At 41.8% G+C, this 127,835-nt stretch overlaps 1 protein-coding gene across 5 annotated transcripts; it reads left to right on the forward strand.

Annotated features, from left to right (window-relative positions):
• The first annotated feature begins 10,659 nt into the window (after window positions 1-10,659).
• Pcyt1b (phosphate cytidylyltransferase 1, choline, beta) lies at window positions 10,660-110,869 on the forward strand. Of its 5 annotated transcripts, none has more exons than XM_037199449.1 (9): window positions 31,908-32,313; window positions 59,258-59,368; window positions 59,919-60,018; window positions 65,547-65,663; window positions 83,776-83,927; window positions 86,280-86,358; window positions 91,982-92,124; window positions 95,072-95,260; window positions 95,473-97,223. In XM_037199449.1, exons 1-9 carry the CDS (start codon window positions 32,197-32,199, stop codon window positions 95,512-95,514), a joined length of 1,050 nt encoding a protein of 349 aa, XP_037055344.1. In that variant the 5' UTR covers window positions 31,908-32,196; the 3' UTR covers window positions 95,515-97,223. The 5 variants fall into 5 exon arrangements, with proteins under 5 accessions (XP_028737514.1, XP_037055344.1, XP_037055343.1 ...); XM_037199448.1 differs by lacking the exon at window positions 95,473-97,223 and adding an exon at window positions 107,111-110,869 and having other exon boundaries at window positions 31,910-32,313; XM_028881681.2 differs by lacking the exons at window positions 31,908-32,313; window positions 59,258-59,368; window positions 95,473-97,223 and adding exons at window positions 10,660-11,086; window positions 107,111-110,869.
• Window positions 110,870-127,835: the final 16,966 nt, after the last annotated feature.

The raw sequence follows: 127,835 nt of genomic DNA on the forward strand, positions 1-127,835 counted from the left end.
TAACTCAGTGAACATGGAGAAGTTGAACTGGTGCCTACATGGAGCCTTTACCCACAGGTGTTAGCATCTTTGGTACAGGAAGGTACTCTGGACACTACCAAAAGAGAAAAGTAAACACCACCCCAGCCACAAAACCCTTGATTTACAATGGTGTCCTGCCTGCAAGATAAGCTAGTGCAATGAATGCACAAAGCTGGTGGGAGTAACCAACCAATATCTGAGTTTACTTAGGACCACTCCACAAGATGGAACCTATACCTGACACTGCTTGGATAAACAAGAACCTGACATTAGATAGCCCAGGGATCTAAGGTAAAACCAAATACTACTGCTCTTAAAAAACAAACAAACAAACCAAAAAATAAAACGTAGCAATAAAGTGACTCCTGACGACATCCTGTTAGATGACTTGCTCAGCCATCATAAGAGAAGATTCTTTCTGACAACATCTATCTGTACGTATAGAGCAGTGCCTTCCTCAGCCATCATCAGAGAAGCTTCCTCCTGTAGCAGATAGGAACAGACACAAAGACCTACAGCCAGACAATATGCAGAGAGTGAGAGACCTTGGGACACTCAGCCCTATATGGGATGCTGCCATTAAATTCCTCCCCTCAGGTCTCAGGGAACCCTGGGCAATAGGAGGTGGAGAGAATGTAAGAGCCAGAGGGGATGGAAGACACCAAGAAAACAAGTCCCAGCTGGGAGAATGTAGCTCACTGCTTTAATCCCAGCACACGGGAGACAGAGCCAGGCAGATCTCTGTGAGTTCGAGGCCAGCCTGGGCTACAGAACGAGCTCCAGGACAGGCACCAAAACTGCACAGAGAAACCCTGTTTCAGGGGAAAAAAGAAAAGAAAAGAAAAGAAAAGAAGAGAAAACAAGTCCCTCTAAATCAACGTAACCAACACACACGTGAACTCACAGAGGTTGTGGCAGCATGCACAGGGCCTGCACAGGGCTGCACAAGATAGTGTACAAGAGCTGAAAGAAGTGGACACAAACCCCATCCTTAACCCAGAAGCTATCTCCAATTGATAAACACTCCTGAGTGAAATTTTACTCCAAGGGAGTCTCACTGGGGAAACAAACTACTCTTTTTTTTTTTTTTTTTTGGTTTTTCGAGACAGGGTTTCTCTGTGTAGCTTTGCGCCTTTCCTGGAACTCACTTGGTAGACCAGGCTGGCCTCGAACTCACAGAGATCCGCCTGGCTCTGCCTCCCGAGTGCTGGGATTAAAGGCGTGCACCACCACCGCCCGGCCCACAAACTACTCTTTAAGGATAGGCTACGTGCCCAGCAGTAGATAGCCAACAGAGAACGAACTCAGTGGCATTTGGGAGGTTCCTTGTCTCATAATTAGGCTCATGTTAGGGCTTTTTTTTTTAATTATCTTATTTTTTATTTTAATTTTAATTTACCTAACTTATATTTTTTTTCCCTCTTTTTACCCTAACAATCCTTTGCATATACTATTATGGCTTCCAGTGTAGTGTTTTTATGGTATTCCCAAGCATGCAAATGAGTGGGTCTCTGAGTTTCTGTCTTGTGTGGTTTTTTTCAGCTCTTTTCTTCCTTCTTTTTGCTTTGTCCTATTCTGATTTGTTAGCTTTTTTGAAATACCATGTTATATTGTATTGCATTATAATCCTTTAGAAATCTGTTTGTTTTCTAATGAGAGACAGAAAGGGAGTGGATCCAGATCAAGGAGAGAAGGAGAGGACCTGGGAGGAGTAGAGGGAGGGGAAACCATTGTCAGAATATATTATGTGAGAAAAAAAAATCTATTTTCAGTAAATGGAAAAAAATAAAGACTTCAAGAAAGTCCACAAAGGTGAGTTTACATCTATTTTTTTTTTCCACTTGCTAAGCTTTGCTTTAGGATTTCCAGTTCTGTTTATGCTTTTGTTCTAAGCAATTGGAAAAAGTCTTTGTTTTTTCAATTCTTGGTCACATATTCTTCCTTCACCAGCTTTAGAACTCTGGTTGGTAGACTTTTTCTCTCACCGGTTTAAAGACTTTGCTTTGCTTTTGTCTCATATGCCTTCCAATAAGTGCGTTATAATCCCAGCTGTTCTTCTGTAACAGTGTTTTTCAACCGGGTCAGTCTTCCTTCCGGATTTTTACCCTGGCCAGGCATAGTGGAGCTGGCAAAGCCAACAGGAGGCTGAGGCTAGAGGGCTGTCTGTAAGTAAGTTCAAGGACAGCCTGGGCTCCCTAGTGAGATGCCATCTCAAAACAAAACCAACCAAGCGCCAGGCAGTGGTGGCCACACCTTTAATCCCAGCACTCAGGAGGCAGAGCCAGGCAAATCTCTGTGAGTTCGAGGCCAGCCTGGGCTACCAAGTGAGTTCCAGGAAAGGCTCAAATCTACACAGAGAAACTCTGTCTCAAAAAACCAAAAAACAAAAAACAAACAAACAAACAACAACAACAAAAAAAACAAAGAGAAAAAAAACAACCAACCAACCAAACAAAAACAGACTTTTAACATTGGAACATGACTTTCCCGGGGCTGTTTTCTCGTCTGGTTTGGGTATTGATGCTATATCCTCTGAGCTTCCTGGATTATGCTTTGTAGCTGTTACATTATTGTTACTTGGAGAGTTCTTAGCCATTATTACTTCAAAGATATTTTCTTTCCCATTTTCTCTTTCTGAGGCTACTGATATTCTAATTAGATGTGTATTATATTATAGCCTTCCATCCCAACCTTCTACTTCTCCCCCTAACTGTGGTGTTTCCAGTTGATTTTCTCTAGAGCTTGCCCTTTGTTGATTATGGTTAACCTCATTTTCCCCCTTAGGTGAGATTAAAAAGGATGGAACGGGCCAAAGTCCCTTTCCCTCAAACAGAAGGCTTGATGTAATTTTGCTCTGGAAAGAGTTTTTCCCTATGGAAAACAGGCCGCTGTGACAGAGACATTTTGGAAAAGGTTTCCAAAATAAGCTTGTTATACCTAGGCACCAACAGCACAACTCTCTTATATATCATCTTCTACTTTCACTTCATTTGAAAGGGAGGGAGAAGGAGAAGATCATTTTCATGGTTTTGTTTATTGCTTTTTTGTTTGATTTCCAAGGACCTGGAAGAAGCAGGTGACTGCCAGCATTGCATGCAACCGCAATCGTAAGCTGCAAGCATGCTCATTCCTTTGCAGCTAGGCCTGTGATGGCAGATTTCACTTTTATTATTGACTGCAATTCCGACATATCTTCAATAAATAAATCTTTTCTCTGATTTGAACTTCATTGTTGAATTATTATGGTTGTTTTGACCATCTTTTCAACCTCTGGTTTGCCCTTCTTGACTGCAGCCACCATCATGTCACCTACAGAAACAGAGCAAAGTCTGTTTGGCCATCCCCCAATTGCCTTCATTGAGCTAAACACAGCTTTTCTTTTTGTTGGTTTGGGTTCTTTGGTGTTTGTTTGTTTGTTTGTTTTGAGACAGTGTTTCATTATGTAGCTTTAGCTGTCCTGGAACTTGCTCTGTAGACCAGGCTGGCTGCAAACTCATACAGATCCATCTGGCTCTGCCTCCTGAGTGCTGGCATTAAAAGTGTGTGCCACCATGCCTGGCTTTTTTTTTCTTTTGTATTGTCAGCACAGTTGATCATTACTTTTACAGTAAGGAAGACTTATATAGCTTATATGTATAGATCTTAAAATTAGGGACCCAGGGCTAGTGAGATGGCCCAGTGGGTAAGGGTGCCACCTACTAAGCCTGAGGACCTGAGTTCAATCCCTGAGACCCACATGGTCGAAGGAGAAACACAACTACCAAAAGTTGTCCTCTCATCCTCCACAAGTGTGCTGTGGTGTGTACATATACACATATGCAATAAATAAAGTGTAATTAAAAAATTAAAATCCAAGTTCTCCATCATTCTTCTTCTTTTCAAAATTATTCCAGATGATTAGGTCTTTACATGTTCATATAATTTTTGGAATCAGTTTGTAGCAAAACACAGCAATTTTGACTGGGATCACATTGAACCTATAGATTAATTTGGGGGATGTTTCAGTCAGTTGGGGTACTTTGTAAGAAGATACTATAAACAGTAATTTATAAACCAATGGAAATGTATTTTTCATAGTCCCAGATCCAGGTGCTTGCAGATTCCACGTCAATTCTATGTTTGTAGTCCATCCCATAAAACAGCTTCTTTGGGATTCAGATTTGAAGGTAAAGACTCATTTGCCAAAGCAAATGACAGCACGAAGAAGAGGGAAAGAGAGAAAGAGGCAATGCTCCAGGTGTTTGTTTTTTGCTCAACCATTAAAATCTTTCATCATGCAAAGGCTACTAGCAAAGTGTGTGTGTGTGTGTGTGTGTGTGTGTGTGTGAGAGAGAGAGAGAGAGAGAGAGAGAGAGAGAGAGAGAGAGACAGAGACAGAGACAGAGACAGAGAGACAGAGAGAGGAGACAGAGAGATACAGAGAGAAACAGAGACAGACAGAGACAGAGGAAGAGACAGAGACAGAGGAAGAGACAGAGACAGACAGGAGACAGAATTAATTATGAAATATATTGTGCTCAGTTTTCCTCCTAGTCAGTTTTACACCAAACAAACAGTTTTTCTGCTATTGGAAAGAAGTCTACAAAACCCCAGTGACCCACTAAAATAATAACTATGAGGTAAGGAAAAGGAAAGAATTTCAGAATTATTTGGCTGACCACTTTAACAGCGTAGAGAAGTTTTGTTAGTGGGCTAATGGTCTACCAAACTTGGAAGACAGTTCTTTTCTTGGAGCTAGAATGTTTCTCTGTGTTATTACAATGAAAGCTATTGTGGACTGAAAAGAAAGACTAATACATTCCTATGACCTTTGATAGCTACCATTTCTCAGTGTAGTATTTTTTTCTTTGACATCAATACTTATCCAGACGCTAACTCCACCATGTAATACTAATCTTATTAATCTTCCTCAATAAAGGTCTTTCAAAACTAAAACCAAAAACCAAAAAAGCCTATCACTGTCAAACCATGCCTCTTTTTCTAGCAATACTCTCTATATACAAAACCACATCAAAAATAGGAAAATAGTGTAATTTCAATCGCATTCATTAACAAAACATTTCTAGATTACTTAATACAGCCAGGCACTGGATATATTAGCATTGAAGCAAAACCCTGTCCTTACTACACTCTTCTAAAAAAACAATAATCCCACATATATAATATATCCCTTTAGGGACTGCTATTATGAAACAAAACAAAGCAAAGTAAGGCAGGATAGAGAAATGAGTTGGAAGTGGTAGAACTTATTACCTAAGTCAGGAGCATATTCTTTTCTCAGTTCTGAGTGATAAACCCAGTATCTGAACACATTAGGCAAATGTTTAACACTGAGACATATCTCCAAAAATATTCAACTTAATAGGATTCATAAACTGATTCAGAGTTCCATAAAAGGGAGTTTGTTGTGAGACTGTGTCTCCTGAGAATGTCAGAAGCTACACTCAAAAAGTCTCACCAACATGGCTGCCTAAACATGAGATGAAAAAGGACACCAACAATGGCATGCTAACCTGGATGGAAGCAGGGGCATGAGGTCTCAACCCTACACAAAGAACTAGAAACAACTAAGGAATGCTGAGAGAAGGAGAAATCATCTTCCCCAGGGAAGAGCACACAAAATGGTTATCCAATGCTAAATGGTCAGACCTGAAAACATACATACAAGTAACATTTATATAGACTGAGAAAATTGTACTTAAGTATTTGGGAATACATACATACATACATACATACATACGTATATATGAGAATATATATTGGAATATATATGTAATATGCATGTGTATGCAACAAAAATTAATGAAAAAGAGGCCATGAATTTGGAAGAGAGCAAGGAAGGGTAAATGGGAGGATTTGGAGGGAAGAAAAGGAAGGGGAAATGATGTAATTATATTATAATCTCAAAAATAAAAGAAACTATTAAAAACAAAATAAATAAAAGTAGACAGCAGTAAAAAAAAAAAGCCAATTTCTATCTGGCTTCAGGCTTGGCACAACACAGATGCTCAGAAAATCCACTATGGTGATATTTTATTTGTACTGAAATGTAATTTTAATTTTATGTTAATAAAGTTGCCCTGGGGTCAGAGCTATTAGAGCCATAGCAAGAGCGTGGTGGGTAGAAGAGCTAGGTAGATTTCTGTGTGTTCAGGGATACAGCCAGTATTGGAGACATACGCCTTTAAGACCTGGAGGGCGGTACTTATAGGCAGTGATGAGGCAGTCATGTGGTTGGGTTTAGAACCAATGAGAAGGCAGAACAGAAAGACTATTTAAACACAGACAAACAGGAAGTAGCTCTCTCTCGCACGGGGAAGTTAGGAGCACTGCAGGAGGTAAGATTTTATCTCTGAGCTCTGACCTCTCGGCTTTCTCTTTTACATTGGCTCTGTGTTTTTTATTTTAAAAAGATGATTGGTTACATCTACAATCCACTTGGGGCTGGAGAGCTAGCCCAGTGGTTAGAGCACTTGTCACTCTTGGAGAAGACCTAGATTAAGTTCCAGTAGCTCACAAGCATCTGTAACTCCAGTTCCAGGGTATCTGACATCTCCTTCTGACCTTCATGGGCACCAAGCTCACTTGTGGTGCACATAATAGGTGCAGGCAAAACACTCACACACATAAAATAAATAAATCTTAGTTTTTAAAAACTGTCATTTAAAAAATCCAATAGAAACAAATATATTTATATCCTACTCTTGAACTTGGATACATCTTGACATCATGTGGATGGAATCTGATTGTAGTTCAGACTTCGGAAACATGTTCCATGTTTTGTGTTCCATTTAATAAGTGGTGGTGTTTTTTTCTCTTTGGGGAACCTGCCACCCAGCTCCCAAATGAATCACACTGAGGCTTATTCTTATTTATGAATGCCTGGCCTCAGCTTGGCTTGTTTCTTGCCAGCTTTCCTTAACTTTAAATTATCCCATTTACTTTTTGCCTCTGGAATTTTCCCATTCTCTTACTTCTGTAAATATACTTTTACTCTGTGGCTTGCTGTGTAATTGGGTGGCTGGGCCCTGATGTTCTCCTCCTTCCCTGGCTACTACTTTTTTCTCTTCCCAGATTTCTCCTTCTATATATTTTCTCTGCCCGCCAGCCCTGCCTATCCTTTCTCCTGTCTTGCTATTGGCTATTCAGTTCTTTCTTAGACCATCAGGTGTTTTAGACAGGCAAAGTAACACAGCTTCAGAGTTAAACAAATGCAACATAAACAAAAGTAACACACCTTAAAATAATATTCCCTAACAAGTAAGTGTTGATATCTAATTCTAGAATATCAGGAGATGAAAAAGGTAGGGAGTCATAGGTAACCATTTGCTCCCAAGAGCCTCCAAGCAGGCTCCCATTTCTTCATTTGTTCCTTAGTTTCATCTAGGAGCTAAGATGCCCAAAGCAGCCTCAGATGAACACTTTGCTACTGCCTTATTAGCTGCCAAACACATGGCAAATGATGAGGGTCAGTTTACAAAATGCTGCAGGGACTCTTTTATTCATCTTTATAATTATTTTTAAAGCAATTACTATGGAGCTGAAGGTATGGCTTACTGATAGTTTGCCCAATATGCACAAGGCCCAGGGTCAGATCTCCCCTCGCTTCAATAAATAAATAAACTAACTACTATATTGCAAAAACTATCCTAGTTATAGAGCAAGTTTTTCACTTTAGTATAGAATCTAGCTCTTGTTTACTTAGATTTGGAAAATAGTATTGTTCACATATTTATAGGTAATGAAATTAACACACTACCTATAATTAACTATCATTAAAATTATAAGAAAATGTCAACTTGTTAATTTCCACAATGATTTAGATGATTTAGAATACTTTTAGTCAGGCCTACCTCTAACATTTGTGGTGAAGGAGCAAGAGCATAAAATGGAGGCCCATGTATCATAAGTCTATGTGTTTAAAAGTTAGAAGTTATACATGTGTATATATACACACATTACAATATATAACCATTATCATAACTTGACAAATTCACCTTATAAATAACCTAGGATGCCAAATGGCTTGTTGGAAAGATGAGAAGCCAAATCTCCCTCTCTGTCTACACACAGGATGGAACTACAACAAACCTTCAAGTTTTATTCAGTCCTCCTGGTAAAAGTCTGTTCATTCATCCCCTTGTTGTGGAACATTAGTTTAAGATGTGTTACAGTTGTTTGTGCTGTGGAATATTTGTTTAATGATGCAAAGATGTGTTGCATTCTTTTATGTTGCATTTGTTTAACTCTGTGAAGCTGTGTTACTGTGCCTGTCTAAAACACCTGATTGGTCTAATAAAGACCTGAATGGTCAACAGCTAGGCCGGAGAGAGAAATAGGTGGGGCTGGCAGGCAGAGAGGATAAATAGGAGAAATATATGGAAGAGAGTGAGGAGGGAGGAGGGAGAAAAGGAGAAGGAGAAGGAAAAGGAAAGGAGGACACCGGCCAGCCACCCAGCCAGCCACAGAATAAGAAGTAAATAAAGGTATATAGAATAAAGAAAGGTAAAAAGTCCAGAGGCAAAAGGTAGATGGGATAACTTAAGAAAAGCTGGCTAGAAACAAGCCAAGCTAAGGCCGGGCATTCATAAATAAGAATAAGTCCCATTATACCTCCTTTTGTGCCATTCTGAAGCAGTGGGGTTTACCCAAGGTGACCTTAAGGAAGAGGCTAAGAATGCCCTAGAAGTAGTTCAGGATTCGTGGGCAGATGACTCCAGAGTACTGTAGAAGGAGGATGGGGCCTCTAGATGTGTTTTCCATCCTCTTGACTCATGGACTTCTCAGAAAATGAGAGTCAAAGAAAGACCCTTCCGCATGAGATCCATAGCCATGATTCAGAATATTCTCTGCCTACCAGTGAGTTACTAAGAAGGCAAACTGATGACTTAGTACAAAAAGAAGACAGTTCACCAGGCATGGTGGTGCATGACTTTAACCCCAGTACTTGGGAGGCAGAGGCAGGCAGATCTCTGTGAGTTTGAGGCCAGCCTGATGTACAGAGGGAGTTCCAGTACAGCCAGGGCTACACAGAGACACCTTGTCTCAAAAAACCCAAACCCAAAACAAAACAAAAAGACAAGTCAGCTTTGGAGTTGAGACCTAGTTCACCATCCCTCCTTAATGGCCTCCCAGCCTAACAGATGATACGTGTCCCTTAGGTTCAGATATGTGTCTCTTGTGATGGTACTGGCATACTGTGTAACCAATCCCATTTTCTCTGTGGCTGCAAAGTCTCCCTGAAGACTGAGAGAATACACGAAACTCACCATATTGGGCTGCTTAATCCCAAGAGATGGCCTTACGTGTTTTCTTCAACTCCTCTGATGATTTTAAAGCCAAGTTCTATGGGGCGTTCCCCTTTCGTTCCCTAAACTCTGTCATGATGAGAATTCTCTCTTAATAGTCCTCAAATTACTTAGCAAAAACTAAATCAGGCTGAACTCAGTCAGGGAAGCAAAAATTATGAATGATGGGGAAAATTATTTAGCACAGAAACTAGTCCTAAGTATGACTGAGAGAGGGGCAGTGAGTAGACGCCTAGGAGGGCATAGAAGGATGCAAGAAGCTAACCATCACTAGTCTGAGAAAGCCCAGCACATCCAGCTGTGGCAGTGAAGGAGGAAGTAGGTCAGGATACCTGTAGGAAGCTGCTCCCACCTTTGTGCTTCTGGGGTTGCTCTTAAGAGTCAACAGTCGGAAGGAAGACCTGGCCACAGACAGAAGAACAAGGAGCTCTCAACTGGGAGCTGCCACCACTTCCACCTGTGCATGATGATGTCTCTTGTGTCAGTCTTGCCTTCCAAATCTTCTATAAATTCCTCTTTGTGTCAACTCTAATCCAGGGCTGTAAGGGGAGAGGATCCCAGGAATATGATTCCAGTGACCATTCTGGCACTCTACCACATTAGGAAACCCATGGAAAATCTCCCAACAAAACTCAGTCAGCAACTAGCATAGTGCCCAGAAAAGGTACAGGGTCAATTCATGGACAGAAGGGCAAAAATGGATCCTTTAACAGATCCAGCAGGGCTACTGTTCTAGAAATTAGAATATAAGGACAGCTACTAAAAGCTTTCCTGCTGGGATTGAATTGAGGATGTCATTACTTTGGCTAAGGAAGACTCAGGATAACTGTTTTCATTCTGAATTGACAGGCATGAGTCAGCAGCTAAAATTTCCATAGTACTTTGGTACAACCCCATTACAACCACATCTTTAAAAAAACCAGCCCAAGCACACACATCTTTAGAGTTCTTTCCGTGCACCGTGTGTCTGGGGGATACGAGAGCTTTACCTTAACACAAACTAGGAAGCCTTCACATTGCTAAAAAGCACAAATTCATTATTAACAGTGCTTATTTAGATGCTGGTAAGGATAAAATCATATTAGAGCTAATTAAAGTATATTTAAATGTTTTATTTGACCACCTTTATTTTCCTATTTTAAAGAAAGTTATTGCTGAGTTGTACTTCAATACTTCAAGGTTTTTGGTACTTTTTAATCTTTGGAGTGGAAAAAAAAAAGAAAATGTTTGTCATTCCAGGAGCATAATCAGTTGAGCCAGCACACAATGACATAGTTAATTCACCAACGGAATTTGTTGCCATAGCTCCAGGGAGGGACAGGGTAGATCAAACAATGGCCTTCTTTACAACTGCAGCTTTCACCACAACCTGCCTATCCCCACACAACAGCCATCAGAGCGCCAGTCCCGAGTACAGCAACTGTCAATGAGCAACAGCCCAGAGGGGACAAGAGAACGCTTGCGACAAATCAAATAAAGCGAAGGCACTGGACCACTTGAATCTCTGCTTATTCAATAATCTGGACACTCCTAGTCCTTTGGAGCTTATCTGTCAGCACTGGGCATAGCAAGCTGCCTTGAGCTTTTTGCCAAGTGTCTCGTATACATCTAGATCCACAAAAATTTCATCCTGTGACTCAAAAGAAGTTGTAAAGGGAGAAGACCATAGACACAGAAGAAAGTTGGGAACGAACATAGTGGGACACCAGCAATGCACCATGGACAAGGACAGCTGCGCTCCCAAATTCTCACGCAAGGTAATGCCAGTGCTTTCCTCTTTTTGCTTCTTTAAATATTAAAATTGATTGAAAAATAAACTACGTATGTGAGTGTGACAGACCTGTGTCACATTCACACAGAAAATGAAAGTAATGTCCTCTCCATCTTGAGGCGATTTTTAAAAAGGAGAAACAGAAGGTGGCTAATGTTAGTTAATGTTAGTTTCTCTTGCCTCTTGTAAATTATTGTAAGATCCTTGGATAGATTTAGACAACACGAACAAACTCGCTTTCTAGAAAATAGTCAGGAAGATTGTTATAGTGGTGGCTCATGCTGTTAATCGCCGCACTCAGGAGACTGAGGCAGAAGGGTTACAAGTTCAAGGCCAGCCTGAGTTACATAGCAAAACTCTCATGAAGAAAAGAAAAGGCAGGGGCTGGGCTTGCAGCTGAGTGTAGAGTGTGTGTTTAACATACATGAGGCTCTGGGTCCAATCCCCAACTCCAAACCCCAAATACAGATTAAAAAGTCAAATCACTATGAGAAAATATAGGTAGTTCAAGGCAAAAAAGGATGCCTGGAGAGCCTGGGGATATTGGAAAAATAGTTTAATAAAATGTTCATCTTCTAAAGTGATAGCTTTCTCTAGTGCAAATGATATAAGATCTTGGTCTTTTTGGAGGCAAAGTCTTACTAATAGCTCAAGCTGGACTTAGTTTCACTATGTAATCAAGACTGGCTCCAAACTCATAATCCCTTGTCTCTACCTCCAAAGGGTTGGCACTACAGGTATGCCTCACAACAGAGGTTCTTACCCGATTTCGGAGGTATATATTATTTATATCCTCACTTTTAAGTGAGATAATTGAAGCTCCCAGAAGTAAATTGTCCAAGATGGTAAAGGGAGACCTGGATCCTAGGATCCAATTTCCATTAAAAACAAAACAACAAAGCCTATCCTGCAAAACAAGGGAGCCAGCTACTAGCTACACATGACTATTTCCATTTACTATTTTATTTATTTTAATTTCATGTGCATGTGTGTACCTGAGTGTATATATGTGCATCCCATGTGTGCAGGAGCACACAGATGTCAGAAGAGGCATCAGCTCCCCTGGAACTGGAGCTATAGATGGTTTTGAAGCCACCCTATAGGTGCTGGGAACTGAACCAAAGCCTTCTGAAAGAGCAAGAAGCGCTGGCTCTCAATCTCTAAGCCATCCCTCCAGCCCTAGCTGTTTAAATTTAAGTTAATTAAAATTAAATATAAATTAAAATTCAATTCCTCAGCTGCACTAGTCAAATCTCAAGTGCTCAGCAGCTACGTATAGCTCATGAGACTACCTTTATTTGAACAATGCAATTATAGAACATTCCATAATCACAGAAAGTTCTATTAAATAGTAAGGTTTTAAACCATATACTTCTTTTAACTATGTTGACCCATATTCTGAAAATACATTGCAGTTCTGTTACAAGTAATATGGATTTAAAAATTTACATTAAAATCTCATTCATTTGAAGCCTCCTCATTTGCATAGTGCCAAGTTAACTTTGATCTGCAAATTAATAATATAGATAAGAGTCAAGGAGACTGTTAAATGCACTTCAGAGACCAAAGATTTTTAAGCACCATCAAATAACTCCAGAAGCACTCACTTAGTTGCAAGCAATTGATATGATAATTACACATCATTTTTATTTATTCATTAAAATAGGGATCCCCTAAGGTGCCCTTGTAGAGAATAATGTGGTTAGCCTACTTATTTCTAGTAACCCTTTTGCTGTTTCTGAATTCTGTGTAAAATCATTTTATGCTACTGATTTTGCTCTCTTCATTTGGAACATACAGTAAGTTGGTAGTAAAAAAAAAACAAAAACAAAAACAAAACTTTACACTGACATTTTGACCAGTTCAAGAACCACTTCCAAACCCCTTACTCCTTCCATTGTAACCCATGAAACCCTGGAAGGGTGTTCCCATGGATCCAGTGTACTGCCTCTCACAACATGATTAGATAACTGTTAATTGAGGGACAGGTCCTTCCGGATCCCACTTCCTCAAGTGGGCTCTGATTTTCCAAATAAAATTCATGAATCCAATGGAAAACTACCTCATGTTTGCTTCTTTCTTTTGCACCAGTCTTTGCTCCAAGGTCTTTGTGGTGAGATAAGGGCCTGTTTATGAGAAAGAACTAAGTTTTGGGCATTGGGAAGGGAGAAGAGGAGTGTGATTTAGAACGTAAATTGGCTGACTCCCTTAGAAGGGAGAACTGGATAACAAAGAATAAAGAACTTCAAGATGTTTTGTTTAGAAAACAGCACTTAGCCCTTAGTTATTTGGGCTGTGTGTGTGTGTGTGTGTGTGTGTGTGTGTGTGTGTGTGTGTGTGTGTGTGTGTTTGCCATAATGGGGATAAAACCCAGGGCACTGTATAAGCACTTTGGCACTGTGCTCCACTCCCAGGCAAGCATCTGTAATTTTAAATTCATAGCTAAGGTGGTTTCTTACAGCTTCCTAAAACCAGTCACATCAAACATTAATGCCTTTCTTCTTGTCATATATTCATTGTACAGTGTACTGGATTTCATAGGGACATATTTATGTAGGTATATAATGCACTTTGAGCATATTCCCCCAATGCACCAAAGAACATTATCTGTTGTTTCCTCTTTTTCCTTAGTGAAAATGTCTAGTCCCACAGGCCATAAAGTGAGACAAGAAAAATTAATAGAAACAATTTAATGTGATGTGCACTAAATATTTATGCTTTATCTGGAAGCCATTAAACTTTTTAGAATCTGCCAGACTGAGAACTTTTAGATAATTGAACATTTTTTAAAAGCCACCTAAGAGAAAATCAGGTGTGAGTTTAAGGCCAACCTGGTCTACATAAAGAATTCCAGGCTCAGCCAGCCAGGGATACATAATGAGACCTTGTCTCAAAAACAAACAAACAAAGCCATATAAACGGAAAGAAGTTATTAATTTTTTAGTCTAAACTATCATTAGGTCTTCTTTCCTCCCATCTTTCTGTAAACCCTGTACAGGAACCTTACTATTTTAGGAACAGTGCATATATGTACACCCTTTAGCTAATCAGCACAGTCGTGTGTCCTTTGGAAACTATGATAGATTGCTCCAAGGGTCAAACAATTAGCAGATCTAGAATCAATCACTGCCATAGACTGCCTGGTTGCTACTTCTTCCTCTAAATATTGACAAGTGGAACACGAGCTGATTCTCTAGAGTGCAGTAACTTCTCCCTATACTTCAGCCTTTGTGGTCCCCTAAGGTAAGCCTTGGTGGGTCTAAATTCTCTAAAGCCTACCTGCTCACTGAAATGGCCCAGTGATCAGACAAAAAGACATAGAGCAGGAGGCTCTAGCCTTGTGACCAAACAGGGTTTTCCTATGTTTCCTGACATTGAGAGCTATGAGGGAAAAAGAGTCTTAGTTTTTATTTTTTCCTCTCTCTCATTTTTGTTTTTTATTCTGAAGGACCCGGATTCAGCTCTTAAATATCATAGAATAAAGAAAATTGCAGAATTGGCATAAAACTATTGTTTCAATCTTGCCTTGGGTATTAAAACAGTTCTTTTTGAGCCAAGCATGATGTAGCATGCATACAATCTCAGCATTTGGGAGGTTGAGGAAGGGAGTATAGCCTTGAGTTGGAGGACTGCCAGGGCAGCAACAGCAAGAGCTTGTTTCAAAACCACAGCAAAAATCGTTTTCTTTGTTTTTCCACAAATGACAGATTCTCTCTCACATGTGTGTACACACACAAAAAGACAGGCACATATACTATATACACACATACACAGAAGTAAGGAATTTCAAAAACTGGCAAGTATGGCTCAGGACAAAGAGAACTAAATTTGTGCCCACCCCCGGTAACATTGGTTAAATCATGAATAAAGGCATTATGCCAGGGAAGTGACTCAGTGGGTAAAAGAACTTTCTATGAAAGCAAGAGGATCTGAGTTCAAATCCCAGCAGTGTGTTGGACAGCTAGCCTAAGCAAAAGGGTGAGCTTCAGGCTCAGTGAGAGGCCCTATCCCAAAAACTAAAGTGGAGAGGTGGAGAGCAATACAGAAGGGCACCTGACATCCTCCTCTGACTTCTCTCTCTCTCTCTCTCTTTCTTTCTCTCTCTCTCTCTCTCTCTCTCTCTCTCTCTCTCTCTCTCTCTCTCTCTCTCAGAGAGATCATGGAAGAATGTAGCATGAATTCTAATTGGTCTTAATAATAATAATAATAAAATAATAAAATAATAATAATAATAATAATAATAATAATAATAATAATAAAAACCCAGAGTCAGATATCAGGGTAAATGATAAAATATCAGAGGAGTAAAGGAGCAGCCACTAGAGAGACTTCTTACCTCTACTAAATCCTTAGACCAAAAGGGCTGAGCTCCTGTCTCCTCCCACCTTATATTCCTGTCGCCACCTCCCTGGTACTGGGATTAAAGACATGAGCCTCCATAGCCTGCTTCTGTTTCTCTTTTAGATTGGATCAATCTTGTGTAGCCCAGGATGACCTTGAACTCATGGTCTTCCTGCTTCCTCCTCCCAAATGCTGGGATTAAAGGTGTGTGCCACCACTGCCTGGCATCTATGGTTAACTAGTGGCTAGCTCCATACTCTGATCTCCAGGCAAGCTTTAATTGTTAGAGCACAAACAAATATCATACAACAGAAGAATTTAAATGATTTCTTTTGCAGTAAATAACCAATATGATTAGAGTTTTAAACATATTTACTAAAAAAATCAATCTTAGGGTTTTTTGTGGGAAGAATGATAGAGACTGAACATGGGGCCTTGAACTGTACTATCTACCATTGAGCTACATGCCCCCAAACCCAAACCAATTTCTAAGTGCTTGTTCTATATATATAGAATATATAACAAACACTTAGAGTAGAGACTTTCATCTGGAATCATGGCTTCTAGCAATGCATAGCAAATTGTTGCTGAACAAGTAAAAGGAACCCAAATTGCTGTTTAGTCTAGATATTTTTTTTTTCTTACCAAGGAAGACTCTGAAGTTTCTCCATCTAGGGTCATCTCTAGATCATTTAGGAGAAAGAATCTGTTACAACCCAGCCTCTGAGGCATGGTTCAATGTTAAGTAGACCAACTTCTACTAGACTGCAACCCCTAACTTGACTGACACTAACATTAGCACCAATAACCAAGATATTGGGATTGTTGTTTACAAGGCTCTCCTCTTCATCTCCTGTGTGATTCCAAAGGTTGCCATAGGAATATAATGTCGGAATGCTTATGGCTACTCATCCTTTTACAGCTCCTGCTCAGCTGTCCCACAGGGTGGGAGCTAGACCATCCTCCGAGAGAGGGATAAGACTTGTACATATATGTATCCCATGTGGCTGCCATACCTTTGTCTATGGTGGCAATTGGAGTACCTTTTTTGGGACACACTCTTGCTAGGTGGCCAGGCTGGCTTCAAACTGTCAATCCTCCACTCTCAGCCTCCCAAATGCTAGGATAACCGCATGCACCATCATCCCAGCTTGAAGGACTTTCTTAAACTATCACACAAATAATTCATGATAATGTCCATCCAAGTTTTTAGGGTTTTCTCCATAGTACAAAGTTGGAGAGAGTGGCAATCACTACGCATTGTAGTGTATGTCTTCTTACTCTATACAATGAGATACAATAGTTCCGTTCATTGAAAAATAAAATGAGCCTCATTTTGAAAATGAATACATCCATCACACATTTATTGAAATACAAGAGATAGTGATTTGCCAGTGCTTGGATGGGGCCACCAAGCAGAGTTCTGAAGCTTTATCTTTATTTTCATTAGGCAAACACACGTGCACTGTCTACAGTTTCTGGTTTGGTTTTATTCTAATTGGAATGACAGTTTAAGATACTTCCAAAATATCCTGAGTACAGAGTCACCAGATAAACCTTTTGTAATTTTATCCCTTGGCTTTTACAGTTGTCTTGGCCTCAACAAGCAATTCAATGGCAATTTTCAGAGTCATAACTGTATCTTACCAATTCAGTTTAGGATAACTCTTTTTTGCATATTTTCTTGCAGAGTAAATGTAGGTTTGTTAAGCAAAAGCAAGAAAAGAAGACCTGAGGAAAAAAAGACCTTGCATTAAAAAAAATTGTGACAAAGTCTCTGTAAACTTAGGTCTCAAAGAGAAGATCTTTCTGCCTCAGCCTCCCAAGTGCTCAGTGTGCTACCATAATTGACTGGTTGTACAATAATTAACTAGACTCTAAGAGAATTGTAAGTACAGTGGACATACACAGGTTTTAGGGAAAGCTCAGTTAAAGCAAAAGCACCTAGTGATCTAGAGTAGCTTGTCTACTAGCTGTAAGCCTTTGGAGAGTTTTGGGACTCCTGAAAGAAGTGGCCAACATCAGTGGTTAGATTTGCAGGTTGGTTAACTTGGCAGTTATTTAAGGGAACCATGTTTGTTCTTCAGATATATTCTGTTAAAAGACTAGTAACCAGGCAGGACAGAAATATGTGAGTGGCTGATTACTACTCTGAGGGTCTACTGTCTACTGAGGACCTATATACTTTGTGATAGGTACTTAGGAGATGCAAAGACACATTTTTTTTGTGTGTGTGGGGTTTCAAGACAGGGTTTCTCTGTGTAGTGTTAGTGCCTGTCCTGGATCTCGCTCTGTAGATCATGCTGGCCTTGAACTCACAGAGATCTGCCTGGCTCTGCCTCATAAGTGCTGGGATTAAAGGTGTACGCCACCGCCATCTGGCAAAAGACACTTTTTTTTAAGATTTGTTTATTTATTTTATGTATATGAGTACTCTTTCTGCATGTATGTTATGCCTTTATGTCAGAAGAGGGTATCAGATCCCACTATAGATGGTTGTGAGCCACCATGTAGTTGCTGGGATTTGAACTCAGGGCCTCTGGAAGAGCAACCAGTGCTCTTAACCACTGAGTCATCTCTCCAGCCTGCAAAGACACATTTCTAAAGACACAGTTCATGTTTAAGGCTATACTATTTTTGAGTTGAATACATACTTAACCTCTTTCTTTCTGGGTATATAGCATTATAGACCTCAACTCCAAGTTTCCTGACTGTATAACAGGGATAGAGGGCAAATGATATATAATAGCAACCTGGCAGGCAACCAGCATGGAAATGGAGATTACATTTTTTTTCAAAGACAAGTCCTTGCTCTATATCCCAGGCTGGCCTTGAACTAACATCCAGCCTCCTGACTCAGCCTCCTGGGTGCTAGGATTATAAGTGTGCACCACTACACCTGGCTGAAATGGGTTATTGAAACAAAAGAAATACAACACCTTAATTCTTCCCATTGGCAAAGACAAAAACTACCGAGCTGTCAGGAAAAGGAACATCCTTGCCACTAGTTAATGAAAAGATGTCCTGCCTTCACAGTCTATTAATTAAGAAGGTATTGCTGTAAGCTTGGAATTTGCTATTTGAAACTCAAAGACAATACAATCAGAACACTACTCAGATTTTTTTTTCCTCACAAATGAATAATAATTTAGGGCCACCAAGCTAAGGTAATCACATGATTTTGAATGATTTCTCATGAGCATGCCCCTGATAACCTGCTCATGTTGGGTCAAAAGAACAAAGAAAGGCAAAGTTAATTACTAAGGAAAAGTTTCATCAAATAATTTCAGTCCCCTTAACCCAGGGTTTCTCATTGTTGCTGCTATGGATATGTGAGGCTAGATAGTTCTATATGGCAAGGACTGGCTGGCTGTGCATGGTGGGATGCTTCAAAATATCCCAGGTCCACCCCTCTCCATCAAGTTGTGACAATGACAACTGTCGCCCGAAATTGTTAAATGTCCCTTCTAGGGCAAAATGACCAACGCATCACCTACTGAAATAATTACTACCTTCCTTCTCACTCTCCATCCCCTGGGGCCTTATAGGGTTTGCTGTTCTGGAGGCCCCAAACAAAAAATTTCATAACAGGGTCATCTATACTTTCCATGGAACTATCTGAAAAGCAATGGACCGGGTCAAAATTACTCATCCAGACAACAAGAAAGGACTCTTTACATTTCTGTACTGGGGAGTACCATACAGAAAGAACAAGCAGATCTAGTAAGATATTCATGGAAGGCACCCCAGTAAACACTCGGTCTCTAACTAATCACCACAAGCCCCTCAGAGGCACTGTCAACCTCATTTTATCTTGAGGGAACTGAGGCTTACAGAGGTTAAGAGACATGCGCAAGAACACACATTCTGGAACTTAGTAGTGGAGCCAGAAGCCCGACAGCAGCTCTTGTGCCTATATACCTATTGCCTGGATAGATGCATTTAGAATGCTGGATACATAATAAAGCAAAGGGACCAGTATTTATCTTTTTGAAGGTTTGTTTTTATTTTTGTATATGTGTGAGTGACTACACATATGAATATACACTGGGGCCTGGTGTCTGAAGAGGACAGAAGAGGGCATTAGATCTCCCGGAACTAGTGTTTCAAGCAAATTTACGTTATCACATGGGTGCTGAGAACCAAATCAGGCTCCTCTGGAAGAGCAAGCACTGCTTGTAACTGCTAAGCCATTTCTCCCATCCCAAGTATTCATCTTTTTAAAACTATGTTTTTGTTCAAGAAAAGTTTCCAACTTATACACATTTAGATAAAGCTGTATATTCCCTTTTTGAATGTTCATGTGCTCCTTACCTTGCTTCAGCACGATCAACTCACAGCCCATCCTGCTCATTCAGGAGATTCTCAGCCTCTATATTATTGACATTCTGGGTGGGATAATTGTCATGCACATGCACACTACAAAATCTAGGCCAAGGTCTGGCTGATTTGACTGGTAAAAATACAATAGGCCACTTTTAGATTCAGAGAGTTTATCACTTCCATAGTCAGCAAAACAAACAATGGCTGGTGTCACTAACTCCCCATAACCCTGTGTCCCACAGAAGAAAGGGTAATGCTAAAACAAAATGGGACAGAGGCCCTGACTCCCATTGCGGAGAAGCCTAATGAAGATTGAAACTATGTAATTTTGCTTTTGCTGCTCTATACTGAGAGAAATCAAACAGAAAGCCCAGTGCCCCAAAGAAGGGAAGAAGTGGTTAGAAACCACCTTGTGACAGAAAAAAGAAATAAGGATCTCAGAGGGAGATGGTCTGGAGGCAGCTCCTCACAGGTCTCCCAATCTCCAGGACAGGATGATCACAAGTTCTTCTTCAATATTCTTATATGCTGTACCTCAAGCCTCTGTGTGATCCAAGGTCTTCATGGCATAGTGGAGGACAGCATCTCTGAACATTCTAGGACGTTCAGTAGCATCTGTACCTTCACTCCATAGACCCTCTTCCCTATTTGATGGCTCAGAGACACAGTTTGGATAGAAAAGGTTTGTAACAAAATATAAAACACTTTATCCTTTTTCTAGCCCCCAATTTTCAAAATATCCAGCACCCTCCAATTCAGACAAGTGAAGGTTTTGGTGGTTTTGTTTCTCGAGCCAGGGTCTCACATAGCCCAGGCTGGATGCAAATGCACTATGTAGTTAAGAATAACTTTGAACTCTTTTTTTCCCCTGTGGAAGTATTTTTCCTCATTATTTACAGGACAGGATCAGTATACACCTATAAAATTTTTGCTGAATATGCTGATGGTGTTATGCTGCAGGAACAGCAGAGGCAGTCCCAAACACCACTCAAATAGATCAGGAGTTAACCTCTTTTTTAACCTTTTCATATCCATTATATAACTCAAAATATCACTTTCCCTACATATGGTGTTAAAAACCTAGTATGCTTAAATAAAATCCTGTCTCAAATGATTCTTGTTAGCATAGTTATGTTTTTATTTGAATTAACATGGGAGTAGAGATTAGCATCATATTTGCATGACTTGTGGGACCTTTCAAAAGTTTTGAATCCATCAGACTTTTCTATACTGTTGTAACCCAGACCCATAATGACTATTTCCCTTCAAATCATCATAACATTGAACTCTTAATCCTTCTGTCTATCTCCCCAAGTGATGGAGTCACAGACCTGCACCATCGCACCAAGCAAATGTGGTGACAGACAACCCCAGTCATTCTGTGCTCCTTCTTTTCTTGACATAGTACTATGAACTTGTGGATTTAAACTTATTTGGGAAGCTTCAATCCATCGAAGTTCTCATTCTTTTTGTTTGAGTTTTCCATCTTGACTGGCAGGTGTCTCTTCAAGTTGGATCCCAAGTTCTTTTGACATTTTCTATCACTTTAAAAAAGATTGATATATGATACTCATGAGCACATTGTTAGCAACAGTTTTACCTCCTAAGTCTCTGTACTTACTATACTTTCATAATTGCTCACAAGAGTGTTGCTGAACAAGTGCACTTGGACAAAATTCAAATTGGTGGGCCCACTGAATTAGAATCTCTGATTTTCATGAGTCATCTTGATGAGTTGCCATGATGGAAATTTCAAAAGACAAATTCCCAAAGTGTGTGGAACAGTGGTAGGTTTTCTTCCTTTTGAGTTCCTATGGTTGAATGATAGTGAAGTTATTCAACTTATTATTTTTCAGGAAGAAAGGATTACTCTTCTTTGATACTATTTTATCCAATGCTCACTTATTTACTTACTCAAGAAAAAAAACATTTATAGCAATGATGGGCTTCTGCAGAAGGCCATTGGCTTGCATACAGTTACTCTAGTCATGATTAGTGAGTCATTTTACATAGTTCCTCCTAATACTTTAGTATGTTAGGTGCTTAAATTATTGCTTTGGGGCCTATTGGAAGTTTTTATATAGCAAACTTTTGGGAACACAAATAATAATAGCTATTTCCTCATGAAAATAGCTCATAATGAGGATTCTTGGGGAAAAACATTTAATAGTTGGGGTTAAGGCTCAGAGGGTAAAGGTACTTGCCATTAAGACTGCCAACCTGAGTAAAACCTGAATTCAGTTCCAGGAATCCACCTGGTGGAAGGAAAGAACCAACTCCCACAAGTTGTCACATCCATGTATGCATGGTGGTACAAGCACATGTGAGTACACACACAGACACACACACAATAAATGTAAAAAATGTTTAAATCTATGCTTGTTTTGTTTTGAAGCAGGGGCTCACTCTATAGCCCAGGCTGGCTTGGAAATCACAGTGTAGGGCAGGCTAGACTTGAACTTGCAGCAACCCTCTTGCCTTAGCTTTCTAAGTATGGAGACACAGGTGTGTGTTGCCGTGTCTGATTTCCAGATGTTATGTTCCAGTCTATTAGACCAGAATCTCTAGGGCGTTAAAACCAAGCCTTGGTGTTATTGAAAACTCTCCAATTCTCTTTATAATCATGATCGAGAACTGTATTAACCAGGATATTCTAGAGGAAGAGAACTTAAATAATGAATATATCTGTGTATGTATATATATATATATGTATATATATATATTTGTTGCATATACATATATATATACATTTATGTTACAATTCTGTCCAAGTTCACAGGAGTTCAGTAACACAGTTGTAGAGCAACATGAATATATATTATTTGTATATACACATATATAAAGGGAATTTAGCCGGGCGGTGGTGGTGCACGCCTTTAATCCCAGCATTTGGGAGGCAGAGCCAGGCGGATCTCTGTGAGTTCAAGGCCAGCCTGGGCTACCAAATGAGTTCCAGGAAAGGCGCAAAGCTACACAGAGAAACCCTGTCTCGAAAAACCAAAAAAAAAAAAAAAAAAAAAAAAAAAAAAAGGGAATTTATTAGAATGGCTTATGGGCTGTGGGTCCAGTTAGTCCAACAATAGCCATCGTCTAAGAGATGGTCTAAGAATCCAGTAGTTATTCAGTCCATGAGGCTGGATGTCTCTGCTGGTCTTCAGTATATGCCAGAATCCATAAGAAGTAAGCTCTGATGCGAAAGAAAGAATGGATTTGCCAACGAGAGCAAGAGCAAGCAGGCAAAGAGAGCAAGCTTTCTTCTCAGTCTCCTTTATATAGGCTGCCAGCAGAAGGAGTGGCCAAGATTAAAAATGGATTCCCCACACGCACTCGCGCGCACGACGGGCCCCCCCCCCCCCCCCCCGTGGTGGTGCACGCCTTTAATCCCAGTACTTGGGAGGCAGGGGCAGGTGAATCTCTGTGACTTCAAGGCCAGACTGGTCTACAGATTGAGTTCCAGGACAACCAAGAACAGCTAAGGTACACAGAAAAAACCCTATCTCAAAAAAAAAAAAAAAAAAAAAAAAAAAAAAGAAAGAAAGAAAAAAGAAAAAAAGGAAAGAAAAAGAAAGATCTTTCCACCTCAAAAGATCTGGGTTAAAGGTATGTCTCCCCACCTAAAAGATACATATTAGAAGTGGGTCTGTCTACTTCAAGTGACCCAATTAAGGAAAAATCCCTAGCAGGTGTGCCCAGCCATTTGGGTTTTAGTTTGATTCCAGATGTAGTCAAGTTGACAACCAAGAATATCTATCCTAAGAAACTTATGGAGTGAAATAAAGATGATGCAAAGCTTTATTTAGGAAGGAACTTAAACCTTGAAGTGTTAGGCTCTTTTTTTTTTTTTAAAGAACAGGGCATTTGGTGGGCAGTGGTGTCGCACAGCTTTAATCCCAGCACTCAGGACGCAGAGGCAGGAGGATCTCTGTGAGTTCGAGGCCAGCCTGGTATACAGAGCGAGTTCCAGGACAGCCAGGGCTGTTACACAGAGAAATCTTGTCTCAAAAATCTAAAACCAAAACCAAAACCAAAAACAACAGGGCAGTTAGTAGACTGGTGGGGCTTGGGGAAGATAATTTTTGCTTGTGCTGGCTGGCTATTATCTTTTGGAGATTTACATGCTACTCCCAGAGAAGAGGGTCTAATGAATCCATTTCAGCTCACATTGCAGAGTAACTTGTATTGTGGTGATGGCAATGCCACTTTCTGAAAGACGTATGGGAGCTGTGAAGGCAGCTTTTCTTTTCTGGCTTCGGATAGAGGTCAGAGGCTATCACACACTCAACTGCTGAACCATTGAGACTGAGCTGCATCCCCCAGCCAGAGTATCCTCTTCAATGTGTGTTTCCTGATGATGTTCTACAATGACATCTTCTGACTGAGTAAAATAGGAGATATATGGGGCTTACTAAAAGCTTTTATCTGGCTAATTTGTATCATTAAATGTCATCCAAACTAAATGAAAAGCTTTCAATTCGAAGGCTATCCAAAGAGAGAAAGCTGATCAGAACATTGCAAATGCTGAGATACTGAAGCAAGAGTGCAGTGAACAGAGCCTTTTGAAGTGCCCCAGTCCTGAATTTCAAACCCAGTTTTGCACAAGCTCTGAGACCTTGGGAAAAGTCATTTAATATCTCCAAGTACTGCTTGTTATCTTCAAACTAGGCATAGTGCCTGCACCTGATGCAGAGTAGGGTCTCATAATTATTAAGTATTGAAACTACAAGCAATGTGTTCTTCTGAATATCTCGATATGAGATATCAGGTCAGGCTCCCACTAAGGAATGTGTAGCAGGCAGAATAACAGGACATCAGCCTCCCAAAGATGTCTGCCCTATTCCTCAGAAGCTGGGACTACATACATTAGCCCACCTGACAGAAGGGACTCTACAGATGTGATTTAAGATCTCAAGGTGGGAAAAATCTCTCTGGATTATCCAGACGACCCAAGGACATCGCCAGAGTCCTTCTAAGTGAAAGGAGGCCAGAGATTTAGAAGAAGAGATTATTGATGCAGAGGCTTGAGTGATATGATTACTGGAAGAAAGCAGGCCAAGAAATGTGGGCAGCATCTAGAAGTCAGAAAGGCAGGGAATCACATTATCCCTTGGAGCTTCCCAAAGTGCAATCATGTGGCCGTGTTGATTTTTAATCCAGGGAGATTCACTTCAGGTTTCTGACTTTGGTCCAGAACTTTAAGATAATAAATCTGCATAGTTAAACCCATTAACTTTGTGATAAATTGTTAGGGCAGTTATAGGAAACTAACAGAAGATTCAACCAACTCTATGGGCATTCAAGGATTTTGAGTGCAGATTTTGCAAGACAGTCACATTGGAAACACATTTAAAAATCTGTTAGTATAAAATCCAAGGATCATAATAACAATCTATTTGTAAATGATTGCATCTAACCTGCCATATGATCTTGATAGCTTGTCAGACTCATTTGTGCCATACTTGGATGACTCCTGGGAAAACCCTCAGGACTCTACAGTATGTGATGCAGTATTGGGAAACTGAGTCTGAGCGTGGTGGGGCACATCTGTAACCCCAAACCTCAGGAAGTAGAGTCAGGATATTTGTAAGCTAGAAAGGTCATACTTGAACTGCACAGTGTGACCCTGTTTTGTTTTTGTTTTTTTGTTTTAAAGAAAGAATAGAAGCCTAGAGGTGTTGGTGCACACCTTTAATCCCAGCTTGGGAGATGAGGCAGGTGAATCTTTGAGTTCAAGTCCACCCTGGTCTACACAATGAGTTCCAGAATGGCCAGGGATACATAGAAAAAAACCTGTCAAAACAACAACAACAAAACCAAAAACCAAAACACAAAAAACAAACAAATGAACAAAAATAATAGAACTGATTATGGGAGATATTAAGCAAGGAAGACAGTTCCTTAAGTGGATGTAAGGAAATGAAAATGTGATCAAACAATTGGGGGATAATTTGATCACAGTATCAAAAAACATGTCAAAAGCCTTGAAAAGGCAAGTACTCTGACTTAACAATTCTACTTATAAGAAAAATCATTGGAATGGGAAAAAACAGATTACTATGCATATCATTCACATGCTTCAATTCTTTCATGGTTCCCATGATTCCATATAGAATAACGTGGTGATACTGAAGGGAGACAGCAGTACACCCATTTAAGGTGAACAATGAAGACTGGCAGGCGAGCATACCAGTTGTAGCTTTGTCTAGACTTAAATCTGGGTGAATTACCTCAGAGGTCCTTCACCCACTTTTGGTAGATTTGATTTTCATTAAAATCGCTGAAACTGTGACTGTGACTAGCAGTTGCAATAAATTGGTGTTTGGCTTTGTACAATTATCAAAACTACTATTCAATTTTTGGGGGTCAAGCAAACAAAAATTTAATTTCATAGATGCATGAAATTAAGCTATTACATGTAGAAAACTATCAAGAGTTTTACTTATCTACTGTGGTGGTTTGAAAGAAAATTACCCCCAAAGGGAGTGGCACTATTAGGAGGTGTGGCCTTGTTGGAGTAGGTGTGGTCTTGTTGGAGGAAGTGTGTCACTGTGGAGGGGGGCTTTGAGGTCTCATATGTGCTCAAGATACTACCCAGTATCTCAGACCATTTCCTGTTGCCTGCAAGATGTAGGACTCTCAGCTACATCTCCAGCACCATGTCTGCCTGCACACTGCCATGTCCCACCATGACAATAATGGACTGAACCTCTGATCTGTAAGCTAGCCATCTGAATTAAATGTTTTCCTTTATAAGAGTTGCTGTGGTCATGGTGTCTCTTCATAGCACTAGAAACCCTGACTAAGACATCTGCTGACATTCACTGAGTGAATTTAGTATGCAAAAGTTTTATATTTAAAATATGCTCAAATCCAAGTGGGGAATTTTTACCCATTTTTGTATATAGTATTATGTGTTTCAGTCACATTAGACTCAAATCCCATGAGGGAGGGACCAAAATTTACACAGCTTCCTGAGTGTGATGGCGGCAGCACTTGGAATTTTGATTAAACTGCACTACATGTGTGATTATTACTTGTAAACAGATGATTAGATATTAATTAGACAATAAGTGATTGTAAAGCACTTAGAATATAAAAGTGTTTATAAATACCACCAAGTGATAACAACAATAATTCTTTACTGACTACACAGCTGCTAATGTCAGTAAGAATGATTTTTTTACAGTTAATAGCAACTCTAATTTCTGCCCCAAATTCCTGTTATATCTGGCTTACAATAGCAAGAAAATATATATCATACTTCTACTGAGTTTAATCATCAGTATTTAGATAAATGCATTGTATTTTGTGGGAAAAATGTATTTCTTTTCAAGACTTTCTCAAACACAGGTACAGCCACTACGCTCCGCTGTTTGTCACCTTTGGTGCCAAGAACTTGAAGTGTCAAATATTTGTTGCTGTTTTTTTAATTATTTATTTATGTGGTGTGTGTGTGTGTGTGTGTGTGTGTGTGTGTGTGTGTGTGTATCTGTCACACGCCACAGCATGTGTGTGGAAGTCAGAGGACAACTTGTGGGAGTTGGTTCTTTCCTTCCACCTCATGGAATCCAGGGACCAAACTCAGGTTATCAGGCTTGGCAACGCCTTTCCCTATTGTGCCAGCTGGCCAGCCTGTTTATTTTAGATAGAAGCTGTTAGTTTATGCAGTTGCCCCCTAGTGCCACAAAACCATGCTCAGAAACAATATATTTTGGTCAAATGAGTGAAGGCTAACTTTTTTTTTTGGTTACCATAGAAGTTGAAAAAAGAAGAAAATACATGTTAAGAACAAAACAAAGTACTTTAATTCTATATTCTTGAACATTTTTCTTTTCAAAAAAATAAGTTTTGAAGTTCTGTTATGCCTCTCCCAGTGGCCTTTATAGATCATGGCCTTGTATGAACCTTGTTCTTAACAAAAATGTTTGATTGTTCTATCATAAGTAAACATGAGCATCAACTTAAGTTCAGATCCATGGTTGTACAGATTTGAAATGAACTATATGAATCTAAGTGAAGAGCGCTTCATGGTTCATGACTTCAATAGAAAAGGAATAAAGGATATAATGGATGAAGATATATACCTGAATCACCCAATGGTTTTGTTAACAAAGTAAATTGAGTTATACTGAACAGTGAACCAGTATAGCTTATTGGAAAAGAATGTTCAACTTTGATTCAAGAAATCTAGACTTTTATCATTTACTATGTAATGCTGGCTAAGTCAACTAATCACTCTGAATCATTTGAAAATTTTCAATATTAAACTTTGTGCTACAATAATATCTAATGAGTGAAAGCACTACAAAAAGGTGAAATGCTCTCCATTGTGAAATATGTTTATTACCATAATTTTCCTGGCGTAGATGAAAAGGATTTGTGCATGGGTTTCATTACTTAATATAGTTGGTTTTCTCCAGACTGTCCAGATTTAGACCTTAACCTTGAGCCACAGAGGGTCAACTGGGGATGTGACTCAAATGAAATTCAACAAGAGAGGGAGAGGTTATAGAATCTAGATGTGCCTCAGGGGGAAGGTTCTATCTTTTTTTTTTTTTTTTTTTTTTTTTTTTTTTTTTTTTTTTTTTTTTTTTTTTTTTTCGAGACAGGGTTTCTCTGTGTAGCTCTGTGCCTTTCCTGGAACTCACTTGGTAGCCCAGGCTGGCCTTGAACTCACAGAGATCTGCCTGGCTCTGCCTCCTGAGTGCTGGGACTAAAGGCGTGCGCCACCATCACCTGGCCAGGGGGAGGGTTCTAAATAACCTGCCCTAGGACATTTCCTCTACCTCTACTAATTACAGATAATAAGCCACACCCTTATTCCTTACTTTAGCTTTCTTATTTCTTTGCCCTGAGATCCACATATCTTTCTAGTTGCACATGTGCTAGCCAATCCTGCCTCACCCCTAGCTCTTGATGCCTTTTAGAAGGAGGATAATGTTCTTTTACCCAATTTCAAGAGTAATGTAGCCACTTATGGTGGCACATGTCTATAATACCAGCTGCAGGGGAAGGGGCTAGAAAAAAGCCAAGACTAGGCTGGAATAGCATTAGTGGTCATGGCCATGGTTATAGAGCTGGCTCCCAGGGCAGCTAGAAGCCTGAGCTGCCAGGTTCGAGAACTTAGAATAAGTAAGAGTCTGACATAGGTTACTCAATGAAGATCGGCATCTTGTGTAGAGGCAGCCTTTGGTTTGCTGGGACAAGGAAAGAAGTACAGGAGAGGGGAGAGTATCTTCCCATCTAGAGACAGAAAAGGCTGCGGGTACAAGGCTGTGGTCCAGGCCCTGGGACAAGAGGGCTTCAGGAAGCAGCTAGACATCATAACTTAGCTAACTAAGCAAGCAAACTTCCTAGCTTGCGGTGAGCCTCCTATTCTAGAGAAGAAATGAAAGGACCAGTTAAGAACCCTATCGGCAGCTCAGTGACCCAGAATACCCTGGGAGTTAGGTGCTTTCCAGTGTGAACATGTGACTGGAACCCAATGTTTACAAACTTTACATACTTTAGCATATGTTACAATACCTACTAAACCAGGGGTTTCTCTTAAAAACCCAGATTCCCAGCCTCCACTACCTCAGTTTCTCATTCAGCAGGTCTGAGATGGGTAAGACTGTCTAACAAGTTACCAGGATTTTTGCAGCTGCTCTTCAGGACATAACGGTTTGAGAACCATTTCCCTAAGGCAAAATAAATAAATAAATAAATAAACAAACAAACAAACAAATAAATATCCAGATGGAAAATGTCAAGAGTAAGAATGACAATGGCACTCTCACATCATCCACCGTAGGAGGAAAGGAGCTTTTAAATAAGAATAAAAGAGTAAAAGCCTAAGTGAAGCTCAGGGGTTTCAGAATGGCTATTCTAACCATATAGAAAAAGTTCATTGAGATGTATAGAGCTTGGGACTGTTTGAGTGGCTACCTTAATCTAGTTGTATGATTTTTTCATTTGTGAGTTCACTACAATAAAGTGATCTTTTTTATTTTAAAATATAGTGCAGGGCTTGCTTCTTACACACTGATCACCTCAGTAGAGCAAAACCTGTAGCTTGAGGTGTTTTGGGTTTCTAGAAGGGCAGGTAGAATAGGAAGGAAAGGACCCCTCTTGAGATGACCCAATAGTTGCTGGGATTTTTGCATTACTAGAGTTATCTTTCACTCAAAGATATGTTTTGTTTTGTTTTGTACTGCTTTTTGAGACAGGGTTTCTATGTGTATCTTTGCGCCTTTCCTGGAACTAACTCTATAGTCCAGGCTGGCCTCGAACTCACAGAGATTCGCCTGGCTCTGCCTCCCGAGTGCTGGGATTAAAGGCGTGCGCCACCACCGCCCGACGATATTTTTAGTTGTGTGTGTGTGTGTGTGTGTACATGTGTCTGCGGAGGAGGTAGGTGGTTGTATGTGAATATTGGTGCTTGTGGAGGCCAGAGGCATTGGATCTCCCTGGAACTTGACTTACAGGCAGCCATGAGGTGTCCAGTAATAGTGCTAGCAACTGAACTCAGGTCCTCTGCAAAAGCAGCAGTATCTCCTCTTAAGCACTGAGCCATCTTTCTAGTCCCTAAGTTCTCTTAAGCATAGGTAATACACTCTCAAGTGATGTCATCCTGACTTAAATGGCCAGGTTTTTGTTTTTTGGTTTGGTTTGGTTTTTTGAGACACGGTTTCCCTGTGTAGCCCATCTGCAGACCAGGCTGGCCTCAAACTCAAGAGATCCACCTGTTTCTGCCTCCAGAGTGCTAGGTATTTTTATTCCATCCTTTGAAGTGTTGTTTCTCAAATTATGGTCTCTGTACCTGTGGCGTTAGAATTACCTAGAAGCTCATTAAAAATGCAAATACAGGCCCCATCTCAAACCTACAAAGTTTGGTTTTGGATTTGTCATGGGACTAATAATTTTCATTTCTAAAACATTCCCTGGCAGTGATTCTGATGTTATCACTGCTGGTCTGGGACCACACTTGGATAAAAACCATGGTTAGAGACAAAAATGAAAGATTTAGAAGCACAAGATTTGTCTTAAGTGGATTCTTCCTTAGTTCCTTTCTGCTATACCTGCTGCATCTCTGCTCCCCACCCTACATTCTTCAAATGTCAGCTCCATTGCTTATGAACTTTGAGACCCTAAGCAATTACTCTAAGTTGCAATTTTCTTACTTATAAAGTGGGGATAATAATAGGATCTGCTTTGGGTTCTTATGAAGATTAAGGAAGATCTAAGTACAGTACTTGGCACTGCATCTATGCTTAATAAATACTAGTGATTTTATTTCTTACTAATATTAGACATGGCCTTTCACTAGAACAAATACCTCTGCAAGTTCTTTCCTTTGAGCGTGTGTCTTTAGAATGCTCCTCTTAAACTGATGTTCTAGGACAATGTAAACACTAAGACACATCATTCGGTGGTTTTTCTCGGATTTCTCACTTGGATGAGAGCAGGGTGCTAGGAAAAGGGACTTGGAACTGATAAGATGAGAGGATAGGTCCTATACTGTAGGAATGAATATAGGGACGCTAGAGTACTGAAGAACTAAGAGGGAAAGACTGGCTGAGGAAGAGAGGGCAGTCAGACCTGGCAGGAAGGCTGTCAAAGACAACCTACCACCTTCAAAGTTCCTCTTGTAGCAGCCCCAGGGATAGACTCCAGGGTTACAACAGGCCTTAGGCATCTGCCAGAATTCCTGTTGTATGCCGTCCAGAAGGTGAACACTCAGGTGCCTTCAGTGAATTCCCTGAGAAGCTCTCAGAGGCAGCTGGCAATTGGCCCAGTGGTTTGGGGCTTTAAAGTGGCTCTGTCTTCAGAGTGACTCCTATTTAGCAAGTATTCTGACTACAACTGCATCATACACTCATGCCAGAGACGCGGTCCCTTACAGCTATGCTCTTTAGCGAGGCGTCTGGGGCACCTCAGGAAACAGCTTTATCTTATCTAGGAAGTGCAGGGAGTCCTTACCCGGCACGGACAGAGACCTTCACAAATGAATTAAATACAAAAAACAAAACCAGCAAGTTCAGGCCCCGTGGGTACAGCAGGCCAGCCAATGGGCCCCGGCCGCTCCCAGGTGGAGTGGTACTATGATGACAGTAACCAACCAGCGCGCTCCATGCAAATGAGGATACTGTATCCGCACCAGACGCTCCAGTGCTGTCTGGTTGTTATAGTGATAAACTGAGGCCCTGCCTCTGGGCTTCTCTGAGAAAGGGGTGGTGTGTGTGTGTGTGTGTGTGTGTGTGTGTGTGTGTGTGTGTGCGCGCGCGCGCGCGCTGAGGGGGGGGGTAACCTTTTTACTTCCCCCCAGGGAAGACAAAAAGAAGGGAAGAAGAAGGGGGATGGGTAGGGAAGAGAAAAATACGTGACAAAGAAAACATTCTCTGCCTGGGAGGAGACTCCCAGAGGGTGTAGAGCCGGAGGGAGCATTCACTGGCCATGCCAGTACTTACCACTGATGCTGAGTCAGAAACAGGTATCCCAAAATCCCTTTCCAATGAGCCTCCCTCAGAAACCATGGAGGAAATAGAGCACACATGCCCACAGCCTCGACTGGTAAGTAAAGACAAAGGATGGAAATGTATGCGTGGCTATGGCACAAAAGAGTTCCTTCTGTGCCCGCAGTCAGCGAGGAAAAAACGATGCTGACAGGATTTTCATGTAAATGAGAACGGAGCGGCAGCCTAATCCTTCTCAGCTGTTTATACTTAGCTCCTATACCGGACACAGTTCTCAGCTTACAAAGCATTATTGTATTGGCCGGGTAGGAAACGGGCTTCTCGGGATATGGTGCGGTTTTTTGTGCTTTGGGAGGAGAAAGAATGATCTTTTCCCCCCTTTTAGGCGTATTGTCATCTAGAGGTAAAAATCCTACAGTACAGTTTTTAAAATGGTTTTCTTCTTCACAAACCTTGGACTGCTTCCCCGGTGAAGTTCTAAATTCTAGCTCGGGAATGATCTGTCCTCCTCAACTGTTTTCTTTTTTTTCTTTTCTTTCTTTCTTTCTTTATATATATCTAATGTCTGTTTTGGTAAAAACGAAAACGACATAGAAGCAAAACTCCCCCATTCCTTTGATATTTTCAAAATAAATAAATAGTCCCTCGAGAATGCATATAGAAATAATGCGCATTTAAAATGAAACGTGACCCTTTTCGGAGGGTACTGGAGGTTTCTAGTCAAGCAATGGCAACCTGGAGACGCTACATTTATTTAGAATGGGGACGCATGCCTTTAAGAATGAGAGTATGGAAACAGGGTACTCGAGCTTCCTTCTCAGAAACTGCAGCTCCATTGATCAGCTTCTCTGCCACTGGTTCTGACCCCTTAGATAAATGGGGAAGTTTCTTCTCAAACACTTCAACAAAGTAGCCTCAAGGAATTAAAAACATGTCAAGTGGGTTGTGGGTTTCCTGTGGCTTGAAGTCCTATAGAACTTGGGGAAACTGCTCTTTGAACCCCCAAATCCAAGAAACACACTGGAGGGATCCTTTTTTTCAGTGATTCTCCCAAGTTAAAACGTAAAATGTTTTGATTGGCTGTGGAGTTTGACACTAGAGAGACTTTTTTTTTTAAAGGATTTCTTTGGTGTAGAATTTTCTGTGAGCCCCCACATAACTTGGACTTAAAGATTTCAATGCTAGCGCATTATGGAAGTGTTATTTCTGAATAAGAGTTTGGGGGCAGGTTTGGATCAACTTTCTGAAATCAGAAAAACAGGGGAAGTTATATTAGAGCAGTCTCTATGTCTTGAAGCATGCTTTTAGGGTATTTTCAGATGAATTGCTTCTTAGCCCTTTATCCAGTGACTGAATGGCATACCTCATGCAGCACCTGTGCTCTTATATCATGTACATTGTTCTGATAAGTTGGTTACTAACGCGGTTACCCCCTCTGAACCACTAAACAATTCAAGCTTTGGCAGTGGGAAAAAAGTTGAGGACTAAAGGTGGGTTACGAAATCTCTCACGATATATACTGTTAAGTAAATGCAACACAAAAACTTGAAACCATGTATGTTTGGATGAAGAGAGGGCAGCGGAGAGAAAGGCGTGATCCAGCACCAGTTTTTAGTACTTCTTTTCATCTTTTCTCTTTCATCTTTTAGCTACTCTGCTCCTTGCTTTGCTGGCCTGAGAGAGGTGTGCACAGATAATCAAGTTCAGGTGGCTTTTTCACTGTCACTTTTGACAGCTCCTCTCAGGGACCACACTTTCCCCTTCCACCCATTTTCAGAAATAAGGACTTGAGAGAATGCCTTCAGAGAATATAAGTAACTTCCCTTTGCCACGTTGAAGGGTCACAGCTGGGCACTAAGCCCAGAACAATATACCTGAAAAGTCCAAGCTCATTCCTGTGGAACATATTCTTCAAGGGAGATATAGTCTCTTCTCTCTTTTTGGAGGGGGTGGGTGATACAAGCGCATCAGAGGTATGAGAGGTATGTCCCCAAACTGAACTGTTGAAATAATTGTTTTGATCTACTTTGATTAAAAAGTTTCCATGGGCTTCTGAAATTGGCAGTTTACATACTGTCTTAAACTAAATTTTATGAAGATTCTTTTTTCTAAGGAGCAAACTTTGATCACTGTGGAGTTGCTTATGTTCTAAATTTTGATTTAATTATCACAGCTAAATTTTCTTTGCCTGGGATTTTACTTCAGTAACTAAGGCACATGCTAACTACTTAATGAAGTTTTTTTTTTGAAGAGGAGCAGCACAATGAAATGGGTTCTTTAGCTCTTTCTGTTGATCATAAAGCACTGCCAATAATTCCATCATTCCAATGCTATTAAGTCTGTGTTTGTCCACTTACCCAAGCTAATCACATGTGGGTCACTCATGATACAGCCTTCTACGGGGTGTGGATATTGAGTTGCATAAGTAACTTCAGAAAGTTCATGAAGGATTTGAGAGAGGCCTGTTTAGGAATGAAACTCCATACTCAAATTCCACTTCAGATGTCAGGTCCTTTCTCTCAGTCATTGAGGAAGACAGAGCTGGCATTTCCTGAATAAAAAAGACTCTAAAGGGATCCATATTTTAAGTGCAAATCTATAATGGTATTGATACTATTGAAGGTGAAATTTTTTTCTGAAGGGAAAACATAGTCTTTCCAGCTGCTTTATTCCACATTGCAGAAAAATTCAAAAGGAGAGGACTAAGTAGAATAAATTAGCATTGCTGAAGAAATTATAAAAATAATTACTAAAAATTATTTCACTTTTATGGTAGTTTATATTTTAGGAGTATAACCTTATTGCCCATATTACCATGGTATCCAGTTGGAGATGTTTCTGAGAACTTTTCATTTTATTATATTTACTCTTGACTGTCTTTCTGTTCCTTAATGTTTCCTGCTTAAATATGATGCAAGGTGACTCAGAAGCTTGAATGTGAAGAAGAAAAACTGAGTGGCCTTGGGTGATATGATGTAACAACCCTCCTTGGAAACCTAACTCCTGAGGGAGGAGCACTCCTTTCAGGCATGGACTGTCCTCAAATCTCCTCAGCCCTCTGACTATGCCTGGACAAATCCTCTGGGACCAGCAGGGGCTCCATAAGCCCTTCCTAACAAGGACCAGCTGTCCTAAAAGCTGTCTGCTTGAGGATTTAGTTAATGACCTTGGTCAAGTTCTTTTGGGGTACATTCTGTTGTCAGAAGGAAGCTGTAATTCTAGCCTACAATGGTCACTTCCATGAAGATGGATGTGGCCCTGATCAACTTAGAAGGCTTTGGAAATTTAAAAAAAAAAAGGGGGGGGAGCTGGTTCAATATGCCATGTTAGCAGGAGTTCATTTGAGGTTTTACTTCAACGTGGAGAAGCGCCAAGAGACTGCCGTCTTGCAGAAGGTGCTTTATGTCAGTTGGGATATAGATACTTCCCCACTGGTACTCAAAAAGATGACTGGATTGCCAGCTATCAGTATATTTCCTTTACTAGTATCACCATCTGTTTAGAGCAGCATGCATTTTAAAAGCAAGATGCTTTTAATGTGCTGCATTGGTGCAAATAAATGAACATAAGCTTCCTTGGTTATTTACTGTGGCTAACTGGAATTCTGCCCAAGGTTATTGTTAGAAATCTTCCTGCTGATCCCTGTCCAAAGGCAACATCCATTTCTTACCAATAGATAATTGTCAGTGTATTGCCCATGAAATCAATGAATTTATTCCTCTCACTATTCTTCCAAGCACCCCCATTTGTCTAATGCTAAACTTCTTATGGGAAAAAAGCTTAAGTCAAATAAAAGATCAGTACTTTGCTTTATTTTGGTGTTTGGGCATATAGAAATCACAAGGAGGCATAGCTAATCATTCAGACAGTTGGAAGATTGAAAACATCCAAATGATACAGGACTTTAGAAAGTAACTGAGAGAAACCTCAGTCTCTTACCAAGCAGACTCACAGCCACTCAAGGGGTGACAACTTCTAAATACAGCAATATGCCCGGTGATGTGGAGATGACTAAAAGAAGTGACTCCATAGCCCCCACCTTTAAAGATCATTTCCACTTAATAGAACACAGTAGTCTGGTACGTGAATGCATGCCAGGATGCTGAAATCCCCTGAGAATATTTTTGTAAGTGTGACTTTAATATATTGGGATTTCTTTCTTTCTTTTTTTTTTTTTTTTTTTTTTTTTTTGGTTTTTCGAGACAGGGTTTCTCTGTGTAGCTTTGCGCCTTTCCTGGGACTCACTTGGTAGTCCAGGCTGGCCTCGAACTCACAGAGATCCGCCTGCCTCTGCCTCCCGAGTGCTGGGATTAAAGGCGTGCGCCACCACTGCCTGGCAAGGGCTTTCTTTTTTTTAATTTTTAAAAAATTTATTTATTTATTTATTTATTTATTTATTTATTGGTTTTTCAAGACAGGATTTCTCTGTGTAGTTTTGGTGCCTGTCCTGGATCTCTCTCTCTCTCTGTAGACCAGGCTGGCCTTGAACTCACAGAGATCCGTCTGGCTCTGCCTCCCTAGTGCTGGGATTAAAGGCATGCACCATCTCCGCCTGGCTTTTAAAATTTTTAAAGATTTATTTGTTTATTATGTGTTCTACCTGCATGTGTCCCTGCAGGCCAGAAGAGGGCACCAGATCTCATTACAGATGGTTGTGAGCCACCATGTGGTTGCTGGGAATTGACTTCAGGTCCTCTGGAAGAGCAGCCCCTGCTGTTAACCTTTGAGCCATCTCTCCAGCCCTTGGGTTTTCTTAAAGGCCATATTTTATCCGTTGAGCAGTACTTTTGAGCAGGGAAGACTCTGCTAACCTTATCCCCAAGTTAAGAAAAGTCCCACCATTTGAGGGAAATATTCTATTTTCTAAGCCTTAACTGCATTTTGAGACAAGAAAAGGATCAATCTGGAGCTAGGGAAATGACTCAGTTGCTAAAGAGCTTGTCTCCCAAATATGAAGACCTGAGTTTGATACCTAGCACCCATGTAAAAGCTGGGCATGGTAGCACACACCTATAACCCCAGCACTGGAAAGGTGGAGGCAGGAGGATCCCTCAGGCTTGCTGGCCAGCCAATCTACCTGAATTGGAAATTTTCAGGTTCAATAAGAGACTCTATCTCAAAATATAATATGGAGGGCAATTGAGGAGGACACCCAGTGTCAATCTCTGGCTTCCATACCTACATATGTGTACCCTCACATGTGCAAACACACACACACACACACACACACACACACACACACACACACGATCAGTCTACTTTTTAGGGTCTCTTAAAGATCTGTTGTGAGCGGCACACTCCAGCCTTTAGAGCAGTGCTATCCAATGGAAATACAGTTCAAGTCATATATGTAATTTAAAGTTATCCAGCAGCCCCAGTTTAAAAAGGGAAAACAATTGTAACAATGTACCTTATTATTTAATGTCATATCATGACAATTATGTCAACATGCCAGCCATATAAAATTATTATTTAATATGTTTGTGTGCATATGGTATGTGTGTACATGATTGTGTGTGAGGGTGCATGAGATGGCACATATGATTACAGATATGTGCCACCATATCAAGCATTCATATGGGTTCTAGGGAACTGAACTCAGGCCATCAGGCTTGGGTGACAAGTACTCTTATCCACTGAGGCTTTTTCTACTGTTTTATTCATACAAAGTCTAAAATCCAGTACATATATTACACTTAAAATACATCTCAATTCATAATAGAGTTTCAAGTGCTCAGTAGCCATATATGGCTTTCAAGGAAACTCAGACACCTTTTTGCCTAGGCCAGTTCATGATGAGATCTGAGGATTCACAATATAAGGTTGAGACTGTAGCTCAATGGTAGACCACTTGCCGCCTAGCATCCATGAGGACCTAGGTCTAACCCCCAGTACTGCCAAAAAAAGAGGAAGCTTCACTGTTGAATGCACACATACATACATGTAGTCATAACAAGCATTGAACATCACCTCCCATTTTGTACTCTTGTATTTTCAATGTTAATCTATTCTGTTTCAGTTAGTAGGCTATTGCAGTAATCTAGATGTGAGTTAATGGGTTTGAGGTTATGGGGTAAGTGGGGAAAGAAACCTGGACAGAATTGGGAGATATTAAAGAGACAAATGCATCAGGATTTGATAATTTGGTCTGAGAGTGGGGCAGGGGCAAGGAAGACTAGTTTTCCTAGCTCCACTAAGTGGGTACCATCACTGCAAGTGAGCATCAAGAAGGAAGAGTGTGTGGGTGATGTGGAAGACACTGTGGGGATTTCCATTTGCTATTATCTAGTTAGTGTTTGTGGAACTCAGGGGAGACTTTTCAACTGATGGTAGAGATTGTAGAAACAGCACAGAAGAGATAGATATCAAATTGATGACAGGGAAAGTGGGTCACCTTCTGGATATAGAAGGAAGTGGATCGAAATAATTATCAGGAAAGATGCCTCAGGATAACACTAATGGTGGGTGACTCACTCCTGTAATACCAACACTTGGAGCCTAAGGTGGTGGCCTGGCTAGATTTATGCCAACTCAACACAAGCTAGAGTCATTTGGGAAGAGGGACTCTCAGTTGAGAAATACCTTGGATTTGCCTTGGACTAGGCATGCCTTTAAATCCTAGCACTTGAGAGACAGAAAACGGTGAATTTCTGTGAGTTCAAGGCCAACCTGGTCTACATTAGCAAGTTACAGGACAGCCAGGGTTATAGAGAGACATGTCTCAAAAACAAAACAGAACAAAACAAAAACAAACAAACAAAAAACAAAGATTTGCCTATAGGCAAGTCTGTAGTGCATTTTTTTTATTGATGATTGATATGGGAGGGTTGTGGCTCACTGTGTGTAGTGATAACCCTGAGCTGCCCATTCTCTGTTGTCAAAGAAAGCAGGCTAAGCAAGCCAATAAGCAGCACCCCTCCATGGCCTCTGCATCAATTCCTGCCTCCAGGTTCCTGCCTGTCTGAGTTCCTGTCCTGACTTCCCTCAGTGCTAGAGTGTGGTGTGGAACTGTAAGCTAAAATAAAGCCTTTCCTCTGTAAATTGCTTTTTGCTCATGGTGTTTTATCACAGTAATAGGAACTCTAATTAAGACAGATGGGAATATTAACAAATGTGAGGCCAGCCTGTAGTATATAGCAAGACTCTGATTCAGAAACAACACCAAAAACCCCACATAAAATAAACAAAATCAGCCAGCTATGGTGGCACACACCTTTAATCCCAACACTCGGGAGGCAGAGACAGGCGGAACTCTGAGTTCGAAGCTAGCCTGCCTGGTTTACAGAGTGAGTTCCAGGACAGCCAGGGATACGCAGAGAAACCCTGTCTTGAAAAAAAAATATAAAAAACAGAAACCAGCCAACCAACCAAACAACAACAACAACACAATAACAACAACAAACCCCAAATCTAACCAAACCCAATCATCAGTCACCCTAAACAATCCTGTGGCAAGGCTAACTCTAGGAATCTGTCTTAGTCAGGGTTACTGTTGCCTTGGTGAAACAACCTGACCACAAGCAACTTGGAAAGGAAAGGGTTGATTTGGCTTACACATCCCAAGTCACAGTCTGTTAAGGGAAGCCAAAGCAGGACCCTGGAGTCAGAAGCTGATGCAGAGGCCATGGAGGAGTGCTGCTTACTGGCTTGTTCCTTATGGCTTGCTCAACCTGCTTTCTTATAGAATCCAGGGCCACTAGGCAAGGATGGCCCTACCCACAATGGGATGAACCCTCTCCCACAAATCACTAATTAAGAAAATGAACTGGGCCCCTCCAGATCACTCAATCAAGAAAATACCCCCACAGACTTGCCCACAGCCCAATCTTCTGGAGGCCTTTTCTCTATTAAAGTTCCTTCCTCTCAGATGACTCTAACTTGTATCAAGCTGACATAAAACTAACCAGCACAGAATCCATGTATACTAAATCATCCTAGTGTATTCTTGGGAAGGAGAACAGAAGAAATGCAATTAAATCTATTAGAATATTCCTAATTCTTGCCCATCTGTACATGAAATTTGGCTAAATTAATTTATTTTTATCCTTAAATCTTCCCAGGACAGTATCCCAAGGAAGACATTTAAAGAGCCAACAGAGGAAGGATTATGGAAGGGAAAGAGAAATATGTTTCTTAAATGGCTGAGAGATCAGGGTACCAAGGGGAGGGTAAGTTCCCAGCGAGAACATCCAACATCAGTAGAGAGATCAAATGAGGTGAAAAGAGAGAAGGAAGAATTTCCTGCTGGATTTAGGAAATGGTCAGCAGTTATGTTTTGGTAAAGCTGTGTGAGTAGAGGTCAGCTAACAGGCATTAGGCTAAGGACACTTTAGAGAAAGTAGATGCTGAACTGAGAGGGAAGAAAGCAAATAGAATCTGTAGTGCCCAGAGGTGGGAAAAGCAGCGTTTAGAATCAGGGGAGACTAGCTTGCCCCTTCTTTCTTCCCTTCACTCCCTCCAGCTGTCTTTCTTTTCTTCTGGTTTTCTTTCCTTCCATTCATCCAAGATGCCAATACTTTTGGTTGGCTCATTCTTTTAAGATGACAGAACTTGTACTTGAATGTAAATAGGGAAGGGCCAGTGGGAGAGGGTGGAGGTGGAGGTGAAGGTGGCCGAGAGAACTGAAGGATGAAATTTCCCCTTGAGGCTGAAGAGGTTGGGCATCCGTGCAATACAGAAACATTGGCTTCGGGCAGGAAATGGGAAAACACTAGAAGTAATGTTTGCATTCAATTAACTTATGAGAAAGACTACTGAAAGTTTAGGGTCCCTCTTATCTGATAGCTTCTGCAAAGGGAGAGGGAAAGTTAAAGCGGCTTGGTTCTGGCAGGTGCAAAAGTATCAGTCTGTGGTATTCTGGGATGCTAGGTCCTGTCACAGAGTGTTTTCCAGAGTTTGTCAGACCAGGAGTAGGGACAGGTAGAAATGCCTGGAGAGAGAGGTCATTTGGTAAAATACTTACCACACAAGCATGCAGGTCTGAGTTTAATCCAGAACTTGGGCACAAAGCCTGTAATCCCAGCTCTGTGGAGTGAGAAGAGGCTCTCTGGGGCTGTCCTTCCAGTCTAGCCAATGAAACAAGCTCTAAGTTCAGAGAGAGAGACTCTGTCTCAAAACCAGTCCAAAACCAAATCAAACCAACCAACCAAACAAACAAGCAAAAAGGAGAGAATGATTAAGTAGGATACCCGAAATCAACATTTGACTTACGCACGCACGCACGCACGCACGCACGCACGCGCACACACACACGCCTACAAATCGAGAGACAGAGACAGAAAGATGGGGGGGAAGGTATGTTGGTTCTTGATAAGACAGAATGATGAGAGCAAACCTGGTCCTTTGTGGCCTCCAGAGCTCTACATCAACTGCCAACAAGATGAACCTAGGATTAGCCAGAGGGAACTGGACTGGCCCACAGTGAAAGGGCTGGGAGTTGGTGAAGCTGAAACCTAGTCTCCACTCACTGAAGCCTCCTGTGTCATTCAGTCACAGTTTTGTCTTGAAATTATTCAAGCAAACCATTTTTCTTTTATACTCCAACTTTAACACCCTAAATGAGTCAACTAGGTGATGGTTGACCATGGAATGTGAGCCACTGTGGTATGTCTGTTTGACTTGCTGCTCTAGTCAAAAGTCAGGTCTCTGCCACTCCTTGCTTCTCTTTCATTTTATCCATTTGGGCCAAGATAGGTTGAATGATCTTATGGTAAGACACACCGGCTAAATACTTGTAAGAAATGTTCACAAAGTACTTTGAAATTTTACATGAATCTTGTACAAACCACTTCTGACTTTGGCTTTTTGTCTCGGTTGCCTCCTCAAAAGATTAAATGTATTCCAAATTGTATTTGTTATATTCTAGTCATTGTTTAAAGAAAGCTATGTTGAATCTTCTCTTCATGTGAACAATAGCCTCCTAATTTACCTGTTTCATAATACTGAAGTTTGAAACATTGGCTTTCTTCAAGGCTTGGCAGTAGCACATTGAATTAGAGGAGTGTTCTTAACAGAGGCTGTCCATCTAAGTTCAGTGCTTGGGTTTAAAATCTAGCAGCAATGGGAAAAGCAATAGTCTTGAAGCTCCTGTGTCTTTAGCTAATGCCTGAGCAAAGCTTCTCAGTGACTCTTAGGGAAATCAACGTAGAAAAAAAGAACTCTTCTATCTGATCACAGGGGGCAGGAAGGAAAGGAGAAAAGAAGGAAAGTGGGAATGAACTAAGGCATTGCAAGCCCATTTTCTCCCAATAATCTCCCAGGTAACAGCATCTACCTTGCTAGGGTCTGATTACCCGTTGCTGGCCTCAGACCGTAGTATTATTGTTTTAACATTCCTACCTTCCTCTTTATCCCAGCATGAACTGGGTTAGAAGGGAGGCTAGAGAAGCTGACCCTGCTTGGGGAAAGACAGTTTAGCACTCAATGATCTTGAAGGCGGACTTGAAAACACAGTGATTAGAAAATAAAGCAGTGAGCCCTGGTAGTGTAAGCCTGTGTAATAATGTGCAGGGCCACACAGGGCTAGCCTATTGAGCAGGATTCATTTTCATATAATCTCCTCCCTCCAGCCAAAGTCTTTGACTTGGTGTTTTTGTTTTCCACTCCGTAATTCATGCATGCTGAACCTGACATCAGTGTAAAAGAACACTGAGGGTTATTTAAATGGGCATTTAAGAAAAATAACAACAGCAATAATAGGTTAATAGAAACATCATGAATGATGTGTAGAGCGTATTGCCAAATGAATGATGTTGAAAGCCCATTCCTAGGACACACAGGTTTCTATGCTTCATCTCTAGTTTGCCTAATAGTGATTGTAGGCACAGTCACATAATAATAAATTGTATTGTAGCTCCAAATTGTTTAGTTATAAGGTAATTGTTCTATCCTGGTTCCAGGTTGGAGGTCTTACTCATTTTTCTCTGTAGGTGATGGAGAAATGGTACAGCCATTCATAGTCACACTGTATTGGGCACTGTGTTGAATGCCCTATATGTGTTAAATACATTTAAACAGGCCACAGACTCATGAAATAAGAAGTATTATTCCCTACATTATAAGAAAGTCAAGAAAAAAATCCCAAATACCAGATACTAACCGATTAAGCAGAGATTTCAAAGTAGCTCTATCTCACTTCTAAACTACATACAACTTCAAACCAGTGAGCCATGAGTTACCTGCTCAAGCCCCCAGGGAATTCAGAAACAGTATGTGTGTGGATGGAGTTTGAGGAATGCTGTATTTAGCCCTCTCATGGCACATTTTTAATTTTCAGGACTGGGGCTGAGAAACAAATCTGATAGCTAAACTTTTTGTAGTAAAATTAGAAATTCAAAGCACTATTTTTTACAATGCTGGGGAATGAACTCAGGCCTTTTCATGTTAGGCGTGTGGTCTATCACTGAGCTACATCCCAGTCTCAAAGGAAATACTTTTGACCCAGTAATTCCTCCCCCCAAAAAACTTGTACATATGACACACGCACACATACGTACATATGACCTCACACACACACACACACACACACACACACATGCACCCACAAACACACACAACTCCTTAGTATGTTTTACCTAAATGCGCAGTAGAAGAGGACTAGGTAAATAAGTTCTAGTATATCTATATGACAATGAGAATGAAGAACAGACAACCACCAGCAAGAATGTAGTTAAGTCTCACAAGCCAGACATGAAGTAATATGTACCACATTGTCTTCTTTCCATAACATACAAAATAAGATAAACAGAGCTCACCAGTGATGTTAGAAGTCAGCATATAGTGGGAGGGGCATGGGATGAATGATAGCAAAGGTCAGTGACTTGATCTGGATGCCCTGTATAGCCAGGTTTTTAGAAGGGAAGACCAAAGAGCTGTTGTTAAGGCTATCTAGTCCTTCCTATATCTGCCGATCTCTACAGGAATTCTGGTTAAATTAGTCTTCTTCACCCCCACAGTCTCCCAGGACGGAATCCTGGGAGCAACACTTTGAGGGCTAATAGAGGATGATTCCCATGAAGAAGACAAAATGATATTCCTTATATAGGCAGGACATTGGGAGTCCAAGGGCAACACCATTACTTCATTGATAATTCCATTGCTTCCCCATAAAATAATAAATTAGTCTTGGCTAAAGAAATCATATATTTTGTAGACTGTATCCTCTTTGGAACATATTTGTCCATTGCTCAGAAAAACACTTTTATTATTAAAATCCAATCTTGCGCATACTTCAAGCTGAGACATGTTAGAAATAGCTGTACTCAATCTGACTGCATAGCAAACCTCCCACACTACATAATTTGTTCTAATGCTTGTTTCTTCCAATCCTCAGCAATGTTTTCTATATGTCTTCTAAACATATTTTCTGACAAAAGAATGCATTTTAGTTTGACATCAGTTTTTTCCCTCCTACATGTTAGAGTTACTTGTTATACTGTGGCAGGAAGAAGAGATTTTTTTTCTCTTTTAAACAACAGGAAACTGAAAAAATACTTCCAAATATTTATCATTACATATGACAGTATTTTTAAAGTGTTGGGTTGAGTATCCCATGACTTGAAACATGAAACTTAAAAGAATCATTTGTCTTCATGTTCTGAATGCTTCATTTTAGAACACTGTGCTAATTTCAATAGATTTATATTGCCTCCATTAGCTGATATCTTGAGGTATGATATTATGCTCACACTGGAACGTCTTGGCATTTCTGATAGGCTTCTGTATAATAATTTTCATTTTAGCTGTCTTCTTGTCAGATGAGATTACGTTGTCATTGGTTGTGCCTGATCATGTGGCTGATGCAGCACTCACACAGGGAATAAAAGAGTCAGCTCTGTCATTCTGCTTCCTTTTCTTCTTCTCCCTCTTCCTTTTCTGTGGCCCATCGGGTTTTGTTTTGTTTTTTGTCTTTTTTTTTTTCATTTTGTTTTGTTTTAAGGCAGGGTCTAATGTATCCCAAACTGACCTCCAACTTGCTATATAGTTAACGATGACCTTGGACTTTGGATCCTCCTGCCTGTACCTCTCCAGTCCTGAGATTATAGGCATGTGACACCAAGCCTGGTTTCGAGTGGCGCTGGGGATGAAATTCATGGCTTTGTATATGCAAGGCAAGTACTCTGCCAACTGAGCTACATCCCTAGTCCAAGGTTCGCCATCTTCTTGTTGTTTACCTCTGCTGCTATTATTCTTGCTTCCCTATTTTGTTGTAAGAAATGTTTTTTGAAAGATTCATTATTATTTTTAATTGTGTGTGTGTGTGTGTGTGTGTGTGTGTGTGTGTGTGTGTGTGTATGCGGAGGATATAGGCACATGAGCGTGATGCCCTCAGAGGTCGGAGGCATGGGATCCTCCTGGAGTTGGAGATATAGGCAGCTGTGAGCTGCCTGTATGTGGGTACTGGGAAACAAATTCAGGTCCTCTGCAAGAACAATATGGGCTCTTAACTACAGAGCGATCTCCAGCCCTTCTTATGGGCTCTTAACCGTGGAGCCATCTCTTCAGCCCTTCATTGCAGGAAATATTTTAAGCCACATAGCTGCTCTTGTGAGTATCTATCTAGTTAAAATTAGGTGATACAATCCACAAAGGCATTGATCAAAGCCTAGGTGAACTATATATAAGTCAGGCCACCCAAGTTGAACTCTCCTTTTAGGACACTGACTTGGTTAGGGTTTCTCTTGATGTGAAGAGACACTATGACCAGGACAACTCTTATAAAGAAAAACATTTAATTGGGGCTGGCTTACAGTTCAGAAGTTTAGTCCATTATCATGGTGGGAAGCAAGGCAGCATGTAGGTAGACATGGTGCTAGAGAAGGAGCTGAGAATTCTTACAGCTTGGCCTGTAGGTAACAGGAAATGGGTGTCACACTGAGCAAAGCTTGAGCAAAGGAGACCTCAAAGCCTGCCCCTGCAGTGACACCCTTCCTCCAACAAGGCCACACCTACTCCAACAAAGACACATTTCCTAAAAATGCTACTCCCTATAAGTTTATGGGGGCCATTTACATTCACACTACCACAGACACCATATATACTTCACCACGACAGGGATGGAGTGCCAGTGTAAATCCATAAGTTAGACTTAGGTATTAGTAATGCTGCCTTTCTTGAATACTGAGATGAAAAGTAAACCAAAATATAAGCACAAGAGTCACTGTCCACTGCATTGTGTTCTGCCTTTTGCATAAGGAACCAATAGTCTATACATTCCAGATCTTGCCCTTGGGTGCCACTGTAACGGGGGAGATCTGCATTTGTAGACTGTGTGTTTTGTCCCTTAGAGAAACGCTGCTTTTTCTTTCTTTGGTTCTGGGACTCTTCCTAGCATGGGGAATGCTATGAAGGCAAACCTTCAAAACAAAACTTTCTTCATCTAGGAGCTGTTACTGAGCTTGCAGGGACTGCGACCACATCATGTAACATATTTTTTAAGGTAGCATGGTGCAGGGGATTTCTTCCAGAACTTGCCACCAGGAATGCTGGGATTTTCTCAATAGCTCTTTTTTCCCTTAAACATAAGAACAATGATGCTACCTGGTACCTTTCTTCTCCTTGTTGCTGGGACTGCTCAGAGTTAAAGTCATCTTTGCAGTCCACCTCTCTAAAATGCTGATGATTACAGCCTGCACTCTTGCACGCTCACACGCTTCCTTTCCTCTTGATCTTATCTTCTGATGTTTAGAGCCAGTGCCCGCAGACTAGCACATGCCACGTAAGCTTTCTAGCACAGAGCTTCACTTCCGGCCCTTACCCAGGGTCTCTTAAAAAACTCATCTATATTTCCTTATTTCCCCAAATCAAGCAAGTTTTAAACTCCCAATTTTGACTCTTTTTAAGCCACTTGAAGATTTGGAGGGGAGGAAGTGGGATAAGAGTATAATACGTGACTGATGCTCATCATAAGCTCCTTAAAGCTCCACTGCCTAAGAAAACATAACTTGGAGTAAGGAATTTCTTATCTCCAGGTAAAGATTCTTTTCTTCGTACCAGTGTCTATTAATGCCATAAATCTGAGATCTGATAACCGTAAGCTGCCCTTCCATTTCAGAGGTGGCATGTGTGAAACAACAGCCAACACTGATTGTAAGGCGAGATTTATTGGGAGACACTTCCTAATCTTGAACCCATTAAAATATGAGGGAAGGAAACAGACATTTTACAATCAGTGAAACGTGATTTCAGGTCGAGTTCTAGGATTCTTCATGCCATTTGAAAGTCACTGTTGTGTGTTCTGAAGGTAGCCACATGGGGAGGGCCTTGCAGTTTATAGGTGGCCATTGTTTTTAGAAAGCCCACACACCAGGGCATAATACAGTGTCTCACCCCTGATCTCCAGAGGGCAGTGATTACTAGTCTGACTTAGATGCAGGTGCATAGACACTCACTTGGTTTTGTTTTGTTTTTTAATTTGTGTTTTTGTTTTGTTTCCGAGACGAGGTCTTGCTCTGTATCCTTGGCTGTCCTAGGACTCTCTATGTAACCCAGGATGGTCTCAAACTCACAGATAAACACCTGCTTCTGCCTCTCCAGCTGGGATCAAAGTCATGCACCACCACATACAACTGGTCTAATTTTTATGTTTTTAAAAACCAAACTATCAAACCCATCTACACTTCCCATTCCCTCTTCTCCAATGCCTCCCATATCCCCTTCAACATGTTTCCCTCTTAACTTCATGCGCTTTATTATTTTTAAGCCCATGGAGTCCACTTAGTACTTCCTGTATGGAGATAGGTGTGGGACCATTTATTGGCGCAAGAATAGGCTCTCAGGTGCTGCATCCCTGAAGAAAAGTGATTCCTCTTCTCCCAGCAGCCATTAACTGCCAACAGCTCCTCGGGTAGTGGTGGTACTTTGGGGCTCCCTCCCTAATCCAGTTTGCTCTTGGACTTTATCTGGCTGGATTTTGTGCAGCTCTGTGCATGAATGCACAGTCACTGCGTGTCCGTAACTCCAGCAGCCCTCACACGTCCAGATGACTGCAATGAAGTAGTTGTGTGGAGGTTTTTTCCTTAATGGAGCTCTTACAAGGCAAATCTAAATAAAGTGGCAAATGCATTTTTAAAAGATATTTCAGGTAACTTTTTAACTGTGCTGTATTGTTTTGCTTTTAAACAGCTTCAACCTACTTATTCCCAACAATAGAAAAGTGGGCAAGGACAGGTTATTCTCAGAAGAAAATACAAATGGCTAATAAACATTTGAAAAATGTTCAATCTTTCTTCTAATCAAAATAATGCAAATTGAAACAGCATGATGCCATTTTTGGTCTATAAAATTGACAAAGATAATACTTAATGCCAGTGAGATTGCATTTTTCCTACATTGTAATGTGAGTGTAAATGATTCAGCTTTTGTAGAAGGTAATTTACCAATATATGTTAAAACATTCTTCAAATGTTTATCTTTAAAATGTTTACACCCCTGATCTAAGTAATTTGGCTCCCAGGCATCTATGGAGAGAAAATAATCAGAGGTTCACAATTATGTTTAGAATGTTACTTTAATTATGAAAACATTTTAAAAAATTAACCCTCAACAATAGGGAACTATTTATGACTTTTTTTAAAGATTCATTTTATTTTTAATTATGTGTATATGTGCATGTCTGTGCATGGGTATGTGTGTGTGTATGCACAAGTGTCCATAGAATCCAGAAGAGGGTATCCAGTTCCCTGCAGCTGGAGCTATAGGCTGTTGTGAATTGCCTGATGTGTGTGCTAGGAACTGAACTTAGGTCTTCTGCCAAGAGCAGTATGCACTTTTAAACACTGAGCCATCTCTCTGGCTCTATTTATGATTTTCCTATTTAGTGTAACATTTTATTGCCTTCCAAATTAGTGAGGTTGGAAACTATTTAAATGATATGATAAAATACTCATGATGTGTTGGATGAAAACAGGACTTATGCAGTGAAATTCTAAAGTTGTTACTAAGTATACATGGCATATCAGAAAGACTGAAACTAAACCTAAAAAGTATTAGCAACAGTTGACTCTGGAAAACAATTATTGGAGACTTGTTTTCTTCTCTTAACTTTCCCTAGTTTCCTAAAATATACTTTGATGATGAGACATTTATGGCATACTGTTAATATGTGCACTTCCTTGCTGAGTTTAATGTCTATATCAGTAATCACTTTTTCCAACTACCACCCAACAAGTATTTATTAAGGACCTACTCTATGTCAGGTACTGCATTAGGGAGTAGAGCTATAGCAACAAAGATGGCAGACCAAGTCCATGCTTTCTTGGAGTTTCCATAACGGTGGCGAAAGACTGGCTACAAATTTAGTGTCTCCTCATTTGCCAACTTGGACCCCTCTTCTACCTGCATTCATGCTTTGAAATGCTACAATGTGAGTTTATTCCAATTGCTTTAAGTATCACTTATATTCAGTCATCTTCCTATTGCCAGCTTAGTCTTCTCTCCCAAACGTCAGACTTGTACATACAGGCCTGACATCCCTCCTTGGAGATCTAACAGGAATGTCAAAGTGAGGGAAAAAAGAACCCCAAATCTCTGCATCCTTCCTACAACAGATTTCCTCTGCTAGTACCTTTCCCATCCCAAGAATGGTAACCCAAGTGGTTCAGCTCTTCTGCCTAGTTATTTTGGAATTATCCTAGCTCCTCATTCTTTCATACGTTGTATCCAATTTATTCCAAATTTCATTTATCCAAAATCTATGCAAAATCTGATTTATTATTACCTCTGCTGTGGTGGTTTTGTTTCTACCTCAGATCCCTTAACATTTTATTCTCAGCATATCTGCTAAGGCCCTGGTAAAGCACAGTCAAAGCCAGATGTGGTACTCCATGCCTGTAATCCCAGCATAGGAAAAGCTAAGGAAAGAGAATCAAGAGTTCAGGCCACCACTAGATAAATAGTGAGTTCAAGGCCAGCCTGAGGTACATAAGATCTTGTCTCAAAAAGAGAACAAAAACCAGAGACTAGACAGATGGCTCACTGGGCAAGAGTGCTTGCTGCACAAGCATGAGAACTTGAGTTCGGATTCCAGCATCTGTAGTCACATGCACATATATAACCCAGTGCTGTAGTGGGGAGAAATAGGAAGATTACTAGGGCTTACTAGCTGCCAGCTTAGATTCTGTTTCAGTGAGAAACTCTGTCTCAAAGAAAAAAGGCAGAGAGCGCTAGAAGACACTGGACATCCTCCTCTGGCCTCTGGATACACACACACACACACACACACACACACACACACACACACACACACAGAGGGATGTATACACACCCACACCTACACACATACACTCACACACATAGATACCCACATCCCCCCCCCCCCATACCACATATTTAAACAAAAAGATCAGATCACACTTCTTTCTCCTCCTTTTCTGCTGGGAATTGAACCTAAGCTCTTGCCCATCCTACGCAAATGCTACCATTGAGGTACACCCCAAGCCTCTTCTTACTTTTGTTTGGAGACAAGGTCCCACTAAATGGCCCAGGCTAGCATTGACCTGACTCCGTAGCCCAGGCACGTCTTGAACTTCAGCCTCCTGAGTAGCTGAGGTTACAGACTTGCCATTTTTCTTTCTGTCTCGTTTACTCTTGAGCTCTCTATTGCCTTTCCACACCTTATTTTTTACATAGCATGTGCTCAGCACTTAACACACTACATATTTTACATTTGTTTTGTTGTTTATCATTAATTTTTAGTGTTATGCAGACAGAACTTATTTTGTCTGTTATGGCCTCTAATGTGACCTCAGAATCTACAACAGTACCTAACATACACTAAGTAAGTACTATTCAAGTGGTATAAAATGTTGGACAAATGAATAATGGATAGATATTATGACAGTGATTTAAATCCTTCAAAAGCACAAATGAGTTCTAAAACTTCCCTATACATAGGAATTATATCAGCTAGTTTATAGATAATAGGTGAATAGCTCTTCTTTCCTATAAGACCTGCCCTCCAGATTCAGGACAACTGACCCTTGATTAAATTTTCTGCAACTCTGAAATCACAGAAGAGGAAATACTTTAAATTTATTTTTACATTTTGCAAATTACATGAGTATGTTCTCATCATAAGAAGAAAGCAAAATAACAGTATATATCTTCTCTCTAAAGAGGTAATTGTCTGATGTTTATTTTTCTAGGCTAAGTAGTACTTTCTATGATGACAAGAATATTCTCTATATACACTGTCTAGTATCTCTATTGGCCATATATGGTTACTGAGCACTTCAAATGTGGCTAGCATGACTGAAACATGACAGAGATTATGCTTTAAATTTTGTTTCATTTTAAGTATCATGTTAGTATAAATAGCTACATGTGAACAATGAGTATCATGCCAGCATAATTTTTATATATTTCTATAGTACTCTTCCCCCTCCTTTTTTTTTTATCATAAATGATATTACACAGCACTAATATGCATTCATACTGTTTAGGGATTTCCATTTTGCATTCAGTGAAATATCTTAGAAATGATTCCTTGTTGTTGACAAGTGCCACTTGTCACTTTGGTAGATTGCTGCCCCAGAGTCACTCTCTTTCCTGCCTTTCTTATTTGTTCCTCTTTTTATTCTTATTTGTTCCTTTTTTTTAACCTACCTTCCAGACATCTAGCATCACTTAACTGTGTAGCTTGTGCTAATAAACACTAGAAAATGTCATCTGGGTCCCTTAGAGTTGTTCCAAGATGAGGCTTGCAATGACTACGTGTGAGATAGTAGTCCCTAGAAATGGGCCTTGTTGTCCTCCACTCCATGGAATTCTGCTGGTAAGGCCTTCATATCAGCTGTCTGATGTGGATTCTACATAATCCACGTGCCAATTCCAGAACCTAGTGGCTTGTATATGTCAGACCTCTGGTCAACTGTTAGATGTTCTGTTTTTCTTTCTTTTCTATCTTCAAAAAGACCAAACTCTTGTGATCCTAAATTAAATCTGGATTTGAAATTATGTTCAGACATGAGAAAATAGAAGATTTATGATGTCTGTTTTAAATTCTCAATCTGATCAGTCCAGTTGTTGTCAGTCGGTGATGGACAGTGCATAAGTACAGGTACTGTATGTCATATTTTACACTCAAGTAATAACTGTATCATACAATTTATATAGTACCTGATAGCTCTCTCTGTGTGCATGTGCATGCATGTGTATATGTGTGTGTATGTGTTTGTGTGTGTGCATGTGTGAGAGCATGCATATGTATGTGTGTGTGCATGCACATGTGCATACAAGTGCATATACACTATACATGTATATGCACATGCACTTGCAGAAGTCTTACTATGTGGCCCTAGTTACCCTTGAACTTCTATTTGACCCAATCTGGCTGGGAACTCATAAGCCTCCTGCCTCAGTCTCTTGAGCCTCTCTTCCATACCTGGCTATCTAACAGCTTTTGTTTGAGGTAAATATTTGACAAATCTCAGTCAAAGAGATCCTACAAAAGCAATGTCCAATATGCAATGTCCTTCCCTTTACAAAGCTTTGGGAGTGTGGCATTTTTATGGCACTGTGGTTCACCTGTGACAAATGGGAGGCATTTTCACAAGCAATGGTTGGGGTTCTAAAATATTAAATTAAGCAGGAAGAACTCTGACCGTGGCCTAGCACCAAATCTATGGTCTGGCAAAGCCCTTGTCCTTGTGAGGTTCAGGGCACTGGACCAGGGCTTCTTAACCCTTACTACCTTCCCTCTTATGCTGAACATAATCTCCTGTGCTTCTCCAACTTTCAATTGGCCTGTGGTTCTCCAGGGAGGCATGGTCTATGGTTCAGATGACCCCCACTATTCTACCCACTTAATTTATATGATTTGTATGTTGAAAAGCTACCCTTGAACTCCTATTTGACCCAATCTAGCTGGGAACTCATGAGCCTCCTGCCTCAGTCTCTTGAGCCTCTCTTTGGTTACTAATATGAAATGACTGGAAATTGTGTATGCCGTTTGAACTACTGTCTTCTGTTGTTCTAAAAGTGCCACTTGTCACTTTGGTAGATTGCTGCCCCAGAGTCACTCTCTTTCCTGCCTTTCTTATTTGTTCCTCTTTTTATTCTTATTTGTTCCTTTTTCTTAACCTACCTTCCAGACATCTAGCATCACTTAACTGTGTAGCTTGTGCTAATAAACACTAGAAAATGTCATCTGGGTCCCTTAGAGTTGTTCCAAGATGAGGCTTGCAATGACTACGTGTGAGACATCTGACATGCTTCTCTAAGTTGGGGTAAAAATATTGGCCACATGCTTTTACTTCTTCAGTTAATTGTTTGCATTTGCCCTTCATGGTTATAAGGAGTTTCAGTATCTTCTTTCTGAGGTCTCCTCATCCTGCCTAAGAACATTGAGCTTTTCCTTGGTTCAGAGGGAGCCAAAAAGGCAACTGAATCTAAAGGATCTATCATTGTTGTTGCTTCTTGTCATCAACTGATATCACTATTGAAGGCAGGTATTGTCTAGTTCACTGGAAATTGTACAAATCTTACAGAGTTGTTGTACAAACAAAATGAGCACATATATTTGATATTTTATGTGTCACTACATATACAATCAAAGACTTAGTTGTTTTGCTGTGTTATTGGGCCCCACTTTCATGTCTTACAAAAGGCCTATGTCTGGAATACATCATAGTATATCATAGGCTTTGGTAAATGCTGAGGAATAGGTAGGGACTTTGGTCCTCTGTAGACATATAGATAGTTCAAAGGCCAAGTTGGCCCCATCCTCCGTCCTCCTAGGAGACTCCCAGTATCTTGTTCCCAATGGTTCTGAGGTTGGCCCGTTGCTTATATGTGGAGAAAACAGAACCTAATGAGCATAGATTCCTTAGTAGTCAAAGGAATTGTTCTGCTCCTGAAAGGGAATTGTTTTAAAAAAATGTAGTCTAAAGTTCTTAGACTGAAAAAATATTACTTCAAGTCACAGGAGGTAGTTGGTGTTTGCCAGGCCCTCGCTAAGTCTTGGTGAATATAGAGTTTAATTACTTTTAACTTAAAATTTATTATTAACATTATTAATTTGTGGGTATAGATGTCATACATATAAAGGTCAGAGAACTGTAGCATGAATCTTAAAAGGTCTTATTAATAAAAACAAACCTGGAGCCAGGTATTGGGGTGAATGCTGAAAGGTCAGAGAAACAGAACAAGCCACAGCTAACCTCACCTCGCCTGTTTCTTGGCTGATCTCGTTTCTTCAAACTGAAAGCCTCTGTGTCTTCATCTGAATAGATCTCAGCTGAACTGCTGCTAAAAGCTAAAAGCTTAAAAAGTCTCTAGTTCCTGGTCCTTATATACCTTTCTGCTTCCTGCCATCACTTCCTGGGATAAAAGGTGTGAGTCACCATGCCTGGCTGTTTCCAGTGTGACTTTGAACTCACAGAGATCCAGACAGATCTCTGCCTCCTGAATGCTAGGATTAAAGGTATGTGCTACCCCTGCCTAAACCTCTGTTTAATATAGTGGCTGTTCTGTTCTCTGACCCCCAGATAAGTTTATTTGGGTACACAATATATCAACCACATTTCCCCTTTTTTCTTTAAAATAAAGTTATAACAAATATAATAAAAAGTATATACATAAGTATATACAATACATATAGTCAAGAATTATATTAATAATGTCTAGTCCCTTCACATTTGACAGATTCAGACAAAATACTCCATTATATATATTAACAATGTCCAGTCCATTAACATTTGACAACTTCAGACAAAAAAATTGTTTCTTATCCTATTTAAAACAAGTAGTTCCTTTTTAAAAGTAGATTCAATAATCTACCTTTTATCATATCCATATTCTCTCTTTTTTCTTTTCTGAGTAGATTCAAAAGTCTACCTTTTATCTTACCATTTCTATATCTTTGGACAGCTTTGTGGAGTCAGTTCTCTCCATCTACTTTTACATGTGTTCTGGGAATTAAACTCAGGGTGCCAGGCTTGCATGAAAAGTACCTTTACCCACTGAGCCATCTCATTGTCCCAATATAGTGTTTAATTCTCAACCCAAAGGTTATTCTGCATCACTTTTGAAAGGATATTGTAGTTGGAGTTTTCTCCAGTCCCGCTTGGGCCTGCAGCCTCTCTGACCCCAGTAAACACACAGAGACTTACATTACTTATAAACTGCATGGCTGTGGCAGGCTTCTTGCTATCTGTTCTTATATCTTAAATTAACCCATTTCTATAAATCTATACCTTGCCACGTGGCTTGTGGCTTACCGGTACTTTTACATCATGCTTCTCATGACAGCAGTGGATGGCAGCATCTCCTGACTCAGCCTTCCACTTTCCAGCATTCTCCTCTCTGCTTAGCCTGCCTTTACTATCCTTCCTGCCTGGCTACTGGCCAATCAGCTTTTTATTTATCAATCAATCAGAGCAACACATTACAGCATACAGAAAGACATCCCCGGCAGTATATCTTCTGGAAAGCAGGGCTGCCACTTGTTTATTTTTACATTGTCCCCATCCCAAGCATAGTTGTCTTGTATATTACAGAAAATAACCACTTTCCTTGACAACTGCTGTTACAGGTGCTCACCTGTGTGCATGTTGTATACACAAGCACACTCATGCACTTAGGGATTCTGTCTGTCTTCCATCTCCTCAGTTCTCCCATTTCCTTACTTCCAGGTTATGAGAATCAGTAGCAAAATGCACAGTACACATAAACTCTATCTTCATCTTTCAGTAAATGTTGTTTAAAATTTTTCTGTTTTAAATGCCACACCCTCTTAATACACTTTCCTTATGAAATGATACTTTGTCTAATAAGTTTTGTGACTAGTACATAAAATATTTCTAAAGTCATTTATTTTAGATGATTTGCTAAAGATTCACTGTTCGTATACACACATAAATGAAATGGCTGTGTATGGTGGCACACACATATAATCCAAACATTTGAAGCTGAAGTGAAAGGTTTATGAGTTCCAGGTTAGCCTGGACTAGCATTACAGTAAGACTCTATTTTTAAAAATCACCACAATAAGAACAGAACAGAAACAGGTAATGAATCATTAATAGAAGATATTCCCATTTGGGTCTGGAGAGATGGCCCAGCAGTTAAGAGCACTTGCTGCTCTCCCAGGAGACCTGGGTTTGGTTTGCAGTACCCTTGTCAGGTGGCTCACAACTGCCTGTAACTCCAGTGCAGGGGATTGGCTGCCCTCTTCTGGCTTCTGTAGGTACCCACACGCATGTGGCTTATTCACATACAGACATGTGCATGAGCACACGCGCACACACACATAAAGACCCTCTCATTTGCAACCACATTCCTAATTTTGGTTGTGTTGCTGTAGGGCTTCTCTCCAGGTTCCCCAAGCCCCACAGTCCCACAATCCACATATAAAATACTCACTCAGACGCTTATATCACTTATAAACTGTATGGCCGTGGCAGGCTTCTTGCTAACTTTTCTTTTATCTTAAATTAACCCATTTTTATAAATCTATACCTTGCCACGTGGCTGGTGGCTTACCAGAGTATCTACATGCTGCTTGTCCTGGCGGTGGCTGCAGTGTCTCTCCTCCTTCTTCCTGTTTCCCCAATTCTCCTCTCTCTTTGTCCCGCCTATACTTCCTGCCTGGTCACTGGCCATCAGTGTTTTATTTATATAGAGTGGTATCCACAGCAGGGTTGTGTTGTCAAAATGCACTCATAAGTCATTTCTCTTGTTTATATGGAGAACTATATTATCTATCATTGTATAAAAATATGTAGTGCTATGTGTGATCTAATGAGTAAGGACAGCAACTGTAGGTACAATGCATTGGGTACTACGTAGAGTGTACATATGATCTCTGCTTCTCACAACAGTCATGCAAGATAGTTACCCCTTTCACAGATGAGGCTGAATTCAGAAAAAGAATTTGCTTTTAGGAACACACAAAGTCACATAACTTTCTCATGACATGTATAACTAGGTCCTGCTAAAGGGGCAATGTTGGGTCACCCATGACTTTCCTTGCCACAACTGTTGGACCCAAAGTACACCTTCCACAACACCAACCCATTCTGGTTGTGTCCTGATTTGAAAATGTGAGCTTAGCCAGACAGATTCTACTTTATGACATTTTTTAATGGTACTGGGGATAGTACCCAGGGCCTTGTGTGTATTAGGCCACCTACCACTCTACCACTGAGGAAGATTGTGAATGCAAAGCCAGCCTGGGCTATCTGGAAAGACCTTGTCTCAATACAAACAAGCAAATAAAACAGCCTTAGGGGCAGCTTGCGAAGGGAGACTGAGAAAGCCATATATAAGCTGAAGTTCTAGGGAATGGAAAGCAAGCAGAGACTTGACTATGGGAGAAGGATGCAGGGGGATGGGAGAAGGATGCAGGGGGATGGGAGAAGGATGCAGGGGGATGGGAGAAGGATACAGGAGGATGGAAATGCAGCAGAAAGAAGTACATGCTGTGACAGCCAGCTTGGTGCAGAATTCTTGGCATGCTGAGGCTACACTCTGCCCATTTCCTCTTTCCACTTTCTGTGCCTGAAAATAAATCCCCCATCCCTTGAGCTAACTTTAGTGAGTGTTTTTAACCAGAAGAGCCTAATTAAAATGTGCACTCAGTAAGTGCTACAAAGGATATTTGAACACTAGTCTTACCAACACAGATGGAACTCCTTTGCCACATTACACATGTTTCTCTGGTCCTTTAGAGCCCACAAAGTCACTTCAATGTATCTGAGAAAAAAAATGGAGTCGTATTTCCCAATTCTTTTCCCCAAGTCTCGGTTTGCTTCCGGAGTCCAGAAGGACAGGGTGGGAGTTACAAAAGTCTCAGGCAGCTAACTAGATCTCCAAACAAAATTGCCCCAGGATTCCTACTTCAGAGTGGAAGGTATTGAATGGGGCTACAGGGTAGGGCCGGGGCAGTGTTCTGTTCTTGCCAGTGTAGAGAACATGGTGTCTTGGAGAACATGGTCTCATCAAGAGCAGGGACTAACTTCCAGGCATGATGGTACATGCCTGCCTGCTAGCCCCGCACTTGGGAAAATGAGGCATGAGGATTCTGAATTCAAGGTCGGCTTGGGCTATATAACAAGCTCCTGTCTTAAACAAGAAAATTAAAAAAAAACAGAAAACAACAAACAAACAAACAAACAAAAAACAGGGACTGGGCTAGTCTTATCTCCACATCCAGCCTGAGATTTTAGTATAGCACCTGATATATATGTGAGTGAATGAATGAGGGATTGAAGAAATATGAATAAATGAATGGCAGAAGGAAATCACATCCCCTGTTCAAATGCCCAGATCCTTCCTCAGTCAAATCTTCCCACGTTAAGGAATAGAACCCGTCTCCATCTCTAATAAGCAATTCATGCAGCATTATGAGTAATGTTTACAGTGACTAGTGAACCTCAGCTTTGAAAAAAATATAACTGAGGATGATGTAGTGGTGACTGTGGTAATGGTAATGACATAGCTCAGAGACTGCAAACGGACAGCTCTGGATTGCCCTGTTTACAAAAACACCACCCGCTTTGTCTTCCTCTGTCTGGAGAGAGTGAGGTTTTCATTTTAAGAGGCTGACTAAAAAATGCAGGGCCACTTCCTGGGCAGGCTTCCAAGTGACTACATCTTTTTCACAGCATTTCCCAGAGCGTCAGCCCAGGCTGCCTGGGGCGGGGCCTCTAGCCATTGGTGCTGGGGAAGCTACCACAGGAGCAGCTATCTGCAGCCCGCCAGAATTGCTGTGCTTTTAGGCTCTCTCCGGGTGCAGATATCAGCCTTGGCCTTTGCATTGAAGAGACGTCAGCATTTGTGATTGGCCAGGCTGGTGTGTGTGTGTGTGTGTGTGTGTGTGTGTGTGTGTGTGTGTGTGTGTGTGTTACAGGAGATGTCGTGCCACGCTTCCGAATATGAGGTTCCTTTCAGCCGAGTGTCCCGGGTGTGGGTGAGTCTAAATAGCTGAAGACTGCCCTTGTTGGTTGGAATGTGCTCAAAGCCGGGCATTATGATTTTCCAAGGGCATGACTTAGCATATTTCTTAATCTTACTAAGCCTCGGTTGCCTTTTCTGTGAAATAGGCACAGGATGGTGGTATCCTATGGAAGGATAGGAATATGTGTGCAGCTAGTGTGTTGGGAGACCAGAAAGAGATGATCGCTCCAAGCATCTCATCTAGCATCTTGCATATGGTAGGCACTGTACAGCTCTATTATATCTTCTTTTTGAATTTTATTTGTTCTTAGTTTATTAAGACAGGGTCTTACTATATAGCTCAGGTTGGCCTTGGACTCTCCATCCTCCTGCCTCTGCCTCCTGAGTGTTACGATTACATGTGTGAGCCACCATACCTGACTTGCTCTTAATATTCCTGATGCATCAGTGAAGGAGGACAGGGAAGAGACTGTGACGGCGCTTTATTGATAGGAGTACAGTGTTGCTCTGGCAGGCCCATCAGATATATTCTACTTCTTCCCCCGACCCCTTGGGTCTCATTCTTTGAAGCCTGAGGAACACTGAGGAACTCACTCCATAGCTCACATTGGCCTGGAACTCACTGTGATCCCCCTGTCTTGGCCTCTTGAGTGGAACACTGGGACTACAGGTGTGAGCCATCATGGCCTGGTATATTATTCTTAGTCTTACCTATCTACCAAACAAGAAACTTCAAGGGAGGTTGATGGTGCTAAAGAAATGTTTATCAGAATGTATTCATTCTCCTTCTCTTTTTTCCCCATCTAGACCCTGACTGCACCTGCCCCATTTGCAGATGAATCCAGCTGCCAGTGCCAAGCACCTCACGAAAAATTAACCATTGCCCAGGCCCGCTTAGGAACACCAGGTGAGGCTGCTGTTCTCATTTTTCAAACGGGCTTTGTCTTGACACTTGAAGTATCACAAAGCATTATGTGAGCAGTGCTCACTTTCAGAGTGGAATTTTGTGATTAGAGCACAGTGCAAGAATGGGGACATTGATGTCGAGAACTAGTTGGGTGTGGTAGCTTATGACTATAATCTCAGGACCAAGGAGACTGAAGCAGGAGGACTACTTTGAGTTTGAGGCCAGCATGGGTTTTGTAGTGAGTATTCCAGAACAGCCCGGGGTGCAGGGTAAAACCTTGTTTTTTTAAAAAAAAGAAAAATGCAATAATTTATACAAATCAAAGTAGCCAAGGCAAAAAATGTCATTTATTAGTTCTACAGACACTGGCAAGTTATGAAAAAGATCTGAATCCATCTTCTCACTTGCAAAACAGGGACAATGTCTTGCTCCATGTGGGTTTTTTTTTTTTTTTTTTTGTGAGAGGTAGATTCTGTTAAAGTACCATTTTTCAAGGTGTTGAAGAACGAAGCCACTATACTTGTAACTATTCTGAAATGTGTTCATTTTTATGTTTTAAGTGAGTCCTAAAAAAAAAAAAAGACCATTCTGTTACAGAAGTATATTGCTCCATTCATTCCTTTCGTCAATATCAGAAGACCAATGGGGGAAAGATGTAAAAGGAACTTAAAGCGCCATTTCGGCTTGCCAAGGGCTCTCATGCTAGTTAAAGAGACAGGACAATTAGACATGAAGGAAAGCCACAGGCACACGTATGGCTGTACAGCACGGATGACAAGTTCAGAGAATGGCACATTCATGTGGCCTGGAGAGGTCTCCGCTCCAGATTTCAGGGAGGGAGCAGAACCTAGCTGGTTCTTTTGGGAACCGTTTTGGACCATGTATATAGAAACCAGCAAGTTATTGTGCGAGGGCAGGATAGGAACAGTGCAGGAAAGCACAGTGAGAGAGTTGTGTGAGAGTAAATGGAGATCATTCCAATTGGTTAGGATGGAGCGGAAACATAGGACTCACTGAGTGGGTTAAGCTTTGAGACATAAGATGGCATAACAGAGTAAGCTCCTACTGCCATTGAAAAACCCAAGCAACGCAGACTTAAAGGAATGCATGGGGCAAGGGCCAGTGTATTAGCTAATGGTAATAGGCATTTATTAAATGTACAAGGTACTAAGGTCTTCATGTGTCTCCTGCCATTTTCCTTCACAACTCAACATGGTCAGGATTTTCAGTATTCCACACATAAGGAAACAAAGGCTCAGGGGGTTTGCAAACTGCATAAGGTCTTTCAGCTGGGCAGTGGCAGGGCTTCTTACACCGGAGCCTGCATCAGAATCACCAGGAGGACTTGTGGACAGACAGATGGCTGGAACTCCCCACTGGAGTATCTGATTCTGTTCACGGGGGGTCTGGGGGGGGTGGGACCCAAGAAGCTGCAACTCTGACAACCTCCCAGGGAATAATGCTCTTCTGGGAACACCTGTTGAGTTGCAGAGCTGGGGTCTCCGCTCCAGAATGCCGTAGAGCTTGACCCTCTGAACCATGATACTCTGCTTCCTCGTTAAGGACACCCCTCAAAAGTGTTGAGGTCATTGATCCAATTTTATACTTAAGTGTGTAAAGAATCACATGGAGGGGCTGGAGACATGGCTCAGCAGTTAAGAGCACTTGCTGCTCTTCCAGAGGATCCAGGTTCAGTTGCCAGCACCCACATGGCAGCTCACAGCTGTCTGTAACTCCAGTTCCAGGGGATCTGATGCCCTCTTCTGACCTCCATGGGCACTGCATGCACATGGTACACATACAGAAAGCAGGTACACACACGCATAAACTACAATAAAAATAAGTATTAAATAAAATAAATACAATAAAAATAAGTATTAAAGAAAGGGCTTCCCTAGTCTCCCCCATTCCTCTGCCCTCAGACCAGGAATGGGGATGGCCATCTGAATTTTTTGTTATTTTGTCTTTTTTTTTTCAGAGCTGAGGCCCGAACCCAGGGCCTTGCGTTTGCTAGGCAAGCGCTCTACCACTGAGCTAAATCCCCAACCCCAGCCATCTGAATTTTTAACAAACAGCCTGGATAATCTTTAAGTTGGTGGTTAGAGACCACATATTGAGAAATACTGGCCCAACAATAAAGTCAAGAGATTTTTACATTTTTGGTTGTGAGTCTAGCCTTTAACGTCTGAGCCATCTCTCCAGCCCAAGTCAAGAGATTTTTAAATGAAAATTTGGGTGTGTATTAGTAATCTTTCTATCATTCTGATAAAATACCTGAGGAGAGTTAGGAGGAGGAAAGATTTAGTTAGGCCTCACCTCCTTGTTTCCACCATCTCCCAACAGAATTGTCACCCGGAATCCAAACCTTCCATACACGAGCTATGGGGGCAGTGGGAGTTGGGGGGCAGGCAAGGCGAGATGAAGATCCAAATGAAAACAAGGTGGTTATGTGGAAAACAGAATCAACCTAAAGTTAAAGGATAAGCTTCAGATCTGAGCATTAAAGGACCATAAGTTCCTGTAGAAGTTACGAGGCGTCTACTTGATAGGCTGTCCTGTCCCGATCTCATTTAATTTTTGAAAAATCCCAGAAGACTAGAGAACTGCTGTCAGAACTGAGTAGACCTAGGACTTCAAAGCCCTTTCTCCTCAACCCCCTCCTTTATCCAGCACAAGGGCCTTCCCTGTGAAGTGCTGTCCTCAGCTAACCTTGGGGCTAAGTGAAAACATGCGCAGGCCCGGAGCCGAGCTGGAAGGTGTGTGAATACAGCCGCTAAACAATTGGAATGATTTGCTCTGTGTGTTCAACTTCTGTCAACCCACAGTCTCTCTCCTCTCCCTTCCACCCGCCTTCCCCCCTCTCTGCCCCCTCTTTCCTTTCCCTGTCACCCCCCTTTGAAGAGACCAGGAAACCAGGTTCCTCTCTTTGCTTTAGGCTCTGCAGGAGTTTCCCAGTCTGGAAAGTGCTGACACGTCACAATTTTCAAAAGTGATCTTACTGCAAAATCGACTCTGCAGATAGTCTTCAAATTTACTAAATGGCCCTTTCCCCAGTAATTATGTCTTCTTTCTTCACTTTTCTTCCTCTCTGCTTCCTGAATTCATTTATCCTGATCACCTCTGAATCATTAACAAAAACTTCCACAAAAATGCCATCTGCTTTCTTGTGGGATTTATATCTTAAAACAAAATTTCCTCAATTGAATTGCAATTGAATAAGAGCATTGAAATCCAAGATCCCTCATTAGACAGTTTGTTATTTCAGAGCATTTTCTGTTTACTGCGACTTATTTAGAATACAGTATAAGCCTGTGAAAGCAATTCTGTCTGTTCAAAATAGTATATAATTGAAAATAGTTGCAGTTCTCAATTTGACATAAAAATCTCCGTATTTTTTATTGGAGAAATTTAATTTATTAGCAACATTGTACCATCTGAATCTATTAATGTAATATGTCTTTATGTTTTAAATTAATGAGGATGAGTTGCATCAATAACTAATCACAATTTTAACTCTAAATCCTAAATCAGTTAATAGAAGTTTGCAGTGATTTCTTTTGTTTCCAACTCCCCGTTTTTCAGTGTGTGGTGCTGAAGTTTGAACTCGGGCCTTTGTGTATGCTAAGCAGGCACTCTACCGTGAGGCCATACTCCATCCCCTAAATATTTCATTTTATCCCATTAATATAATACATGCACATATTTTCAAAGTCAGCAGGATTCTTAGGTTTATACAGACAATCAGCAAGCTGTTGAGATGATTCAGTGAGTAAAAATATTTGCTGCACTGTCATGATGACCAACTCTGAGCCCTAAAACCCAATAGGAGTGAACTGATTTCTGAAGTTGTCTTCTGACTTCCACATACATGCTGTGGCATGCATGCATGTACTCCCTCTTCCTCCTCCTCCTCTGCCTCTGCCTCCTCCTCCTCGGCTATCAGGATGGAGATACGAACAACAACCTTCTTCCTCCATTTTGTGCCCACTTTATATACTGCATTAGTGAAATCCAACCACTCAGCATTCCCTTCTGATTAGAAGGAAATGGGTCTCTGGTCTGGCTCTGCAATAGCATCCTATAGGACTAGAAAGGACTAGAGTACTGATTGGTTGTTTCTAACCCAGAGCACCAACCCCATATACAAAATTGATACATTGATTGCCTTCTCTTTTGGGCCACATGCCTCCTCTCTTTTATACCATAGGGGGACCTTGTACAATAGTATTCTGGGAAACATTTTGCCTTCCAAGGTGAAATGAGACTTGCTTTGTAGCATTTGCCTATTTCTGGGGTGAAAACATCCGCATTACAGCTCACTTTGGCCACCAATGAACTTTGGAATTGGAAAGAAAGATGAGCAATAATCTGAGCACTGAGTAGACAACAAAGCATCACTGTGTTTGAGAACAGGACTCAGGTCTTTCTTCAAGCTCTTCCATTCATGAGGTCTTGATGTTCTCACCAAGTATGTGATAAAGAATAGGAATTTTAAAAGCCATATGCAAAAAAAACGTGGCTGCATGTGGTGGCGCACGCCTTTATCTCAGCACTCAGGAGGCAAAGACAGGCATGTCTCTGTGAGTTCAAGGCCAGTCTGGTCTACATAGTGAGTTCTAAGCCAACCAAGGCTACATAGAAAGATCCCATCTAAAAAAAAAAACATGAAAAAAGTTTACAGAGAAACATTAGAAGCCTTTTCTTACCCTGCCATTGCCTCCGTCCAAGGAACAGAGCATATATAAAACAAAGCCTCAGATTCAAATGGGAGGGAACTCCCACCCCAAATATGCTGCATGCTGGATGCTTTGGGGTCTATATTCAGCTCGCTTCCATTCTCTTTTAAAACATTTTATTTATTTATTATGTGTACGTGTTCTGCCTGCATACTAGAAGAGGGTATCAGATCTCACTACAAATGGTTGTGAGCCACTATGTGGTTGCTGGGACTTAAACTCAGGACCTCTGGAAGAGCAGCCAGTGCTCTTAACCTCTGAGCCATCTCTCTAGCCCCTTACTTCCATTCTGGAGGGTGATTTTTCCTTTCTTAATAATCATCTGTTTCTATTCCATGCCTCACTTAAAAGGTAGGACTATTTTTTCATCTGTCTTCCTGGTGGTTGCCAGGATTTCCCCCTAAATCCTACATTGTCCTCAGGTCTCCTTCTGAGTCCATTTCTAAAATCTTTAATTAACAAGATGAAGAACTCTAAAAGGGAGCCTCACTTTTCCCAGTAACAGGTAGACTCCACTGGTTCAGACATCTAGATTTTATCTGGGGTGAAGAGAATGCTCAGTGCTCTGTGTCTTCCTTGTTAGGTATCACTGTGAATTGGGTTCTTGATTTTTTGTTGTTGTATTTTGACACCTTTAGAAGAGTCTATTTTTTAAAAAGTCAATTTGCTGCACTACTGTTAAATTGACAATGTGCGGATGTTGTGTCTTCTGTAGGTAAACTTATGGCACTGTGCTGATGGGAGGGCTCCCTTATTCTGCACTTGTGTTAACCGTGTCTCTTTCTTCCACAGTTGACAGGCCTGTTAGAGTGTATGCAGATGGAATATTTGACCTCTTCCACTCAGGTCATGCAAGGGCACTTATGCAAGCAAAAACATTGTTTCCCAACAGCTACTTGTTGGTAGGAGGTAAGAAGTGCATTTTCTTTGTCCAGAAACTCCCTTATAATATGCTTCCTGAAAAATATCCCTTTCACATGTCCATCAATAAAACCTGACATTGTTAATGTTTCCAGTTCAGCCCATACCACCTCACTTGTTCACTACCTGAAATTTAAAGTGACATTTAAAAGCATAGGAAAAATTACATCATGAGATTGTACACCATTGTACCAGAGAAAGAGAGAGAGTGAGAGAGAGAGAGATTAGCCACTTCATATTTTCCATTAATGCTTTTCTCCTGCTACTTTTGACATGATCCAATTTACGTTTCTAAAATTTTCTAGATGATCAAGGAAAAAGCAATATTACTCTGATTTCAAATCTCAGAGAACTAAAGGGGTTTAGGATGATCGGTGGAGCACAAGGTCATTATCTACTTAATTGTGTGTGACCTGAAGCACTTAGGACAGTATCATGCTGATAAGATAGGCCTAACTGTTTGCACACCCTAAGTACAGTGTGGTGATAAAGAAATGGAGATTTATACATCCAGGCCATCTGTGTTCACAATGAAGGAGCCGACTTACTTCCTCAGAGTATAGAAAGAGAAACATGGTTTGATGTAGACTGACATTTCATCCTTCAGAAGGCTTACCTATTCCAATTTTGGTAACAATGTAGTACTTGACTGTGGAGATCTGCACATCACTTCTGTAGCTCTGGAAGCAGCACATCCATTCATTGGGATTAGTTCCATACTCATCTACTGGAATCAATTTCCATGCTGTTACATTGGACTAGGCACTATAAACCTTGAGATCTCTAAGAAGGAAAAAAATCCAGGACATTCTAGTATCTAATATCATGTTACCTCATGCATATATTAAAAAATAGTACTTTCTGGAAATATTTCAGAGGGAAAACTTGCAGATTTGGCTAAGGGTGCTAACCGTGTGACTATTGAATGGAGTTCTTTGAGAATGACAAGATGGTAAAAGCAACGGCTACTAGGCAAGTCATATGAAGGGAGCCAAAGGAGAAACGATTTCGTGTTCACTTCCCTTTGTCCTGTCTCCAGGACGAGTACTGCCACCTGGAGTCTCCTGGGCTACTGGAGCCCTGGGAAGACCTCTGCAGCATGTGGGCTCCAGTCGTTTAGGTGATCTCAGCTCAGAGGTGGTTTGGTATGGGTGGGTCACAATCAACTATGTGACCTAGAATTTTAAACTCTCGCGTGGGTCCACGTGAGCCTTGGCAAGTCATCACTTTACATTTTGATGCCTCTGGTGCCTTCAGAGGTTTCTCCCTGTGGATTTCTGGTCTAGTAAGTCATGATATATATTCTATATATTCATATTCTTTCCCCCCTCTCTCTCCCTCCCTCTTCCTTTCTCTCTCTTCATTTCCCTCTCTTCTCTTTCTGTCTCTCTCTCCCCTTCTTCCTTTCTCTTCCTCCCTTGGGTAGCAGTTTGTTGGTTTTTCAGTTATCTCTTCCTTTTACTTTTTTTTAATTTAATTTAATTTTATTTTACAATACTATTCAGTTCTACATAATAGCCACAGATTCCCTTGTTCTCTCCCTTCCTGCCCCCCTCCCCTTCCCCCCAGCCCACCTCCCCATTCCCACCTCCTCCAGATCAAGGTCTCCCCCAGGACTGGGATCGACCTGATAGACTCAGTCCAGGCAGGTCCAGTCCCCTCCTCCCAGATTGAGCCAAGCGTCCCTGCATAAGTCCCAGGATTCAAACAGCCAACTCATGCAACGAGCCCAGGACCCGGTACCAACACACAGCTGCCTCCCAAACAGATCAAGCCAAATGACTGTCTCACCCATTCAGAGGGCCTGATCCAGTTGGGGGCCCCTCAGCCTTTGGTTCATAGTTCATGTGTTTCCATTCATTTGGTTATTTGTCCCTGTGCTTTATCCAACCTTCGTTTCAACAATTCTCTCTCATATACACCCTCCTCTTTCTCACTAATTAGACTCCCAGTGCTCCACCCGGGGCCTAGCCGTGGATGTCTGCATCCAGATTCCTCAGTCCTTGGATGGGGTTTCTGGCCCAACTATTAGGGTGTTTGGCTATCCCATCACCAGAGTAGGTCAGTCCCGGCTGTCTCTCGGCCGTTGCCAGCAGTCTTTTGTGGGGTATCTTTGTGGATTTCTGTGGGCCTCTTTAGCACTTTGTTTCTTCCTTTTCTCATGTGGTCTTCATTTACCATGGTCTCTTATTCCTTGTTCTCCCTCTCTTTTCTTGATCCAGCTAGGATCTCCCGCTCTCTTTCCCTCGACCCTCACCCTTCATTGCTCCCACTCATGTCGAGGCTGTTCATGTAGATCTCATCCATTTCTCCGTGTCTTTCTTGGGTCCCGTTTTCCAGGTAGCCTCACTGGTGATGTGAGTAGCAGTCCAGTCATCCTTGTTCCACATCTAGCATCTTCCTATGAGTGAGTACATACCATATTTGTCTTTCTGAGTCTGGGTTACCTCACTCAGGATGATTTTTTCTAGATCCATCCATTTGCCTGCAAACCTCATGATGTCATTGTTTTTCTCTGCTGAGTAGTATTCCATTGTGTATATGTGCCACAATTTATTTATCCATTCTTCAGTTGAAGGGCATCTAGGTTGTTTCCAGGTTTTGACAATTACAAACAATGCTGATATGAACATAGCTGAGCAAGTGCTCTTGTGGTATGATTGAGCATTTCTTGGGTATATGCCCAGGAGTGGTATAGCTGGATCTTGGGGAGATTGATTCCCAATTTTCTAAGAAAGCGCCATATTGATTTCCAAAGTGGTTGTACAAGCTTGCATTCCCACCAGCAGTGGAAGAGAGTTCCCCTAGTTCTACATCCTCTCTAGCATAAAGTGTCTTCAGTGTTTTTGATCTTAGCCATTCTGACAGGCGTAAGGTGGTATCTCAGAGTTGTTTTGATTTGCATTTCCCTGATGATTAGGGATGTTGAGCAATTCCTTAAATGTCTTTCAGCCATTTGAGTTTCCTCTGTTGAGAATTCTCTGTTTAGTTCTAAAGCCCATTTCTCAATTGGACTGTTGGTCATTTTGATGTCTAATTTCTTGAGTTCCTTATATATTCTGGATATCAGTCCTCTGTCAGATGTGGGGTTGGTGAAGATCTTTTCCCATTCTGTAGGCTGTCATTTTACCTTGTTGACCATATCCTTTGCTCTACAAAAGCTTCTCAGTTTCAAGAGGTCCCATTGATTGATTGTTTCTCTCAGTGTCTGTGCTACTGGTGTTATATTTAGGAAGTGATCTCCTATGCCAATGCATTCAAGACTCCTTCCTACTTTCTCTTCTAGCAGGTTCAGAGTAGCTGGATTTATGTTGAGGCCCTTGATCCACTTGGACTTAAGTTTTGTGCACGGTGACAGATATGGATCTGTTTGGAGCCTTCTACATGTTGATATCCAGTTATGCCAGCACCATTTGTTGAAGATGCTTTCTTTTTTCCATTGTACCCTTTTGGCTTCTTTGTCAAAAATTATATGTTCATAGGTGTGTGGGTTAATGTCAGGGTCTTCAATTCGATTCCATTGGTCCACATGTTGGTTTTTATGCCAATACCAAGCTGTTTTTATTATTGTAGCTCTATAGTAGAGCTTGAAGTCAGGGATTGTGATGCCTCCAGAGGTTGTTTTATTGTACAGGATTCTTTTGGCTATCCTGGGTTTTTTGTTTTTCCATATGAAGTTGAGTATTATTCTTTCCAGGTCTGTGAAGAATTGTGTTGGTATTTTGATGGGGATTGCATTGAATCTGTAGATTGCTTTTGGTAAGATTGCCATTTTTACTATGTTAACCCTGCCTATCCATGAGCATGGGAGATCTTTCCATTTTCTGACATCTTCTTCAATTTCTTTTTTCAGGGACTTAAAGTTCTTGTCATATAGGTCCTTCACTTGCTTGGTTAGTGTTACCCCAAGGCATTTTATGTCATTTGTGGCTATTGTAAAGGGTGATGTATCTCTAATTGCCTTCTCAGCTTCTTTGTCCATTGTATATAGGAGGGCTACTGATTTTTTTGAGTTGATCTTGTATCCTGCTCTGTTGCTGAAGGTGTTTATAAGCTTTATCAGTTCCTGGGTGGAATCTTTGGGGTCACTCAAGTATACTATCATGTCATCTGCAAATAGGGAAAGCTTGACTTCTTCCTTTCCAATTTGTATCCCCTTAATCTCCTTATGTTGTCTTATTGCTCTGGCTAGAACTTCAAGTACTATTTTGAATAAGTATGGGGAGAGTGGACAGCCTCGCCTCGTTCCTGATTTTAGTGGAATTGCTTTGAGTTTCTCTCCATTCAATTTGATGTTAGCTGTTGGCTTGCTGTAAATTGCCTTTATTATGTTTAGGTATGTTCCCTGTATTCCTGATCGCTCCAAGACTTTTATCATGAAGGGGTGTTGGATTTTGTCAAATACCTTTTCTGCATCTAGTGAGATGATCATGTGGTTTTTTTTTTCTTTGAGTTTGTTTATATGTTTTATTACATTGATGGACTTTAGTATGTTGAACCACCCTTGCATCCCTGGGATGAAGCCTACTTGATCATGGTGGATAATTGTTCTGATGTGTTCTTTGAGTCTGTTTGCCAGTATTTTATTGAGTATTTTTGCATCAATGTTCATGAGGGAGATCGGTCTGCAGTTCTCTTTCTTTGTTGCATCCTTGTTTGGTTTAGGAATCAGGGTAATTGTAGCCTCATAGAAGGAGTTCGGTAATGTTCCTCCTGTTTCTATTATGTGGAACAATTTAGAGAGTATTGGTATTAACTCTTCTTTGAAGATCTGGTAGAATTCTGCACTGAAACCATCTGGTTCTGGGCTTTTTTTGGTTGGGAGACTTTTAATGACTGTTTCTATTTCCTTAGGGGCTATTGGACTATTTAAATAGTTTATCTGGTCTTGATTTAACTTAGGTATGTGGTACCTATCCAGAAATATGTCCATTTCTTTTAGGTTTTCCAGTTTTGTGGAGTAGAGGTTTTTGAAATATGACCTTATAATTCTCTGGATTTCCTCAATGTCTGTTGTTATGTCCCCCTTTTCATTTCTGATTTTGTTGATTTGGATACTCTCTCTCTCTGTCTTTTGGTTAGTTTGGATAAGGGCTTGTCTATCTTGTTGATTTTCTCAAAAACCAACTCTTTGTTTCATTAATTTTTTGTATTATTCTCTTAGTTTCTAATTTATTAATTTCACCTCTCACTTTGATAATTTCCTGGCGTCTATTCTTCCTGGGAGACTTTGCTTCTTCTTGTTCTAGAGCTTTCAGGTGTGCTGTTAAGTCACTAGTGTGGGATTTCTCCAACTTCTTTATGTGGGCATTTAGTGCTATGAATTTCCCTCTTAGCACTGCTTTCATAGTGTCCCATAAGTTTGGGTATGTGGTGTCTTCATTTTCATTGATCTCTAGGAAGTCTTTAATTTCTTTCTTTATTTCTTCCTTAACCCATTGGTGATTCAGTTGAGCATTATTCAGTTTCCATGAGATTGTAGGTTTTCTGTAGTTTTTGTTGTTGTTGAAATCTAACTTTAAACCATGGTGGTCTGATAGAACACAGGAGGTTATTCCAATTGTTTTGTATCTGTTGAGACTTGCTTTGTGGCCAAGTATGTGGTTGATTTTAGAGAAAGTTCCATGGGGTGCTGAGAAGAAGGTATATTCTTTCTTGTTAGGATGGAATGTTCTGTAGATATCTATTACATCCAATTGGGTCATGACATCAGTTAAGTCCTTTATTTCTCTGTTAAGTTTTGATTTGGGAGATCTATCCAGTGGTGAAAGTGGGGTGTTGAGATCTCCCACTATTAATGTGTGGGGTTTTATATGTGGTTTAAGCTTTAGTAATGTTTCTTTTACATATGTGGGTGCCCTTGTGTTTGGGGCATAAATGTTCAGAATTGAAACTTCATCTTGGTGGATCTTTCCTGTGATGAGGATGTAATGCCCTTCTTGATCTCTTTTGATTGATTTTAGTTTGAAGTCTATTTTGTTGGATATCAAGATGGCTACCCCCGCTTGTTTCTTAAGACCATTTGATTGGAAAGTCTTTTCCCAGCCTTTTATTCTTAGGTAGTGTCTGTCTTTGAATTTGAGATGTATTTCTTGTATGCAGCAGAAAGATGGGTCCTGCTTTTGTATCCATTCTGTAAGCCTATGTCTTTTTATAGGTGAATTAAGTCTGTTGATATTAAGGGATATTAACGACCAGTGATTGTTCATCCCTGTTATTTTTGGTGGTAGTGTGTGTGTGTGTGTGTGTGTGTGTACTACTCTTCTTTGGGGTTTACTGTTGTGGCTTTATCTATTGCCTGTGTTTTCAAGTGTGTATCTGACTTCCCTCGGTTGGAATTTTCCTTCTAGTGCTTTCTGTAGGGCTGGGTTTGTGGATAGGTATTGTTTAAATCTGGCTTTGTCTTCGAATGTCTTGTTCCTTCCATCTATGATGATTGAAAATTTTGCTGGGTATATTAGTCTGGGCTGACATCCATGGTCTCTTAGTGTCTGCATTACATCTGTCCAGGTCCTTCTGGCTTTCAAAGTCTCCATTGAGAAATCGGGTGTTATTCTGATGGGTTTACCTTTATAGGTCACTTGGCCTTTTTCCTTTGCTGCTCTTAATATTCTTTCTTTATTCTGTACATTTAGTTGTTTAATTATTATGTGTCGAGGGGACTTTTTTTGGGGGGGTCTAGTCTGTTTGGTGTTCTATAGGCTTCTTGTATCTTCATAGGCATTTCCTTCTTTAAGTTGGGAAAGTTTTCTTCTATAATTTTGTTGAATATATTTTCTGTGCCTTTCAGTTGGTATTCTTCACCTTCTTCTATCCCTATAATTCGTAGGTTTGGTCTTTTCATGGTGTCCCAAATTTCTTGGACATTTTGGTTCATGACTTTGTTGGCTTTAGTGTTTCCTTCGACTGATAAAACTACTTCTTCTGCTGTATCTTCAATGCCAGAGAATCTCTCTTCCATCTCTTGCATTCTGTTGGTTATACTTGCATCTGAAGTTCCCAATCTTTTACTCAGGTTTTCTATTTCCAGCATTACTTCTGTTTGTGTCTTCTTTATTTTTTCAATTTCCCTTTTCAGGTCTTGGACTGTTTCCTTTATTTGTTTCATTGCTTTTTCATGATTTTCTTTCAGTACTTTATTGTTTTCTTCCAGGACTTTATTGTTTTCTTCTAATTTGTTTGCCCTTTCCTCTAGTTGTTTACAGCGTTCTTCCCATTTTTTTTTCTTTTCCTCTACACAAGCCTCTACCTTCTTCATGATGTTACTCATAAGGCTACTTTCTTCTGCTTCTTCCAATTTTTGATGTTCAGGTCTAGATGTTGGAGGCGGGCTAGGTTCTGGTGATGCTGTATTGCTCTTCATTTTGTTGTATGTACTTCTGCCTTGACGTCTGCCCATCTCCTTGTGGTTCCTTCTTGGTCTAATCAGTGTACTTGGTTCAGAAAGAGCTGACAGATTCAGGAAGTCTCTCTCTCTTGTCCAGATGGGAGTTCTCTTGTCCAAATAGGAACTCCAGGGCAGGATGGAAGCTCTTATCTAGACCGAAAGTCTCTGGTCCAGAAGGGAAGTCAGGCTCTTCCTTTTACTTTTTATAATGGTGTGGTAACATTTAAACTCTAACTCTGCCACACCAGGAGCCAAAAGTATAACACTGAAATTCTAAGCCAAAATTATACCCCGATATGCTGGTACATACCTGTAATACTAGAACTGGTGAGGTTAAGGTGCGAGAATCATAAGTTTGAGGCTAGCCTGGACTATGTAGCAAGTTCCAGGCTAGTTTGAGCTACTCGATAAACCCTGCCTATCCAAAAACAATTAAATTAATTAATTTAGTTAGATAAAATGTTTGTTTCTGAACCACTTAAATGCCTCCAGTGGCATCTAAAAACTTTGAAATGTGCCATTATACATTTACAGGATACAAAAAACTTTTAATTTTTTGAATACTTTATAAATTTCCCCTTTTCTCCTCAAATTTGTTCTTGCCTATAATTTTCCTAGTGTTTATAAATCTTTTAGTTGCCTCTGTCATAATCTCTAAAAGAGAAATATGTGTGTAAATCAGAACACAGCCAAGCACCACACCATGCTTTTTGATAAGTCATTATTAAACAAAGGTAAATTCGATCAGCAATTTCTCTCTTAATAAAATGAAAAGGATATTCTTATTTATGGATGTACCTGTGAGTGAATATAACTTATTGCTAGATTGAGGCAAAGTATAACAATAATTTTGTTTATGTTTCCATTGCTGTAGTAAGTACTGAAATATTTGATCACACAAATGTATAGATGGGAATGGAAGGAGTTAGTTAAAGTGATACCACTCAATTCCTTGTATTCTTTCTGAACTATTTGCCCTAACTCACAAAAACAATGTATTATTAGCGTCGCTAAAGTCGTCTTATTTGTTTGTCAGGTAGCAGTTTGATAAGATCTCTTGCAAAGAATGGATTGAAAATGGTCTGACCTGCAAAGAGATTTCTTACAAGCTTTTTAGAGTCATTTGTTCTTTCCCTTTCTGGGAAATTATAACAAAAGGTTTTATCAAGACTTATCAAATGGCTCTTAATTATCACCCTTGCTTCTTGAAAGCAACTTATTCAAGCAGATACATGCAAAATGAGAGGGGAAATGGAAGTATTGGTAATTGCGTTATACCATTGCCAATCCAACAATTTCTGAAAAAAAAAATGTTTTTGGCATTTACTTTTAAAACATTTTTTTAAACAAAGTGTTAGGGCTAGGATTTTAGCTTACTGAATTTGCAGAATATACCTTCTAATCTAATTGGCAAAATGAGTCCTGTAGATGGATTTTTCTTTGGGCTGCCAGCTCACAAATGACACAGAGATTTATAATTAATTAATTCTGAAAGCTTGGCCTTAGCTTAGGCTTTCCCTCAACTAGCGCTTAAAATTTAATTAACCCATATTTTGTAATCTACATTTTGCCTGTGGCTTGGTTATCTTTGATCTGTATATATCTGACTTCTTTAGTGCCTCATTGGTGTCTTTCTGCCTGTTTTCTTCCCAGAGTCCTCTCTGTCCCCACAAGTCCTGCCTAACCTCTTCCTGCCTAGCTATTGGCCATTCTGCTATTTATTAAACCAATCACAGCAATATATTCACAGAGTATACAAATATCCCACAACAGAATCCTTATTGTCAGATTTACTAAAACCTGGAAACCAGCATAATGGATTTTATCAACTATATCCATACATTCCAGGAAACTTTATGAAAAATACTGAGAAATGATCATAAAACATACTATATAAAATAGAATCATTCAAGATTAAAATAATAAAGATGCAACAAATATCATAAACAAGACAATGAGCCAGCATCCTTAATTTGTTACAATGTGATACAATTCACAGATAAGATTAGAGGGTATTTATAAGAAGAGAAATAAGGATTTTCTTATTTAAGAATTATTTTCCTATTTTTAATAATGTGTACATGTATGTGTGGAGGGTGCATTCTGCGCATATGAGTGTGGGCACCTGTGGAAGCCAAAGGTGTTGCATGTCCCTAGAGCTGAAGTTGCAGGTGGTTGTAAGCCAGGATGTAAGCCACTTGATGAGGGTGCTGGGAACGAAGCTCAGGTCCTCTACAAGGGCAGTACTTGGTCTTCCATCCTGCCCCCCACCCTGCCCCCACCCTTTTGAGACAGAGTCTCACATGAGAAAAAAAATTTGGGGGTTTTGTTTTTTTGAGACAGGTTTTCTCTGTGTAGCCCTGGCTGTCCTGGAACTCACTCTGTAGACCAGGCTGACCTCGAACTCAGAGATCCACATGCTTCTACTTCCCAAGTGCTGGGATTAAAGATGTGCACCACTACCACCCAGCAAGAAATATGTGTTTTAAAGGCATGTTATTCTGAGGTAGGTGTTGTGCGCACACCTTTAATCCCAGCACTCCAGAGACAGAGGCAGGTGGATCTCTGAATCTGAGGCCAACTTGGTCTACAGAGTGAGTTCTAGGACAACCAGAGATTCACAGAGAAACCTTATCTCAAATAAATAAACAAATAAATAAAACAAAATAAAAGGCATGTTATTCGTTCTTTGAATACTCTGTGTGTGTGTGTGTGAGTGTGTGTGTGTGTGAGTGTGTGTGTGTGTGTGTGTGTGTGTGTGTGTGTGTGTGATTGTAATGTTTGGCTTTCGGGAATAATTCCATAAAATCAAATGTAAATATCAGAAATAACTCAATTATCTTTATTAGGTACCATGATCAAAAGTTTCCTATGTATTTAAAGAGATAAAGAGGCATATTACTAAAAATAAATTGTAGGTAACTTTAAATTTTATCATGAAGAGGTAGAAAACAAACTTTTTAGAAGGTGAAATTAGATAAGGTCTGTAAATGAAATATTTTATGATGGGAAATTATACAGTAGCTTTTATCTTCCTTTAAAGTAATGCATGTAAAATATAATGTAATGCATATAAAAATAATGTAAATGTTTTACCCAGGCCTTTATTCCAGTGTATCTTAAAAATTTTATAATTCTGGAAAATATTCCAGATACATTTTTGAGATGTAGCAGTAGCAGCCTATACAGCTTTGCCTTATTAAAGTGATTTTGAAGTGAATAGCTGGAAAAAATGCTTACTCTTAACTACAAGAGAAAAGCCATTTTTAGGATTCAATATGAGTGTTGAGAATAGCTAGAAAAATGCTTACCCTTAACTACATGAAAGAGCTATTTTTCACATTCAATATTTCTTTCCAGTGCTCCTTTTGCTTTGAATTCCTGGACCTTGGCCCTCAAGATCCATGTGTTCTTTGATAATACACGAGAGAAGCAGAAGCAAAATTGTTAGGCCAAAATTTGCATCATTCTCCATTCTACTCTGCTGGGTTCCTAACACCAGCTTTCACCTGTAACAAAAGTGTGTGTATGGGGAGGGGAAGACAAGCAGGCACTAGAGCAGTGATTCTCAACCTGTGGGTTGCAACCCCTTTGAGAGTCGAAGGACCCTTTCACAGGGATCGCATATCAGATATCCTGCATATCAGATATTTACATTGCAATCCATAAGAGGAGCAAAATTACAGTTATGAAGTAGCAACGAACATAATGTTATGGCTGGAGGTCAGTACAACATGAGGAGCTGTCTCAAAGGGTCGCAGCATTAGAAAGGTTGAGAACACTGCTCTACAGGTCCCTGGTGCGCTACATGATCTTTAAAGTTTGTGCTTAAAGTGTTACCCTGACCCTTCGCAGTGCTCCATAGTGAGGTTTGCATGGTGCTCCTTTCTGAAACTGTGATGAGGGCAGTTTCAGATATAAAGACTTCCTCTGGCATATTAATTTTAAGAAATTTTACTGCTAGAAGTTGAGGTTCTGGACATTGGTTCCTTTAAAGCTCCCTGTTCTCAAGTACCCAGCCACCTCTGCATTCCCTTGAGGCTATGTGTACCCAGTACAAGGAGACCTTTGTCTTAGATTATCTTTTCAGAGTGTCACAAACCTTAATTTAATAGCACACAGCTCTAGCCTAATGAAAGTTAGGACACATTTAAAGAAAAGCTATTCTGTCTTGTTGGTTGAATGGGTGACTCTCGAGCTTATGTGTAAACACATAAAAATGCATGTGGTGAACTAAAAGGGTGTGTCATACTAATTACATCTACAGGTAGATTTGTTGTAGGAAGTCCTCTGAGTGATGCTAAGCTAAGGTTTCATTCACAAAGCCACTGTTGTTTGTCCAAGTACATGGAAAGGTTCTTGGTGGAAGTCTTTGGTGTTCAGCAGAATTCATTCATTTATTTATTTATTTATTTATTTATTTATTTATTTATTTATTTATTGTGTGTGTGTGTGTGTGTATGTAGGCATGTGTGTGCCATGGCACATGTGTGGAGGTCAGAGGATCACTTGTAGGAGATGGTTCTCTCCTTCTAACATACATAGGTCTCAGGAATCAAACTCAGGTTGTCAGGCTTGGCTGCAAGTGCTTTTACCTGCTGAGTCATCTCACTGGCCTCCAGAAAGAATTCATTGAAGGATCAGAAACTCGAAGTACTGTGGATTACTTTTCAACTTTAGTAACAGACACTTCCATATTTCCATTATGATTACAATACTTGCATGTGTGATTTTTAAGCATACAACCAGTAATTATTTGAATTTTTTCCTGTACAATCATACCATGTTGGCAGCATTTTAATGAACTGAGAACAGCCACTTACAAAGTACTGTTTTATCCATTTTAATATTAAGGTGCAGCTTAATAAATTAAAAATTTGCAACAGAGAAGATTTTTTTAAAGCCTAAACATTTTTTCTTTTACCTATTTTTATTTTATGTGCATCGGAGTTTTGCTTGCATGTGTATCTGTAAGGGTGTCAAATCCCCTGGAGCTGGAGTTACAGACAATTGTGAACTTCCATGTGGGTGCTGGGAATTGAACCTGGGTCTTCTGGAAGAGCAGCTAGTGCTCTTAACCACAGAGCCATCTCTCCAGCTCTAAGCCTAAACATTTTTTTTTTTTGTTTTTGTTTTTCGAGACAGGGTTTCTCTGTGTAGCTTTGCACCTTTCCTGGAGTTCACTTGGTAGCCCAGGCTGGCCTCAAACTCACAGAGATCCGCCTGGCTCTGCCTCCCGAGTGCTGGGATTAAAGGCATGCGCCACCAATGCCCGGCTTAAACATTTTTTTAAGGGGAAAGTCTCACCAAACACCTATCTCTACCTCAAACAAAGGGGACAAAATGAAATAATAAACATGATACTATTACTCCTATATGGTAACTTTGAGTACAGTAGATGTAAATATTACTTGACAAACTTGGGTTTATGCTTTGTTGTATTTTTATTAATTAAAATTATGTATTCCTATACAGCTGAGGGTATAGGTCTATGGTAGACCACTTGTCTAGTATACAGAAGGCTCCAGATTTGATCCCCCTTGTAACATGAAAATATAAACAACAGTGAAAATAGTTCTTTAAAAATCCATATTCTGGGCTGGAGAGATGGCTCAGCCGTTAAAGGCTAGGCTCACAACCAAAAAACCATATTCTTCTAAGATTCCATGTTGTATGGTAGATGAGAAATTCAAACTCAGTCCTTATTGCTTCATTCTGCAGTCAAAGTGTCTGAAATGTCTGTAAAAACAGGACAGGGGGTTCCTACTCCTCACATTCTCCATTACCCTCCTTGTCCAGCACCGTGTAATTACTAGCAGAGAGTGAATTCATTGTTCCTTTCTCAGCTGAGGGACTTGACGTCTGCACCCAGATGTCAATACCAATTGCTAGAGACATTCATCTCTCATCTCCCTTTGGCCTCTAGCCCTCCTTCTTGTGGTTTCCATAGACAATTGGCCCTTTGACCATTGCTTGAAGGAATCTTCTCTTTTGTTATCTTCTCTCTCTCTCTCTCTTTTTTTTAAAATATTATGTTGTTTATTTATTATGTATGCAGTGTTCCATCTGCATGTATCCCTGCAGGCCAGAAGAGGGCACCAGATCTCATTACAGATGGTTGTGAACCACCATGTGGTTGCTGGGAATTGAACTCAGGACCTCTGGAAGAACAGTCAGTGCTCTTAACCTCTGAGCCATCTCTCCAGCCCATTATCTTCTCTCTTATACAAGTCCTCCAAGGAGCTCTAGCCAGGAAGCAACCTGTTGACCAGCATCTTGAACATTAGCACTTGTACAAGGAGTTAGTAACAAGAACCCCAGACAAGCAATTGGAGTTAGGGTAAGGGAGAGACAGCACAAAGCCCAAAGGAATATTTCCACCAATGGTCCTACATTATTGCTATTATCAATACATGGCTAATATTTTAAAGCATTACTCTTCGTTCTGTGGATCATCAAATTGAATTCTCAAAATGTCACCCTATTTCAAAGACCAGACAATTAGAACAACTTTCCCGGTAAAAGAGGAGCAGAGCTGGGATTAGAATCTGAGTCTCTGGGGGTCCAAAAGGCAAGCCCTGTGCTATTTTTCTCTCCTGCAGCGTGCTTCACTTTGAGCACAGTGAGCACCAGGATGGGTTAGCTGCAGCACCAGCCCCCAGAGAGTACAAAGAACTCATCCGTGGGATACCACTGCTTGGAGTTCTCCATCTGGTTGTCAGAGTGCATTTGCCAAGATTCAAGAACAACAATGCTGCTATGGGCGTAATTAATGTTTAGACAACACAGGTCAGCATGCTCAGCTGCTTCTTGAGGTCACTCCTGAGTATGAAAGGAGCCGTGTGTTGCCGTAAACAGGATGTTTGTTTTCTTTGCGGTCTATCAGGAGGCCATTATCTTGGTCATGTAAAAGTCATATGAAACTGCTCAGGTGCAGATTCGAAAAGGGGGAGGGGGGGTTATGGGCCAGACCTAGTTTTGTGCTCTCTGAAATATAAAACTGACAGAGCTGAAATCCATTTCTACTTAATATGATTCCTGATGTGGTATCTTAATAAAGTTCTAATAGAACATCTAAAAACTCCTAGATCTGTTTTGAAATAGAATAGTGTAGCCCATAAATGGTTCCTATTTATGGAATCAAAAGCTGGAACAATCAGTGAATTAATGCCTAGTCATTATGGCCCTACTACCTGCCCCCTCCCACATTCTCTCCTGCTTCTGACCATGATGGATGATTTAGAGACAAGCAGATCTCTTTACTCAAGTTATTCATATTATGCCTCAGGGGACTTGCAAATGTTATAAGCATCAGAATCACCCATGAAGCTTGTCAAAGACAGAGCTGTGTGTGGACCTCATCAGAGACCCACTAAATCAAAACCTCAAGGAGCAGAGAACACACACATGAGAGAGAGAGGGGGGGGGGAGAGGGAGGAGGGGGAGGGAGGGGGAGGGAGAGGGGAGAGAGAATTTTAAAAATATTCATTAGATTTATTTCACCATCTAAAAAAGTGCTACCTCTAGATTATGCTGGCCAGATAAAGAACATTCCATGACACATGCAGCTATGGCAATATACTACAACAGACTTAGCCATTATAGCCTGGTTTTCACTCCAGTTGAAATTTAGCAGTGGTCAGGGTGGCTCGTTTACACTAAAAACATTGCCAACAGGTAAATTGTTTTCCCCATCTGATTGAAAGGGCTACAAATCCCAGACATGGACAAAGGAGGCGATGTAGTCACATAGGTAACGCCTCCCCGACTGCTTCTACTTACTTCCTCCACTGCACACTCAGCTAATACAGTTTTCTAGACTGCACCATGGTTTGATGGTGGCCTACTGTAAGTGACTGAAACACAGTGGTTCTGGTAAGCTGACCTTGACTCCTGTGTGATCGTAAAAATAGAGAGAAATGGCTATGGGAGCCAAAGGATCATTGTGACTTAATGGGAAATAAATAAGTGATCACAAACACGTTTTCTTTTTTTCTTTTGAGACAGGGTCTCACTATGTAGCCCTAGCTGGACTAGAACTCACTATGTAGACCAGGCTGGCCTGGAACTCAGAGAGATCCCCCTGCTTCTGCCTCCAGAGTGCTGGGCCTAAAGGTGTGTGCCACCATGTCTGACTCAGACATCTTTCTATTTCATAAGCTCCTTGGATGATTCAGCCATGCAGTTGATGTTTTGATAATTTAAACTGCTACAACAGAAAGCATCTCAGGAAGTACTTATAGAAGATATCAATATACTAGAGCTATATAGGTGTTTTTTTGTGTGTGTGTGTGTACCTACAGATTCATTAGTCGCATGTGCATATGTGTTGTCAAAGTGTACCTGCTGATAAACATTTATTGATTTAAAATAACAATCAACATTTATTGAGCATTGTTATGCATCAGACACAATTAATTCACTCAACAGTCTTTGTTAAGAATCTACTATGGTCAGGTACTATTCATCAGAAAATGAAGCAGCCACATTAGTCATGGTGGTGCACACCTATAATTCCGAAACTTGGAAGACTGAGGCAAGAGGATCTCAACTGAAAGGTCAGCCTGGGCTATACGTTGAGTCCCCACCTCAAAAAATAGTCTATACAGTTACATGCACTGCACAATGCTTGATAATGATAAGAAACAACTGTCTTATTGGCTTAAGTATTTACTATACCATACGTTTTTGTGTTTGAAACAGGGTTTTGTTATGTATCCCAGGCTGGCCTCAAATTCATGATCCTCCTGGTCCTGGGATTATAGGTATGTACCACCAAACCCCTGTTATGCTCTGCTTTCTATTGTTAATTTAGAGTATACCTACTGGTTTAAATAGCTTACTGTAAAACATTATTCAGTCTTACATGGGCAGCATCCCTGTGCATCTTGTATTTACTGTCTTTTGGTTGCATCAAAAGGCAACATCTAGTTATTGACCTGTATCATCTAAGTTTGTATAAATACATGCTGTAGTGTTTGCACAGTCATGAAATCAACTAGCAGTGCACTTCTCAGAACTTGCCCTTGTTATTAAGTGACACGTGACTATTATTGACATAATAATTGTGTATATTTATTAGATACAATTTGGTGCTTTGCTCTATATATACATGATAGAAATCAAGGTAATTATGTAGTAGTTATACCCATATGATAACACATCCATCATCTTACAGTTGTGAGAGTGTTTAGAATCTGTTTTAGAAATTTTTTTTTTTTTTTTTTTTTTTTTTTTTGGTTTTTCGAGACAGGGTTTCTCTGTGTAGCTTTGCACCTTTCCTGGGACTCACTTGGTAGCCCAGGCTGGCCTCGAACTCGCAGAGATCCACCTGGCTCTGCCTCCCAAGTGCTGGGATTAAAGGCGTGCGCCACCACCGCCCGGCCCTGTTTTAGAAATTTTAAAGTAGACCAGGCTTTATCATTAATTGGTCACCCTGCAATACACTAGATCACTAAAATGTTCCTCCAGTCTCACTGAAACTTTGTATCCTTTAATTGAGAGCACCAAGGCCAAAGGAATGTTTCCATAAACAATAACTTGGATATTAAATGTGTGAAGGAGCTATAAAGGCAAGTTTTCTGGATGCTGAGCATGGCAGTTGGCTACACTTACTCTGTGGCCAGATTTGGTTCAGGGAATTGAACATGATTTAGTTCCAGAAAAGAGAGGATAGTTTTGTCTGTAAACACTACCTTCTACCCTTAAGATCAGAGAGTTTACAGTGTGTACATAATACTTCAAAGGGGGAAAAAAATCTCATTGCAAGAAGCAATGAGGGCATCTCTGACCAGTTTCAGCAAGATGCTCAATAGGACCCGGGTAAATAAACACTGTACTTGTAGTGGCCTTTCTTCCTGGCACACAGGAAACACTAGGAAATCCACCTTAGCCAACCAAAATGTAGGCGAGTAAGTATGATTTTTGCTTAGTTCATTTTAAAACACTTTTAAGTAAATCTTCAAAAAATGAAAACCTTTCTGAGGCTGAAGGTAAAGGAAATTACTTTTCCCATTTAAGGGCTTTAGAACCTGAGATCTGGAAAGGACAGGAAGTTATGGGAAGGTTGAACTCTGTTCGATAAGATCTTCTGATATATAACTCTCACCTCTTCGTGGTGTAGCCTAATGTGTAGTGACTGGATCTCTATCCAGGGAATAGATCTCTCTCTCCCCCTCTCCCTCCCTCCGTGTGTGTGTGTGCGCGCGCGCGCGCGCGTGCGCGCGCACGCGCGCGAGTGCACATGCTTCTTAACTGGGTTACTAAGTACAATAATTTTGTGAAAGAATTAGAATTGAAATTTATTGGTCTGACCTTGTACAGTGTAGGCCCCTCAGCTTATCTTCTCTCTTTCTGTTGTCTCTTCATCTGGTTTCATCTGGCCATTTCATTTCTGAATAGTAACATTCACCAAAGGGTGAGCCACGAGGATGAAGAGATAGAAAAGTCACATTAGATAGTGTGCAGAATAATTTTGATAAAAGCCTCAGAAGAGAATGCTGCTATAATAATTAACAGTAAAATGAAACTCTTAATTCCTAGTGGATTTAGGTTTGCTTTCCTCTCACAATCCTTTGTTCCTGTGAAAAAGAAAAAAAATGAGTTCCATGATGCCAAGTAACTAGTGAAAGCACACTCCTTTTGTTTTGCCCAAGAAACCAGGTATACCACAGGGTGGGTGGCAACAGTATTTAATACCTTTGCCCATTTCAGTTTGCAGCGATGACCTTACTCACAAATTCAAAGGTTTTACTGTGATGAATGAGGCAGAGAGATATGAAGCTCTCAGACACTGCCGCTATGTGGACGAAGTCATCAGAGATGCCCCATGGACTCTCACACCAGAGTTCCTGGAAAAACACAAGGTACTTCTCTTTCTGTCACCTTCTCTCTGTAACAGGATTAGGAACTCTGGCTCTATAGCCGAGATTGCAGGAAACCTAGAGACTCTCCCAGTTTCTAGAAAGGGAAGCTTTAGGGACTGACATGTGGCATCACTTGATGTAACACCTCTCTTTTGTCCCAAACTAAGGACTGCCTTCTTCTCCTTGCCTTGAGTGCAGGTATTAGAGCTGGGCTAGCCAGGTCCAAATGCTGCCTCCCTCCTCCTCTAACTAGAGAACCATGAGCAAGACTCTTAACCACACTGGACTCAGTTACTTCATCTATAGAACTGGATGAGACTGCTGTCTTCCTTGCATGGCCATTTTAAGGAGCTAATGAAAGAATCTGAGCAAAACACTTGGAAAACTGGCTGGCCTGTGGCAGGAGCTCCAAGGATGCCATTGTGCCAGCATCCTTGTTGGTGCTCACAGACTCACAGGCATCCTTAGGCATGGAACAAATGAACACACATCCCATCTGGGTGGTCAGAGGTGAAGCTTTAAGGAAAGAACTTTATAGCTGTGATTTTGTGATTCTGAGATTCCTACTGACATAAGATTTTTATTAGTTGAAAACATGAGACATTCTTTTGATCTGCATCAAATTATGTTCTTTGTATCTCCCTACCAGCCCCACACTAGGAGCTATTCTTTCCTTTTATAAGCAGCACAAAAAAATAAGATTAAGCTGTTCTAAGAATTTTCTTTTCTATTTTTAAATTCGCAATGCAGAAGAGAATAGAGAACACTGATAAATGTGCATGGGTAATAGCAGAGGAGACAATTTCCTGGTGAGAATTAAAAGAAAAGAGAAAAAACTACAATATGATTTACTAGCAGTAATCATACTTTTTTTACTTAGCATATATTGTATATAGTCAACATATGACAGGCATTTTAGAGGATACTAATAATGACCATGATAAATGCCATTTATTTTTTACCATATGCCCAGGACTGTGCAAAGGACTTTGTTATTATATAAAGTGGGTTCAGTATCATGGCTACCCTGAGTTGTTATTATTATTCATTGAAGAGGGGGAACTAAGCTTGAGTACTGAGGATAGAATTAGTAACAACCACAATAATAACACATGTATTGAATACTTACCATGTATAAGCTTCTATTTTTAAGCACTGTTACATATCATTTAATATAGAAATTCTTCCTTGAATTTACACCTCAAAGGGCATTGTCTGGAGACATTTTGGTTGTCGTTTCTAGGGGGTGCCACTGACATCTAGTAGGTGGAGGTATGAGATGCTGCTCAGTATCTTCCAATGCACAGGACACCTATACATGTATACCCCCAAATTATCTAGCCCCTACTGTCACTGCTATTGAGGTTGAGAAATCCTGATTAAATTCCTCCTTTCAGTTTATGAGTTTTATAACTTGTAAGTGGTAGGTAGGAATGATACCCTGGCAAATTAAACTATTAATCTAAACTGCCTCTCGTGGTGGATAAAGGCTCACTGTAAACAACTTTAAAAGCTGTGCATAGAATGTTTACCTGGTGTAGTAGGAAACAGAGGTGAAGATTAGCAGGCATGAAGACCAAAGAAAAATTGTTCGAGAAAGCATATTAGTTACTTGTCTCATTGTTGCCACAAAATACCTTACCAAAGCAGGGAGGGAGGAGGGAGGAGGGAGGGAGGGAGGGAGGGAGGGAGGGAGGGAGGGAGGGAAGGAAGGAAGGAAGGAAGGAAGGAAGGAAGGAAGGAAGGAAGGATTTATTTTGTAAATTCCAGGGGATACATTTCATCATGACAATGGATGTGTGGGAGCAGAAGCAAGAAGCAGCTGGTCACACTACATCCAGAGTCAGGAAGCCGAGAGCCATGAAAGCTTATGCCCAGGTCAATTTCTCCTTTTTATTTGGCCCAGGAGCCAAGCCCATAGAATGGTGCCACCCACATTCAGGGTGCATCTCCCCACTCAGTTAACCTAAGAATCCCCCACAGACATGCTCAGAGATGTTTCCATGGTGAGTCTAAATCTCATCGAGTTGACAGTAAAGATTAACCATCCCAGGAGGACAGCCCACATGACCACGGGATGGCTTGGAGAGGAGGTCCAGATGGAAGTTGGTGTCATGACTCAGATGACAGGGACTGCTTCTGTGGTGCTGATCTGGAGGGGTTCTTGAAAGCTGTCACCACTGTTCTGATGAAGATGGTTAATGGCTTGTTATGTCCAGAGGACAGCGTTCTATAACTGCTTTATTTTAAAAGGCACTGGGGTGGAGAGGGAAGGAGTCATTAGCTTCTTTCAAATCTATAAACCTGCCCCTCCACGCCAGTGGTAATGTCCTCTTTGTCTTTCTTCAACAGATTGACTTTGTGGCTCATGATGACATTCCATATTCCTCTGCTGGTTCTGATGATGTTTATAAGCATATAAAGGAAGCAGGTGAGGCATTTTCCTGTCCACCACAGCATACAGCCAAGCATAACGATAGCTGTTCTAGCTCTACACCATGTATATATGGAGTGTTGGAATATCCACTATCACCAAAATAGCCAGGTTTGAACCATCCATCCATCCTCTTTGCAAGGACACCCTTAGACTCAGGAGACCTTGGTAAGACCTAGGGGCCTGACACTTTTCAGTCCCAACCTTGCTTGTAAGGAGTTCAAAGAAAAGAAATCTTACACGTTTCCAACTTGGAAAGGTGCAGAGAAGCTGAGAAACACTGTGCAGAGGGGAATGAGAAAAAACCTGGTTGGTGCATGAGTTACATCATGATGGGTCATGCCATGGGGGATAAATACCTTCTTACGGTCTGAGCTGCAAGCCAACTATTCCTTCCCTAAGAACAGCATCAGAGAATAGAGCAGGGATTTAGATCAGCTAAGAGACCCCAAGGTTAACTGAATTGCTGCTCAAGAATTCATTAGCTACCTCGGTCATTTGGTAGTAGTTTCCTTCCTGGGTGAGTGGTCTCTAGTAAAGGAGGAATAACAAAATTACTCCCAAGGTAGTGATTTTATTTATTTATTTATTTATTTATTTATTTATTTATTTATTTATTTTATTTTATTTTATTTTATTTTGGTTTTTCAAGACAGGGTTTCTCTGTGTAGCTTTGCGCCTTTCCTGGAACTCATTTAGTAGCCCAAGCTGGCCTCGAACTCACAGAGATCTGCCTGGCTCTGCCTCCCGAGAGCTGGATTAAAGGCGTGTGCCACCACCGCCCGGCCTCCAAGGTAGTGATTTTAAAAGGCTGATTTTGTTCATGACTTTTGTGGGCCAGGGTCTTAACAGGGGTCTTGGCTGAGTGCTTCTTCTTCTTCTTCTTCTTCTTCTTCTTCTTCTTCTTCTTCTTCTTCTTCTTCTTCTTCTTCTTCTTCTCTCTCTCTCTCTCTCTCTCTCTCTCTCTCTCTCTCTCTCTCTCTCTCTCTCTCTCTCTCTCATAACGGCAGACTCTTACTCTGTAGCTCTGGCTGGCCTAGAAACTACTATGCACATTTGGCTGGCCTAGAACTCCCAGAGATGGTCTTCTCTTGCTTCCCAAGACCTGGGACTAAAGACATATGCCACCATGCCTAGTGTGTGTGTGTGTGTGTGTGTGTGTGTGTGTGTGTGTGTTAGTGTGGTAATGGGAATTAAACCTAGAGCTTCCCATATGCTAGGCAATCCCTTGACCATAGGCTGAGAGCTTTTTGCTTGAATCTTTCAAATAGTTATAGCTAGATGCTGATAGGAGCTGCAGTCATCCAACTGTAAGCCAGGAGCTCAGCTGCGCTTGTCCCTAGAGCACCAATACATTGTCTCCATGTTGCCTGGGCTTTTCACAGCATGAAGGCTGGGAGCAACTATCTACAGAGCAAGCAAATTTAATAGATTCCATAAGGCTTCCCGTGGCCTAGCCTTGGAAGTCACACACCATCATATATAACCTTTTTAGTATATGCAAGTCACTGAGGCTAACCCAAATTCAAGGGCAAGGGAGTGTGGGCCTCTTTTAAGAGTTATTTTTCTGTATGCTTTTTTTCTATATGTGTGTGTATCTCTTTCTAAAACATTTGCTTTTTAAATTTATCCCTTGACAATTTCATACATGTATACAATGTATCTTGACCATGGCCAATCCAAATACTTTCCATAGCCTTCCAAGCCCCCCCCCAATATCTCCATCTTCTACCTTCATGTCCTCATCTTTTTAAAAAATATAATCCACTGAGTCCAATTAGTGCTGCCCATGAGGCCATGCAATGGAACACGGGCAACTTACCAATGTGACCCTTCACCACAGATCACTTTCTAAAGTGAAGAGTTAGGTGGCATTTTGTTTCCTTAGAAGTGTAGACCCAAGACTAAGGGTATGTGACTTTGTTTGCACAGAGATCCTTCCTTATGGTCCATGAATCTGCTCCACCAACTCCTCACTAGGAGGAAGAATTACTATAAAGATCTAGTTGGAATATACATAAAGAAGGCCATAGAGTGGCCACTGTGTAAGAGAGAGTCTCAGAAATTATCTGAGCACCCACATGCAGATTTTATGCTCTATGGTTTATTTGGAAAGTCAAAAATCACTTTAAATGAAGCCAGAGATATCATGAGTATAATTTAAGCAGTACAACATTGGGCTCTGTTTGTCAGAACTGAGTGTCAAAATTCTCTAGCAAAGCTGGATGGAAAGATGGAGCTGAGATAAAATAGACTGTAAGGTCCACATTACTCATTATCATTCTGATAGTGCCTACTACTGTTGAAAGTTGCTTTATTAACATGTGCTTTGCTGCTTCTTAAAATAGCTCCATAACCAAATGCTGCAATTCTGAAAAGCATGATAAAAAAGGTTCTCTGATCATGCTCATTACTGAATATTTTTAGCAGAGCAATAATTAGGATTTGGAGGAAGCTGGGTGCCTCATTATGTCAGCAGAGGGCTTGGCTTCTTTCAGAGACCTACCTCTCAAGCAGCCAAAGCAAACCCCCAGCTCCAACTCCGCTTTCAGTTACTCAGCCACAGAAACCCAAGTCTCTGACTTCAGACAGGGCGAGCTCATGTGCCCTGTGTCTAAGTGACTCACTAAAATCAATTAGTAGCTAATGAACCTTCATGTTTCATCAATCCTGAAGGAAGATAGGATGGGTTTTTCACCAGAAAGTCCTCAACTGTTCCAGTTAAGGTGAGGATGTTGTCCTAGACCTGCTGGCTTGGGGCCACACAGGGACCTACCACCTACCAAAGCCCTGCTCCCATACTTGGTCTAGTTGGTGTTCTCTTTGCATCCATGTGGTTATATGTTTGCATTTTCTACTTTCCATTTCAGTTTTATGTGTTTGGTTTCACCCTTCTAGAAGATGATCATAGAAGTTTCAGACCTAGTGGCCAACCCCAACTCTGTCCTCTGAGCCATGGGCCAGAGTCACATGTTCTGTCTCAAAGATCAGCAGTGCCATCCTGCTGCTGACACGGCAAATGTGCAGATGACATGTTTTTAAAGGTCCCAAAGGGATACCTTGGGACAGCAAGACAGAAACATTCAGAGAGAATTGGATTTGGAAGGATGCCCAGCATCAGTATTAAATCTTGTCGTTTATTCAGCAAGTATTCTGATAGTGCCTGCCTGTCACCTGGTGCGAGACTATAGAAGAAAACAAGAAGGGTGTGGTCCTGTCCCTCATGAAGATTGTAGGCAAGAAAGACGGTTGCTAATGGAAGTGTTCCATCGAACACCTTGCAGAATTTGAAGGAAAAGAGCAGTGGGACTGACAGACGGGACGACCTGCTTTGGGAGTTGACACTTAATTTCCTTGACACTGAACCCCAGAGAGAGACTGTGACAGACAGAGAGGAGGAGAGCTGATAGTTTTAGGACACCAAAGAAGCTCAGTGTGGCTAAGTACTGGCCCAACTTCATAGAGTATGTCTTAGGGTTTCTGTTGCTGTGAAGAGATGCTATGACCATGGCAACTCTTAAAAAGGAAAACATTTAATTGGGGTGACTTACAGTTTCAGAGGTTTAGTCCATTATCATCATGGTGGGACATGGTGGCATGCAGGCAGACATGGTGCTGGAGAAGGAACTACCTTTTGCTTTGCAGGCAACAGGAAGTGAACTGTGTTCCACTCTAAGCATAGGTTGAGCAAAGGAGACCTCAAAGCCCACACATAGACCACACTTCCTAATAGTGCCACTCCCTGGGGGCCAATTACATTCAAACTAGCACAGACTATAGCAAAACAATCCCAGACAGTACAGCAGCCAGAGGCTGGGAGATGAGACTATGACAAGAAGGAAGCGCAGGAAGGGGACCGTGTAAGCTGTGGCATAAAGCCTAGTTAAAGGCACACACACACACACACACACACACACACACACACACACACACACACACACAGTGACGTGGCTAAAGACTGATTTTGAGGCTCTTGATGTAATCTTTGAACAAGGTGGTTTGGCTTTGGCTAAAGATGGAGAAAAGTGGTTAAATTAGGGAAGCATTTGAGGATCAGGTTTGTTACCATACATTGATTGGCTATGGACAGTGGGGAAGAAAAGCCAGATGAGCCCAGGTCACCTTGTCTAGCTAACTTCTCAGTTGAGGGAAACGAAGGTCAAGTAGCTTGCCTTCAGAGGTTGAAGTGACTTGCTGGAACCCGAGAACACAGTACCCTTGTCCGCAGGCTTGACTGTGCTGCTGATACAGGGCAGATCTAAATGATTGGAATGATACGGACTAGTTCTCAATTGCCAACACATGATTTTGGTTGCCAACAGAATTTTGAGCATGAATTCAGTTCTTACTGTGTTGGCATCTGTGACTCCTTTATAGCCTGTGTTGCTGGCAATGCCAATATGTCTTTGCCCTTAAGGACATCTAATAGAACCATTAGAACTTGGCATCCCTGTGCTTGTTTAGTTACACTCTTTCCCACATATTCCAGATGAAAGGGTCTCAGAGTGGTGATAAAATCATCTAGCACATCACACACATATCCTTAGATAGAGGCAATAAAGACTCCCTTTTTTTCCTGTGGGGATAATGTGATGCAGACTTCTGGAGGGTAGAAGATTTGCTGTGCTCTGACTCATTCATTGACTCAGTTGTTATTCATTCACTTTGCATTTATTGAGCACCTTCCATGTATACTGATCTGGGCACTGGCAATTCAAAGACAATTAAGGCATAACTGCATTCAAAATGTCCATTTCTGGTTTTTTGGTTGTTTTTTTTTTTTGAGACAGGGTTGCTTTGGAGCCTGTCCTGGAACTCACTCTGTAGACCAGGCTGGCCTCGAACTCACAGAGATATGCTGGCTCTAGCTACCAAGTGCTGGGATTAAAGGCATGTGCCACCACCACCCGGCAAATTCTTTTTTTAAAAAAAAGATTGATTGATTGATTATGTATACAGTGTTCTGCCTGCATGTATGCCTGCAGGCCAGAAGAAGGCACCAGATTTCATTATGGATGGTTGTGAGCCACCATGTGGTTGCTGGGAATTGAACTCAGGACCTCTAGAAGAGCAGCCAATGCTCTTAACTGCTGAGCCATCTCTCCAGTCCCCCTGTTTTGTTTTGTTTTTATGAAACAAAGAATTAAATAAAAAAACACACAAACAGATGTCCATTTCTGTACAGAGACAGGTATTAGACATATAGTTTTGTTAACTGAAGATAGCTTTATGTCCAAAATGCTGTGGGTTCTCATGTTAATTTCAGGAAAGACTTCACAGAGGTACAACCTTGAAGGTGGACCATTGAGGGTGAGGAAGAACTCTGTGGATGATGAGGGTGAGAAATGGGTGTCCAGGATAGAAAGGAAGAGCTGAGAATGAGCAAATGTCAGGAGCCAGGTGAATGGATGGTGTCTCCTGGACCAAGCCTGGAATGACTATGCAGTGTTATGGTAAAGGAAATATGTGGTACTGAGGCTGGAAAAACCAGCTGGGACCAGAAAAGAAGGCCTCCATGGCTACCCAGAAGCTCCAATTTTATCCATTAAAAAAGGATCTTTAAAGGAAAGAGGCTGACTGAAGTAATCTTACCTTTATCTTTTTATTCTTACTTGGACAGGCATGTTTGTACCAACGCAAAGAACAGAAGGCATCTCAACATCAGACATCATCACCAGAATTGTCCGTGACTACGATGTGTATGCCCGGCGCAATCTTCAGAGAGGATACACAGCCAAGGAACTCAACGTCAGCTTTATAAATGTAAGTGTGCCTCCTCATGCACCATGAGGGCCACCATATTATACTGTCAGGACTGTCGTTTACCGTGTGCTGTGTAGTGCTCTTAATGCTTTTCATTATTGTCTCATTTAATCCACATTAAAAACTCAATGGTGTCTTTTAGTTTTGAGAGAGGGTCTCACTGTATTGCCCAGGCTGGCCCCCCAATCATGACCCTCCTGCTTCAGCTTCCCAAGTGCTATTTATACAGGCCTGCGTCAGCACACCTGGCTCAGTCATGATGTATATATTTACAGTTGAGGAAACCAGTCTACAAAGAGGTAACGTGAGTCAACCAAGGAGCATAGGCAGCTTCACGTTTTAAAATGGAGCTTCCCTGTTTCCCTCCCCTGCCCCCCAAGCCCCCTCTTTAATTTTCAGATGTGGCAAAGGGTTTCTGGAACATCTGCCCCTTGGGAAAGGCTAGTGTTGTCTTCTTCTCAAAGGAGAGGAAGGCGGGCGGAAGCAATGAGATGCTAAGCCCGGAGAAAATGCTTTCTTGTTTTAACGTTTTACAATTTTCATTTTATTAAGGCCTTACAGATGCTCATTAGAAACCTTAACAGCCGTTTTTTATTGTCCAGAGAAATTACAGCTGCTTAAATAAAGCCTGGAGCCTTTGGCTTCCTTTTCTATTTCTACCTTATTGTTCCCACAGAGCTGCTGTTAGTTTAATAATAGAGCACTGTTAAAACAATCTTTAAAACAAGCAAAACAAGCTGTTACAAGGCAAAGAGAGTAGCTGGATGGTTGGGGGTGATGTTAGTGAGTCTGGACAACTGAGGTTACTAGGCTTCCAAGGAGCCCATGGTTTTGATCCAAACAAATGCTCTCCATGCATACAGAATTCCAGCCCCCAAATAGATACTGTATTCTCAAAGGGTGATTGTCTGCAAAAGTAGGCATTTATAATTATGTGCAGCTCTAATTATCTAGCATCTTATACAACTGATCATTGGTACCTTCAAAATAGGAGGGGCTCATTAATTGTAAGTCAGTGATTATTCATTGTCCCGATAAAGCAGGGAGTGTTGGGATTCAGGCCCCTCTAACTTCATATAAGCCAGGCAACAAAATGGAAAATGCCGGGTTCGAGTGGCACCAGAACATGTGGCTGAAAAGAATTCAGCTAACGTGATGATTTGGTATCTTAGAGAGAATAAAGCCCTGGTTATTTCAATAAATTAAACTGTCTGTTCTTTTAAATTGAATTCAGTCAACCATCCAAGCATAGCAAGCCATTTCCAAAAGTTATTGCTCACTCTCTTTAAATGGTCTTTAGATAAGCCACTTAGCTCAGGGAACCGTGAGGACAGTGGGGGTGTGCTTACTGTCTTTCTATGACAACAAGCCTGGCTGCAGCTCCGAGAGGAAATTGAATGTGTTGGATGGGCGTGTAAATGAATCACAGAACCTCAGAAGTGGCAGAGACCTGATGAGGACCAGTCATCCAATCCATGTCCCTTGACTTTGAGATAAGGAAAACGGAGCCCAAGGAGTAGACAAGGCCAAGGGAGGGTGAGGGAGAGGTGGAGGTGGCAGTCCTCCTCCAAATCTCGTGACTCCCAGCCCAGTGCTCACTCTACTGTTATGTGCTGACACTGAGCATTAAACAAAATAGCCATTTCCAGTGTTGAACAAAATGTGGAAGAGCGTGATGTGAAGACAACAGCTAACACTTATGTAGAGCCGAGTGGATGCCCATCTAAGTGTCTTGCCTGTATTATCTCATTTAATACTTGTGGTAAACCTACTGGGGGCGTGTAATGACACTATCCAACTTACAGGTGAGAAAACAGAAGCCTAGGAGGTTAAACAACTCACCTCAGACCACACTGTAAAGGATAACAGACAGAGTACTTCCCTGTGGCACAAATGTATGATTATACAGTTCAGTAGCAACACACACGGCTCATATCCAACCCAACCCTGAGATTGCAATACAGTTTTGAAGGGTCTAAATTGGGGAATCTTGACCTAGTTTCATAATATTTGAGGTATTTTACAAAATTCTAAAGCACAAAATGAGCTTGATTTCCACATAGTAAAGAAAAAATTATCCTGACTCCTTAGAGACAATATATTGGGATTTCAAAAGTGAGGACCCTTTGTGTGACATTATTTTCATTGTTTAGATAACATCCTTACCAGGTAATGTAGATAAATGTCTGTGGTGCTTTATGCGAACAATGTAGCTAACGCAGATGGAACAAATGCCAGGCTTTGAGCCACACATTTGCATGCATGACCTTACCTGATTGACACAACAACCCTGTGAGGTAGAGATGATTATCACCCCTATTTTATTAATGAGAAAACTGAGGCTTAGAGGAGACTAGTGTTTTGCTCAACACAATATGGCTTCCTGGAACACAGGTAGACAACATCATTGTATAAAGTCTCTAAGCATGAAATCCAGAGATGCGATAAAAATAAAAGCTTTCAGCAGGCCTCATGAAAAATATGATAATGACAATTTTAGCATGAGACATAGGTCCTAAGCCCAGTTAGTGGACAACTTAATATAAACAGTACTGGTTTTAGCACTACCTCAGTAAAACAGAATTTTCAGGCAGACTCTGAGCAACCATTCTATATACACAACCCATTATTTTATCTAAATTCCGGAAGAATTGAGTAGGGGTATTTGCTCAATAAAAGGTGGTTCTGTATGTGTTGTATTCTGTCTCATACAATTTCAACTCATAGATGTTGAACAGATTGAACATAGCACAACATTTGTACCTCCCTTTATAAATCCCAAGAGACTGATGTACAAGACATGCGCGTTCCCAGCAGTCTAGCCCTTGGGAAGTAGTGACAGCTACTCTCCATCAGGAGCAAACTCAAGCTGATAGAAAATATAACCAATAGAGACGGACTGCTCTGCTGTCTTCTTGAACCAATCTATTCCGTCAATTTGACCCAGGAGAAGAAGTATCGTTTCCAGAACCAGGTGGACAAGATGAAAGAAAAGGTCAAGAATGTGGAGGAAAGATCAAAGGAATTTGTTAATAGAGTAGAAGAAAAGAGTCATGACCTAATTCAAAAGTGGGAAGAAAAATCAAGAGAATTCATTGGCAACTTCCTGGAATTGTTTGGGCCAGATGGTGCATGGGTAAGTAGTCATTTTAATTGGCATTGATATGGTGGGTATTTTCAGCTTATCTTCCTTTCATGGAGCTACTCAAGGATGTCCCTTATCCAGTGGCCTCTGCTTAGACATCATCTCATGTCACTGTAAGCCCATGTCTTTATTCAGGACAATTTATCCCTCAGTGTGGTACCAAATGGCACACAAAGTGGGGTCTTCTCTGTTTTTGTTTTCAGAACTTGGAAGCCATTCACTTACCTTTGAATGTCTGGTATTGAAGAAATTGGTCTTGTAGCTCATCCCAGTCTTCCAGTTAGAGGTGTTACAAAGCTTAGGGTTGATGGGAAAGTGAGTCAATGCAACATGGAGCTTGTGTTGGAAGTCAAGTCCAAGGGTTCTTGTATCAACTATAGGCACTTATGTTTGGAGGAGGTGTGTTTTAATTTTCCCAGAGAGATATGAATAAACGTCTACTCAACTGGATAAAGTATCAATGACAGACCAAAGTGATGACTCTGCTCAGTTCTAGTTTTGGTGAGACAACGAGTTGATTAGGATTAACGAGTATGAGCAAAGGGTTACTAACAGGTGTGTGAATGACTTCAACACATGTACATCAGCCAGAGTCCTAGCTCAGAATGGATAACAAATTTCCTGTAGCTGAATAGGTAGAGCTCCCTTTCCCTTGGTCTTCCATACTTTATAGATTCTAGTAGCCGTCAAGAGGACAGGGAGCTGGGGCAGAATTACAGTTGGCAAGGAGGTGCAGGAAGGAATGGCTGGAATCTTGGATGAGGGTCTAATGACCATCCGCATGCTCTCACTCTACATGTCAACAGTCTGGACCCTTGAAAGTTTCCTGGGGGTAGTCAACATCTGCTCTGATTAAGTAAGTAGTGGTTATTATGCTTCGGGCGCAATGCTCCACATTAGGAGATGTCAAAGAACGGGGCTGCCTCACCACTTTGTGTTGTCAGGAACTCTATCACTGGAGAGAAAGAGAAGCAGCACAATTTTGCCTCATAACTGTGTGGATAAAACCTTGATTTTCCATCCCCCCCCTCCCCGTGCATGAAGTTGTTGATATAGGTCTCAAAAGTCTTAAGGAAAAGTCTTAAGGGATGGAGACCATAATCCAAGAAAGGAAAGGCATATTTTTTCTCACCCAAGTTCTTTAGATAATTGTGATTTATAACTGTAAAAAAGGAAAAGAAGATTCTGGAAGCCACAATGGTATTGTGTGTGCCCTCTATGAATTAGATAACCAGTGCCATCAGCCAAGTTGATGAGGATTTTGTCAAAGAGCTATCTTTAAATTTACTTCCTTTTTAGAAAAAAAAATACTATGTTATATTTTCATATGTGTGCATGCATACATGTGTGGGATATGGATACCTGTGTGCAGAGGTCTGCAGACAATGTCAGGTGCCCTCCCTTATTCCTTCAAATCAGAGTTTCTCCCTGAACACAGCATTCCTGTTTTCCTGGTTAAGATGGAAGCCAGAAAGTCCCAGCAACCCTCATGTCTCAGCAAAGACGAGCGCTTGCTGCAGAATCCTGAGGAGCTGGGTTCAGAGCCCAGTCCCTGTGTAACAAGCCAGACATCCTGTACACAGCTGTGAGCCCACATCTGAGTGTGGGGAGATGAGACCAGTTGCTGGGGCTTTCTAGCCCCAAGCCAACTTCCTTTTTTAAAACACAAAGAAATGATTCCATTTGCTCTCTTTAATCTTAAATAGCCAAGATATCCTATTATGATATGAGGAGTCTCTCAGGAAATCCACGTCTACATAATTATTTTATTGATGGGTTGTCACTCGTGTCTTTGCTCACTTGAGCTCATTCGTTATAGAATTATGTAAAAGTAAACCACTCGATTAGTATAGAAGAAGAACGATGTTCTGAGAGTTGGAAGAGAGGCTTCAAGTCTAGTGGCCTCTACCGTGTTATAAGAAGGTGTTATGCCAGGCGGTGGTGGTGCACACCTTTGATCCCAGCACTCGGGAGGCAGAGGCAGGCGGATCTCTGTGAGTTCGAGGCCAGCCTGGTCTACAGAGCAAGTTCCAGAACAGCCAGGGCTACACAGAAACACCCTGTCTTGAAGAAAAAAAAAAGGTGTTATAAGCCACCTATATTCTATGTGTAGGCTGAGTTTGAAAGGGAAGGGCTAATTGAGCCATTAAGACCTCCCAGTGAGGACTGGCAAGAGAGCAGAAACCACGCACCGGCTCCTTCTCCCTTTTTGGTTCATTTTCAGTTCAGATGATTGAATTCATGGCCCATTTAGTAACGTTCTCGTCTATGCATGGTACCACGGAAGAACACGGACAAAGTGAACCCCCTGTTCTCCGCTCATTAGTGGATAAATTCTGAACTCGCCCTTTTGACCCCGTGGAGGCCTTACTACTTGGCTTTTTTCCACAATTTTCCGACTCGGAAGAAACAGTGAGTGGTTTTTAATGAAGCCATATAGCAGCTCATTCGCTTACTGTGCTTCGGAAAAGTAACTCTGCCAGAAGCCTTCAGACTGTAACTCGCTGGGCGGATGCTTTCTCCACCTGGGGTGAGCAAAGGCAGGGAAAGGTGGATATCATTTCATAGGAACTTCATACCCCCAGTCTTTTCAGGCTCCCAGCAAAGGCTAAAAGGTAGCTGGAATTGTTCTTAGGAAGTCTGGTGACAGCGAGCGGAGGTGATTTTTAAGAAATGTAACCCAGCTTAGAGACTAGAGGTTTTTCTTTTAAAAACTTGCTATTAGTGTCAAAACTGTTATTACATTAATTTACTGTATCAGCCAGACTTAGACATTACTTTTTTTTCTGTTGACATTAAAAGTACAGGAATAGTTACAAGGATGTTAAACGCCAAGATAAGTAATTTGCTTTTCATGAATATGCTATTATTATAATAATTCTTTATTTGTGGATTTGTGACTGGAACTCATTTCTTAAAACAGGGGATCTGCATTACCTGCAAGTACAGTACTGGTACAAATAATCCAGACTTAGAAAGGCACAAAATAGAAAGATTTAAGGTCCAAAATTTGGTGCAGCAGAATTGGTATGCAGCTTTGCATGTAGTTTACAGTGGGTACTCCAAACAAACATTTCTTCATTGAGTGAGTGCATGAAGGAATGGATTCTGAGGAGTATCTATTCACAGACCTTCCTCACATCTGCAAGGGACATGGTGAGGCCGAAACCCTCCACACGCACAGTCTTCCTTTGCTTATGACACCGGATACAGTTTAGTGTCTCAAATCTAATAGGCAGAACTTTACAATAAATTCCAAGGCAGCCTGTGCTATGTGGGGTCCAGACCAGTCTAGGCTATAGGGTGAGAACCTGTCTCAAAAAACAACCAAAACAAAACCAGACTGACTTGTTTTTCTTGGTGTTTATATTTCTTTGACTTGCTCGCTCTCCATGGCCACATCCTTTTGCCGGCTTCCTCTGCCTCCCACAACCTGACTCACATATTTATGCTGCTGAGGTGGGCCAAAGGAATATTTGAATTTGCTCCTTAGCTGTTGTGGGAGGACCATACATAAAGATCTAAACAGCAGGAGCGGGGCCCTAGGAGGCTTTCTTGGAGGCTGTGAGCCACAATGACATTTTTAAGAATTTAAAGCTAGCAACCTATTAACTGCTGTAATAGATTTTCCAGTTCCTGCTTACTCAGTCTGACTGGTGGGATATCAGGGCCCAAATTGTTCTGTTTTTACTTGCATCACTTTATTTATTTAACTACTATTAATTGATTCTTCTAAGTTGTCTTGAGTCATACTCAGAAGGTGGCCTAGGATCCATTCCAAATGGCAAAGAGAAGCCTTCTGTGTCAATGAGCTTTACAGTGAGCTGTAACAAAATACCTAAGACTAGTTAAGAAGACAAGTTTATTTCATGCACACTACTGAGGTGGGCTTAATTTATTATATATTAACTTTTTAGGATTAATAACAAACTATAAAAAAGTTTTTTGGTTTTATTGTTTTTGTTTGTTTGTTTGTTTGTTTGTTTGTTTGAGACAGGGTTTCTCTGTATAGTTTTGGTGCCTGTCCTGGAACTCACTCTGTAGCCCAGGCTGGCCTCGAACTCACAGAGATCCACCTGGCTCTGCTTCCCAAGTGCTGGGATTAAAGGCGTGCGCCACTGCTGCCAAGCTTGTTCTTATTTCTTAAGACAAGGTCTCTCTGTGTAGTCCTGGCTGTCCTGGAACTCGCTCTGTAGATCATGCTGGCCTTGAACTCACAGAGATCTGCCTGCCTCTGCCTCCCGAGTGCTGGGATTAAAGGTGTGCGCCACGGCTGCGTGGCTATACAAAAGTTTTAGCCTTAGTTTTCACCCATGGTAGTAGTTGTCTTTAGCATGTGCACCCTGTGTATGGAATACCTTCTTAGGATGTGTGTAGTAAATCAAGCTTTCCTTATGGGAGAGAGAGCGAGAAAGAAAAAGAGAGCGAGAGGAATGTGAGATGAACTATTAGGGCTCACTGCTGGGGGGCTTCGGGGCAGCAAGTCATGGTGGAAGAGTGTGAGAAGAAGCTGCTCACCTTGTGACACTTAAGGGAAGGGAGCCAAGGGAAAGAGAAGGCGGCAGGGTTCACCCCAATGATAAGGAGACTCCTCATTTGACCTCTCTTCTGAAAGTAGTCTGCAGGAACAAACCGAATACAATGGGCGCCTGGGTGGACTGTCCCGATCCAAAAAGTAACACCTTTTCGACAAAGACTCAGTATTCCTTCACCTTGTGAGTATTGTCTCTGAATGACCTGCTGTCTCAAAAGAAGAGCTCTACATGACCTTAACTTTGAAGCTTGATTGTTTATGGTGGGGCTGATGCCGTTTTTCTCCAAAATGGCAGTGAGCAAAGGATGCTGGCGTAAGGGATGTTGGTCCAGCATGCAGGTTTATGCTTTGGGTATTGATCGTCTTAAGGCAGCTCCATTATTTTTGTTTGGAGCATCTGAATTCATAGAGCAGAAACATTCTATTTAAATACTAGCACCTCAATCACAGGCTGGTATCTGCCACTATATTCCTTCATTGACTCTGAAAACAAAGTTCTCTCCTGTTGTTTAGAATATGAGTCCATTGTATTTTTACTGAACTTGGGCCCTTTCCGCTAACACAAAGATAAAAGACCTCAAGTTCAATGGAAATTTGAAGTTCATCCTAGACAAGTTTATTTTCTTGCCCCAGACTAGTCTAATAGATCCCATGCTAACCAGACAGACACGTGCCATTTGTTACATGCAATTATTTTGTTTGTTTTGAAAAAGACTGTGGAGCTGATTTGGGAGTGGGAAATTTAAATAATGCAAGGTCTGCTGCTGTTTTTGAAATTGTGGCATATGCATTCATGTACATCATAAAATTTGCCATTTTAACTTTTTTTTCCCCTGAGACAGGGTTTTTCTGTGTAGCCCTGGCTGTCCTGGAATTCACTCTGTAGAGCAGGCTGGCCTCAAACTCACAGACATCCACTAGCCTCTGCCTCCTGAGTGATGGGATTAAAGGTGTGTGCCACCACTGCCCAGTTTAACTTTTTATTTTCAGGCCTGAATATCAAAACCAGGACTTCATGCATGCTAGACAAGTGCTCTACCACTGAGCTACACTGCCAGCCCCATTTTTACCATGTTCAAGCAAACGGTGGCATTAAGTCCACTCATCACCACCATCCATCTCCAGAATGTTTCCACCATATCAAACAGACACTAGACCTTATAAGCACAAACTTCCTACACACAAGTCCCTGGCAAACACCCTCCTCCTTTCTCTCTGAATCTGATTGATTACCTAGGAAGCTCATATAAGTCGAATTGTACAGTATTTGTCTGACTTATTATACTTAATATACTCAAGGCTCCCCCGTGTTGTAGCATGGATCGGTGTTGTAGAAGCTTTTTGAAGCCGAGTAATGACCCCTGTGTACACACCACCTCTGCTTTATCCATTCCTCTGTTGGTGGATACGTGGGTTGTTGCCATTTTGGCAGTTGTGAAGAACGCTGCCACGAACCTTTTGGTGATGTGCACACAGCAGTTCTCTTGGGCATATAGACAGGAACAAAACCGCCGGGTCGCATGGTGACCCTGTGTTGAACACCCGAGGAGCTCTCCTACCCTTTTCCACAGCAGCTGTACTGGGTGCCATTCCCACCAACAGCGCACAAGGGTGCCACTGTCTCCACATCCTCGTCCAAAGGCACTGTTGCGTTTAGGAAACAGTCATCTTCATTCTAGGCACACTGCTAAGTGTTAGGATCATTTGGATTTGGATAAAAGAGAGAAAATGAAGTTTGCGTGTCTGAACTGGATTTCACATTGGGAACACTGCCCTTTTTGCAATGCTGGGAACTGAGCACAGAACCTGGCAAGGGCCTTCCTGGTGAGCCCCATTCCCGGCCTTGCCACTTAAGACCCTTTGCTAGCCCTAAAGTATGTATCTTTAAGCAAATATGCAAGTGGAGACTGGGTAATGTTAAAGCCTTTAGTCCTGAAAGAGCCTAGTTACGGGAGAGGCGGTCATGAGCATGGACTCACCTCTTAGCTGTGTGGCCTGAGGCAAGTCCTTTTGCTGTTACTGTTTCAGGAGTGGTTTCCTTTGGGGAATTCTTTCTCTAAAGGTATATTCAGTACTTTATACATGCTAGTCCAGTGCTCCACGACTGATACTAGCCCTAGCACTAGCCCCAGCCCCAACCCCAGCCAGACCTGGCCCAGGACCCAAGCAGGCCCCAGTCTCAGCCCACCTTGGCAAGTTCTGCATCTCTCCACCTCAGTCACATCATCTGTAAGGGAAAAGCAAGCTTTGCTGCCTCCTAGGTTTGTCGGGAGGATGAAATCAGTTGGTAACAATGTCCTCAAAGCAGTGCCTGGTACCAAGACCATGTCAGCCACAGTGAAGGGTCAGTCACTGTTGACGGTGATGGTTATCGATCTGTTTGGTCAGAATGGAAGCACCAAGTCTTCTGTCTTCTTGGGTTTCATCTTCCTTACCAGAGGTCCAGGCCAGATAATACCAGGTTTTTGTCTCACTTCATTTGAGCTCACGTGCTGTGTTGGAAACATGACAGGCTTTAAAGGCTTTCATCAAGGCATCCAATGCCTCCCTCACTCCAAGTTCCAGTCTTCTTAAAAGGGAAAAGTTTGTAGGAGGGAAAGAGAAAATGACTTTCACATGGACAGGACTATAAACGGGATTATTTTCTTGGGGCAAAGTTTCTAAATGGAAACCTCTTACTATAATAAAAGATTGAATTTAAATACCTTTTCTCTTTGAAAATGTCATGCCATGGTCTTCATTATTTGTTATATTTCTAAAGTGCTTTTCTTCCCAGGAAGCTCGTTATGAACTGTCTCCTGATTGGATTCAATTCAGCTCCTGTGTAGGGGAACTACCCTGGAAAGTCCAGCAGAAACAGACCGGAGAACCTGCAAGTCCAGGCCCGGCTTGCTTTTGCATGGGTCGCGAATTTTGTCAAGTGTGACACCATTGTTTATCGTTAAAGATTCAAATTCTTTCATCCCTTTGGGTGGAATATTCTCAAGTTCTGAGCTTGATTCAAACTAGAGTAGACAAGATGTAGATTTCTTAGAAAGTGGGCTTCTAATGGAAATGCTGACAATCCATTAACAGCAGGAGGGCTAATGGCTGCCACTAAAAATATGCTGAAAGATTATAGTAATAAAAACACATATTTTAAAGTGCCTGCTAGAAGTTCAAGGATTTTTTTAATGTTACTGTTAATAATAGGCTACCCAATCCTTTTGGCATTTGATTTTGTCTCATAAATGGGCTTAATCTCAGGTAATGCTGTTGTACTGCACAATTTTTTCCCTGTCTGATTTCACGGGGGTTGGCTGTCTTTTGGCAGAATTATCAGTGCTCTTAATGGAAGGTAAATAATTGCTGTATTTGTAGACAGGGGGAATTTTCAATCTGGGAAGAATCTCAGTGATCGGCAAGGTTTCTCTATTATCCTTTCCAGAGGAAACTTTAGGCTCTGAAAAGTGATAGAGGAAGGCTTAGCCAGGGAAATGTGCATGGAGGAATTAAATTAATGAATGAATGAATGATGTACTTCAGGTCTTACTGTTTCCCTAGAGATATGTCACTATTGAAATGCCAGCCCCCATCTCCCTAGCCAGGCTATTTGAGTTTCTTTCTTCCTGTCATAATATGTTTCATGAAGGCAAAAGCAACATGCAACAGCTATTGCTTTGCATTTGTTGGGGATCAGTCCAGGGCTTCCTTCAGATACCAAAAGCTGTGGATGCTCCAGCCCCTTATATAAACTGCATAGTGTTGGCACAAAAACTACACACATCCATCCCCCTGTATACTTTAAACGTCCTTGATGACCTATAGTAGTTAATATGATGTAATATGATGTATAGCATTAGGCAATATGCTATACTGTTCAGGGAACGATTGCTAGAAAAAGTCTGTACATGTTCATTGTAAATGCCAGTTTTGATCTGCAGACAGCTGAAGCCACAGATGTGAAACTAGCACACATGAACGACTGAGTGTAGTCATTACAGAATTACTAGGAGGTAATGACTAGACAGGCCTGGAGACAGTATTATAACCCCAGCTAGATGAGAGAGCAAGGCAGGGGAATTACAAATTCGAGGGCAGCCTGGGCAAACTAGAGAGACCCTGTCTCAAAAAGCAAAAATAAAAAGGCAGGTGTGTTGGCGCACGCCTTTAATCCCAGCACTTTGGAGGCAGAGACAGGTGGATTTCTGTGAGTTTGAGGCCAGGCTGATCTACAGAGTGAGTTCCAGGACAGGGCTACATACAAAGACCCTGTCTAAAAAGATAAGGGGAACTGGGGCTATAGATTAGTGGCAGAGCACTTGCCTTGCATGTCTGAGGCTCTGGGTTCAATTCCCAGCAGCCCTCCTCACACACACAGAGACTAAAGACAAAAGGCTCACTTGCACTCCTATTGCCCAGATCTTCTCCATCAACACTATATACATTTCTTCTACAGTACTGAAATCATGCCGACCATATGATCCTAAAATCATTTCGAATTTCCAAGAGCATTTTTCATGTTACTCAGTATTCTTTAAGAAACGGACTTTCGGCCGGGCGGTGGTGGCGCACACCTTTAATCCCAGCACTTGGGAGGCAGAGCCAGGCGGATCTCCGTGAGTTCGAGGCCAGCCTGGGCTACCAAGTGAGTTCCAGGAAAGGCGCAAAGCTACACAGAGAAACCCTGTCTCGAAAAACCAAAAAAAAAAAAAAAAAAAAAAAAAAAAAAAGAAAAAAAAAAAAAAGAAACGGACTTTCTTGACCGGAAAGGTATTTCAAAAGTTAAGAGCTCTTGTTGCTTTTGCAGAGGACCCAGGTTTGATTCCCAGCACCCACGTGGCCACTCACAACCATCCCCAGTTCCAGGGCATCTGAGGCCCTCTTCTGACCTCTGAGGGCACCAGGCAGTCATGTGGCACACACACATACATGCAAAGAAACACACATGAAATAAAGTGAATAAATTGTTTTTTTTTTTAAAAAAAAAAAGAACTTGTTTTTTTGTCAGCTGCTTAGTATATCTTCTTGAAGTTATATTTCTCTAACTTATTTCAGAAGTTTACACTTTCATCTGTCGCAATACTACAACATGGCTACTCATAAATGTTTTCTAACATCTCTAATCCCTCGTGGAGGAAGAAGCCGCCGCTCTTGCTGTGTCATGGCCCTCCCAGGGTAGCCGCAGTGGGGCTCCTTCCCTGTTCTCATCCACACTCACCATTACCAATTAAGGAACCTTGGGCAATCTGGTATGGTAAAAAGGGGTTCTTCCCTGGCTGGTTAGCTCAGTTATTAGAGCATGGTACCAATACTCACTGTCTCCTATTCTGATCATTTGGTGATTAGTGAGGTTGGCCATTTTTAGTTCATTTTATATATACCCTATGCCTTTTTTAAAAATCTTCTTTTCTCCTACCCTTTCCTCTTCTTCTCTATTCCCCTTTTTTTCTTTTTATGAGACAAGGTCTCCCTCAGTATTCCAGAAAAAAGCACCATGCAACAGTCACCTGAAGTCTCCAAGACTGGAAAGGCACACACCTGTAATTTCAGCACATGGGAGGCTGAAGCAATAAGATCGGAAGTCCAAGGCCAGCTTTAGTTTTAGTGAGTTTGAGGCCAGCCTGGGCTACATGAGAACCTGCCTCAAAAAACAAAGCAAAACAACTCCACCCCCCAAAAAAAAACAGGAAAAATGTAATTTTACCACCAAACCCCCCTTTTATCCCACAGTCTTGCTCAACCCAGCAAATGGCATCACCCCTTTACACCAGCTAGAAACTACAGTGACTTGATATGTTTTCCCTGTGTGCCACATCCCATCTGTCAGCCAGGCCTGTGGCTTCTACAGCCAGACTACATACTGAAGGGCTCCATTGAAACGCCATTCTGGCAAATGTCAAAAGTTAAGGGACAGAATACAGGTCTGTGTTGAGAGTCTTGGAGGGGAGGTGATGGATGACAAGAGGCCAGGAGAGCATTTTGGACTTACGAAGTCTCTGTGCCTAGAGTGGCGTGCGGGTCACTCAACTATGGCCGCTCGTCAGAATGCATACAAGTGCACACAAAACAGGAGGGTTTACTAGACCTTAACTGAAGTGTGGGGGAGGAACGCTGGCCACTTCCTCCTTGTCATCGTCCCAGCCATCCCTCTGAGCCAGGTGCCATCATCACCTTAGACTCCGACTGTGATGGGTTCCTCATGCATCTCCCTGTTCCCACACTCTTCCCAGCAGTGTCTTCCCAGCACAGTAGCCAGAAAGGTCACTGGAAAAGACAAAAGCAAATTGTGCTACTCTTGCTTACAACTCTCCAGAAGTTTCTTTTCCCCTCAGAGAAGGTCGTGTGTGAATCAATCCCCCACACCATTTCCCTGGCCTGATCTCCCCTAGGCCATCCACTCTCCCCTCCTCACCAACTCTCTCCAGTGCTGAGACAGCCATGCTCCTTCCCCTGTCCCTTTAAACATGCCTGAGTGGTTCTCCACAGAGGGAAATACACACGTCCTGCAATGGCTGCCGAGAGCCTCCATGACAACCCCCTGCTACTGTTCCAGTGATCTCCACCTAGCTCTTGCTCATCGTGCTCTCCAGGTAGCAGACCCCACTCTAGGCCTGTGGTCAGCTTCTTCTTCCTGGCTCATGGCTTGCTGTCTTCTTGAGGCTGTCGGTCTGGAACCGGCTTCCCCCTGATTTCCGCTGGTGGCGTGGGTCCTCCCTCATCTGCAGGTCTTTGCCCATATAGCATTTCCTCAGTGAGGCCTACCATGGGGAGCCCATTAGCAATGGCAGCCCAGTGCCCCCAGTGTGATAACTTTGCTTTCTGAGATGGTCTTTTGTGGCCCTAGGCTTGTCTCTTCCTGCCTCAGCCTCCCAAGCGCTGGCATGCAGGTGGGGGTCACAAGGCCTGGCTTGGTATCCTCTCCCGTCTTATTTTTCTCATGGATCACATTTCCATCTGCTAAACCACATCCTTTGCTTAGTGTGTGATTTTTCCTAATATCCACGAGGACAAAGGTTTTTGTTTTATTTTACAAGACCCTACCACTACGTAGGACATTGCTACTTTGCCTGGCAATTCAACTGTACAGATGAAAGAAGAGGAAAGTCCCATCCATCGGCAGGGATTGTAACCTTAGGTGTAAACTTCTCACTGGCCCCAGATTTCACTCATTTTCCCTCTCTATAGCCTTTGGTTAATGGAATGTCATACAAGTCTGTGGGTGCAGGCGTTTTGATGAAGCAGCTCTCCATCCCGCTCTTCCTTGCTCTTCATCTGCACTCCAAATTGTTGTGTTAACAGATACCTTCTCTCGATCTTTTCTCTAGAAGCAGATGTTCCAGGAGAGGAGCAGCCGGATGCTGCAGGCCTTATCTCCGAAGCAGAGTCCCGTGAGCAGCCCAACCCGGAGTCGCTCCCCTTCCCGCTCGCCTTCTCCCACCTTCTCATGGCTCCCAAACAAGACCTCTCCCCCCTCCTCACCCAAAGCAGCCTCAGCCTCCATCAGCAGCATGAGTGAGGGGGATGAGGATGAGAAGTAAAGGTGCCTGGCCAACAAGAGCCACACCACACAGGATGGGAGGGGGTCCCGGGATGGCTGGGTGGTGTGGAGAGCCGCAGCTCAGCGGGGAGATGGGTGTTCTGCCGTGGGAAGGTACTGGGCTCAGCTCCTCTTCCTTCTCCATACCGCCTGTCCGGGGCTCAGCATGGAGGTTCCCAACCTGAAAACCCGTACAAACCTTCTTAGCATCATAGAATCGCCCCCACTTTAGCCCTGCTATGAAAAGGTGCAGAGCACTCCATGAAGAGGGGTGGCTTCTGCTTTGGTCCACACATCCATCCGTATCAAATAAGCCACCTTCAGAAGTGGCCGCTGCCTCTCCCTGCTATCTCCAGCCCTCTAAGAGCCTTGCACGTTGTCTCCTATCTCCCAAGCTCTCCCAGAATGAATTCCCTTCCACCTGACGTGGCTAAGTGCTTCCAAAACGGGCAAGTAAAAGACATTCCAGCCTTCTCAGTTCAGCCACTGAGGCCCGCGGATGCAATTGTCAACTCTTTCCTGTTCCAGGACAATGACTCAGACCCAGCTTTGCTTTGGCCAGATCGAAAAGTGTGAACCTTAACTTCTCATCCAAGGGACAGTTGTGTCAAGGTGAACTCCACCTAAGGCCTGACATGCTTCTGGCTGTACTTTTCATCACTGGCATGATGACACTGTTTTCCAGAAATTACCCGAATCGATGGGAATCTCAACAAGGAAACCTGTCTTGTCTAAAAAGAAATAACCAAGCCAACCAGGAGATGCTTTGCTTTGGCTCCATGTGTGGAGGATAAAAATATCTCTTGGAGCTTCTTAAAGGAATGCGTCTTTCCATTTCTGGCCACTTCACAGTTCCTAGTCCTCAAGTAACAGTTTGATGTAACAAACACTTAGTATACCGATAGGGGTGCTACCTGCACGGATCTGCTCTATGTATCCTTCAAATATGCCACCCCAGGGCGTATACCATATGCAATATGAATATATGGTGGTGGTGTTTGACTATATACTCCTCTCCTGCTCTCCCCCCCATAGATACCCTGCTGAGATGCTTGATCGAAAGAACCATCTGGTTCCCTCATGACTTGGGCACTTTGTCAAAAGCTCAATCAAATGTTAGATTCCTGTAGAAATGTTTTGTCCCAGAAAATTCCTGTTGCTCTTCACCTGTGACATTTTGGGTAAAGGAAAGCTCTGAAGAGTCTTGCAAAGAATGGAAGGCTCCATCTTTTGCATGATCTGAGATAGTGAAGTGATTTCTGGTCCTAGCTTCTCTGAATGGGATGGAGCCTCTCAGATTACTGTAGAACTGTTTGGGGCTACTGTTCCCTAATCATGTGCAGGGAATGAGCAGGTCCAGTTAAGGTTCAGAGCCAATCTCTCAAGTACAAATAGAAGTCCCTGATTCTCCTGGCAAAGTCACACAGCACTGAGGCTTGACAGAATGAAGGCCGTAATCTGTAACTTGTGGGCAAAGCCTGTCAGCTCCGGTGGCAGGAGCATCCCTTTGTTCAGATGCCTTGGGGACAAGCCTGCTGGGCGGCAATCAGTGGAGAAAGAACCCTGCCTTCCCCCTTTGTGTTGAGGTTGAACTACCTCCGCGCTCACCTGACCATCAGTGGTGACGGTTGCAAAACAAACCTGTGAGGCTAAACCAGCTTGGAGCTTCCTTGTTCCGGGCACTTCTTCCAGAACTGTGACGTGCTCACGAAAGATGGATGGGCTTGGTGGGAACCTGGCCTGTGAGGAAGAAAGTTCTCTTCATAGTCAAGGCCCTCTCAGAGCATCGCTCTCTCCAGAGGCAAGGGCTTCCACTCTCCTTCCATTGTGTCTTTGACCCCAGCCTTCCGCCATGCACCCAGGACCAATCGTGCATGTATGCCTTCTTCCATTTCCGCCAACTGACACTTGTGGCAGTGAAAGGAGATGACCGAGCAGATGGGAATAGTGAGGACAAGAGAGGAGGAGAAGAGAGGATCCTAGAGAACGAAAAGGAAGATAAAAGAAGATCTGCCGTCTGAAGGCACTTCAGGTTGTATGTGGGGGAACTCTCTTTGATGAGGTGTTTTTAAAAAGCTCTGACTCTATGACCCAGGGCAGAGAGATGCACTTTTACCTAAGTTTTGCTCTGAGGCGGACAGAGTAGGGTGGATACATCAGGCAACTATAATTTTGTGGGCCCTACACACCATCCTGAAAGGTACCATACACATGACTCATCAGAGACTACCACTGTAGCCGGGGATGATGGGAGATGACCCACACCAGAATCATTCCAGGTACAGGCCCAAAGGACTCAGAAGTGGGTTTAAACCTCCTTCTCATTTCCAACACGACCTCCTCACCTTCCTGAAGCCGCGAGCCTTCCACAAAGAAATGGGGGCGTCTGCTGTTTAACCTTCAGCCCTTCTTGGCCGTCTCTCAGTATTTCCCAGCCCTTACCCTACCTTACCTCTCCCACACCCAGCAGGAGCTGGGATTGAGTCATTTGGTCAATTTGCGTGACCAAAAGTGAGTTAGGGATGTAATGAGAGCATAAATGTGCTACAAGCTTGGAGAAGTAAGCAGAAATGAAAAGGAAAAAGGGTCTTTTTCTCCAGAAAGGGAAAGAACACTTAGGGAATGGGAAGATGGGAAAAAATGAGACTAAGTTGGTGAGTATGGGAGAATTTATAGTTTCTGCTTTCCCCTAGGCCCCTACCAAGTGAAGGAGGAAGGCTTCCTAGTATATACTTCTGTGGTTAGTGGGTCCCATGCAGCAGGTGGGGTCCTGGCCTCTCCAGCTTCTTGGGCATATTAACACTTCCCATATCCCCCCTGAAACCAAGTGCTGACTCTCTTCTGTAAACAACAGGGGTGGAGTTGTAATGTGATGGTCACACTGAATGGCCCATTTTTGTCAAGAAACTTCCCTGTCAGGATATCCCAGAGGCAAAGGTAAATCAACCCTATGACAGACGTAGCGTGGCTTCTGACCTGCTGTGGACCCAGGAGACTCAGCCACTCTACGACCTAGGCTACAAGACACTGCAGCTAGCCTGGTGGGTGGCGGCTCCAGGAAGAACACAGCCCATTTTCCTTCCATCTTCAGGACTCAGTTAATACCCAGTCCTACCCCATAGATGAGCTTGTTTTCAGGCATCTGCTCAGCACCAGGCCTGTCCTGACCATCTGCTCAGAAAGGAAGGAAGAACAAAAGAAAGTAAGAGAGAAAGAAAGAAAGTGATGAGTGAGCTCATCAGACTTTTTTTTTTTTTTTTTTACTTCTCCTCTTCTCTGGTTTTCTGTCGTATCACTGCAGTGTGTCTGGGGACAAAGCCATAAGAACAGCATATCTACTTAAAATTCTGCTGTACATACATATAAGACGATGACTCGTCTGGATTCAAGAATGACCTTATGCCCAAGCATTTGCTCTGGTGCTGAATAGTGCAAACTACTGGAATCACCCCACCCTCACCACCGAAACTCCTAAACCCTCTTCCCCTGCTCCCAAATGATCACAGTATTCCTAACTTGTTTATAAATAAAGGGACGCAGAGTCACACCTTTGTTGTCCTGTTTATTGTGTGTTGCTGTGTTCCTATCTAGGAGCTCAAACTGAATGTGCAAAATATATGCATTGTAGCCACTGCCTGCCCAGATGTGGCTTCAGCACTTGGAAGGCTCTCGCCTTGCTTTCTGCTAAACAGATCCAAGTCTTGGAGTTGCCAAATGACCCACCTCTTTACTTACAACATAGGAACAGACCCTATGGGGGAGGGGAGGTCAGGACTGAATTACAGATCTTATCACTCACTTGCTTTGTGACCTTGACCACATCACTTCTCCAGCCTCAGTGTTTGGTCTCAGAAAACGAGGGGGGTTTGAGGCAATAGCTTCTGAGGTCTCCTTTGCCAATACAGCACTATGGATTTTTGAGGTAGCCTGCATTGTCCCCCAGCTTTTCTAAGCTACCACATTGATCAGGAAAAAGGGCTTACTCCCCACAAAGTAGAAATCGCCCTGGGACCTCCACAGCCAGCAGCATTGGTGATCTTGCTTCCACATTTTTAGCATCAAGATGGAAGACTCTCAGGTTCCAACTACCTTTATCATCTTGCTATTTTTCTTTAATTTTTAAAATTAGCATAAAATGGATTTCATTATAGCATTTCTTATTTTGTGTGTATGTGTGTGAATGTTCATTTGTATGTAGGTGCACATGCACATTTGTGTGCATGCATGGGGATGCCTGAGATTAACCTTGGTGTTGCTGAGATTCTGTGAGGCCCTCAAGGCACACAAGTGGCCAGACCTCTCCCCTGAGTACCTCCAACTGCCAGGTTCCACCTCCTGAACACTCTAACTGCCCTAATGGCTGGACCCAGCCGTTACCCTACAGAGTAAAAAGTCCAAGCTCAGAACTTGAAATTCCACCAATCCCTGAGTTCACCCCAAGCTCTGGACTTGAAATCCACCAATCCTCACCCTGGAAAGCTCCCCCATCCCAAGAAATGCTATACAAGCCCTGTCTTCTGGTCCATTCTCTGCTGCCTCTCACCTAAGCAGAGGCATCCACTCTCCCGGGGTTTTCCCTCCCAATAAATCTCTTGTGTGAGGTTTGTTGTGGGGTGTGATTTTATGGTACTCCTTGCCTCCACACTGCCAGAATACCTTTCCCCTCAGAGCTGCAACACTTACAGATTCTGCATCTGAAAAGGAACATGTGATGTTTATCTTTTTGAGAGATAACTAAAAAAAAAAAAAAAATCAAACACCCAAACCCTAACCATCTAATCAATTAATGGGCTAATGATTAACTGGACAGTTCTCAAAATAGATCAAAATGGCCATTAAATATTTAAAGAAGTATCCAATATCTTTAGCAGAGAGAAATGCAAATGAAAGCTTCTTTGATACACCATCTCACTTCAACAAGAATGGCTACCATTAGGAAAGCAAATAGCAAAGGCTGGTGAGGATGCAGGGAAATGAGAACCTTTCCTCACCGTTGATGGGAATATAAACTATTAACTGGTACAACCACTATGGAAATCAGTATGTCGGCGCCTTCAAAACTGAAAATAGAATGCTTCTCAAGTATAGCTAGACTTTGGCAAGCGGCCAATTCAACCACTTTTCCATTTTTAATCAATTGGAAGCACACAGATGGAGGCAGATACACTAAATCATGATTCCAAGTGTCAATACTGAAGGGAGATGTGGCTGTTTTAAGAGTTTTATGCCATTGCCCCAACCAATTCAGGAGCTTTGATTAACTCCATCTGGAGCTGGTTAGCTCTGTGAAATGACTGCAGTTAACATTAGCATATGATCTAAAATAAAGCAAAGCTATATAGTCAGTAAGGGAAGCAATTTTAAAATAGGCCATATTACTTGGATTTGCCCCACAGATCAGGCATATACTTATTTTAGATTCAGTCTTATAAAATATACAGATATGAGTTTTTAAAAGACTTATACACTGTTCTGCCTGCATGCCAGAAGAGGGCACCAGATCTCATTACAGATGGTTGTGAGCTATCATGTGGTTGCTGGGAATTGAACTCAGGACCTCAGAACCTCTGAGCCATCTCTCCAGCCCCAATCAGATACATTCTTGAAAGGCTGGATTTAAGTAAGTTCTTGTTTTTTGTTCGTTTGTTTGTTTTTGTTTTTGCTGTCGTTTTTGGAGACAGGGTTTCTCTGTGTAGTTTTGGTGACTGTCCTGGATCTCGATCTGTAGACTAGGCTGGCCTCGAACTCACAGAGATCCTTCTGCCTCTGCCTCCTGAGTGCTGGGATTAAAGGCGTGCGCCACTGCCTAGCAAGTTCTTGGTTTCTTCTTGACTTCTACGATCCCACAGACAAGTTCTGAAGGAAGAAACAGTACATTCTGTTCTATCATAAAACTCATGTACACCATCAAAAATGTTTATAGACACACATCTTTTACATTGGAGTCCTCATTGGCTATTTAAGTTGAATATTTAAGAGACAACTTCAAGTATCCAGACAGCCATAATGACACTTCTTTCTTTTTTAAAAACTTTTTATTTATTCTTCATGTCTTTCACATCATGCATCTCAATCCCATTCATTTCTCTATCCCTTCTCACCTGCCCCCTGCCCTTGCAACCCCCACCCCAGTAAAATAAAATAAAATTGAAGAGAAATGAAAAAAAAAGAAGAAAAATCTCATTGTGGAAGCTGTAGTGTGACATGGTGAGTCACACAGTTTACCCTTTTATCCATGTATCTTTACCTGGAAGTGTTGATTGCAAAGTCATTGGTCTGGCTTGAAGCCACTGCTTTCTGCTACACCATCAATGCTGGGCCCTCGCTGGGGCTCCTCTTGGATATCCTGTAGTTGTCCTGTGTCGTGGAGATCCTGCCGCTTTGGATCTGTAGCATGTGGCCCTTCACGTACTCCAGCAGATCATAGATGAGGTGGATGTTGGGGTGGGCTAATTCATAACCCTGGTTCTGCGTCTGGGTGGTTGCTGGGTTGGTCAGCCCACCAACGGTCCCCCAGACTCACCACCAGCGTGAGCTCTCCAGCACTGGCCCTGCTAGTTCAACCCATGCAGCAGGGAGCAAGGGGCGGGGCAGGTGCTCCTGCTCTCACGCCCCCAGGGTCATCTCACCCACACCTACCCCACCAGGGTCAGTTCTACTGTGCTGCCCAGGGGAGGTGCAGGGTTTGCTCTCCTGAGTGCTGCAGCTGGTGAGGGGTTGGGTCAGCGCCCCACTTGCTGCAGGTGGCGAGGGGTGGGGGGAAAGGGCATTTTTCCTCATCCATGCCACCCCATGGCAGATGAGGGGGGCAGGACCGGCAGGACCAGCTCTCCTGCTCTCAAGCCCTCAGGGCCATCTCACCCACGCCCCCTGGACAGGGTCAGCTCCTTTGTGCTGCCCAGGCATGGTGTAGGGTCCGCTCTCCCTAGTGCTGCAGCCAATGAGAGGGCAGAACCAACTCTGTGCAGCCCTATCCTCTCGGTCTTCAGTGGTAACAGGAGCCATAGACATCAACACTGACTGTGGCTGCATCAGGGCCACGGACCCAGACAGCAGCCCAGGCCTGGGCATCACCATGGCCCTGGGTGGCAAGCACGATACCAGTCTCAGCCCACTCCTTACCGTGTTCACCTCTTCAGATATGACTCTCTCCACAGGACAGAACCCATATTCATTCATTCATTCATCCTCCCTCCCTCCCTCCCTCCCTTCCTCCTCTCCTCTCTTCTCTCTCCCCCATACCCCACCATGTATTTGCTCACAATAGTGTCCGACCACTCAGCGATGCAAGGCACCAGGTGGGCTCCTGTTTTCTCCTCGGCACCCAGGGCAGGACACCTGGGGCAGGCATGTGGGTCTCCTCCTGCTCATCATAATGTCACTGGGCAGGGTTGTGCTTTATCCTCGACACCTGGGGCAGGCCCTCTTTCTTTCCTTCTTTCCTTCCTTCCTTCGTCTTTTGTCTTCAAGACAGGGTTTTTCTGTGTAGCCCTGGCTACCTTGGAACTCACTCTGTAGACCAGGCTGGCCTCGAACTTACAGATCCACCTGCCTCTGTCTCCTGAGTGCTAGGATTAAAGGCGTGAGCCGCCACCACTGCCGCCGCCGCCGCCACCACCACCACATAGTGACACTTTTTAAAGTATATGACAATTCACATATATCAAAGTACACCCGGGAAACAAATTCATTAAGAAACCAAAAATACCCAGAAGTGGTGGCTTTGAACTCACCATCTTCCTGCCTCTGTCAAGAGTTGGTATTGCAAACATACATCTCTATGCCTGCTAACTACTTACTAAATCTAAACATGGGAGGCATTTCAGCCAAGTAAGAAGTTGTCAGTAAACATTTGAGTGGGTCACTAGGTGTTGGAGACACAAAAGTCAAAAGGCATATCATCTTTGCTTGTGGTCTGTCAACTCAAGTTTGTCTCTCCACCTGTCCTTACCATTAATTCTTAACGAGTTCTTATGGAAAAGTCCATGTTTAGAGCCACAAAAGCTTCTACTTCTTCCACTGCCGGCTTCCTGTCATCCCAGGCTGGCAGAAGGATTACCACAAACCCGAGGCCAGCCGGGGGATTAGCCTGAGCTGCACGGTAAGAACCTGTCTCAAAACCAACATACGAAAAACTATTCTGATGTTACTGAGTAAAATTTTACAATTATCATACCAACTCATCAATTTCACTAATCTCTTTAGGATAGAGCATGCTAACTGCAGAGTGCAAAAATTTCCAATTAACACTCAGAGTGAGAAAAATAGAAAAACTAAAATTTAAAAACATTTTCTATTTGAAATTATTCTTTGAGTATGTTGAAAAGAGGAGACTGGCAATATTATCTCACATCCAGGTCCATAAATAGCAGAAAGGCTACAGTGAGCTCCCAAAGTTCTTGTTGACATACACTTTCCTTGAGGACGTTGGCAAGAAAGCCTCGGCATCTCTGAGAATAGACCAAAGTCTATTTTATGGATGAAATGCCCATCCTAGGTCTCATCCTAGTTTTTTTTTTTTTTTTTTTTTTTAATCACAATGTCTGAAGGGCTCCCACAACTGAAAAACAGGACATTCACTTACCTTTACAAATTATTTTATTACCAGTTTTAGGAAGAGCAGTTTTCATATAGAAAGCTCCATTCCAATTATTGTGCTCAGGGTAACAATAATTAGAAAACTTTAGAAAACACGACACTAGCTTATTAAGCTGTTAAAAAAACCGTTGAGGAGCTGGAGAAAGGGTTCAGTTCTTAATTGCGCTTGGCCCAATTCCAAAGGACTGAAGTTTGGTTCCCAGCAACCACATTGGGAGGCTGACAGCTACCTGGAACTGCAACTATAGGGATCTGGTGCCCTCTTCTGGTGGCCTTGGGAACCTGCACACATGAGGCATACATTCATAGAGACACATATACATAAATTTAAACAGCAATCTTTAAAAAATGTTGAAAGCTTCAGCATCTAGTACAGTTGTTGAAATTACTAACAATTTTATTTGGATTGAGGACCAACAGATTCTGCTTGGACAAGATGCCAGGGAATAGTAAATGAGTAATGTGAAGAAAACCTTCGAGTTTTATGCACAGAAGGCAGCAGCGAGGCCATGTAGTCCCAAACTGAAGCTGACAACACCTTTTCTCCTTTTGAGCTTGCCAATCGCCTGTTAAGCAGGGCATCAGTAATGGTGCTGTGCCAGAGGAGGTGGGTTTGCTACCAATGCCGTAGCCACTCTCGGAGGGTCTGAAACACCTGAGAGTCACCTAAGGGAGCTCTCCAGTGAGTCTGGCGTGGAGGCCAGGCCTCAGAGATCTGGGCACAGACCCAGGTCAAGAGCCTGTGCGCTATGGTAATACGTCCTCTCAGGGAACAACGTGTCCCTGGGAGGAGCTGGGTTACAGAGGTGCCTGATCTGTGGGTAGCAAAGATGAGACTTGTTCTTGCTGGGGCGAGCGTGCCAGCAGGAAAAAAAGGTATCATTTTGTTATTTTCTTATCCAAAGAGAGACTGTTACACTGGTGACGCTGTCATCAGTGCTCAGGGAGGCCAAGGACAGACCAACATTTGGAAATGACAGTTGCCATCAAGCACCTAGGCCAGTGACTGGTGGAAAACAGGCGCTTAATGTTGTTTCTGAAAATCCAACATCGGGAATGACTGTTGATGGATATTTGATCCCACTAGCCACAGGTGCCTACATATAAAATTCAACAATGCTTTTCAGTTGCAGTAGGCACATTTTAACTGTTGAGGTGGCCAATGTCATCCGTAGCTCACAACAGAGACACAGAACAAGAACAAGATCAAAGCAGAGTTTGAGTGATGGAGGGTAGTCTACAGGAACTGTTCCCAGAGGGCAATCCCTTCCTTCTACACAATGCTTCATGATTTATTCATGTGATCAAAGTGTTAATCTACGTGTTGTTATGAAGTGAACACCTGAAAACATTATCAGCAGATAATCACTTTCAAGCATGCATTATGAAGTCATTTGGGAAGGATTTGGAACTGAAGGACAAGGAAATAAACACACAACACATTGCAGCATAAACGTCTGCAGCAACTTCCTGGAAGGGCACGATCCCAAGTGGAAGACTCTGTCAGTCTAAACTATACTTGCTTTATGGATTCAAAGCCAAGACAGGAGCAGATGCTATGAGAATGCAGTTCCCAAGTCATGAACGACTCCTACTACAGTGGCTGACTATTGCTAAAATACAGATGGAAAAATAAATTCGGAAGCCGAAACTCACTTCTGAGAGCTTTGCATTCTTAAGGCAAAACGGGTAACACGAAAGTAGTTTATTTTTATTTGGAGTTTTGAGACAGGCTCCCAATATAGCTTAGGCTGACCCTGAATTCACTATATAGCCGAGGATGACCTTGAAGTCTTGATCCTCTTGCCTTTACCCACTTAGTGTTGGGATTACAGATGTGTGCCACCATCCCTGGCCTAAGTAGACGATTACTAATCACTTAGGGATTTTTTTTAAGTACCATAAAACATAATACTCGGTAAGGGCCTAAGAACCCATATAGTCCAACTGGATAATTTGATAGAGGAAACAAAAGCTCACTTCAGAACTAATAACAGAGCAAGATGTCCTGACATTAACCCCCTTTATAATTAATTGCTACTCTTTCTATTGATTAATACATAAAAGAGTGGCTGCGGCTTTCATATTAAATGTGAAAACAACACTCTTCACTACTGAATCCACAGTATGAGTGACACATGCTAAGCAAAATGAAGACTCCATCTTTTTATCTAGGAAGCACATAATTGCACCTAAATATATTTGGGGGCAGTGGCATTGCGGCTGCCACTTTTCCCAAAGACACCACGGAACAAATGGTCCTTTAATCGAAACCTTCATGGTATCTTCAGAACACTGTTGCAGAAGCTCCTGAATTCGCTCCTCTAAAATCACTCTCCTGAAGCACTTACTAATATTTCTGAGCCATAGACCCAGGGAATGTGAGTCAAGAGAGTGAAGAGAAAATTTAGGGCTTCACATTTAGTTATTTCAGGTAATTCTGATGTAGGTGGTTTGCCCAGAACAAGTTTATACCTCTTTACATGGTCTACAGCATAATAGTGTTCCTTTTGCTTAACAGTGTCCTGACTGGACATCATATGGTCCACTTCCCCCACATGTGGGCCATATTTATGAACATTTACCGCTATGAATTTCCCGTGTTTTACATATAGGGTGGGTATGCCCTAAAAACGTGCTTGCAGCGTCCTTTGCTACAGAGAACACAGATTTCTGATCAATCAAAAGAACTCGTCAGTGTCCTTGTGCATCCCGGCAACATGCAAAGGAGCTTGCTGCTGCTTACGTGTCAAACTTCAGAGACAGAAGGCGAAGTTTATCTACGCGAGAGTGCGCGCGGAGAACACAGAGAATGCAGAGAGCTCAGAAAACACACACTAATGAGCCGTGAGAAACAACTGCCGCTTTATTGTTCTGGTTACCAGGGTACAGAACTGCCCGTGTGAGGCAGGGGAGGTCTGGTTATGACAAACAACATTGCTCAGCAACTCAAGAGGAGCGTGGTCCAAGTCACACAGGTCTCCGGTTGTGCTTTTCCAACAGTCACAACACACTTCTGTCTGTGGAGCCCAGAGTGACAAATGACCCCATCTAGTCATTCTTCATTCATGACAGCATAACTTATGGGGTTGAGCTTCATTCTACGAAACACAAGGTTGCTTGGGAACTGTGGACATGTGTGTACATTCATCACCGGGACTAAGTCAACAGAGGCACGGAGTGAATCAGGTCAGACTTGAACTTATGGGCACAGACTGCCATGGACATTTATTACATGTGTAAGTTAATATTTGTCTCTTATCAAACCAGCAATTATTCCATTTAGACAACACTAATAAGTCAAGGAGTTACAAAGAGAACCTGGCAAAGTGTTGAACTTTTCACTCACACCTCTTTCGCCTAGTTCAAGCATCTCCTAGGCATTCCAAAGTTGTGTTCTAAGGAAAGTTTCATTTCAAGCACTTGGGTGGGAACTTGGAACAGCAAATGCGCTGTTTATCAACCATAAGCAGCAATTATGATTTCAAATAAAGTCAAAGCACAAATTCAGCAGAGATTAGGGTTAGCCATCCCTTTCTTCTAAAAGTGTCCTTGTCCAGGACTGACTCAGGCACAACTCGAGCTCCAATTCTGAGTCGAGAGTAAAGAGAGAAGCATCTGGAACAATGAACGAAAGGGAAGCTGTGGGGACAACAGGAGCCAATTCCTGCAACCCTTAGTATAATTCACAGTCATTTGTTTCCTGTTTTCAATGCTGGGGTAGAAGGCGGGCCTCCCAAGTGCTCAGCCGCTGTGCTACATCCCTAGCCCAGGTCCTTGCAAATTTGAAATCACTCAGTGCTTTATACATTGTAGGTAAATTTTGCCTTTGCTGTCCACCTGAGTCCGTACACTTAGTAGTCTCAAAAAAGTGTATTGGTCTAAATCATGTGTCCCCTCTAAGCGGAACTTTTTGATGTGAAAAGGATCCAAATGATGTCGTGATGGTTTCCCCAGGAAGTTCTATAAACCCCCAACAAGAAAGGGAGCAGATCCGGGGTTCTAGACTGTGCCTTCTATTTCCCTTTTCAGGCTGGATAAACAGCTGGGAAAATTCTGCCTCCCGAAAGGACTTGCCAAGTGAGGCTGCACGATCCAGCCTGGTCCCTCTTTAGTGGCAGACAGTCTCAAGTCTTCTCATATCCCTACAGTGACGGGCTTCAGTTGCCAATAGGCTCACACATCCTAATTCAAGATGTGGGATAGTAAGTTCAACATTTAAGTTAAAGGCATGAGCCAGTTCTTCCTAAAAATATATAAGGATTTTTAGTTTCAAAAATAAAGACTGAAGTTTCTCAAAATAGTTTGAATGACAAAAAGGAAATGGAAATTAGGGGACAGGGATGTCACAATGTAAACAATATCACATTTGATACTAACCCTGAGTCCACAACCTTTCTGGATATGACGTTCAGCATGGCTAAATGATAACTGTCAATCATCACAGTTAACTTTCACAATTTCTTTGAGGCTAGCATGCATCAATACTCAAAACAGTTTATACTGAACATTAATATTTTATTTCTTCTTTATCAAGAATCTGAAGGTAAGATCATTTTAAACATAATGTAGTTCTGTTATTAATATGCATTCTGTTGGAACTGTGCCATTTTCAATTAATTTGTGATGTCAAGTTGAATTGGAAGCAGGTAGACCAGTCCCACCTGCCAGACTCTGGTATCTTTTAACTGAGCAAACTGCAGGGCCAGCATTGCTTAGTTACCGCACATACAGGATCTCTGACATCTGCAAAAGTTATCCAGAGCATTGAAATTAATAGGCACTTTTAAAGGAAGTCAGAATTACTTAATGGGGTGTTCTTTTAACTGAAAGCTTACCACCTCAAAAGGAGACAGTTCCAAATGAGTATGGAGCCTTCACTGAAAAGTTACTAAACAATTGGCCAAACAGAACCAAACTGCGGGGGGGGGGGGGGGGGTCCTATGAAAATCTCACCTTCACCCTACACAAAGGAAATCTGGGTGTCACTTCTTTCGAAAAGGGTAAGCTTATATTGTTGAGATGACAATACCTTTGAAACTCTCCCTGGGAAATTTAGACGAGTACCATATCTGAACAAAACAGTTGCAGATCTTATCAGAGCCATTCCCTGAGACAGGCAAGGTGAGAGAAAAGCCTTTACTCAGAAAGAGATAACATCTGAAACAATTTGATCTAAGTTTCATCTTATTGTTTTAAATTTCAAGTGAGCACTCACAGGAAGGCACACCTGAGCTGAATCTTTCTTACATGCTCTCCCGATACTTCCCTTAAAGCCACCGTTCGATAAAGAACTAAACACATAGTTCTCATCATTTACACAAACGAGGTAGAATCCTAAGAGAATTCACTGGAAGGAAACTGTAACTCTTCATTTTTGCAAACTATAATAGGAAAAAGTTAGAGCAAGCTTAATGGAAGCCTGGAGTGATTAAAACTTTTAAAGAATGCAAGTATAATTTGGTACTTTTGAAAAATAGAATGTGAAAAACAAATCCAAAATACCTCTCTATGTAAATTAAAGCCCAAGCCATGGTATTCAAAATTAAAATGATTTACATAATCTACTATCCTCTGTGTTTTTAGTAATTAACCTTCCTGAGGCTGATTTTGTTCTCCTTACTGTTTGCTTAACTAAAACGCTTAATAAAATTTCTACAGAATATATTACCCTCTCCATAGATGAATATTATTTTGAACTACAATCTGACAAAAACCTAACTACATTTAATTATGCCTGATTAATACAAATGTCACTGAGAGATTTCTAGAAGAGAGACTTTTTTTTCAGGTTAAGTTCATACTCTTTCACTGTACACGTCCCAGATCTGTTCTTCCCATCTCAACTCTCTAGTGGTTTTTAAATGTCTCAGCCACAACCCAATCGTCCTAACTGGACCACGAGACGCCACACATCAAGCTTTATTTCCTTTCGCTTCCAAGGGCTTGTGGACAGACCTCCATCAAAGGCTGATGTCACCACTTGGAAGTGGTTGGTACTGTGCCTGTCGTCACCTACACTTAAGGAGAGAGTGTGCTGAGAACTGGGGTCAGTTCAGCAATCGGGGTAAATTTCTGTACAGCAAACTGCACACACGGCCTATTTGGACTCCATTAAAATACTCAAAGCATAGTGTGAGATGAGGCGTGCTTTCCTTTAATACAGGAACAGAACTACCAAATACCTGCAGACTTTTAGTCCCGATGCTCTAAGGTGTGTCTGTCGATGGAAAACCAGGCAGTTTAAAGGGTGGGGAATTGGATGGACCTATGGACACTATTAAAGGGGACACTCTATCCCCTTCCCGAATCAGGAAAGCCTCACTGCTGGGGCACTCAGATCTGTCCCAAGGAGTCAGAGAGGTGGGCCTGGAGAACAAGTCCCCACTGGACCTCTAATATTCCCTCTGAGGGAAAGTGAATCCTGCCAGGGAGCTGTGTGGCATTCACCAGCTGACAGCCCATGTTGCAGCCACTTCAAACTACCGTGCAGACCGGAGGAATTCATGTCCCTACTTCGGCAACAGAAATAGGGAAGTAGAGGTTCCTCCAGACTTCTGTGGCTGGAACACCACCTTCATCTTGGCAAGTGAACATAGCTGCTATCAACTGGCAGATTTCAGAGGGAAGCCTTCTTGGATCCCCTTCCTCCACCTCTGAAATGAGTTCACGTGTTAAACAGGACCCCCTCCTGAGCAGCAGCAATGTTAACTCTAGCCTCGTTAGCCAGATACTTCGAAGCGTCTGACTAAGACACTATTACATTTATTTAGTGTGTGAGACTGCATGTGCCACAGCATCTGTGCAGAGGTTGGTGGACAACCTGCAGCAGCTGGTTCTCCCCTTCTCCCACGTGGGACCTCAAGACTGACCTCAGTCGCCAGTCTTGACGGCAAGCCCCCTTACTAGCTCAACCATCTCACTGGTCCTTAAATGGCCATTTGTGAAGACCTAAAAAGATGTATCCGAACCTGTGGTGAGATCTGATGGTGAAAGCTGGCCCCTCTCAGCTGACCACACTCCCTGCTGGCCAGGGAGACAATGACTGGAATATGGACTCAGTCCCATTCTCTACTGACGCTGTGGTACAAGGACCTCGGCAGGGACCCCACAGGGTAGAGTGAAGAGCCGAGCACAGAAGACAGACGCTCATGCTTCAGACGGACAGATTAAAAGGAGAAAGTAACGGGAAATCATGAACACTGCCTTCTCTGAAGAATACACCTGGTCCTTTATGAAGCTGAAGCCTTTCATTTTCCCCACAGCACTTGTTCCGAGTGAAGCAGGAAATGACTCTATCTTGTCCCTACTAGCACAGGAGTTCACGAGGCAGGGGTTCACTCTGCTTTGATCCCCGTCACATGGCCAGCAGTGAGTGTAGTTTCTAGCACGTGGTAGAACAATGTATTGTTGGAACCGAAGACTGAACCCCATCTTCTTTCCCATGACTCCTCTACCTGCCTCCTTCACTTCTGGTGTCCCTTAGCTGAGGACAGCTGTGTCCGATCATCTATTTCACAACAGCACAGTGCAAGGCAGACTGACCTCAGGGAATGAGTGCTCAGCCTTACACAGTTTGCTGGATGCTACAAGGCTATCTTTTGTGGTCCTTGACTGTGGGATGGGAGCTGGGAAGTTAAAGTTTGCTGCTGCTGCTGTCTACTAGACGGTCTGGCTACTGAGGCAAGGAGGTTTCAGTTCTACAAGCATTCTAAGTAAGCCCTTACCCCATGATCTACCTGCCAATACACTTTCATAGCATTACCCCGTGTTCTTCTGTGGTAGGCCCCAGACCTACAAACTACAATCACAAGAATAAGCCATAATGAAGCCTTCATGCCTCTCTCCTTATATCCTCCCTCCCCTCTTCTCCTGTTCTATTCTTCACCTCCCTCTTCCTCCCTCTCCTCTCTTTTCACACAGGTTCTCACTATGTAGCCCAGGTTGGCCTTACATTTTGCTCCAGCCTTTACCTCCTGCATGCTGGGATCACAGGGGTATGTATATCAGCAGGACCAACAGAATTTTCTATTTCTTAATGAACCACATTTTAAAATGGTTGACTGAAAAGACAGAAAACATGTCACAGTGAAGCTCTTAGAATGGTCAACACCCTCAGTGAGGCGGCCTACAAACTACTAATAAAACAAGCTTATACTTCTCTTGATAACTCTGATTATGCCCTAGTTTGAAGTATTCTGCCATATTTAACTAACAAATTAATCTTTGTCAATGGCTGATAAGGTCTCAAGTTCATTAAAATTTCCCATGTCCCATCTATTTTCCAACCAGAAGGTACCGCTTTCTCTAATCAGTGTGACAGGAACTGGAGTTAAAAGTTATCTTTTCATCCAGAACAGCAAACAAAACTCCTTCATTGATTAAACCGTTAATGGTGCTCCCCTGCTGGCGATATCGGTTCCTTCTGTTTACTAACATATAGATTATGAAGGACATTATCTTGAAAGTCAATGTTTAAGCATCTGGACCACCGGGAAAGTCAGCAGAATAAATATATGTTTGTGTAAGTGTTCTATCCCCCCTGGCCAGCACACATGTCTAAAAACTGAGCAAAAAAATGATCTATGATGAAATTAATAAGAGCCACAAGCCCACAGCATGGTCTCCAGGAGTGTGCCTGACAGAGTAAGCAAAAGATACACAAATACATTCTGGAAAAAAAATGATTTCAGAAACCCTGAAATTTTGAGACCAAACGGCTTAGTCCTCAAAGACATAAGGCATCAAAGAGGACTAACATAATGAGCTAAGAGAGGTAAATTAAAAAAAAATGTGAATATGACAGAAGTGAAAGCAAGCCACAAGGCCTAGAAAAACAAACAAACAAACAAACCAGTAGAGAAAACAAGTTGGTGGAACGGAGGATAAGACCCAAGGGGTGGAAAATCACACCTGAAGGAAGACACGGAGATGAAAGGCATACAAAAGATAAACGTGAAAGATGGGTAACACAAAGCTGCGAGAGAACCACATTTCTGAAGAACACAACAGTACAAAATGATACAAAATGTAATAAGGCCCAATATGTGACTGGAGCTCACTGTGCACCAGGAAAAGCCAACAGACAACTACCAACCTTGAGCTCTACTGAAATGAAGTTACAAAATATCAAGGATAAACATGCAACCATGCCAAACAAGCAAGTTGTCTACAAAACAGAAAGAAAAACCCATCTGTACTGGAGGGCTTCAGAGCACCAGCAGATATAAACAATAAAGTCTCTAAAGAACGTAGTGGGGGCCCGGGCAGTGGTGGCACGCACCTTTGATCCCAGCGCTCGGGAGGCAGAGGCAGGTGGATCTCTCTGAGTTGGAGGCCAGCCTGGTCCACAAAGCGAGTTCCAGGACAGTTAGGGCCGTTACACAGAGAAACTGTCTGGGCAGGGGCGTGGGGGTGGATAATGTAGGGGAAAGAATGTGATCCAAGGTTCTGATAGGCAGCCGAGCTATTATTGTAAGTAACGGCAATAGAAAGAATGTGCAAGAGCATCTAATTGAGTCTGTAATTGAGTCTACCACAACACAGAACCATCAACTTCCAAATGTAGAAAGAAGCTTTTACAAAAAGGCTGGCAGCAAGCACTGATCTCATTCGAATATAAACTCTAGTCATGACCTACACTAGTCTGAAGTTGTCTGTTTTACAAGGCAAAAGCTGCCGAATCCACTTGTCTCCTCTATCTGTGCCCGAATGGAAACACACCAAAGGAAACTTGTCCTGAGTGTAAGTGCCTTGCATTACAGAAAACTGCTGATTTACCGATCATCCTCGAGGATTAATATGCCCAAGAATTCCTCTAGAGAGACCATTCTAACCACTTGACATATTGTTCAGAGCACTGGCCTAGGAACAGGAAGCCCCAGGCACTGGTTTTGGTTCTGCTACTCACTTGCCCCGTCTCCTTGGCAAGTCCCTTAACTGCTTTGGAATTCAGATGAAAAAGAAAAGCTACTTTGCATAGTCTGCCTCCTGGCACAGTAAGGATCACATGGGGTGCTGATGCTAAGTTCTTTGGAATCTCTAAGAGGGGCTATAAAATCATGTCACTAGATAGAAAGAAGCCCTTGGATTATGAATTCACAACCAGATATTCAGAGACAGAAAGAATCAGTTGGCTCTTGGGATCCATTTCTAATTTGGTCACTTCTCTACATTTTAAAGCCATCTCTTAGTACTATAAAAAGAAATTCAGTATACTGCCACAGCTCTTGACTTGAATCACTACCAACTTGAAGTTAGGGATATCTGAAGAACTTAGAAAGATGTTTCCACACCCACCATTGCAGATTTCTATCAGTTTTCATCCTTTGACTCAATAAATACCTATTAAGTACCTACCGTGTGCCAGGTACTGTTTCAAATAATATATATGGCTCCCAAATACTTAAAATAAGAGTGTAAATTGGAGGGCATTACAGAGGAATGAGGAAGAATTCTGCTGAAAGCAGGTCAATATTAATTTGTAATATATCTAGAAGGTCACAGAGCTAGAGAGACATGCTTAAGCTCAGATGATCATGCACCGTCAGCAGAAAGGATCCATCAATGCTCCAGTTGAGGGGAGAATAAACTTGGAGAATGCAGGATGTTCCTGAAACTCTCCTTATGGTTGGTTTAGGGCTGAGGTTAAATTATTGATGACACGAAGGCAGGAACAGCTGGAATGCACTGGGCTTAGATGGACATGACTTAAGGCCAAGAGTGTTAGTGAAGGATTGTGGGTTCAATCCTTAAGACATTTAAACAAAAACTGGCTTTTCAAAAAGACTTTAAAAGAACATGACAAGGTTTTTCTATGCCATAACCAACTCTCACATGGTTTTTGTGGTGGGAGCGTGACAATCAATGGGCAGCCCTCAGACAACAGAAACAGTGCTGAAGCAAGGTGACAGATAGACGCCACGATACGACTCTGTTGCCGCCTTTCTCCTACAGTCAAACTTGCAAGTGTAAAGGAGGAGGACTGGAACTGAGACTCAGCAAGATATGGACATCCTAGCTGGCGTTTCTAAGGCAGCCAGGGTCTTTAAATGTAAAGGACCATCATTCTCACGGCTTTTCCTTACAAGAAAATAGTCATATAGCTTACCCATCAAGATACTGACTTAGCCCTGTGAGCAAAGAGACTCTCTCACCAGTTTCCCGACATTTCTTTTGTTTGACTATGTCAGCTCTGTAATGAGGTGTTTATAAAGACAAAAAGGAGCTACCAGGAACTCTGGTAGTACCAGGAACTGAACGAAAATCAGATGCTGTGTGACACAGAGAAAACGAAGTTACAACTGAGCCGACTTCAGCTAAGTCTGAGCAAAACCGTGAGGCCAAGGCCTTCACTGTGGTGGCGGTGGATAACGATGTAGCAATACAAGTTAAAACTTTGTTTGAGAGGAAGTCTTGTTACACAGCCCAGGCTATGATCATGATCCTCCTGCCTAAACATTTGGAGTCCTGAGATTTCAGGTGGGGACCACCATGCCTGGTTATAAACTAAAACTTCTAAATCTGGATTCCATACTGAAAAACTGGGCAGAAACATTTATACATACAGTAAATGAAAGCAGTAATCAAGAGGAGCTGACATGCACATGCAAAATTATAATGAACAGAGAAACGCATACCAGGGACCTGAATAAGCTAGATACTGGTTTGACTCCAGACTCTCAGCCTCTATTATTAAGGATGAACATCACATCATTTCGCTTTCCTTACCACAGGTCCTCTGCTAATTCCTACTTCTAACTCTCAATGAAAGGGATTATAAAAATCAGACTGATGGCCAGGCAGTGGTGGCACACACCTTTAATCTCAACACTTGGGAGGCAGAGGCAGGCAGATCTGTGTGAGTTTGAGGTCAGCCTGGTCTACAAGTGACTTCCAGGACAGCCAGGACTGTT

Source organism: Peromyscus leucopus, chromosome X, assembly GCF_004664715.2.
Source record: "Peromyscus leucopus breed LL Stock chromosome X, UCI_PerLeu_2.1, whole genome shotgun sequence".
NCBI lineage: Eukaryota > Metazoa > Chordata > Mammalia > Rodentia > Cricetidae > Peromyscus > Peromyscus leucopus.

Bases quoted from the DNA above. Each gene is read 5' to 3' on its own strand.
- Pcyt1b (XM_037199448.1), top strand. From the start codon at position 32,197: ATGCCAGTACTTACCACTGATGCTGAGTCAGAAACAGGTATCCCAAAA. The intron at 60,019-65,546 runs GTGAGGCTGCTG...TTTCTTCCACAG, and splicing joins GGCCCGCTTAGGAACACCAG to TTGACAGGCCTGTTAGAGTG. The intron at 65,664-83,775 runs GTAAGAAGTGCA...TGCCCATTTCAG, and splicing joins CAGCTACTTGTTGGTAGGAG to TTTGCAGCGATGACCTTACT.